Source organism: Adelges cooleyi, unplaced genomic scaffold (genome assembly GCF_023614345.1).
Source record: "Adelges cooleyi isolate 19-005CV unplaced genomic scaffold, UGA_ACOO_1.1 ACOO_flye_CR_arks_rails_tigmint_CR_PRNA_1, whole genome shotgun sequence".
Lineage (NCBI taxonomy): Eukaryota > Metazoa > Arthropoda > Insecta > Hemiptera > Adelgidae > Adelges > Adelges cooleyi.
In genome coordinates, this window is record NW_026095751.1 from 937,700 (window position 1) to 1,081,878 (window position 144,179).

A 144,179-nucleotide genomic window follows, 5' to 3' on the forward strand; every position below is an offset into this window, starting at 1 on the left:
TTCCCCATTTAAATAGTTTACTGCTTATTAGATTACTTATCTCATGTTGGATTACATTTTGAAATCATTTTTTGCGAATTCATAGTCATAAACATGGGCAGATGTACGCTTCTCAGCGTGGGCTTTAAAGCTTCGGCGCTCACTAAATCCTAAATTTAACTGCTAATTATTATACAGCCATAGCCGTCCAAAATTTACATTTATTCATTCATTAGTTCATTTAATCATATTTCATATTGCATATAACAGAAAACCGTTAGACTTAATTTTTTTAATATTTAATATTAGGTGATTATTAGCGTCTTGAATGATGTATTCATACATTATCAGAGCATTTTTCTTAACCCCATCTACCTTTATACGTTGTACATTAAATGAAAACCGTAAATCGCCGGACCTACTGTAGGTTCATCATTATGGGACCTACTCTTATTATCATTTAATAAGTAAAATGTGCAAAAATTTTAGTAACAAGAAAAAAAGTAATTACTTTTTAGTTTAGATTTTTAGATTTAGTTTAAACTAAATCCATGGATTATACGTCGTGGCTTAATTCAATCAGAAATAAGAGGACAATTTTTAATAAAACAAAAATGCAACAATTCATTATATATGTAATAAAGTAGTTTATAAAGTATAGGGATTTTTTGAATAAGCTAATGTATATAGCAAAAAACATGTGTTATGGTACTAAAATTATTAATCCACGAAATAGCTTTAAAATAGTTTGGAGTCTAATCAATATTATATTATATTATAGAGAAATAGAAATTAGAAAAAAGTTTTTCAACCGAGTCTGCAACCACGATATAGCAATTTCACGTCTCGTTGAAGTACCGAATAAATTTAGAGTAGTGGTGGAATTATAGATAATGAAATAGTATAATAACAAGCTAGTATCTAAGGTGGCTAGTAAACATATCAAGTTTCTGGCTTATATTTTAGTGATTTTATCATATCTGGCCTAAAACAATTCATAAGAAATATGACCTGTTAAATTACATTGAATTTATTTTTCAGTTAAAATTTGATCGTTGTGATTATATAGTATAGTATAGTATAGTATATTAATAATTTCAACCATTGCATCAGCCCCTAACCTAATCTAGCCGGCTGTTTTTTTAAATTGTTCTCAATTGGCAATGTAAAATATAAACAGATATTTTATCGAGCGTTTCAATTGAAAATCTATTCATTTGCTGTTAAAACGAAATAGTTTTTGTGTTTTTTGCAGTTGTTGTTGTTGTTGTAATTGTTCTTATTTGTACAATTTTTTCGTATACGAAAATATTTCACTGAAAAACAACTTGTTTTTTTTGTTCCATGTAGGTCAGTACTATTAGTTTTTATAACTTTATGCGAATTGTTATTTTCAATATTCCACAGTATTTTTTGTCCCTGCATAATATTTTTCTGTTTGAATACATATAAAAGCAATTTTCATAGATCAAATAGATTTACACAATACAGTATACCTTGGTAACCTATACTTTAAGTATAATTTTAATTTATAAAACTAAAAACAAAGAAAAAAGATTAATTAATCCCACTATTTTTCAAAACAAAATATATGCTTTGCTTAAAAGTTAATTTAATATAATATGAGTCAGCGCTTAATTATCAAAATGTAATCTATAATACGTGATAATTATTACGAAGCGATTTAAAATTATATATATATTTTTTTATTAATTGAATACAGGATGATCATATCGTGAACTATTGTATATTATTTTTAAATAATGTGATTTAAATTTTTCACCATTTTGTTTTTTTTTTGTTTTACCCCCCTCCAAAACTAATTATTTTTCTATAAACTTATGTAACTTAAATGGTAAAATTATATATCACTAAATTTTTAAAGGAAGGATATTATACTAAAAGAGCATTTTTCAGCCGATTTTGCAACCACAAAATATAAAATTACACACGGAAAACCCCGAAATTTCAACAACCCTCCCTCCTCCTGGGAAAAAGGCTGAATGTTTTTAAAACTTGTTTGGCGCAATTTTAAGATTTAACAATTAACAAATGAAATTAATTCCAAATTTGTGTGGAATTTAAACAGTTTCCAATAGAAAAGCTAGAATTTTTTTCTTTATTTCAATTATTTTGTTTTTTTAGCCGTAATTTTAGGACCTTTAAGTTGAAAATTTGCCAGTAGTTAGATCTCATATGTATCCACAACATATTAAACGGAAAACAAATTTGGCACTACAGTTTTTCTTTAATTTCCGGAAAATTGTGTTTATCGCAGATTGCAAATCGTCAATAAGTCGGGTTGGCCATGAATTTACCTACCTAATAGGTGATTACCTACATGGTTATGCGAAATCGCCGCGCACACGTCAGCTGTTATTATACTAATCACTTATCAGTTATAATTTTCATTACACACAGCAGGTAAAAAAAAAAACCGGCGGCCCTCCGTCAGTTTAGAAACATTCATACCTATTTGATAAGTAATAACCATTATTTGAAATAGTATTGTGATAGCGGACAATGGGGCCGGCCCTGCGCTCGGTCGCCAGTCATTATTACTTATTACCTGTACGAACTCCTATAGGAAAAAGTTCCGAACCGACTGTCTTTCGTTGTGTAATTAAAGCATTGAAACGCACAATTAGCGTCTCCAAAAAATAGTGTTCTTTTAAACAAATTTCCAAATGACAATTAAAGCTTTGAATTCAATTTAGTTGTGGCTTTTTTTTTTTAATTCATAGTTCAGATATTAAATTACACATTTAATAAAAATCACATCAAATTATCTGACTTGTACATACTTAAAAATATTTTTGAATAGAGCACTAACATGAACTTCAAATAGCAATAACTTTTGAACCGTATGATATTAAAAAGTGTTTTTAACATTTGTAACAACCCTGTAGCCCTGTACGTATGTATTGCAGGCTGTTTGAGTCTTGTCACAATCGTGGTGATAGGTTTTTAGATATTTAATAGAATAACTTCAGAGTAAATCACAAACATTTAATTTAATATACTTATAAAACATGTACAACGTCAAACAGTTAATAGCATAAGTTCAGTATGCTTCATAAATATGATGATTAAGACAATTATAAGCCGCTTAAGACTTCAAAAGAAGATGATAGGTAGAAGAAACTTCAAGTGTAGTGTGTCGTGGTCCAGCACATCTGCCCTGCTATGACTCAAGTTCTCCCTTATATGCTGGTCCGCTCGTTGAATGGCCGTGGGAATCCTCGCAATTATCGAAAGTCCGCGCGTGGATGACCTCGCTCGTCCATGACATCCGCTTATGTCAACGGTGGAGGAAGGGTAGAGGCATGAGAGTGCAGCCTTCGCATGGTCGAAATTGGCTAGCTTCGACGTGAGATTTGCACGGTAGTTGCCAAAAACGTTAAGTTCCTTTTAGTGGTTGGCCTCGTTGTTGAGGTCAACTGTGAACAGAATTACAAGTTGTCTGCTTTCGCAAGATGCTGTAATGACCTTTTGGGTCTGATGTGAAATCGGCACGTGTGGTACATTCATATTTAGCAATATTTAACAATGAGAAGTTATATAATATAATATATAGATATATGTATATGTTAGTCCTGATAAGTTGTACAATGTAATAAATATATATATGTATCTATTAGCCCTGATAAGGGTGGGTCCGTTACACAATTACTAACGATAGTCGTCCAGCCTATTTCTCAAAATGCTGATAACACCATACATATTTATACAAAACTTGTTTTTTCACTGGATATCTGTGATATACCTAATAAATATTTAAAGAATATACCTATGATATTTTTTTTTTATTCTATCTAGAACGATTTTTTCCAACGTGTGCAGAACTCTTCAACCAGAGGCCCAAATTTAGGTTTCCAGTTGAAGTATTGGGTGTAAAAACAGAATTATTTATCATTGTTTTTGGCGTTTTTATTTTCTCGGGTTCGTATCGAAGTGAACAACACATGAGTAAGAGCCCACACAAAAACACTTTTCTAAATCAATACACAACCGCAAAAACAATTTTACAAACCTGGAATTTAGCACACGATAACGTGTTGAAAAGTTAAAATATATAGGATTAATTTTCGTACTCTGAACTGTTCTTACATAAATCTTATTTAAGCCAACCCAATACCAATGTGATTGTGGCCAGCCAGAATATGTTTTTCCACAACTCTCGCTCTGACGCTACATATACGATATCATATATTATCTATCTGGACTCACTAGAAACCCGGCTAAAAAATTGTAAAATAAAATTAAACGGAATAAAATCAGTTCGCGCCAAACTGTGTCCTTAAATTAAACTACCATTTCCCAATGCACTCAAATCAAATATTTAGACTTAATATTTAACGAGCTCCTAACCTGGTGTCCACATGTAAAAGAAAAACGCGAAGCACTCAGCTATCGACTAGATGTGCTTCGACGTCTTCTACACTCAAAAATACCAATAAAAAAAGAGCTGCTTCTTTACACTCCCCTTTTGAACCCAATAGGAACTTATGGTATTATTATCTGGTGATCGGCAAAACCATTCGGGCTTTTCAATCCGTATGCCTCTGAATAATCCCAAAGGGCCTTTTGGTATGTTCAAAATGTTTCACTCCATTCCGGTCTCTAAGACGACTTGAAACAAACTGGCCCAGAACTGGCTCAAGAACTACTAAAATTAATTTTTAATTTTTATCTTATTTTGTGTCTCAACTTTGAGATTACTTATTCATGTTATTCACTGACAGTTTTGCAATCTTTTGTTTCTTTAAATAGCTACCTAATTTACTTATTGTAAATATTTTATTAAAATAAAAAATGTATTGATTTAAAAAAAATCTATTTAGTTTTAGTTTTTTAGTTAATTCAATTTAGTTAAGTTTTTAATGGGCCGTTGGAAATGGGGAAGTTTCTATCGCTTGCTTACAAGCATTACAAATTGAATTTGGCTGATAAAAATAATATTTTTTAGTTATATCAGAAACCAGTACAGCATATTAAGTGGTTGATTAAAGAAGTATTATTTTAGTATTCTAAAATAGTAACTGATAGGCCTAAAGGGTTTGATGGAGATCAAAACAAACTTTATAAAATATAACAGGCGTAGCTAGTATTTAATTCAGAGAAGCTATTTACAGCAGTTTTTTGGAGAAGTTCATTAAATATAAAAAAATTAACATAATGTAAAAAACATTTAGATGTGAATGAATACTTAGAGAGAGTTAAATCACTCTAAATACATTGTCAATAAATTTATTATTTTATAAATCGCATTTTTAAGTAGTAGGTACATGTACAGTTACATAAATATAAAATACATTCAGCTACTTAAATTTTATTTTTTGCCCATTTCAACTCCATTTCAAAAAAAAAAAATAATTCGGAAATCAGAACCTTTTCTTATTACATGCCAAGACTATAATACAAACATACCCTGAAAATTTCAAGTCGATAGCTATAATAGTTTAGGCTTTGCGTTGATTATGAATCAGGCAGGACTTCTTAGTTTATATGTATATATATATATATTTATATATAGATAACTCAGACATAGCCAATATAATATTAATTATAACTATTAAGGAAAAACTTAACAATATTAACATCAAAGTGTTCAAAAAGCTTATAACTTTAAAAAGATATTAGCTTCTTCTTGGGTTTTTCTAAAATTTTCTGCGAGAATGATGTGATGGAAATTATTTAATATCATCGTAATTAATAATTGTTTTGGTTATAGATTGTTACGGACCCACCCTTATCAGGGCTAACAAATACATATATATATATATAGAGAAATAGGCTGGACGACTATCGTTAGTAATTGTGTAACGGACCCACCCTTATCAGGGCTAATAGATACATATATATATTCATTACATTGTACAACTTATCAGGACTAACATATACATATATCTATATATTATATTATATAACTTCTCATTGTTAAATATTGCTAAATATGAATGTACCACACGTGCCGATTTCACATCAGACCCAAAAGGTCATTACAGCATCTTGCGAAAGCAGACAACTTGTAATTCTGTTCACAATTGACCTCAACAACGAGGCCAACCACTAAAAGGAACTTAACGTTTTTGGCAACTACCGTGCGAATCTCACGTCGAAGCTAGCCAATTTCGACCATGCGAAGGCTGCACTCTCATGCCTCTACCCTTCCTCCACCGTTGACATAAGCGGATGTCATGGACGAGCGAGGTCATCCACGCGCGGACTTTCGATAATTGCGAGGATTCCCACGGCCATTCAACGAGCGGACCAGCATATAAGGGAGAACTTGAGTCATAGCAGGGCAGATGTGCTGGGACCACGACACACTACACTTGAAGTTTCTACCTATCATCTTCTTTTGAAGTATTAAGCGCCTTTTAATTGTCTTAATCATCATATTTTTGAAGCATACTGAACTTATGCTATTAACTGTTTGTCGTTGTACATGTTTTATAAGTATATTAAATTAAATGTTTGTGATTTACTCTGAAGTTATTCTATTAAATATCTAAAAACCTATCACCACGATTGTGACAAGACACAAACAGCCTGCAATACATACGTACAGTGCTACAGAGTTGTTACACGTGTTAACTGCACAACAGCTGATACTGTACTTAATATACTTAATATTATACCCATAAGACAAACAGTACAGATAATAGAATAACATATAATATAATAAGTTAATATATTTATATTTTGAGTGAAATAGTAAATAGTAAAAATAACTTAGTAATGAAATAATTACAAAAGTAAAATAACAAACAGAAGTAAGTATTACAACATGCAGTCTATTTTAAAAGTAATTTATTTTATCTTGATTTCAATATCATGTGAAATTAATTCTATCACAAAAAATATATGTTCAACAGAGAAACAATGACAATAGACAACAACTTAAAAAAAATGTTACATTCTGAATAAATATTTTTAAATAATACTTATAAAGAATTACTTAGATATTTTTCATTTTAAAATAACAACACTTAAAAAAATATTTTAGTATGGCCATATTAGCTCTAAATTTTAATAGGATATCTTTTATCAGCAAACCCGTTAGGTTTAAATTGCCAAATTTCATCATGAATGTATCTGTATTTGGTTTCACTTTGGTCTAGAGCTTTTAGAATACAAGTTTCATCACTAACATCAGCAGACACTATAAATGGTAAATTTGTAAGTAAGTTCCTAAAACTTGTGTCCAATCCTAATAAACGACAGATTTTGGGAAAATCTGAGAAAGCCATCTTGAATTCATTGACTTCACCTTAATAAATTGAAAAATTCCAAATTAGACTTATTAAATGCCACTTTTCTTAATTTTTGTGACTTACTCGTAATTTAAACTAAAAACTATATTAATGTGTAATTGATGTTATACAACACAACAATATAATTGAATGTAAATATTGTGTATTATAAGAAAAACCACAGTTGGTGGTGACTAAATACTATATATATGTACAAACTTCTACTTTTATCATTACATATTAAAGGTTATTGATATGAATAAAATTGGTTAAAATTAATTGACATGGAAACGAAGAGTCCAACAACAAATGTATGTTAGGAAAAGAGTCTTGTCAAATACTTTTGTTGTGAGATATCTACTACTATTATTAAAAAATAAACGAATTGTTTACATTTGCGGTAAGAATGAATGCCTGTGAATATTTTTTTATGTATTATGTTTCTTATTAAAATTTTACAATTGAATAAGTCAATAAAATTAGTAAAATTCTTATGAAAAAATGGATACAAATATGAAAAGGTAATTATAAAAATATTTACTCATTAGAGTTGCATTGATTAATTCTTCTACAGCTGCACCAGTTAAAAGTCTTCTCGCACTTCCCAAAGTAGTCAGAGTACATTGTCTTGAAAGGTCTTCATAATATAACAAATATGATAATAAGTAATTCGTTGTACGTGATAAAATTTCATTATATAATAAAGACCTACTTTTGCAAATGATTGTATAACCCAGTTTTAGTACCTATTTTTCACTAATGTTTCAAATTTTTAAAGAATTTAGAGTATTTTAATATTATTATTGCATAGCCAATATATGATTGCTATCCTAAATTAATGTTATAAACTCTTTCCCTGGAAACTTTTCCTATATTTCCTTTTTTTTAATGTAGTTAGTGAGACTCGTAATTCTTAAACAAAATTATGAATACAGAGGAGCTAATCTGTATCTTCAAAATAACTAGAACAATCACTACTAATCGGAAACGACCTTCTAGCAACTGTATACCCATTGCCGTTCTCAGCATATGCTGCAAACTCCTTGGAAGTCCCGTGCACAATCACAATATGCCTATCATTATTGTTCGAATCTCCATTGAGTGACAAGGTTTCAGACAAATACGTTACTTCTCTGACTAAGTTTTGTTCCTGAACACGTTTTTAAAAGAATTCTATGAATAGAGAAAATAACGCAACAACATTCATAGTGTTTCATGACATGGTATAGGGAGCCGACCAGCAAGTCAAGTTTTTATAAGGGTTTTCGTGCAAAACTCATTCCAATCTTTTAAACAGTATTCTCAGTTTTACAATTTGTAATGGGCCTTGACAAGAAGACTAACAGGAAAAGTAGACAACCCAACGGCCTACCGCACAGTTCAGTTCTTTCCCCCATAGTGTTGAATTTGTACATTGCATCTACCATGGCATACCTACGAAAAATGTATATATGATTGTGATTACCTTCGTTTACTTTAGGAACTCTATCTATAACCAAAATATAAAATGTTAAATAATTATACAGTTAAATAAAGTCATCTATAACAGTAATTCAACAATTGAGAATATTTTGACAAATTAATTAACGTAAAATAATGTCAAAACTTCTAGTAGCCACGTTTAAATAAATGATTTTAACTAAGTTTCAAACGATCATCGAGGCCTCAAGCCAAAAACGTATACGATTAAGACTTTGAATTTCAATTGAACATTCATTGTTTTTATTTTTATATATATAAAATGATATAACCCAGCATAGTCCAAACCGTAAATTAAAACCCAGCTCAGTATAAACCAGTTCAGTCAAAACCAAGTACAGTATAAATCAGTAGAAAAGATGTCAGCGTAGTTGGATCAAAGCAACTATTAACTCTGAATGCTATTTCATTACAATCAAACCATACGATGCGAATCTGAAAAAAGTTGGGTAGTGTGCAGGGTTCATCATTGCATAATACCTGTTCAGCTCCGCATCATAACTAAATTAAAATAATTATTCGTATAAAATAGTTTAAATTTGTATTTACCTATTACAGCTTCTATTTTTAGTTGCACTTGTAACTGGCACCATAACTTTCCTAAAATGCGAAACAAAATAAGTTGAAATGTATAAAATTTTTTACAATAAAAACAAATATGTAATTATATGTTGGTTCGTATTATAATATATAAGTATAATTATCTACTAAACATTTACCATTTTCTAAGACTACGACTTCTTTTGCTTCTGAAATTTAAAAAAAAAAACAAAATTTGAATTTAATATACCCGTTTTATTTACTCCGTGTTAATTTTATTTTTTAATACACTGTAAACGAATAATTATTAACTACTAAAAATTTACCATGCTCTATGGCTACGTTGTCTTGTGTTGCTGAAATTAAATTAAAATATTTTGTACCTAATAAATATCAAATTTTTATGCGAAAAGATTTCCATAATACATTTTAATGAGCATCATGCTTTATAAAAAAAATCAACAATATAGTTGAGCTATTTTACTAGCTTTACGTCCAAAAAATGTATGTATGATTGCTATTACCTATTTTTGTTGCAGGTGTTCTTCTCGCTATAATCAAAATACAGAATATCAAAAAATGATATTGTTAAAAAATATAGTTTTTATTTGTCTGCAGGGTGATTAAGGATAAGGCAATCGAAATATCTTAATATAATTGCAATTATGTAAGGTAGCTTTTTTAAAAAAAATTGTTTTTGTTATCTTACAATATTATGAAATCACTAAAAATTTAACTTTTTTGGAATTTCCTAGAGCTCTGTACAATTTCGTAACTTAAATGGTAACATGTTTTATTTAATTGACTAATTTAGTTAAGAATGAATTGCTGAAAATTTTGACTTATGGATGACCAGTTTCATAAAATTTCTTTTAATGTAATTCAAGTTTAATATTTAAGACGGAAGGAAAGGTGGAGTGTAGATTAATTTTTATAACAAGTATTACTCTACCAAACTTCACCTCCCGTCCGAAATTTTATCCTTTGAAAACTTTAAAAGAATTAACTTTATCTGGTTATCGATAAGTCAAAATATTCGGGAAATTATTCTTAATTTAAATAGTCAAATAAATATGTACGTTATGATTTTCATTTTAAAAGTTGTAGAGCTCCAGAGAAAAATAAGAATAGTTACAAATTTGGATATTGTCCAATGATGTAAAACAACATAATCTAAAGTACCTATCACCAAAGATAAAACCTTAAAATTTGCAACTATTTTAAGAGAAAATTATTTTCTTATGCTTCATGAATTACTCTGTAAAGCAGTAATACTATAATTGAAAAATTTAACAATTTAACCAACTTTTTGAACAATTAACGAAATCTCAAGCAAACCATATATAGACTTTGAATTTCATTCAAATATTTATCATTTTTATTAAGAAATATAGACCAATACAATTTAATATTTGTTAGTATAAAAAAGTTAAACTCAATATTTACCGATATTAGTCTTAATTTTTGAAAAAAAATCTTTCGGGGACTGTCTCTTTTCTAAAATTCAAAACAAAATAAATTTTACCCTTATGATAGAAATCAACATTAAAGTCTATAATTATTCTCAACTCTTATAAATCCCTAATAACTAAAAATTTACTATGATTTTTGACTACGTCCATTTCTGTTTCTGAAATTAAAATTTAATCATTTTAAACTTAATGAATAACAAATATTTGTGAAGGTGTTTCCATAATATGTTAAAGAAATTATTACCCGGTACTACCAACATTAATGCTATTTCCACTAAAATTAACGAAAAAAAATGTATTATTTAATGACGTTGCATTTCATCAGAGAAAAATATTGTTGGATTTACTAAAGTAAACGGAGAGGAGACGATTGATGGTAATGAAATGGTCGAATTGAAGCAGATGCTTCGAGTAGTAAAAAATATAATGAATAGGTGAGGATAATATAAGAAACATTAGCGTTGTTGGATAAAAAGATTTTATATAGATTTTAATACATATTTTAAGATTTAAGATTTTACAAAATCGTATAAAAAAATTTGTCTTCGAGCATACTTAATCATTATTTTTATTTTATTTACTATATAATTATGATTACCCATCGTATATTTTCCAAGAACAATGTTTTTAATAACTGTTGTTAAGTCACCTAAAATAAACAAAAATAGGCTATAAAAAAGCTGGAAAGTACTTTTACAATGCTTGTGTTTATAGATGGTTAGGTTAAAAAATTGATTAAAATAATATTTAATTAAAAAAAAAATTTTAATATTTTAAAAAGTTATTAGGAGTAAGTTCTAGTCTAACACATGTTATTATTTTTCAAAATTTCTATTTCTTCTCTCATTTACAAATCTTCTAAATACACGTATAATCTAATGCATTTTATTGCTTTCAATAGAAATAAAAAAAAAGATTTAAAATAAAATCGCAATTAATATAATGGGTTTTTGGTATAAGAGTTACCGTGCTTCAAGCGGTTACCACCTCACATAACTATAATCATCTCGGGGAAATTGTCATTGTCTATAGTAAATTATAAATTCATTTTTGGAGTATCAATATGAATGGTTTGACTCACACAAATTTATTGTTTACACAAAATGTTCACACCTCATTCATTTTTAATTTGAACATGTTATATAATCAGTAATATTTAATTTAAGTCGTATGATAATGAGAAAAACAAATCAAAAAAATTATGTTTTATTATTTAAATATATTTTACCTGATATAGCGGCACACAGGATGTATTCGTCTGGAATTAATTGTATACATACATACTACAAGACTTAATAATTATTTTATTTAAAACTCCACGGAAAAACATTGAATCATTGATATGTTTTAGCATTACGGGTCCGTATAACCGTAATGATTTTATTTGTATGAAGTAAAATTAATACACATTGCAAATTGACGGCCACCTCTGTCGCACTTTCAAAGTACCGGGGTCCTATGTTAAGTTTGCTATGCATTGCTCAGCAGCTGTAGCGTACGCTAATTTATATAAGACGCATACCGTCAGAACAGCTTAACTTAATAAAAACTAAATTTGCCTAAAATGTTAAGAACGGACTATATTTGTTTAAAATTTAAAAAAAATAGTACTAGGGTCCTGTGCGTGAAGTGTGTGTATATATATATATATATATATATATATACCCATATTTATTGTTCAATAAATAATTTCGAACTTTATGTCTATAAAATCATTTGTCCGATACATCTTAATGTCCATTACACGAAATCGTAACACGAATTTCAGAACGACCCACAGCCCAAAAACATATCCATATTAAAAAAATGTTTACTTACTTGTTACGTAAACCTCATTTTTATATATTTTATTTTCATCTGTAAAAAAAAAAAAAAGTTAAATGTTGATTTTTTTCAAAAGCCTATAACTACCTCGTGTAGTGTAAAAATGTAATAATCACCTAAATCTTTGGCTACCAAAACATTTACCAAAGTAAACGATATTAACATACGTAAAAGGCTCATTTTTGTCTGCAAACATATTCATAAACATTAAATCATTTTTTGTTAGACTCAGATACCATTTAGTTATCAGCTTGATTGCGTAGATAAGATACACCATAGTTTTTAAACCACTGAAGTACAAAACTTTAAAAGATGTATTTCTCTAAATGTTGAGCATTTTTTTAAAAAAGCAAATCACATTATTTTTAAAAATAGCCGATAATTTCAAAATTTAGATGTGGGTTTTGTTTTTTTTTTTGTATATTTTTAACTTATATTGGACTTTGTTCTAAAAACCATACAAAAAGAATAACAAGAGTTAATTCTACAAGAAAAAAATGTTTTTTTCTAAAACCGGCCTTTGAACTTTTTTTTATAGTCTTATACATTGTATTAGCTTTAATAGGGAATAAATTATAAGTTTTAAAATTATGTTTTTTATATTTACTTAAAAAAAAATTTTATTTTATTTTTTTAAGTACATCAAAAGATGTATTGTAATTTATCAATCGGCAATTTCCTTATTTAAATGGAGGTTTCTCCGAAAATGATAAAAAACGATAGTGTGCTATGAAAATACCTTTACATTTCTCGTTGGCCGGGACGTGGAGTATAATATTTATAGATTATATATAGGAATTCGATATTAAAAGGATACGATTGATGTATTTACATTAACATTTAACAGTTTTTGACATTTAAACATTTTTAGTTTCAACGTTATTTATAGACGGATCATAAAAAATACATAAAGATGTATGAATATGTCATATATTTTTTTAATAATTTCTGGTATATTATCTACTTGTACTTTAATGACTTTGGCCTAGCTTTTAATTGTTACCGCTTGTCTAAAACCCAAAACACTCTAATAACAACAAATTAAAGGCGTACTTACAATGCTTGATATTATGTCAACCGAAACAGTAAAATTTAAACGTATTATGCAGAGTTGCCTGAATACATTTTTCTAACTTTAAGCTGGATTGTTTTGTTCTATATGTTTACTTATTTACATTAATCTAGCGTAGGGATAAACTTCTGTTGTTGTTTAAACATTTAGATGCAAAAACATGTTTTTCTTATAATGCAAAGAGTACATAACTGCAGGCTACGATTGCAGAATATATTAAAAAACTTATTGTACAAAATATTACTACGTTATGATATAAACGACTTGTTTTTGTTCACAATTCGTGTTAGTCTCCCGCTACCCACGAATTTGTTTCTGAAATTGATCTTCAACAAAATTATTTTTAAAAATATAGTAAAAATGTATAATATTGTTTATTGGTGTTAGATTTATAATTATAAAGATAATAACAAATATAACGTTATGTCCGCAACATTAAGGGGAACGGATCTATTAGACATTTTTAATATGCCAACTAATTTTCTAACATGTACCTATAACCTGTGTAATTATAATATCTATAAGGTAAACTTTTTTTTATAGGTAATGAAAAAATCCAAAAAGTGACTAAGCACTATAAAGTTGGATGATTACAGTTTAGCTTTTAAGATGTTTCTGTAGAGGGTCTGTAGATCCTGCTTTTATTGTAGGGTATTGCATACACACCAGTAGTGCCCACATCGCAGGTTTAGCCTAGGAGTCTACTAGACCCCATATACGGCTCTGCATTTAGTACAAGGAGCTTACGAGGAAAAACGAAATCACTTTAAAGCAGTTAGTTTAACAAGCTGATCGAATCGTTATTTTCTTATAAGTTCTATCATTTCAACTTTTTAAAAAAGTAGTACAATTCAACGTCCAAGATTGTAGGTACACTTTTTATATATTTATATTATGTCTTTCTATTTCAAAAAAACTGATAATGCATATATTTACATCTTTCTATTGAATATTCGAGAAAAATGACCCAAAAATGTACACATTTTCCATTATAAAATTACAGTACGGATCTTTTTTTAGATATAATACAATTGGTATACACTAAAAACTCATGAAAATATCGTCAACTCTCGTTTTGTAAATTTTTTGCTGTATATCTGGAAGTTCTGTATCTATTCATCTAATACCTGTTGTTCTGAATTTAATGTACAAATAGTGATGTAAGGCCATCACTTTTTGTATATGCTCAATGTTAAAAAAGGAGAATATATAAGTAGTTGATAGTTCTCCAAGTTATTACACTTAGCTCTCTGTCAACTATAAAAAATAAAATAAGTCTTTTTTATATGGTTCTGTGTGTTATTCATGTGTATTAAGCGTTTTGGTGATATTAACAGTTTGCTATGTTGATTATTGTTAATTAACGATTAAAAATTTACATTAATAAGTACACAGTTTAATTTAATACAAATCCATGAGATATTGATTGTAAAACCTGAACAAATGTTATAAAAGTAAGTATTACCTGATACTTTCACTATAAAGTACATATTATTATTTTAAACAGACATATTTTGATTTTTTAAATTTCATGAGTTTATCATTTATTACTATTGTCATGTAACAGAACACTTTGTAATAGCATAGACAAATGGCATAACAATGGCACCCGTATGAGCAGAAAGTAGAAGTGCACAAAATCCATTGATTAATTCCAGATTTGCAATACAACAATAAAACATGTGTATTTGTCTTAAACATACACATAATAATAAGTTTTTAGTTATCCTATTTAATTTAAATGAATCTAAATAATAGTTTTACATATCTGTTTCAGGTGAACCTCTTTGGTTATATTAGAAAATACTTGCTATAAGGAAAAATGTTAACAAAATGTTTTAAAATTAAACCACTGATATAAAGGACGTTTTTCCGCAGGACATTTTTCCGCATAGACAAGATCCCGCAAATTTGTCCAGCAAAAAAAAACATGAATTTCTATTCTGGTATCATTTATAAATTATTTTGTATTTTTGTATAACGTATATTACAGTTATAAGCAGATATTATGAGCCAAGTTTCTCAAATATTAGACTTGTGTGCCATCTTCAGCATGTTCCTCGTATGAACCATTTTAATTTATGTTTGCGATCATCATATGTTTTTACAACACAAATTATTGGACTTATCTTTAAACCTGTGACCTCCCCCTAGACTGTAGCTTACAAACCTAGGATATTTTTAGTTAGCGGAGCGAAGCGACGGCGCCGATCGAGCGTAGCGAGCGAGTGCCAAAACACTCTGTGACCTGCCGTAGGATAGTAGACTGAAGCTTTAAACTACTTAATTTTAAACCTGTTACCTCCTCATAGACTGTAGCCTGAATGAAAGGTTTGGACTGTTTATTAATTTACGTTGACACGGTAACGACAGAAAAGTTTTTTCGTTTAAATTTTTGCACAATTTCAGAATAATGATCATTTGGAAATTATGTTTGCGGAAAAATTTCCAGCGGAAAAATGGATACGAAAAAATGTACTCCAATCAACCAGTGATTAACTAAGTAGCTAAAACCATGTAAAATATGATGTTTTTAGTAAAACATATTCGTAATAATACTTCTTTTAAAAGTAAAAAGTGTCTTTTAAAAATACAAATGTCTGTACTATTTTTTTTGTTAATTAAAAAAAAGTATTTTTTAATCATTCATTTTTAAAACTCTTTACGGCAACTTAACTAGCCGTCTTACTCGCAAAAGTTTTAGAAGATCTACCAATACTACTTTTGTTCTATAACAATTTATATTTGATATAATTTATATAGCTGATATAATTTCTATACCAACATTTCATTTTCTGTACAAATGTATTGTGTACACATTTTAAATTTAATTTCTATTTTACCTATTGTGCTAATCATATTAAATTTTTAAAATAACATCCTTTGAAAACCCCCTCCCAAAAAAGTCAGCTCTTCAAAATAGTGATATCAAAGTATTTATTTCTCCATTGTATCAAAATCTGCTATTTCTTTGATTTTTAGATCACCACACTTCACTCCTACTTTCATGAGCAACACTTTTCTTTAATTTGTATTCTTTAACACTTTTCCAGTTTCGCAATGAAGCATACAATATGATTATAAAATGTACTCACTTAGGAGTTATGTGGTTGATGGGAAAGAGAAACTCAGAAAAAAAGGAAAAGGTTCAAATCCCCTCCCAAAAAAGTCAGCTAATCAAACTAGTGGTGTCTACATTACGGTCAAGTCTGTTTTACGTCCAATTCAGAAAGGTCATAATTTGTTGTCCTTTTTGTTTTGAGTTACCGCCCACTCATCCTATATGCTAAGATACATGTAAAGTTACAATCACACTGTAGATAATTTTCCTACATCGGGGTTACTATAATATATTTAATTGCTATGAGCACGTCTATTATATTAAATGTTTTAAAAAAAATCATTGTATTTTGTTAATTACTTCTCATAACTTCTCATACTTTGAAACCTTAACATAACGTTTTTTTTATGAAAAAAGTAATATCCATACAAATTACTAAGCAAAACAACTTATTTGTTACGTTTTAAGTGAACCCCGATATTAGTTTCTGAATAACAAATGGTTAGTTTATTTATGTTTTATGAACACAGTACAGATATTAACTTGGATACAGTGAATATATTAGGCAGCAAAGAATAGATCTTGAGAGAAAGATCTCAGATCAGTGGTATGTAATATCTATGCACGTATTGTAAATCATTTTATTCGTATTGGATGTGCCGACGAGTTCATATTGTTTTCGTTAAATTAACCAGAAAATAGATAATTTTTGTTTTTAAAAATACTTTAAATCGATCTGTAAAATATGTTAAAAATATTAAGCAATTGTTTAAATCAACACATAAGCAACATATTTCATTATAATCGTGAACTGTTTATTGTGAATTACATTAAATTGTAAATTAACAAGTATAAGTGATATAAGTGGTATAAGGTATATAAGTGCAAAATGTAAATATTATTTAAATAAAACAAAAATTTATACATTTTCATTGTAAATGAGTTACAACTGGTTCTGGTTGGAGTGGTCGAAAATCATCCATGTCATCGCCGATGACTTCTTTCCATCCGGTCCACTTAAATTTTCTAAATGTTTTAGTTATTTGCCAACTATTTGGTACTACATGCGATATGGTACACTGATCACCAACGTCCTCAACATTTTTTGACAAGTGTGTAGGGTACTTTGTACTGATGAAGACCGCAATGAAACGACACCCCACATGAACACTATATATATAATTTCTAACTAAAAAATAAACATCTACGTTACTTGAAAATAATATTACAATAGAAAGTGCATGGCGTGTTTTTGAGCAGCTATTTTCATTATGTGTTATCGCTTGTAAGAATGATATAAATACAGTAATATATAAGATAATAATGTCTCTAAAGTATATGTTAGAATAATAATTAATATTTATTTTAACCGGTCATCGTGTACCTAAAATGATACTCCAGTGTTTCCTGAAATACATCATAGGTAGTCTAGAAAAAAGGGTGCAGTAACAAAGCTGTCTTTGTATAGTGACACACGTGCGGTCCTGGTATAGGATATAAAAAGAATATGAGGTAAGGGTTCTGGGCTCATTCTAACTGTTCTGTAATCATAGTGTATCATGATTACATTACACTCTTTATTTATCTTCATATTATTTTTATTTCTATTTACTCTATATTAATATTTACCTATTGACCGGTTCCACATTCGTTTTAAAGCTTCCAGAGTAACAGTTCTTCTTTGTGCGGCTAGTACTATCAAAGTATATGATTCAAAATCTGTAAATTTATTGAATGACGGTGTTTAAATATATATATATATACAGTGATCCACTTATTGTGAAACCCTCAATATCTCATAGGGTTTAATGAGAAATTAAAATTATATTTTTTATATTGTTTTTATACAATGTGATCTCAATTTAAAAGTTATGATTGGAGAGGAAGTGCGGTTGAAAAATGCGCCCAAATAAAAAAAATACTACACTCCACCTTTCTTCTGCCCTAAACTTGTAATATCAATTACTTCAAAAGTAGTTATCCGAAACTGGTTATCGCCCTTACTTGTTTTACATGTAAAAAACCGGGTCATACATCTACTCACTGAAAAGAATTCGCTAAACAAATCTATACACTAACGAAACCGAAGTAACTCAGAAACTCCCTACAATACGACTTTCTCCCAATTAAATACACCAATCAACCAGGCAGCAACCACGCAGATCTTGATCAACACACTACTCAGTCAGAATCCAGATATTGAAGAAAACCCCTAAAAAAAAAAAAAATTATTCATTAGAAAACTTCAACACACAACCCATCCATACAGACTATACTATAGTCATCACAAATTAAAATGGTGAACCACTTAATCCAATGGTTCCATTATTATAGTTCCACGATCTAAGTTATTTCAAAAGATTCATTAATATAAAAATATTAATAACACAAACCAATTCTATCGCAATAGGTTTTCAAGAAACCAGCTTCAATCACTATCACAACATCCGTTCAATCCACCGGAAAGCTAGCGGGGGAGTATCCGCACTTATTAAGTCTGATATCTACAGTGAAAAATTACAAACTTCATCGCCAAAAGAAATAAAACCACTTTAATACACCTCTAACAAAAAATGTGTAATATTTTTGCACCAGATAGCTCTCCTCTAAACTTTAACAACCTTAGAATCTTAATAAGCCCACTTCCACACCCTTTCATCATCCTAGAAGACTTCAATAAATGCAACATCCTTTGGGGTTGCAAATCTACCGGAACATGAGGTAAAATAGAAGAAAAAATACTAGAAGACGATAATTTATTCTTAACAACAATGAACCCATACATTATAACGCAGCAAACGACTCCTTTTCAGTCATAGATCTGACTATAGCCCAATACCCAGCTCAGCCTCAATATAGAATGGAATATCATTAATTCATAATAGCGGTGGCCAAACAACAACTAAAAATGGAATTTGAACAACCCAAATTGGAAACTATATAGACAATTGCCTAGGAAATATCCCAATAAGCATCAATCCAGATTATATCAATGAAATTATCAACAAATTTACAACATGATCAATAAAGCCGCTGAAATTTCAATTCGATATGAAAAACACTTAATTAGGCAGTACCCTGGCGGAATAATGACTGTGCAGTAGCAATAAAAGACTACAAGTAAGCTTTAATTTGATACCGAAAAATGTATACAGTGCAAGACAACATACAATTAAAACAAACCTAGGCAAAATGCAGACAAGTAACAAAACAAAATTAAATACACCGCTAACTCTATTACAACGCTTCATAAAACCAGTAAAGTAGTCCAGCTTCTAATGATAGATACAATTCGCATAAAAACCTCAAACTATCTATATTGGAAAATAGACCTTCAATCAAGAGGCAATACAAAATTAACGGAGTTTAAAAAACCCAACACAGATCAGAAAACTTCTCTAAACAAGGTTAATAACATCATTCAATCCTTGCTTCTCGGTTATCAACAGATCTATACTGATGCATCACAATCCGAAACCGGAGTAGGAATAGCCATTGTAAATAATGAAAATATAAGTCAATATAAAATGAACAGTTTCATTAACATCTTTTTAGCGGAGGCCATAGCTATATGTAACTGAACTAGCTTTCTCACTAAACTTTAACAAAAAAATAATCAAAAATAACCAAACAATGACAATCCTCTATGTTTTCTCAATTAACTTAAATGATCCTACTTTGGGTACCCTCTCGTACTAACATCCCACAAAATGAAACAGCAGATAAAGCAGCAAAAGAGCATCAACAAAACCACATATACCAAAAAACATATACAATGCAAGACAACATACAATTAAAACAAACCTAGGCAAAACCCAGACAAGTAACAAAACCAAATCATGCCATGACTTTACATCTACCTTAAATATAAATTCAACCGCAGGGAAATATGGGAAAAAATAAAAAATAATAAAACAGCAGACCTACTCACCATTCCCTAGGTAACTGAAAAGACCCAGCACATCTACTCAACAATGCAACACTACAAGAACTATATAAAACACTCCAAGGCAGAAAAAGCCAAAGTTCTGGACCAGATGGTATACCATTTATTATCGTTCGGCTCGACGTTGCAATAGTCGCTTTTCACGACAGGCTTTTTACACCAGTAGTCCTCATCACATTCTCAGTTGCATCCTCTTCTTCCTTCTACGTTAATTTTCTTTAAGCATTCTCATCTCCAATGCACACATTTTCTATTGTATTTTCCCATCCCTAACGAACCAAAGCTACATGATTGCGAGGGTTTGGTTAATCATTATTTTCTCGTTTGACATCAGTTGAAGACCGTCGATACCGTGCACTCATTTTCATTTATATAATTATTCAACTAGATGATTAGTTAAAAACATTTGTATTCGAATAATGTGCAGCTCTTCTTTCTAAATAGTACATTTTGATATTTTAATTGTATGTACATTTTGTAAAAATAATTTATCAGACATTTGGAACTCTACATTTTTGTAATATTTAACCTATTTAAAAAAATGTATCCAAAGGACGGATTGCGTTCATAGATTATTTGCAATTAGATATACGACCTTAATGCAAAAAATATTTATACATTTTATTTGTATATAAATAATACATTTTTTTCTTTTGATTGAGGTTTAAAGGTAACCGAATGGTAGTTTCATGAAGACCCACTATCTCTCTATCTCTCTAACTAAAAGTTTATATTATCAAAATAATTGTTTGACTTTTTATACAAACACAAATGTGTATTCTAAACAAGCCTTAACGGCTAATATCAATTATAAAAAAGTTATTAATTACTTGGGTCTGGATCATTAGGAAAAATAACACCTGTAACAAATATATCAATAGTCAATTTATTACACAGTCAATAAAAAACATTTTTTTACATTAACTGTACAGTTACTCTTAAACTATGATTAATTATTACAAAATTTAGTATTCATATTAAATTATTTCTAAAAGCAACGTTTCGATTTATGTTGAAATTATATTTCGAATGGTTTATAGAGGCTTATTCAATAAACATGAAGCGATATATTATCAGTTGTAAATTTTTTATTTACCTAGGTGATGATGTATTTCCCTTCGTAACATTGTCTGGATACCTTCGCAAACTGTAAGTTTACATAAAATAAATTGTAATTATTTATTTCTTGTGATTCAAACCATATATATATACATTTATAAATATTGTATTAATATTATGATTATCCTCTATAATATGTATAGAATAAAATTAATTTGTATAAACTACTGTAAGCGAACGGTACAGGGAAAAAACCAGCAAAGTCACTTTTTAAAAATGGCAATTTTTCGTTATAAAATTCGTTTTGATATAAAACGAATCTGTTCTTTACTTTAAAGCACGATTATAAACAAAAATACACGATATTTTCAAAAGTTTTAAGTATTTCTTTAACATTTTAAAACATATTTTAGCATTATTTAAACGTGTTTTTCTTAGATTAGAAAAAAGTGACTTTGCTGGTTTTTTTCCCAGTACCCTTCAAATATGGTATATACATTTGTAGTTACCAGGAAAGCTTCTACTATAGAAGAAGTCTGAAAATAATACATAAATGCGTGCGTACTCTACGAATATCAAACAACTGTATGGAATTAATTCTATTTTATTCTTTGAAAATATTACCCGGTACAGCGAACATATTATTCATAATTTCTAAAATTAACATTACATACATAAATTAATGTTCACAGATTTCATTTTCTATTCTACTATAAACTACAAGATGAATTAGGTAGGAAAAACATTTGTATTATCTTTATTTATTATATTCATTTATAATTATTACTACCTAAATTAAAATTATCATTCTTAACAATTTTTTCAATAACATGCTCCAATGCATCTGAAATAAAAAAAAACATTTTTAAACAAACTCTAAATAAGTATCAGAGTAAACACTTGCTTACACCATATATTTTGTATTGACAATATACCCTACCGCTACTCCCCCTATTCGATTGAGTAGTCACTGCCTAAAGCCAAGTGAACTAAATTATAAAACCTCTATACTACTACTAAATATAAATATAAATGATTTGACATTTATATATTTAACAAATCAGACAGTGTTTAGAAAATTGATTCTATATACCTCGTGCACCTTTCTGAAATATTTTTAGAAATTATAATTTTTAATTTATAAATAGCTCGACTGTCAGCCAAACATAACAAAACATAAATGTATTAGTGAATTAGTTTTAAATATATGTTACTTTCCACCAAACCAGTTCGTGCGACAGTGACAGTCATTTCATTAGCAAGGTATAAGTGGTTGTCTGTAATACATAATTTAAAAAAATATTTATGAAAACGTTTTTTTTATAAAATACACACTTAACTGACTTGTAACTGAGACGGATCTTTTATAATCCGCTGGAAAAAAAAGAAATATTAATTTTTTTTTTAATTATTCTACTACCGTAAGTAGGTAAGTACTCGAATAAAAATAATAATGGAAAATACTGAATTTCTGTCATTTGTTATCTAAATTAAATACATAAGCATGAAAACAAAAAAGTTACTTAGTTCATCTGTTAAAACATTTACAAAGACACATGATACTAAAAACCAAAAGAGTTTCATTTTTATCTGCAAAAAAAACAAATTTAAAGATAGTATTAGTTATTTATATCTATGTTTTGGTAAAAAAAATTATAATTGAACGTCGTTAATTGACACTTAAACAAATATGAGAAAGTCATTTAAGCTTTTGAGTAGGACTGAGTAATTTTTTTACAACACTCCTAAATAAATATACGGTGTAATAAACTGAAATTACCATTTATTTTTCAAACATGTATTTTATTGTAAATACACTTCTATGATTTTATTTTTACTTTATACATTATTAAAGATATGAAGAATAAAAAAATTTGGACAGTAATATTTATTTAAATCGCAAAAAATAAAATATAACTCTATATCTAAGCTACGCATTTAAAAAAAAACTGATTTTTAACTTTGCCTTAATTATTTGCAATGTTGCATCATTTGAAACAAACTTAACTCAATATTCATCATATTATTGAAGTACTTTTATTCAAGAAATTAAAAAAAATAATTATTTAAAAAATTTCGAATAAAAATGTATTCGAATAAATTAATAATTTGAATTTGTTTAAAAAATATTATTTCGTATACATCTAGTATATTCTAATTTAAAAAAATATATAAAACCATTTAATATAGGAAGACAATTTTTTATTCAAATAACTTTTTATTTAAGAAAATTGTGTAATAAAGATATCAAAAACATTTTATTCCAATACAATTTTATTCAAATAACAATTTGCAAAACTCTTTAAGTTAATAGTGTTACTTACATAAATTATTAAGATTATCAAACTTTTAAATGATCAGCTTTATTAACTGTATTGATGTGATTTTCTTGACTTTTGTCCATGGACTCAAATCGACCGAAACATTAAAATCTAAATATATTTTGCAGTGTACCTTTGTTAGTTTACATAGGTGGCTAACAGGTGGTTTCTTTTTTTCTGCATGGCTACATATTTTCATCACAGTGACGAGAATATTTTTTTAATGTTTTGCATAAAATAATTTGTATTAAATTTTAGTCTATGCCGATCTATTGGTATAAAATTCGTATTATTGTTTATATTTTAATTTGAAAAAATCAACTAAATATTACGTTAAAGAATTGTATTTTAACGTTAAAAAAATAGTCTTTATCTATTATTATAACTGGAAATAATTTAAAAAGTATAGTGGGGACGGGTAGGTCACAGTTCTACAGGAATTAAAATAACTGAAAGTGATAAAATCACCATCAAATAAACGCTTTTCTGTGACTTGTGGACTCTGCACTTTAATACTTTCTTACTGTGCTGGTTTATACTGTAAATGGTTTGCATTATACAAGTTTGAACTTACTATCCATAGAAACGCATCGAAGCGTACATTTAAAAGTGATTTTATCACTGTCCTGTAATTTTTTCGGCCCCACTGTGCTCCATCCTTATTAAGCTGTCTTTACCTTACTGTACTGTTTTATTTTTGGTGATGGAGTATACCTTGTTGGATATACTATACAAATATAAAAAACGAAACATATCGCATGAGGCCTGACGATTATATACAAATAGTAAGATTCAATAAACTAAGAATCTTTTTAAAAACAATATTTCATGTACTATTGGTATAATGGAGTACCCACAAACTTGGTTACCAAACTGTACATTTTTAATTTTTGTTGTAAAAATCGAAAAATATGGGGTTTATTTCGGAATTAAAAGATTGATATTGCGCATGCGCCAACTAAATAAGGGTTTACTTTAAAATAGTTAGAATGAGCGTGATGTTACACCTAATAACACACTAACGTCAAAATTAAAAACAAAAAATAAAAATCTGTTCTAAAAAGCAATGGTTTTTATTATCTTTTTTTACCTTCTAAAGTGTAATTTTTCAAAAGTGGTGTACTCTATATCACTCATTAGTACCTAATAGAGGTTAGACAATTTAACCAAATTGATTCTCAATACCTACTTCCTTGGGATCATTGGCAGATATAAGGAAATAGGGGAGAGGTTGTGATACTAAAACCCTTTAAACTTAAAATTAGTGCTTTTCAAAATACCTACATTTATCTTTTAGTAATAGACTTGTTAAAATAAAAATAAATGTACAACTAATTTTATTTTTTAAGATCGTTAGCATACTAAGCCCCCCCTCCTTCTGATCTCCGGAAAACCCATTAGTAATTCGTATCGAATCAAGCTGTCGATATTTAATACCAAAAGAGTACAATGTAAAAGCAATATGAACGAAAATGCGAGTAATTCGTTCGAGGCTGTGTTTAATGAAAAAATAAACAAGTCAAACCAAAATTTAAAATACTAATAAACAGAACACAAGCAAAAAATTCTTGACCGTGAAAAAACGACCATAGAACATAACTGCAGTATCAAGCATACATTTATTGAATAATATAAACAACAATATGATATTATTTTACTTAAAAAAAAAAAAATAAGTTAATACGTACCAGTTTCAGATGCCTACAAATATAACATATTATAAAAAAAATAAAATTTTACTTGCTAATGTTCAAATAGCATCGAAATAAACGGAACATAAATTGAAGAACAGTTACAAGTAAATGGTAGGCGATTATTAGAAAATCATAAAATCTTAAGGATGCACCAATGAACTAAATACATGAAACGCGCATTGTGTATGAGTTAAGTATTAAAAAATGTCTCCTGTAGGTGGCTACCATTTTGAGTCTGGTAATGTTATAATCATGATAATTACAATTGACAATTAACTCATGTGGTGCATTCATTTTTTAATCGGTAAAATTATTATGTATACGTATAAAAGAAGTAGTATTCTACTTGAATAAACTTAGGCCTTAAAAATATTTCTATTCACAACAGGGTAAACAGGAGGGAAAAAAATTAATAAAAATTACGAATTTTTACATGTCTTTATAATCTTATTAAGATAAACGGTTAGATACAAAAAATAAAAATCAGCCACAATATGTTATTGCGACATAACATAATCAAACACACCTTGTATTTTTCAGGTTTCTTAAAATAATTGAAAAAATTGGCAAGGGCATTTAATGAAAGCTCTATACAATAAACATAAGTCTAGTCGATCCAATATGACTCACTCCAATTTTGCTATTTGGATATCCTTTGGGAAAAATCATACCGAACTTAAAAGCTATAAATATCAATCAGTTCAAATAGTAAACAACAATATGTTATATTTTTAACACCCTTTATTGATTTGATGTAGTAACATTATTTAGTGACCATACACACATTTTAAATTAACATTACATTTTACAGTTTAAATATATGAAGCAAAAGTTAAACAGAAAAAATGATAAACAACAGTTTGTAATAATAAACAGAAAAAATAATATACCACTATTTTATGATAATAAACAAATTAATAGAGATTCTCATTTTCCGGAAAACCGATCAAATGAAGCGATAACATCAAAGTCGTATTGACTAAAATCACTTTCTACATACTTACTGAATAACATGAAACTTAATTGACTCACAAGTGTCACAGACTGTGAATAGCCATAACTCGGTAACTTCCCTGCTAACACCGCATACCTCTTTTCATAATATTTGTTGTCAAATTTAGTCGGAGAAAAGTAACATTCAGGAAAATTAAAACTAAAATTCAAATTGTTGACATTTTTCAGTTGGCCCAAAATATTTTCTTCGACTTCTTTGATTTTTTCTAAATCGGTTAACGTCTGTGCAGACGATGACGATTGGAACATTTCAGCAATAACATTCAATTCTCCATCTCCCTTCAAATTTAAAATCCGTACAATTTTATTAAAATCGTTAAATATTAGTCTGTTGTAGTCCTCTATCATAAGGATAGCAGAGTTTTCCGTCGTCCATTTTTCGCCGAATAACCGGTTCGTGATGTCATTATCAACCGGTTGTTTATCTGAGTATTTAGATGGTAAGCGAGCGGCGATTTCACGCACGTAAACCCACAAGTTGTACAACAAAGCATATTTCATAACGTTCATAAACCTACGGTGACATTCGAAAAGTTCATTGATCTGTGCCTCGAAAGATTCGACTTCACGATTTATGGAGCACGTACGATTTATCAGATCGTATGTACGGTCTTGTTCCACTTTATCGACTCCTGCAATGTGTGTCAATAAACCTTTGAAAAAAATCGGTTCATTGGTTGCAGGTCGTAACGATAAACGAACAATCATCATATAAGATCTACAATCGTCGATCACCATACTCGCAGTTATTTTGTCGATTCTCTCACGAATCGTGTTCTTGAATTTTATAAAGTTTTCTATAAACTTTGGCGTCATTCCAGGTTCAGCACGAATTTCTGCCAGAGCATTAAAATATACAGAATCAACGTTTTGGTCGTCATAAACGTTTTTATCTTCATGATTGCATTGTAGTTCAGTGAATTGTGCTAGTCGGGTAGAAACTGTTTCGTGGTCTCGCAACAAACGGATTCGTCTCCGTTCGTTTAATTCACGGTTTTCAGGTAGCCGGTTAAAATTGCACAATGTATACAAATACATGTACACGAGCCACAAGGGTTCAACAGAACCGATCTTACCGAAATTGTATAAAACGTTTAACATATCATGAACGTCGAGATCAAATAAAAAGCCGTTGTCAATCTTACCAGTATTTGGACTCGTAAACGCGTCCTTACCTGCTGTGACCAACAGAGGTTTGATGATATTCATGTAATGAATGCAATTAAACACATAACTACACAGCAATTTTCCGTGAATATCATCGATCGCTGTCTCCACTCTCCATGCCGGGCTCTGTCGTTCAGCAAAACTCTGTCTCAATTGATCGTGAGAGTATCCCGTGTCTATGTTAAGTAATTTTCCATAGTGATCATCCGTTTTTACTCCGGCATATTTTTGACGGGTACATGTATCGTTCGCCGATATCAACGGGTTAATAATAATCAGCAACGCCAATGGCCAAATAAACGCCATGTCCTAGTTTTAACTTCAACAAAATGTTATATTACACATACAACGTGACAACACTCACACAGCGAAAGTCACACAGCAGTTGTGGGTTTTACGGTACTGAATTGAGTGTTTTAGGTAAAAAATGTGTTTTGTTTTCATGGTTGTACGAAAATATGGTCGCACAAAAACATATTTTTCCATGTTTGTTTTTTTGTTGTTGGGTTATTTTACAGTATACAATGTTTTTTAGCACTAGTTCAAATAATATTTTACGGTTTTTGCGAATAAACCAATGTACACCAACATGTTCTTCTAAGCTTGTGTCGCTCCTATCGATACAGGGTGTCCCTCAGAATTTAACAACACCTTCTTGAATTTAGATTAGAAGAAATCTTTATCCTATGATTAACAAAATATATTTTATAAAAAAAAATATATGATGATCATTGTAACAAATGAACTTAGATTATACTTTAATGTATTCCGATAACAAAATAAATATACAAGTTAATACTATGTACAACGCGAGTATGAAGTGTTCACGAAAACAAAACGGATCTAATTCTACAACATTGAATAGTCAAAGCTCCTCCATATAAAGACAAAAAACCAATATAATAGTATATAGGGAAATAAATGGATGTTTGCAAAATGTTAAAATATGTTAAATCAATGCGTAATTAATAGAAATCGCGTTGTACGTTTTCTATCATATCATAAAATACTAATAACTCAACAAAAAAGATGAAAGGTTTTTTGATACTTTATTTAAAAAAAAAAATAATAAATCCAGTTGCCGTTTAACACCCAATTAATTATTAAAAGTTAATACTATTTTATTCTTTTCACGGTATATCATAAAATCCGGATCAGTGGCGCCCAACTAAAATGTAATTTTACCTCAAGGTTGAGTTATTAATCATCGTCGAGTCTATTTTCATGATCCACTAGCCACCCACCCTCCCCGAGGAACAAGTTCGGCACCACTGATTTAGATTATTTTCATTAAAGTTCGAAATCTAGCTAAAACTGGCTTTTACGGTTTTAAAGTAAAGCCTAATTATGACCTATCAATTATTAATAGTCTTGAACTGAGCTTCTATGCCCCATAAAATACGAATTAGAGAAACCAGCTAGTTAGAATAAATATCACAATATGATATTTCAGCTATTAAATTATACTGTTGGGATACCCTGTATCGATAAAATCGTCGAAAAATATGTTTTTGCGCATTTGCTTATTCGTACAACCGATAAGGTATTGTTTAAAGTATTTCAAATGTAGGCAAACCGCAGATTTTTATACAGTAAAAAAACGACTCAGCAACACAAGAAAATCGGGTCAAATTTCAATAGTAGTCTTTTAAAATTCACATTTATTAGTGTTACAACCACTTTTTGAGTAATTGGAAAATTTACTACAGATTTTCTTTTACATATGACATATTATGTTAGACCTATCCTAGAACTGAATTACTAATTATTAAAATTATGTATATTTTGTATTGTATTAAACCCTAAATATGTGCCTAAATAATTAAAAAAAAAAACATTTCCAACACTTGTTGGTTATTGACATTTGGGTTTGAGGGCATGTGTGGCAACTGGCAAGCCTAATCGATGTTCTTTAAAAATTTCGAATTGATTTGACTTGAATTGGCTAAGTTATAGCAAATCAAAGTTGTCGGTTAAAAGTCGGTCAACTTTTTTTCCCGCCGTTTTAAGAATGTAGGAGTTGACTTTTTCTATTTGTGTAAAAGTTCTCTGTTAAGTGTAATTATTGCATTTTTAACAATAAACAAATGCATACAACACAAATAATTAAAACCTAATGTTAATACATTATAATGATTCATAATAAGAACTGTTAAGAAGAAAGTGTCATTCCTAGAAATAAATAAGATGAAATAAATATAATAAATTATTGTTTTCCAATCGTTGATACAAGTTAGCTACAATAATAATATTTATTATGTAAATAGTCAATAAATAAACAATTTTAATTATTATACTTAACCGGCAATCTATGACCTTTACAATTCTAAACCAATGTATTTTAATCGACTTGTGTGCCAATATTATATCAATATCTATAAAAAAAATCATGTATATTTTGCTCTTTACTTGGAATAAAAATGGAGTAATACTGTTTGGTTTTTACCTATGAAAAGTAATTATATTTGAGTTAAATATTTCAGATTAAGTGTAAATATCATATTTTATCTTCAGTTAGGTAGGTAAAGTTAACTTTACTGCGGTATAGACTATGCGTTTATAAGCGTTAAACGATTGTTAAAACTAAAGAAAAGATTTTTTTTTTGTAAATAGATATTTTAATCAACTTATAATATGTAAGTAGTATATAATGATATAGGTCCTTTTTTTGCATCTGGTAAAATTTTAACGAATAGAACGAGTATGTTTTTAACGTGTACAGACCTCTTTAACCAGAGGTCCAAATTTGGGTTTCCATTTGGTAATGCATTAGGTTTTATGTACTCTGAATTTAAGATACATGAAATGCGTCAGCATATTAAAATAAACGGTAAAGTATGTAAACAACACTCGGTAGTTTTTTTTTTGCGTCTTATTTACCTTAAATTCGTATCGATATAAGATATGACCAATAATAATACACATTAAAACACTTAATTATGAGCTATCTAAGTCAATCCAATACCAATGTGGCTGGCCAGCCAAGATATTTTTTTTCATAACTCTTGCTATACATATAATACAATATTTACTGCACATGTCCACGATACACATCTACATTTATTTTTTAATGATAATAGCCATAATGAAACGATCGAACATGGTTTATTTACAATGGGTCCAAATAATAAATTTCATTTCGTCGGCAACTATAAACTACCTAATGTGTTCATACCTAGTGACATCGAAGGCATACTTCTTAACAGTGTGCACTCTAGGCAACTGATGTTTTTTTCGAATCGTTTAAATTTAATGGACTTAGACAGGTTAATCGCTCTCTTAATAACCACGGATCCTTACTTGATATGATATTTAGTAATATAATTAAATACTACGGTTTCTACTCTAAACATATGGAAAAAAAACAAATAATCTCAAATAAAATTAGGTCACTGGCGATTAGTCCACAAGCCCGCATGTCGATAACGACAATGGTGGGCTGTCGGCCGAACCAGTCTAATGGAAAAAATCTCGCTCTCTCTCTTGGAATGATCTATACGACCAAATATGTTTTTTGTGAAATTTTGTTAGTGTACGGCGATTTTTGAGGATTTTTAAACTTTCGGGTAATATGTACCATTTACACGGCTGTACACTTAATGGTTTCGCTTCGCTATGGTCGAGTTGGCTTTTTCCAGCCGTTACAAAATACCTAATGACCATTGTAGCGGTTTAATGTTATGTTAATGTATGCATTTATTCGGGCACGTTTGACTAAATGATTTTTGTCAACGAACTGAAAACGCATAAAAATAAAACTGCGTAGAATATAAATTGTAATTAAAAGTAGACGGGCTTGTAATTGCGCCAAAGACAACATAAGAGATGAGGGAAAACTATAGTGCTCATTAAAATGTTTCGTCTGTCTTTTTTATATTCTGCAACGAAAACGGTCTTTGATTAAAACATGCGTTTTTTGGTAATTAAAAGTTTTCTCGGAACGTTCTACACACTATTCGTGTCTACTATTGACATAAATGTTTCCAGTTGAAAAATGCAATCAAAAATATTACTCCTCACCTGGTATTGTTGATAAAATAATAAAAAAAAAATTAATATACCAGCAAATTAACATGTCATTTAAAAATGACATCTACTTGTTAAATATTTAAATCAATTAAATTGAATAATCTTTAGACTCTTTAGACGTTGCTTGAGATCTACAAGGGTTTCCCGGAAGTCTCTTGCAATGACCTATTAAATCTTTTTAATCCCCCTCAACCCCTTGAGACAAAAAGCAGCATCAACAAAACCATCATGACCTATTTTAATTAGAGATAGGAAGCAGTTATTTTCGTCTAGTCTTAAGGTAATCATGTACCATTTCAATTCCGTAAAATGATACGATAAAATTAGAACAGCCCCTTACTAAGTTTTTTTTTTTTTGGAAATCTATTTTTGTTTTTTTAGGGGGTAAACTAATAACGTTTTATGAGTATTGAAACGATTTGCAAACTTGTTATAGCAATATTGTACAAATTAAAATAAGTTATTGAAGTACAAAATTGTACTACTTATAATATTTTTTGTAATAATAAAAAACGTATAAAAGTTTTCCGCAACATAATTTTTTTATAAGTAGTACTTTAAAATTAGTAAAAACATTTTGTAGTTTACTATGGATTATAAGCACCTGTATTCTAAGTACAATATACCATGTATGCTATGTACTGGTTTATTTATATCCCAGGTGTGAATCATAAAAACACATTTTGGTTTTTTTCATATAAGCTTATCGCTTTAAAATGTATGTACATTTCAAAGTAAAATATTCAGTTGTTTTTTGTACGTTATTATTATTATTTTATTAAAAATATATATCTAGGCCACAGCTATTCAAAAAGCGTAAAATCTTTTAATCACCTGCAAATAGCAAGAATTTGCTATTTGAGAATAGTATTATTAAATAGCTATTTGATTAATAGAAGAATAAAAACGAGAATAGGTATAACCCGCTATTAGAGAACGGTGCTTATTGTATAATAATGCTGATATATTGATACTCTTACTACTTGTCTATCTAATTTAATATCTTTACTGCATTACGATAACCCGCGGGAAACTATTGATATTGAAGGTAATCAAATTATACTTATCGAAGCCCACAGTGCTCATTTATATCATTACAATTCACCTACATAACTTGTCGGACGTAGCCCATTGGGTCCCGTCTTACAAAAAGGTAATTCCCAACGGCTTCGGTCTTTTACAACACGAATTCCTTCTCGTCAGCGAATTTTTTATGGAAAGAAAACGAAAAATTTTCTATCATTTTTTCAAAAATTTAATAGATTTAATAGGGGTTGCTACCACTTTTACCGAATTCGGAATTCGTATTGATAACTGATAAGGACGGCAGGTTTCCGATTGTTTTGGCACTCGCTCGCTCGATGCCGTCGCTTCGTTCCGCTAACTAAAAATATCCTAGGTTTGAAGGCTACAGTCTAGGAGGAGGTTACAGGTTCAAATTTAAGTTTAAGTTTTTTTTGAAAAGTTAAAGAGACGACTTGATAATATACGCGTAGTACCGAATACCGGAGCCGTTTGGGAATTTACCTACTCGTGAAACATTTTTCGCGGCGCAGCCAAAACTGCTCCCATCCATAGTTTGTTTATTCCCAAACGGCTTCCGTCGAAAAACGTTTACGAGTAGGTAGATTCCCAATCGGCTCCAGTATTCGGTACTACGTGTATATTTCTAAAGAACCAACTATATCTGATATATGGAATTTACTAAACACAATGCAAACAAGCTTCTTTTCACATGACACCCATTTTAAAACCATACATGATAAACTCAATACCTTAGAAAAAAAATTTCAGTGCCATACAAACCACTCTAAATGATTTTCATATCGAATTATCTCAGATAAAACAAGATAAATTAACTCTTGAACATGAATTAAATTCAGTACGCAAAAAATTGGCCAAGCTCGAAACTACTTCTATGACACGATCTCAAACCAATAATCTTGATTTTTATACTGAGATTAAAGACAGGATTTCAAGAGAAAAAAATATTCTTTTATTCAATGTTCCAGACTCTGAGAACGAGGACCTAACCCTTCCTTCAGCTACAGGGTCAGACTTACTAAAAGATTTATACCTGCCAAGTGTTAATATTATTCTTGCTAAACGTTTAGACAAATTTGGGTTAAAACCTCACCCCATTCTATTAGAATTGGATTCACAATCAAATGTCTTAAAAATCCTCAAATCTAAAATTAAACTACGATCTATCGGCCGTTGGAGTCATGTATCAATTACGGAAGATAGGACAACACAACAACAGACTTTAATGAAACAATTACGATCTGAACTAGGCAAAAGAAGAGATTCTGGTGAAAATAGCTGGTACATCAAATATAACAGAGGAACTTCGTATCTCACTCAAAAAAACTAAATTCCTACCAAAGGGACAATGTTGTAAATATTAATCATAAGAGTAAAAATGTTTAAGAAAAAAAAAATGTTAATGTATTTAATGGATATTACCAAAATGTAAGGGGCTTAAGAACATTTCACATTTGCCGGTTTCTCTCAACATTTTGGCATATCCTAAAAAGGTAGAATGATTTTTGTTTTATAAAGAAAAGACGGATAGGTCACACAACCTTTTCAATATAATTAAGTAAAAACGGATATTTCTTTCAAATGCTTAACGCGTTTTAAAATCTCAAGAGTAGTTTAATAACTGCATGTTTGAAAAGGACGTTCTCAAAATGTTTCCATTTTTTTTTCGATGATTTTGACCATGGTCGTAAAAAGTATTTTAAGTTTGTTTTCTTGGCACTTCTTTTTTATAATTTGTTATAGTATTTTCGGCCATTATAAAAAAATTATTAGAAATTAGTTTCTTATGTAAAATAAACTCAGATTTCTAATAAAAAATGTGATATATTTTTTCGAATAACAGAAAGCCATTTAAATTGAGTTTATAATCTAAAAAGTTGGGTTTTTCATCTTGCCCAAAATATGAGAATTTATCTTATATTTTTTTTAGAAAGATGAGGTAGTTTTACATAAAATGTGTAAATTTAAAACTATCTAACTATTTAATTTTTAAATAAAAAGGTAATAAAAAAAAAATTAAAAAAAGTAAAATAGTTAAGTGCAATAAAATACATAGTGCTTATAGCGCAAATGAGTATAAATTGTTTGAAAAAAAAAAATGTTTAATATTTACTAGATCAAAAGTTATTTTATTTGTCAAATCTTCCTGGGTCACCCTGTATACCCTCAGAGATCGAATATTATATTTCTAGAACATACACGAGCACTGTATACTATTCTAAACGTGTATTAGACGTGAAAACTACACTAGGAACGTTTGAAAATTTTCTTAAATTTTTTCGAAAACTCTGTAAAAAAAACTATGACATTCTCGAAGAGAGGGCGTGTCTATATAAAAGAGTAAAGGGTAAATATTACTACAAGAATATTCTAGATATTTTCGAGAAAATTCCAGAATTCTGTAGAAAAAACTGGAACATCTCGAAGAGTGAATATAGAATGAGTAGTGAATAAGTCGTAAGTAACAAATAGGACACTTATCTTACATATTTTTTCTACTGGATGGGTTAGGTGATCTAGCTGGGTGATAGTTAGTTGTTGAGATAAACGTGAATACCCATAAAAATGCCTTGACAGACGGTCATCCATAATCGTATCCGATAATATTAACTTAAAATATTTTGGTAGCAAATATTGAAACAACATTTTTATATTTGAATACATTTCAGATAATTTTCCTTTTCCAACTCAAATTTCGCGCAGTCGTATTTTTAACACTTGTATGAAGTAAAAATATATTGAACAACAAATAATTATATAATTAACAATGGATAAAATACATCGTGTGTACTAAATTTTTTTAAAAAAAGGTAGTCAATACTAATTTTTACGGAAAATATATAGGTAAACTAAATAAATAATAATATAAAAACTATAATTTTCGTTTTTATATGAATATAACTTATTTGTGTCTATAATATAAGTGTCTAAAATTAAAAAAAAACATTAATAATTTATTATATTTTTATTATTAATGTTCGTTTTATAGGTTTCCTCCAGCTTATTTCTCAAAATAATAACTCTAAAGAATTTGTTGAAAAATTAATATTGTTCAGCCCTTTTTTCTTTACGGGATATACATAACATAATGATGTTGCTGATACAGTATATATTTATATGTGTATGTATAACATATTTTCGTGAAATCTATAAAAAAGAAAACCAGTAAATTGTTACATAATTAAAATTACACTGTTGTAATAAAAAAATATTGTCATTTTAAATTTAAATTTCGTCTTTTTCATTATAAATCTGTAGTAGATTATGAATTATAAAAAAAAGTATATATTAATGACGACATAATATTATATGTTATGTACAAATTTTTACTCTAGTTATATGATATAAATTTGTTTATTTATAAATATATAAAAAAAAAAAATAATTGTACTTCTTAAGTTAGCCATATATAAAATGTATGTATCTTTAAAAATATAATTCCAAGGGTTTAAAACAAAATTGTTGGTATACAGGCTAAAATCAAGAACTAAATTGAAAAGATAAAATCTAATTTTAATGTGACTACTAAATTTTAAAGGCCTAGTCAATAACCTTATTTGGTAAGCTCTGTACTTCTATTATTAATCGAATATTATTTTGTGTGGTACTGTGATAAGAATGAATGTCTGTAAATTATTTAAATAATATAATAATTCAATAATTTAATGAGTTATTTTTTTATGAGTTGACCTTATTTGTTAATGTAAATATAATTATGTACTCTCAATAACACATTGTACAAATGTATAATTTAATTTTAATTTAGTTATCAAACTTATCAAAAAAATCTTTCAAATGATATAAAAAAAGTTTTAGGTTATATCTTAAATAAAACGGTCTTATTTTTATTTGATTTAAGTATTATTTTAATTGTGTGTATATTATGAGATAGTCAGTTTTTTTTATTTGTACTAAAATATGATAAGTGTTTTCATCTATGAATCAGACTTTTTTTTTTAAAAATACTTTGGGATGAAAATGATAAACTATAATTACAAGGCCCCTGTTTCTTTTACCTATAAATGTACTATAACTATTATACATGTCTATCGTTATGATGCCCCCCTCCCTTTTTGAAAACGGTATAACTTTGGAACGAAGGGAGCACTAACGATGGGGTTTTCGGCACAAACCAGCTCTACCGCAGCACAATCCGATGATGTTTAAAGAAATCCAAATTTTCAATGTGGGGGGGGGGCCAACTTAATGGAGCCTAGTTGAAGATCTCTCTGTCCGGTTTGGTATCGCAGATAATGCACAAATAGTTCTATAGCCATTGCACACATATTATCATGTATATTAGATCCTCGTTATAAAAACTTTAATTTCGAATGTGATTTTAAACGGAAAATAATTAAAAATAAAGTTCGGTCTCTAATAAACGTCCATTACTCTGAAGTAAATACACAAAATCAAAACGATAATAATTCAAATACCTACACGGCTTTAGATACGTTACTGGGGTCATCATGTGTAGAAGAAACAATAGATGAATTTAATCGGTATTTGTCTGAACCCCAAATTCACCTATCTAAAAGTGAAAGATTAGTTGTTCTATATTAAAACCCCTATAAGCTACGGGTTTTTGAAAATTGTTGGTAGGGTGGGGTGGGGTAATGACTCTAATACTTCCTATCTAACGGTGCAATAATAGTTGCTCTAGATTGAAAAAAGACCGTAACTAAAAAATCTATAAATAAAAATAAAAAATGCCATACTTACTTGAATTGAATTGACTGCGAAATCAGAACACGATATAAGCACACGATACGATACAACACGATATCTTTAAAGCAGCTACTGATAAACAGTCGTGCAGAACTTTCCCTTGTATACTTTCGGGCCTCAACAATTCAAATTTCTAGAACACGGTATTTATTAATACCGATTTCTGAACATTCTATTCTTCAACATTGTGAAGTTTCTAGAATATTCTAAAAACTAATTTTCACTCTTACTTCCACCCTCGAACTGCCACCCCAACCGAACTCTCTTATTATAAATGGGAGACCAAGGGCCATCTTCCACTATAGACCCGAATGGGTGGGGGTGAGTGGTTGTGGAGAAAAGTGAGTGTACAAATTAATTGTGTGGTATACAATCGTTCAATACTCGCCAACGATTGTTTATTTGAATTGTTGCTGGCTCAAATAATTTCAACTCTTTTAACAAATAAACGACCGAAACAAACTATCTATTTATTTAAGATATAACTTATATATTTTGTAAAGTAATAGCCGGCGCGTTCAAGGCAGTTATCCGTCCGAGGAGTCAGACAGTACGGCCGTAACGCTCAAAGGCAACACAAACGATAACTGTTCGGCTGAACTGCGCAATTCGTCGTTACTAATTAGGAATCAGACAGCCAAATTCAACGACCTAAGACTCGTAGGTCACAGTTTGACAGGGTAAGTGTATTTTAACTATATTATTTCACTCCTATATTTTCACCGTTATTTATAATCAGTGTTGGGAAAAGATAACTATAAAGTTGTCTAGATAAGATAACGGATAATTGAGTAATATATCATCTAGATAAGATATTAAATTATTCATTTAACATTTATTTAGCTAAAAGATAAAGATAAATACAATTTTATCTAGATGAAAAATAGATAAATTAAATTTTAACCTTCATAAAATGTTATACGAAAATGTATGAGTGAAACAAAGTATTTTCACAGATTACAGAATAATTTAATAACCAATAAGACGTAGGTACTAAGAAATGGACAGTTACGTCAAAGAGCAAATTTTCCTTATATTAGATTTCGTGATTTATGGCTACTCTGTTCATTTGTCATTTATTATTTTCATGTACTCTGTTTATGTCATCTTTTATGTAGGCAACAGTAATAGTATAAATAGGTATAAAAAGTAAATACGAGTTTATCAAACTCGATAATCGATGACGGGACATTTCATTATCGGTTGAAACTATTTATAAACATATTGTTCTTTTTTGAGGCTTAACTATCGTTTTGGCCACATACGGTCTACGGACTACGGAGAGCCCACATTATGTTTAAAATGTTTATTACAAGGTTTTGTTATTTTATTTTGATTGAAAATACAAATAACTTTTTGGAAACGGCTCATTGTTTATTGGACTTGTATTACTATTTACTATTTTACTTGTATAGTCTTTACTCTTTACCCTATATGTAGTTACTGTTACAGGACTCGCCTGACATGTATATATATTTGTAAAATATAATTTATAACCATTCTGCTCAAATAAACACCTGCACTTTCGACCATTTTTTTTGTTGGGATTTTGGTCAATGTTAATCTTGAAATTATTATCGTAAAAATTCTTATAAACACGTTTTATATAGCACTAGTAATTATTTCGAGAGTACTGGGAAAAAAATTATCAACATTAAATAAAAACTGAGCACTGTAGTCGAGAACTACGAATATAAATAATAATAAATTATACGATAATACATATATAACTCTTATCTACTTCTACCTATTAAAAATAGGTAAAAGACGTTTTGTATAATCGACTAAAATACATTGGATTACAATGGAATATTGGACTTGTCTAACAAGCCAACCCCAATGTATTAATAATATATTCTTATATCACTAATCACTATTCATTAGGACCTAGGTATATTAATATTTTTAGGCTAGGACTACATTATACGTTTCGTCGGATCCCAAAACCTGTTTTTGTAAAACCCACGAATAAATAACTTAAAAAATAGTTACAATTTCTATCTAGATTAATTACCTCAGATAACCGATTTGTTTATCTAAATAAGATAATAAGATGATTTACTTTTTTTTATCTAGATAAGATGTTAATTACAATTTTTTATCTAGATAATTCCCAACACTGTTTATAATTTAGGTTAATTATAAAATCATTAAGTATATTTGGGGTTGTTTACGCCAACAAACCTTAAGGTTAGTTTAAAAATACTTTGTCTTTTATCTGTAGGTTAAACACTACTTAAAATGGAATTATAGTTAGTGCAAACGGTTATGTGCAATCTAGTTATAGATTTTGAGTACTCGATATTGAAAATATTGTTTTTTACGCTCTTCTTCAAAAAATTATTAGTGTTATAACAACATACAGGATAGGGGTTTTTAAAATGTTTAGAAAAACGATTCACTATTAGTCATAAGAAACGTTAAATAGAAATTCATCCGATTTATGTGCAATTTGAAAACACATTAAAAAAATTAATTTATTTCTTAAGTTCCTTCTTTAAAAAAAATATAATACATTAGATGTTTTCTTAATTATCATTTTTATTTAATATACATGGGCATTTTCAAAAATGAGTAAACACAAATCGGAGAAGTTACTCGCTGCAAAAATATGTTTCATAATTTTGTATGTAAATGATGAAATTTTTAGATCTCAAACCTCAACCACAGTCACTCCTGAGCTGAGTTAGTAATTTTAAAACCCATAATATGTAAAACCTGAATAAAAATAAAAATTTATCTGACCGCACGGCAGTGCACCAGGCCAAATTCCAGCTATGCCAGTGTATCTTTACACGAACCAATTCACCCAGTTTTTCTAACCCACATATCTCTGGTTCCTTTAAAGATAAGCTTTTTAAATTTGAAACATAGATCAAGCTCGAGTAGCTTATATTACTGAGAGACAGCTTATGATACTGTAAAAAATTGAGTCCTTAAAAAAAAGATTTTTTAAAATTGGAGAATTTGAAAATTTTCATTTTTGTTTCTCATTCACTCATCATAAAAATTATAAAACACTTTCTGTACAAGTAGAAACGTGAAATTTAGCACATAGTCTATAGTGTAACTAACGGGAACAATCTTTAAGTCACAATTTTCTCAAAATTATTCCCACTTTAGATAGCGTAGTTCTAAATGCATAAAGAGACGCGCATGAATATTGCTTGATTAGACTACCACGGGTTTTTATTAATTAATCACAGATTTCTGCACCGTCGGAATAAACATTATCTTTTAAACAGTGTTACAATATGGCAATAAGCAATATTTGTTTGTAATTTAATGTAAATACTTATTGAACATAATCTTTTCGTAATTCTATTGTATTATTATGGATGTGTAATGGCTGGGTCAACCGGAAAATTTGAAAGTACGAAATTAGAAAGAAAAGTATTTTGTGTGTGAATGAGTACAAGTCGTTTTTCTGTACAAATAACACATTGTAACCCTGGACGCTAGTATCAGCAGAAAGGGCGAGACCCAGAGATTACAACGCGGGTTGCAAGTCTCTTTCTAAATGCACTTCCCTCCTAATTGGAGCCCTTAAAAGGCAAATTTGGGAACATTTTCCAGCAAAAGTCGATTGTTGATACTTGATTAGCATAGCAACGGCCACCGACGGCCGGTTGCTAAGTTGACAACCGGCCGTCGAATAGCGTTGTAATTTCAGAGAAGGAGACACATTTTAGGAAATTCGAAACCAGGAATCGATAGAAGTGGTAGGGTTTCCTATTTGGGAAGGTTTTGGGAACCTAGGACTACTCTAAGACTACTTTATCCACGAAAAGTGCTATGTTTCAGACCACCTACAATAAAAGTCAGCCCTTTAATGTAATGAAGTTAGGTAGTCAAAGTATTCATGTCTCCGTTGTGGTGAAATCTGCTATTTCTTTAGTCCATAAGCTCACTTCATTTCTAATTTCATGAGCAACACTTCTTTTTTATTGTATTCCTTAACACTTATAATGCAATATCATTATCAAATGTACTCATTGTGTTACTGAACTACGTGGTAGATGGAATATATGAACTCAGAAAAAAAGAAAAAGGTCCAGATTCCCTCCCAAAAGAGTCAGCCAATCAAAGTAATGGTATCTACATTGCGGCCAAGTCTGTTTTATGCATAATTTATAAAGGTCATTAAAAATGCGTAAGGATGTTTATAATTAAAAAGAGAATTTGTCGTCCTTTTTGTTTTGAATAACCGCACACTCATCCTTTTTGCTAAGAAACCATTAATTGCTTTTTAGTAGAACGTTGCAATCACACTGTAGATAAATAATCTACATCGGGGTCACTATAATATATTTATTTGCTTTGAGCACGTCAATTAATATTAAATGTTTTGAAAAAATTATTGTATTTTATTAATTACTTTTCATAACTTCTCATACTTTGAACATACGTTTTTTTATGAAAAAAATAATATCCAAAAAAAATACTAAACAAAAAAACTTGAAATCAACACATAAGCAACATATGTCATTATAATCGTGAACTGTTTATTGTGAATTACATTAAATTGTAAATTATCAACTAAAAATGATATAAGTGGTATAAGGTATATAAGTGCAACATGTAAATATTATTTAAATAAAACAAAAAAAGTACAATTTCATTGTACAAGAGGTAGAACTGGTTCTAATTCGAGTTTTCTCATAGAGCCATTGACTTCTTCTTGCCAACCTTGCACCCTATGTTTTCTAAATACCTTGTATCCTAGCCTACTAGTTATGTAACATGAATTACCAGAGGCCTGAACATCTCGTGACAAATTATAAGGGTCATTGTATTTTACACTGATGAAAACCGCAATTAAACGACACCTCCAATTCACACCAGGCAAATTTCCAACTAAAAAATAAAAAAACAAACATATACGTTACTTGAAAATAAAATTACAATAGAAAGTGCATGGCGTGGTGTTGTTTGCGTGTTCTGTAATTTGAATACAGTTAAAAAAAACTAAATTTGCATGTAAGAATGATATAAATACAGTAATATATAAGATAATAATGTCTCTAAAGTATACGTTGGAATAATAGTAAATACTTGTTTTAACCGGTCATCGTGTACCTAAAATGATACTCCAGTGTTTCCATATGATATGAAATACATCATAGGTAGTGTAGAAAAAAGGGTGCAGTAACAAAGCTGTCTTTGTATAGTGACATACGTGCGGTCTTGGTATAGAATATAAAAAGAATTTGAGGTAAGGGTTCTGGGCTCATTCTAACTGTTCTGTAATCATATTATATCATGATTACTATTGAATATAATAAATATTGTTTATTTAGGCCATGGAATATAAGTATGTTATAAGTAATAAATAAAATATAACTTTATATGGTATTATATGTGAACACCAGGAATTATTGAGTAATATTTAAAAGTTGTTTTGTACAAGGACCAATTACATTTGTAACCTAGATTATATCATATATAAGACATAGTATTAGGGTGTTGGATTTACCACTCTATTACGGACACTTTTATAACTGTAACGTACGTTGTATATATTATTCTCTATATTTATACTGTGTGTTTTTATGTTAAATAGTATTGTGTTCAAACATATTATTGTTGTGTTTTATTTTCTACTTAAATACTAACTTCCACCAAGATAAACCGGCGTATTTTGCAATAATTACATTACACTCCTTATTTATCTTCTAATTATTTTTATTTTTATTTACTCTATATTAATATTTACTTATTATCCGGTTCCACATTCGTTTTAAAGCTTCCAGAGTAACAGTTCTTCTTTGTGCGGCTAGTACTAACAAAGTATATGATTCAAAATCTGTAAATTTATTAAATGACCGTGTTCATATATATACAGGGTGATACACTTATCGTGAACCACTCAATGTCTCATAGGGTTTAATAAGAAATTAAAATTATATTTTTCATGTTGTTTTTATACAATAAGATCTCAATTTTTTACAGTGTCTTTTGTTTTTACCTCCCTTTCAACTTAGTTTTCTTGATAGCAACTTTTGAAACTTAAATGGTAACGTATACTTTTAATTAAATTTTAAAACTGAAAGTAACGTACAAAAAGTTTGACTGGTCGATAACCAGTTTCGGACAACTATTTTTAGTTATGAGAGTTTAAAAGCTCTGATTAGAGGGAAAGTGCGGTTGGGAAATGCGTGCAAATAAAAAAAATACTGCACTCCACTTTTCTTTTACCCTAAACTTGAAACATCATTTACTTCAAAAATAGCTATCCGAAACTGGTTATCACTAGTCAACACCTTTAATTGTTTTACATGTAAAAAACCGGGTCATACATCTACTCACTGAAAAGAATTCGCTAAACAAATCTATACACTAACGAAACCGAAGTAACCTAGAAACTCCCTACAATACGACTTTCTCCCAATTAAATACACCAATCAATTAGACTGCAACCACACAGATCTTGATCAACACACTACTCAGTAAGAATCGAGATATTGAAGAAAAACCCCAAAATACGAGCACACTATATAATCCTTCAGTAGAAACTCTTTCACCCCAACAATCCAAGAGACCACCATCATCATCTAGCACCTGAAGTCACCAACCAAATATAAATACAACCAATATACAATAACAATATACAATGACGACGTCATCCCCTAAAATTCTTCACCAAACCAAAAAATTTAAAAAAATTCTTCATTAGAAAACTTCTGTCAAAGCATACACGACATATTAAAACCTGCATCGAAGTACTTTGAAAGAGGAAAAACCCTACCAATAAGCTACAATGAATTCAAAAATCTAATACAAGATCTCAAACCATGTACAGACCCAATTAATATCATACACAACTATTGTAATGACACAAAACCAATACTAAAAATTATAGATGACGTATATAAAAATATTACAGATCGTAGCCTTAAAATTTGCATAAACAAAACATATAAAAAATTTGAAACCCAATTCAACACACAACCCATCCATACAGACTATATTATAGTCCTCGCCAATTAAAATGACGAACAACTTAATCCAATAATTCCACGATCTAAAGGTATTTCAAAAGACTCACTAATATAAAAATATTAATAATACAAACCAACCCTGTCGTAATAAATTTCCAAGAAATCAGCTTTAACCACTCCAATTCATCTGAACTAACAGGATACACCAGCTATCACAACATCCATTCAAACCCCCGGATAGCTAGTGGGGGAGTATCCGCAATTATTAAGTCTGATATCTACAGTGAGAAATTACAAACTTTATCGCCAATAGAAAATAAAACCACTTTAATATACCTCAAACAAAAAATGTGTAATATTTATGCACCAGATAGCTCTCCTCTAAACTTTTACAACCTTAGAATAATTTAGTGACTCTATATCTTCACTTAACCAAGAAGCAATTAACTCACTCATGTTTAAAAAAAAAAAAAAATAAACAGCAATACAAAAAATAATACAAACACCGTTACTCGCGCGTAGGAATTTGCTCACACAACACGACTTGTTGTTTTCAGAATGCAATATCTTTCCTAATCAGAACGACAAATTGCTTGTTTATCGATAAATTTATTTTTAGATAGTTATAAGGAACTATAAACTTGGGAAAAATATAACCACGAGTAAGCCAGTGGTTCTCAAATTAAAAAGCACGTGAGGGAAACTCTCACATGCGAGCAATGCCGGGTTAATAAGCCCACTTCCACCCCCTTTCATTATCCTAGAAGATTTCAATAGCTGCAAAATTCTTTGGGGTTGTAAATCTACCAGAAAATGATGTAAAACAGTAAAAAAAATACTCGAAGACGACAGATTATTCTTACCAACAATGAACCCACACATTATAACGCAGCAAACGGCTCCTTTGCAGTCATAGATCTGACTATAGCCAATACCCAGCTCAATCTCAATCTAGAATGGAACATCATTAACTCATAATAGCGGAGGCCAAACAACAAATAAAAATGGAATCTGAGCAACCCGAATTGGAAACTATATAGACAATTGCCTTGAAATATCCCAAAAAGCATCAATCCAGATAATATCAATGAAATTATCAACAAATTTACAACATGATCAATGAAGCCGCTAAAGTTTAAATTAGATATGAAAAACACTTTATCAGACCAAAAACTGTACCTTGGTGGAATAATGACTGTGCAGTAGCAATAAAAGACTACAAGTAAGCTTTAATTTGATACCGAAAAATATATATAATGCAAGACAACATAAAATTAAAATAAACCTAGGCAAAATGCAGACAAGTAACAAAACAAAATCAAATACACCGCTAACTCTACTACAACATTTAAACCTAGTTCCTCGGTTATCAACAGAATATCTATACTTATACATTACAATCCGAAACCGGAGTAGGAATAGCCATTGTTAATAACGAAAATATAAGTCAATATAAAATGAACAATTTCATTAACATCTTTTTAGCGGAGGCCATAGCTATATGTAACTGAACTAGCTTTCTCACTAAACTTTAACAAAATAACCGTCATTAGAGACTCTCTCAGTGTTTTGGAGACAATCAAAAACATCAAATCAAACAAATAATCAAACAATGACAATCCACTATGTTTTCTCAATTAACTCAAATTATCCTACTTTGGGTACCCTCTCATACTAACATTCCACAAAATGATACAGCAGATAAAGCAGCAAAAGAAGCATCAACAAAACCACATATATCACTAATTTTTAATGTTCCATACAATGACTCAAAAACACTAATAAACGAGCTATGTGCAAACAAATGACAAAACAATTAGGATAACATAGGAATTAATGAACTGATATCATATAAATCATCTATAAAAAAATTGAACGCAACCCCTCATATCACGAGAAGAGAATCGGTATGCCTAACAAGACTTCGAATTGGCCACTTAAACCTTACACGCTTGCACCTAATAACCAAAGAGAAAAAAACCAACTGTAAAACTTGCCTACCCCCCCTCACAATCTAACACATAATCGAAGAATGTAAAGAATACGAAGAAAAGCGCACCCAAAATGAAATTCTAAACAAGATCGAAGAAACACTAGTTGACAACATTCAGAACATAAATAAAATAATACAATTTAAACAGAGCACTAATTGAATTATTACTAACTGAATTAAACACTGTAAAATACATATACAGCATTATTGTAAATATCTAAAAAACATGTAAACATATTTAAACGGCTAATGACTAATGTTGAAGCCAAATTATTATTAAAAAATAATCAATATAACAGTTTATAATATCTATTTATATGTACACAATAACTTTTTCTTCTCCTCTTTCACATAGATTCCAACTATTTGGGATTGGTTACCTTTTGCCTAAACCTGCACTCAAAATGATTCCAACAACATTTTCACATACACCAGTAGTCTTCATTACATTCTCAAATGACCCAGACAAATTTTTTTGTTTGTCCTCTTCCTCTCCTTCCTCCTACGTTCATTTTCTTTAAGCATTCTCATCTCCAATACACAAATTTTCTATTGTATTTTCCTATCCCTTACGGGCCGAAGCTACACGATCGCCAGGGTCTGGTTAATCATTCTTTTCTCGTTTGACATCAGTTGATTTTCATTTAAATAATTATTCAACTAGATGATTAGTAAAAATATTTGTATTCGAATAATGTGCAGCTCTACTTTCTAAAAAGTACATTTTGATATTTTAATTAAATGTTTAATTGTATGTACATTTTGTAAAAATAATTTATCAGACATTTGGAACTCTACATTTTTGTAATATTTTACCTATTTAAAAAAATGTATCCAAAGGACGGATTGCGTTCATAGATTATTTGCAATTAGATATACGACCTTAATGCAAAAAATATTTATACATTTTATTTGTATATAAAAATTTATATTTTTTTTCTTTTGATTGAGGTTTAAAGGTAACAGAATCGTAGTTTCATAAAGACCCACTATCTCTCTATCTCTCTAACTAAAAGTTTATATTATCAAAATAATTGTTTGACTTTTTATACAAATACAAATGTGTATTCTAAACAAGCCTTAACGGCTAATATCAATTATAAAAAAGTTATTAATTACTTGGGTCTGGATCATCAGGCAAATTAGCCACTGTAACAAATATATTAATAGTCAATTTATTCCACAGTCTATAAAAATAGTTTTTTTACATTAACTTTACAGTTACTCTTGAACTATGATTAATTAATACAAAATTTAGCATTCATATTAAATTATTTCTAAAAGCAACGTTTCAATATATGTTTAAATTATATTTCGAATGGATTATAGAGGCTATTCAATAAAAATAAAGCGATAAATGAACAGTTGTAAATTTTATATTTACCTATGTGACGACTTAATTGCAATCGTAACGCTGCCTGGTTAGACTCGCAATCTGTAAATTTACATAAAATAAATTGTAATTATTTATTTATTTTGATTCAAACCAATATATATATATAAATGTATATATATTGTAATTATATTATGATTATTCTCTAAAATATGTATAGAATAAAATTAATTTGTGTAAAATATTGTTATTATGGTATATAAAGTTGTAGTTACCAGGAAAGTTGTCATTGTAAAAGAAATCTGAAAATAAAACAAAAAAGTTGCGTACTCAACGAATATCAAACAAATGTATGGAATTAATTCTATTATATTCTTTAAAAATATTACCCGGTATAGCGAACATACAATTCATAATTTCTAAAATTAACATTACATAAATTAATGTTCATGGATTTCATTTTCTATTGTACTATAAACTAGAATATGAATTTCAAGGTAGGAAAAGCATTTTAGTAGTAACATGGAAGAAATATCCTTGGCTCGATTAATTTAATAGAAAATATAATGACCAAATTGAAGATGTGGCGATTAGAATAAAATATTGAAAGTGGATGAAATCGACAGCTACCATTATTTTCTTCATAAAATATAAATTTTGAATGTAGAGAAAAATGTTTAATTTTTATTACATACACATTTTTTTAAAGATGAACTTAAGTTGAATGTAATTAGATATTAAATGGTATTTTTTTTTTACTTTTACCTTTATTTATTATATTATTGTATAATTATAAATACCTAATTCAATATCATAATTTTCAATAATTTTTTCAATTACATACTCCAATGCATCTGGAATAAAAAAAAAATGTTTAAACAACTCTAAATAAATTTACAAATTATCAGAGTAAACACTTGCTTACAGCCACTAAAGCCAAGTGTACTAAATTATAAAAACCTCTATACTACTACTAAATATAAATATAAATATTTTGATATTTATATATTTAACAAGTCAGACAGTGTTTAGAAAATTGATTCTATATGCCTAGTGCACCTTTCTGAAATATTTTTAGAAATTATAATTTTTAATTTATAAATAGCTCGACTGTCAGCCAAACATAACAAAACAAAAATGTATTAGTGAATTAGTTTTAAATATATGTTACTTTCCACCAAACCAGTTCGTGCGACAGTGACAGTCATTCCATTAGCAAGGTATAATTGGTTATCTGTAATGAATAATTTAAAAAAATATTTATAAAAACGTTATTTTTATAAAATAAAAATTTAACTGACTTGTAACTGAGACGGATCTTTTATAATCCACTGAAAAAAAAAAGAGTAATATTAATTTTTTTTAAATATTCTACTACCGTAATTCGTTATCTAAATCAAATACATAAGCATGAAAACAAAATAGTTACCTAGTTCATCTGTTGAAACAATTACAATGACCAATGATACTATCAAACAAAAGAGTTTCATTTTTATCTGTAAGAAATAATAAATTAAAGGATAGTATTAGCTATATTAATCTATGTTTTGGTAAAAAAAAAGTATAAGTAAATGTCGTAAATTGACACTTAAAAAAATATAAAAAAGTCCTTTAAGTTTTTGAGTAGGACTGAGTAATTGTTTTTACCACACTCTTTAATAAATATATGGTATATTAAACTGTAATTACCACTCATTTTTTAAACATGTATTTTATTTCAAATACACTTTTATAATTTTATTTTTATTTTATAAATTATCAAAATTAAAAAAAATTGGACATAATATTTATTTAAATCGCAAAAAAAAAAATACAATTCTATATTTAAACTACGCTTAAAAAAAAAACGATTTAAAACTTTCCCTAAATTATTTGCAGTGTTGCGTCATTTGAAAAAAACTTTATCTCAATATACATCACATTATTCAAGTACATTTATTCAAAGAATTTAAAAAACAATTATTTTTAAAATTTTGAATTAATTTATTCGAATACATAAATAATTTGAATTTGTCTTAAAAATATTATTTCGTGTACATCTATTATATTCTAAATTTAAAAAAACCAGTATAGTGGGGATGGGGCATAAAGGGGACGGAGAATAGTTGGATCGGGGCATAGTGGGGACGGGTAGGTCACAGGTTTATACAAATTTTTAAATCTGAAAGTGATAAAATCACTTTCGAAAAAACGCTTCGATGCAAATCGGTATTTAGTATTCTCAAGCCAGTACAGTCCAAACCAAGCACAGTATAAACCAGCAAAGTTAGAAAGTTTTAAATTAAGGTTCTGTATTTACAAATGAGCATCAAAACAATTATTTGAAAGTGATTTTATCCGAGAGGACTAGTACAGTAGAGTATAGGCATAATGTAGTCAAAGCAATGAGGAAACGGAGAGGTCATAGGTCTACAGGAATTATTATAAATAAAAGTGATAAAATTGAATAAAATCACTTTCAAATTCTCGCTTTGCATCAAAGCTAAAATATATAAAACCAGTTAAAATAGGAAGACAATTTTTTATTCAAATAACTTTATATTCAAAAACATTGTGTTTCTAAATATTTTTTGCAGTGCACCTTTGTTAGTTTACATGGGTGGCTAACAGGTGGTTTCTTTTTTCTGCATGGCTACATATTTTCATTAGAGTGACGAGAATATTTTTTAATGTTTTGCATAAAATAATTTTTATTAAATTTTGGTCTATTATGGTAAAAAAATCATATTTTTGTATGTACTTTAAGTTGAAAAAAATCAACTAAATATTACATCAGAGAATTTTATTTTAACGTTAAAAAAATAGTCTATATCTAATATTATAACTTAAAATAATTTTAAAAGTATAGTGGGGACGGGTAGGTCACAGTTCTACAGGAATTAAAATAACTGAAAGTGATAAAATCACCACCAAATAAACGCTTTTCTGCGACTGTGCTGGTTTATACTGTAATGGTTTTACACTATACAAATTTGAACTTACTATCCATAGAAACGCATCGAAGCGATCATTTAAAAGTGATTTTATCACTGTCCTGTAACCTTTTCGGCCCTACAGTGCTCCATCCTGCTATCATTAAGCTATCTTAATCTTACTATACTGTTTTATTTTTTGTGAAGGAGTAAACCTTTTCAACTTTAACTCTCCAAAGTACCAAATAGTAATATTTGTGTTTTATTTATAAAACAAGTTACGGCGGACATAGACTAAAAAATACATATCATTGTAATCAGATTCACATAGAAACTAAAATTGAACTTTAATTGAAAATTTTGTAAAATACTGACGAAGTAATTAAATAGTTATAATATAATATAATCCCATATGCACATATCTGAGCATTTTATGTACTATAGGTATAATGGAGTACCCAAATTGAGTGTATAGTAGTTTCAAGGTAGCTGTAAGGAAACTTGTAACTAAATTTCGATGTGGCCTAATGTGAATATTGTTACTAGGCCACCACCCGGAGTGGGTGTGTTAGTTTTTAAGTTTATGTTTGTACTTATTGTTTACTATACCCAATAAATGGCATCGGAGACTGGGGGGAAGTAATGCCTCACAGGGCGCGTCACTCCTCCGGTATTCTATGGGTGCATGTGGAGAAAAAAAAAAAAAAAGTTATGATGGAGTACCCACAAACTTGGTTACCAAACTGTGTATTTTTAATTTTTGTTGTAAAAATTGAAAAACATGGGGTTTACTTAGGATTTAAAAAAATGATATTGCGCATGCGCCAACTAAACAAGGGTTAACTTTAAAATAGTTCGAATGACCGTGATGTTACACTTAATAACACTCTAACGTCAAAATTAAAAACAAAAAATAAAAATCGGTTCTAAAAAGCAATGGTTTTTATTACCTTCTGAATTGTAATTTTTTAAATTTGGTGCACTCTATATTACTCATTAGTACCGAGTGATTTTATCCTAGACGACTAATACAGTACGGTCGAGGCATAATGGAATAAAAGCATAGAGGGGACGGAGATGTCATAGGTCTACAGAAATTATTATCAATACAAGTGATAAAATCACTTTCATAAAAACGCTTTGATGCTGATTTGTAAGCACTACATCTCACATTAATTCTTTCTTTCTGTGTTGGTTTATACTGGGTTTGGTTTGGACTTAACTGGTTTGAAAATATTAACTTCTGATTCGCATCGAATCGTTTATTCGAAAACAATTTTATCACTTTCAGTTGTAATAATTCCTGTAAACCTGTGACCTCCCCGTGCCCACTATGCCCCGTACTCACTGTACTGGCATTTTAGATACTTAAAATTTAATTAATTTAATCCGCAAAAATAGGAGTTCTGTTCAAATCAACTTTGTATAATAAAAATAAAGATGAAAATAATTCGACTACATTTTAAACGTTATTTTATCATGTTAATGTTTAGAAATATTTTCATAGCTGTACGTAATATATTTATTCTTTAAACTTTTATTGAATTATCTATTTGTACTTTAATGACTATGGTTTAACTATTAAATGTTACCGTTATTTTAAACCCAAAAACTAAGTTTAGTAAAAAGATATTGAAGGCATACTTACAATGCTTGATATTAGGTCGAACGAAACAGAAAAACTAAACGTACTATGCAGAGTTGTCCATGAAAATGTATTAACTTCAAGCAGCATTGTTTTGTTCGATATGTTTCCTTTTTTACATTACTCTGACGTAGTTTAAACTTCTGTTGTTGTGAACATTTAGTTGCAAAAACATGTTTTTGTAATAATGCCAAGAGTACCTAACTACAAGATACGATTGCAGAATGTATTAAACAACTTATTACATAAAACCTTACTACATTCTGATATAGACAAGTGTTATCTATTGCACTGATGATACTAATCATTATCATGCAAAAGGTGGTGTTTGGGGCAGTTCTTCCAAAAGATAACACAATTTTTATTTTATCAGCGTGACCAACCCCGAAACACCAAAATATAAAATCACATTCTATCAGTTTGCCAATTCTATTAGAATAAAATTAACTAAAATATAACTAACGTTTATCAGAGTTAACTGTTATCTCTAGAACCAAACGGCAACATATTTAACGTGTTAAAATATATTATATTTTCTTAAATATTACAAATTTTTACGATACATTTATAATGACAAAAAACCAACTAGTTCATATGGCGACAACGATAATTATTGGTAAATAAAATTTACTTTTGTTTCTTATAACTATTAGATGAATATTTTTATTAGAATTCTTTTTTAATTCATAATTCAAAACTCTTATTTTCACATAATATAAACTTACAATATTTAATATGAATAACATAATATATTTATCAATTATATTAGCGACAAAGTTCATACATACACTATGTTGTACTAATTTGTGTGGCAATATTATTACATCCTATTTGAATAAAACTATTAATACAAGTAAACTTTGTTTTACAGTATAATGGTAGTCGTCTGAAGTCATAAAAAGCTTATCGGTATGCTTATTCATTAGAGCGGTTTGATTCCTGAAACTATCTCTAGTCTGATTTAATGTGGTAACAGGTATGGTGTTATTTTTTGTAAAATTGTTTTGATTGATTAAATCTCTATTATTTTAATAATTAACATTTCAACTTTTAACTTATTTATTAATAATATATCTTTCAGTTTTAAGATGAGTCAAAGATGATGGTTGAACAGTATTCCATTGACACTAACTGGAAGAAATAATTGTTTTATCATTTGTCTAAATAGACTAGGTAAGAAAAACACTCTAGATTTGTAGTATTAATAAAAACATTGATACAATAGTAGTTTAATATCAATCTAAAATGCCCTAATATAGAAACATATACTATCATAAGAAACGTTAAATAGAAATTCATCCAACTTATGTGCAATTTGAAAGCATATTAAAAAAATTAATTTATTTCTTAAGTTCCTTCTTTAAATAAAAATATAATACATTAGATGTTTTCTTAATTATCATTTTTATTTAATATACATGGGCATTTTCAAAAATGAGTAAACACAAATCGGAGAAGTTACTCGCTGCAAAAATATGTTTCATAATTTTGTATGTAAAAAGATGAAATTTTTAGATCTCAAACCTCAACCACAGTCACTCCTGAGCTGAGTTAGTAATTTTAAAACCCATAATATGTAAAACCTGAATAAAAATAAAAATTTATCTGACCGCACGGCAGTGCACCAGGCCAAATTCCAGCTATGCCAGTGTATCTTTACACGAACCAATTCACCCAGTTTTTCTAACCCACATATCTCTGGTTCCTTTAAAGATAAGCTTTTTAAATTTGAAACATAGATCAAGCTCGAGTAGCTTATATTACTGAGAGACAGCTTATGATACTGTAAAAAATTGAGTCCTTAAAAAAAAGATTTTTTAAAATTGGAGAATTTGAAAATTTTCATTTTTGTTTCTCATTCACTCATCATAAAAATTATAAAACACTTTCTATACAAGTAGAAACGTGAAATTTAGCACATAGTCTATAGTGTAACTAACGGGAAAAATCTTTAAGTCACAATTTCTTCAAAATTAATCCCACTTTAGATAGCGTAGTTCTAAATGCATAAAGAGACGCGCATGAATATTGCTTGATTAGACTACCACGGGTTTTTATTAATTAATCACAGATTTCTGCACCGTCGGAATAAACATTATCTTTTGAACAGTGTTACAATATAGCAAAAAGCAATAATTGTTTGTAATTGAATGTAAATACTTATTGAACATAATCTTTTCGTAATTCTATTGTATTATCATGGATATGTAATGGCTGGGTCAACCGGAAAATTTAAAGGTACGAAATTAGAAAGAAAAGTATTTTGTGTGTGAATGAGCACAAGTCGTTTTTCTGCACGAATAACACATTGTAACCCAGGACGCTAGTATCAGCAGATAGGGCAAGACCCAGAGATTACAACGCGGGTTGCAAGTCTCTTTCTAAATGCACTTCCCTCCTAATTGGAGCCCTTAAAAGGCAAATTTGGGAACATTTTCCAGCAAAAGTCGATTGTTGATACTTGATTAGCATAGCAACGGCCACCGACGGCCGGTTGTACTATAACTTAGCAACCGTCGAATAGCGTTGTAATTTCAGAGAAGGAGACACATTTTAGGAAATTCGAAACCAGGAATCGATAGAAGCGGTAGGGTTTCCTATTTGGGAAGGTTTTGGGAACCTAGGACTACTCTAAGACTACTTTATCCACGAAAAGTGCTATGTTCCAGACCACCTACCATAAAAGTCAGCCCTTTAATGTAGTGAGATTAGGTAGTCAAAGTATTCATATCTCCATTGTGGTGAAATCTGCTATTTCTTTAGTCCATAACCTCACTTCATTTCTAATTTCATGAGCAACACTTCTCTTTTATTGTATTCCTTAACACTTATAATGCAATATCATTATCAAATGTACTCATTGTGTTACTGAACTACGTGGTAGATGAAAAATATGAACTCAGAAAAAAAGAAAAAGGTCCAGATTCCCTCCCAAAAGAGTCAGCCAATCAAAGTAATGGTCAAGTCTGTTTTATGCCTCATTTAGAAAGGTCATGTAAAATGCGTAATGATATTTATAATTAAAAGGCGAATTTGTTGTCCTTTTTGTTTTGAATTACCGCACACTCATCCTTTGTGCTAAGAAACCCAAATTTGTTGCAATTTATTAATATTAAATGTTTTGAAAAAATTATTGTATATTATTAATTACTTCTCATAACTCCTCATACTTTGAACATAACGTTTTTTTATGAAAAAAATAATATCCAAACAAATTACTAAGCAAAAAAACTTAATGTACCGATTTTGGTGAACCATGATAATAGTTTGTGCATAACAAATGGTTAGTTTATTTATGTTTTATGAACAGAGTACAGATATTAACTTGGGTACAGTGAATATATTAGGCAGCAAAGAATAGATATTGAGAGAAAGATGTCACATCAGTGGTACGTAATATCTATGCACGTATTGTAAATCATTGTATTCGTATTGGATGTGCCGACGAGTTCATATTGTTTTCGTTAAATTAACCAGAAAATAGATAATTTTTGTTTTTAAAAATACTTTAAATTGATCTGTAAAATATGGTAAAAATATTAAGTATTTGTTTAAATCAACACATAAGCAACATATGCCATTATAATCGTGTACTGTTTATTATTAATTACATTAAATTGTAAATTAACAACTATAAGTGATATAAGTGGTATAAGGTATAGAAGTTCAAAATGTCAATATTGTTTAAATAAAACAAAAATTTATACATTTTCATTGTAAATGAGTTACAACTGGTTCTGGTTGGAGTGGTTCAAAAAAGTTAATGTCATTGCCGACGACTTGATTCCATCCGTTCCTAAGTTTTCTAAAGTGCGTGATTCCATGCATATTTGATATGGTACACAAATCACCTCCGTCAGCAATACTTTGTGTGACAAATTCAGGCCATTTTGTACTGATGAACACCGCAATGAAACGACACCCCCAATGTACAGTATATAAATTTGCAACTAAAAAATAAAAAAACAAACATCTACGTTACTTGAAAATAAAATTACAATAGAAAGTGCATGAAATCTTTTTGCTTAGCTATTTTCATTATGTGTTAGTAGCGACTAGGTAGTATGATAAAAAAAAACAAAAATTGTTTTCTCTTGTTATGATATATTGTTATGAATTCAAAATACATAATAAATAGTAAAAGTATTGCCGTTAAAACGTTAAATAATTCTGTTAATATTATTACAAAAAAAATACATTTTAGTAAAAGAATCTAATCAAGGTTTATAATATACAGATACGATTAGTGTTGTGAGCGTGTTCTGTAATTTGAATACAGTAAAAAAAAAACTGAATTTGCATGTAAAAATTATATAAATACAGTAATATATGAGATATTTATGTCTCTAAAGTACATGTTGGAATAATAATTTATATTTGTTTTAACCGGTCGTCCTGTACCTAAAATAATACTTCAGTGTTTCCATATGATATGAAATATATCATAGGTAGCCTAGAAAAAAGGGTGCAGTAACAAAGCTGTCTTTGTATAGTGACACACGTGCGGTCTTGGTATAGAATTCTAACTGTTCTGTAATTATAGTATATCATGATGCCATTGCACTCTTTATTTATCTTCTTATTATTTTTATTTCTACTTTATATTAATATTTACCTATTGTCCGGTTCCACATTCGTTTTAAAGCTTCCAGAGTAACAATTCTTCTTTGTGCTGCTAGGTCTTCCAAAGTATCTGATGCAAAATCTGTAAATTTATTAAATGACCGTGTTCATATATATACAGGGTGATCCACTTATTGAGAACCACTCAATATCTCATAGGGTTTAATGATAAATTAAAATTATATTTTTCAATCAACTTTTCACAATTTTTTTTTGTTTTTACCCCCCTACCAACCTAATTTTTTTGATAGCCACTTTTGAAACTTATCAAAAGATAACGTATATATTTTATTAACTTTTTAAATTGAGAATTACGTACTAAAAATTTTGACTGGGCGATAAACAGTTTCGGACAAGTGCGGTTGGGAAATGCGCGCAAATAAATAAAATACTAAACTTCACCTTTCTCCTGCCCTAAACCTGAAATATCAATTACTTCAAAAAGAGCTATCCGAAACTGGTTATCGCCAGTCAACACCCTTACTTGTTTTACATGTAAAAAACCGGGTCATACTCACTGTAAAGAATTCGCTAAATAAATCTATATACTAACGAAACCGAAGTAACCTAGAAACTCCCTACAATACGACTTTCTCCCAATTAAATACACCAATCAACTAGACTGCAACCACGCATATCTTGATCAACACATTACTCAGCCAGAATCCAGATATTGAAGAAAACCCCCCCAAAAAAAATTCTTCATTAGAAAACTTCTGTCAAAGCATACACGATACATTAAAACCTGCATCGAAGTACATTGAAAGCGAAAAAACCCTACCGATAAGCTACAATGAATTCAAAAATCTAATACAAGATCTCAAACCATGTACAGACCCAATTAATATCATACACAACTATTGTAATGACACAATGCCAATACAATAAATTATAGATGATGTATATAAATATATAACAGATCAGAGCCTTAAAATTTGCATAAACCAAACATATTAAAAAATTGAAACCTAATTCAACACACAACCTATCCATACAGACTACACTAGAGTCCTCATAAATTAAAATAATGAAAAACATAATCTTATGGTTCCATTATTGTGGTTTCCTCGATCTGTATTTCGATGTATTTCAAAAGACTCATTAATATAAAAATATTAATAACACAAACCAACCCTGTCGTAATAAGTTTCCAAGAAATCAGCTTCAACCACTCCAATTCATTTGAACCAGATAGCTCTCCTCAAAACTTTAACAACTTTAGAATCTTAATAAGCCCACTTCCACCGCCTTTCATCATCCAATAAGACTTCAATAGCAGCAACATCCTATAGGGTTGCAAATCTACTGGAACATGATGTAAGACAGTAGAAAAAATACTCGGAGACGACAATTTATTCTTACCAACAATGAACCCACACATTATAACGCAGCAAACGGCTCCTTTTCAGTCATAGATCTGACTATAGCCAATACCCAGCTCAGCCTCAATCTAGAAAGGAATATCATTAACTCATAATAGCAGTGGCCAAACAACAAATAAAAATGGAATCTGAACAACTCAAATTGGAAACTATATAGACACTTGCCTAGGAAATATCCCAATAAGCCTCAATCCAGATTATATCAATGAAACTATCAACAAACTTACAACATCATCAATGAAGCCGCTGAAATTTCAATTAGATACGAAAAACACTTTATCAGACCAAAAATAGTACCTTGGTGGAATAATGACTGCAGAAGCAATAAAAGTCTACAAGTAAGCTTTAATTTGATACCGAAAAACATATGCAATGCAAGACAACATAAAATTAAAACAAACCTAGGCAAAATCTAGACAAGTAACAAAACAAAATCATAGTTCGACTTTTTCTTAAATACAAATTCAACAGCAGGGAAAATTTTTTTTTATTTAAAAAAAATAGCACACCTACTCAACATTCCCTAGGTAACTGAGAAGACCCAGCACATCCACAGCTCAACAATGCAATACTACAAAACTATATGAAGCACTCCAAAGCAAAAAAATCAAAAGTTCCGGACCAGATGGTATACCATTTATTTTCTTACAAAAACTTTCATAGCTCAGCACACAAACCCTACTAAACATATATCACACAATCCGGTCATCATGTAACTTTCCCTCTAGCTGAAAATCAGCTATACATATTCCTATGCTCAAAATAAATAAAGACGAGATTGAGCCCGAAAATCATCATCATATATCTCTATTATGCACAACGAGTAAAACACTTGGAAAAATACAAACGATTAGCTATAGAACACAGTGGTTTTAGAAAACACCGTACGATAATTGACCCTTTAAATTGCTTATAGAATGAAATAAGCAGTGCATTTATAAATAGTCAAGAACTAACAGCCGTGTGTCTAAATGTAGAAAAAGAGTATGATATAGTAAACCACTTCATAATCTAGAATTCATGGGGAGCGTTTTGCAGTAGTCTGATAGTCAGCATGCTATGCAAACTGAATGAATTGCCATTAGAATTAAGATTTATAGGAACCACACTAAATTACGTCTCACGCACATTATAAACACAGTAAACCCTGTAAACACACATATTCGATCCCCCTTATACCAACTGATAGAAACAATCCTATCAAATACACCGCTAACTCTACTACAACGCTTCATAAAATCAGTAAGGTAGTCCAGCTTCCAATGATAGAGACAATTCGCATAAAAACATCAAACTATCCATATTGGAAAATAGACCTTCAATCAAAAGGCAATACAAAATTAATAGAGTTTAAAAAACCCAACACAGATCAGGAAACTTCTCTAAACAAGGTTAATAACATCATTCAATCCTAGTTTCTCGGTTATCAACAGGTCTATACTGATGCATCACAATCCGAAACCGGAGTAAGAATAGCCATTGTTAATAATGAAAATATAAGTCAATATAAAATGAACAATTTCATTAACATATTTTTAGCGGAGGCCCTAGCTATATGTAACTGAACTAACTTTCTCACTAAACTTTAACAAAACAACCGTCATTAGAGACTCTCTCAGTGTTTTGGAGACAATCAAAAACATCAAATCAAACAAATAATCAAACAATGACAATCCTCTATGTTTTCTCAATTAACTCAAATTATCCTACTTTGGGTACCCTCTTATACTAACATCCCACAAAATGAAACAGCAGATAAAGCAGCAAAAGAAGCATCAACAAAACCACATATACCAAAAAACATATACAATGCAAGACAACATAAAATAAAAACAAACCTAGGCAAAATCCAGACAAGTAACAAAACCAAATCATGCCATGACTTTACATCTACCTTAAATATAAATTCAACCGCAGGGAAATACGGAAAAAAAAAAAATAAAATCATGATCGCGAGGGTTTAGTTAGTCTTTTTTTTTCTCGTTTGACATCAGTTGAAGACCGTCGATACCGAGCACTCATTTTTATTTAAATAATTATTCAACTAGATGATTAGTTAAAAACATTTGCATACGAATAATATGCAGCTCTACTTTCTAAATAGTACATTTTGATATTTTAATTAAATGTTTAATTCTATGTACATTTTTTAAAAATAATTTATCAGACATTTGGAACTCTACATTTTTGTAATAGTTTACCTATTTAGAAAAATGTATCCAAAGGACGAATTGCGTTTATAGATTATTTGCAATTAGATATATGACCTTAATGCAAAAAATATTTATACATTTTATTTGTGTATAAATAATACATTTTTTTCCCTTTGATTGAGGTTTAAAGGTAACAGAATCGTAGTTTCATGAAGACCTCTCTATCTCTTTAATCAAAAGTTTATATTATCAAAACAATTGTTTGACTTTAGATATAAATACAAATTTCTATTCTAAACAAGCCTTAAAGGCTAATAACAATTATCAAAAGGTTCGTAATTACTTAGGTCTGGATCATTAGGAAAACTAAAACCTGTAACAAATATATTAATAGTCGATTTATTACACAGTCAATGAAAATAATTTTTTACATTAACTATAAAGTTACTCTTAAACTATGATTAATTAATACAAAATTTAGTATTCATATTAAACTAATTCTAAAAGCAACGTTTCAATTATTGTTTAAATTATATTTCGAATGGTTTATAGAGACTTATTCAATAAACAAGAAGCGATAATTTAACAGTTGTAATTCTATATTTACCTAGGCGACGCTGTATTAATCTTTGTAAGTCTGACTGGATATCCTCGCAAACTGTGAATTTACATAAAATAAATTGTAATTATCTATTTCTTGAGATTCAAACCAATATATATATATATATATGTATATTGTATTAATATTATGATTATCCTCTATAATATGTATAGTATGAAATTAATTGGTGTAAACTACTGTTAATATGGTATATTAATTTGTAGTTACCAGAATAGCTATTACGGTAAATGAAATCTGAAAATAAAACAAAAACGTTGCGTGCTCAACGAATATCAAGCAACTGTTTGGTATTAATTCTATTATATTCTTTGAAAATATTACCTGGTACAGCCAACATATTATTCATAAATTCTAAAATTAACATTACATAAATTAATGTTCATGGATTTTATTTTCTATTCTACTATAAACTAGAAGATTAATTTTAAGGTAGGAAAAACATTTGTATTAGTAACGTGAAAGAAATCTCCTTGGCTCGATTACATTTAATAGAAAATATAATGACCAAATTAAAGCAGACGTTACGATTAGAATAAAATATTATTATTAGATGGAATTGACGGCTACCATTATTTTCTTCATAAAATATAAATTTTAAATCTAAAGAAAATTGTGTAATTTGTATCACTTATAAATGTTTATAAAGATAAATTTAGGTTGAATGTAATTTTTAAATGGTGTTTTTTTTTTACTTTTACCTTTATTTATTATATTGTTATATATATATAAATTTTTTTTTTAATGATGAATTTTAGTTGAATGTTGAATTACTTTTACATTTATTTATTATACTATAATATAATTATAACTACCTAAACTATAATAATCATTCTCAATAAGTTTTTCAATTACATGCTCCAATGCATCTAAAATTAAAAAAAATGTTTAAACAAACTCTATTTAAATTGACAAATTATCAGAGTAAACACTTGCTTACACCATATATTTGGTATTGACAATTTACCCTACCGCTACTCCCCCTATTAGATTGAGTAGTCACTGCCTAAAGCCAAGTGTACTAAATTATAAAAACGTCTATACTACTACTAAATACAAATATAAATTATTTGATATTTATATATTTAACATGTCAGATAGTGATTAGAAAATTGATTCTATATACCTCGTGCACCTTTCTGAACTGTTTTTAGAAACTATAATTTTTAATTTATAAATAGCTCAACTGTCAGCCAAACATAACAAAACAAAAATGTAATAGTGAATTAGTTTTAAATATAATTTACTTTCCACCAAACCATTTCGTGTGACACGGAGAGTCCTTTCATTAATAAGGCGTAACTGCTTGTCTGTAATACATAATTTAAAAAAATATATATATAAAAACATTATTTTATAAAATAAAAATTCTACTGACTTGTAATGGAGACGGATCTTTTATAATCCACTGAAAAGAGAAATGTAAATTTTTTCAAATAAAATAATAATGGAAAATACTGAATTTCTATAATTCGTTCTCTAAATCAAATACATAAGTATGAAAACAAAATAGTTACTTCGTTCATCTGTTGAAACAATTACAATGACACATGATACTAAAAACCAAAAGAGTTTCATTTTTATCTGCAAAAAATAATAAATTTAAAGATAGTATTAGCTATTTATTTTTTGGTAAAAAATATAAGTAAACGTCGTTAATTCACATTAAAAAAAAAAAGAAAAAGTCCTATAAGCTTTTACCACACTCTTAAATAAATATATGGTATACTAAACTGTAATTACTATCATTTTTCAAACATTTTTTAACATATAAACAAATTTAGATTTAAACATTCAATCATTTAAATACACTTCTGTAATTTTATTTTTACTTTATACATTATTAAACATATAAAAATAAAAAAATTTGGACATAATATTTATTTAAATCGCAAAAAATAAAATACAATTTTATATCTAAACTACGCATTTAAAAAAATGATTTTAAACTTTGCCTAAATTATTTGCAGTGTTGCATCTCTTGAAAAAAACTTAATCTCAATATTCATCACATTATTCAAGTACATTCTTTCAAAGAATTAAAAAAAATTATTATTTTAAAAATTTCGAATTAATTTATTCGAATAAAAATGTATTTGAATAAATTAATAATTTGAATTTGTTTTAGAAATATCATTTCGTATCGATCCAATATATTCTAAACTTAAAAAATACATAAAACCATTTATATAGGAAGACAATTTTTTATTCAAAGAACTTTATATTCAAGAACATTGTGTAATAATGATACCAAAAACATTTTATTCGAATACATTTTCATTCAAATAACAATTTGCAAAACTCTTAAAATTGATAGTGTTACTTACATAAATTATAAAGATTATTAAACTTTTAAATGATTAGCTTTATTAACTATATTGATGTGATTTTGTTGCCTTTTGTCTATGGGCTCAAATCGGCCAAAACATTAAAATCGAAATATATTTTGCAGTGTACCTTTGTTAGTTTACATGGGTAGCTAACAGATAGTTTTTTTTCTGCATTACTACATATTTTCTTTAAAGTGACGAGAACATTTTCTTTTAATGTTTTGCATAAAATAATTTTCATTAAATTTTGGTCCATGTCGATCTATTGGTACAAAATTCATTATTTTGTTTATACTTTACGTTGAAGAAAATCAACTAAATATTACATTAAAGAAATATTAACGTATTTCAACGTTAAAAAATAGGCTATATCTATTATTTTAAGTGAAAATAATTTTAAAAGTATTGTGTGGACGGGTAGGTCACAGTTCTACAGGAATTAAAATAACTAAAGGTGATAAAATCACCATCAAATAAACGTTTTTTTGCGACTGTATGGACACTGCACTTAATATTAATACTTCCTTACTGTGCTGGTTTATACTCTACTTGGTTTGCACTATACAATTTTGAACTTACTATCCATAGAAACGCATCGAAGCGATCATTCAAAAGTGATTTTATCACTGTCCTGTATTCTTTTCGGCCCCACTGTGCTCCATCTTTATTAAGCTGTCTTGGCCCTAATTTACTGTTTTATTGTTGGCGAAGGAGTAAACATTTTCAACTTTTACTCTCTAAAGTACCAATTAAATAAAAATTTGTGTTATATATATAAAACAAGTTACGGCGAACACAGACTAAAAAATACATATCATTGTAGTAAGATCCACATAGAAACTAAAATTGAACTTTAATTGAAAATATTGTAAACATTTTATTGTATTTAATTTTATATGACAATCATCAAATACAGAATATTTAAATAATCGTACTAATATCATTATTTATTTCAGTCTTTACACACTTTACCCGTATTTTTTTTCGTCGGAGAATTCGTTTGTTCGTTCTAAGCATAAAAAAAATAGCAAGTGCCGCTTTTCTAAGAAAAATTGTATTAGAACCAAATCTACGAGGCGGCCGCGTGAAATAATAGCGCAGCTCTCTGTTCCCAATTTTCAAAATGCTCCCACCAAGAAATGATATCTCCAACAAAAACCTAACAGTGAAAAAGGGCCAGATCCCCTCCCAAAAAACTTTCTAAATGAAACATAACTTTTTTGAACTAGGCATAAAAAAGACTTAGCCGCAATGTAGATAATACTACTTTTTGGCTGACTTTTTTGAGAGGGGATCTAAACCTTTTTTCTTTTCTTCAGAGTTATCTTCTTCCTATTAACCACAGGTCTACAGATATCATTATTAATACAAGTGATAAAATCACATCACTTCACTCTTACTTTCATAAGCAACACTGCTCTTTTATTTGTATTTGTATTTGTAACACTTGGTCAGTTTCTGAATGAAACGTAACCTTTCCGAATGAGGTATAAAAAAGACTTAGCCACAAAATAGATAACACGGAGTTAAAAAATTGATATTGCGCATGTGCATGTTACACCTAATAACACTCTAACGTCAAAATTAAAAACAAAAAATAAAAATCAGTTCTAAAAAGCAATGGTTTTTATTACCTTCTAAAGTGTAATTTTTTAAATGTGGTGCACTCTATATTACTCATTAGTACCGAGCGATTTTATCTGAGAGGACTAGTACAGTAGGGTCGAGGCAGAATGGAATCAAAGCATAGATGGGACGAAGATGTCACAGGTCTACAAAAATTATTATTAATACAAGTGATAAAACCGCTTTCATATAAACGCTTTGATGCTGATTTTTAAACACTACATCTCACTTTAATTACTTTATTTTAAACGTTATTTTAACATGTTAATGTAAAAAAATATTTTCATAGCAGTACGCAATATATTTATTCTCTAAACTATTATTAAAATACCTATTTGTACTTTAATGACTATGGTTTAACGGTTGAATGTTACCGCTATTCTAAACCCAAAAACTAAGTCTAAAAAAAAGATATTGAAGATTTGAAAATATACTTACTGTGCTTGATATTAGTTCGAACGAAGACTAAACGTACTATGCGGATTTGTCCATGAGATTGTATTAACTTTAAGTAGGAATGTTTTGTTCGAGATTTTTCCTTATTTACATTACTCTGACGTAGTTTGAACTTCTGTTGTTGTGAACATTTAGTTGCAAAAACATGTTTTTGTTACAATGCCAAGAGTACCTAGCTACAAGATACGATTGCAGCATGTATTAAACATCCTATACATAAAACATTACTCCATTCTGATATACACTGTATTAGATACCCTCCCACCACAAATATGTTCCTAAAATTGATCTTGTACAAAATTCTTTTAAAAAAAATAGTAAAAATGTTATATAATATTGTTTATCGATATAAGATTTATAATTAGAAAGATAGTAATTAATATAATGTTATGTCCGTAACATTAATGGGAACGGAAAGCGCTACTTATCAAGGGGCAAAGGATGATAGGCATTATTCAACGAATATTGTTCTAGTAGACATTTAAAATTTGCCGACTAACTTATTAACATGCACCGATAAACTGTGTAATTATAAGATCTATAAGCAAAACTTTTTTTTATAGCTATTGAAAAAATCTATTAAGTGACTTAAGCACTATGAACACGGATCATTACAGTTTAGTTTTTAAGATAGTTATTAAGACGTATTATGCAGAGTTGCCCATGCAAATTTTTAAATTTCAAACGGGATTGTTTTGTTCTATATATTTACTTATTCATATTACTCTGACCTAGTTTTAACTTCTGTTGTTTTGAACATTTAGTTGCCAAACATGTTTTTTTTATATTAATACAAAGAGTACCTAACCTCAATATATAATTGTAGAAAATATTAAAGAACATATTAAATGGAATGAAATTTAATAAACTTAACCCCAGCGTTGCTTGTATTAGACTTTAAGGACTAGTTCTTGTTTATTATTTTTTATAGTCCCCCTCCCCTTATGAATACATAAGGGAAAATGATCCTTAACAAACTTCTCTCTTATAGTAAATTTGTATTTAGAAAGTTAGTAAATATAATTTTATGTCCACATCATTAAGGGGAATAGAAAGCGCTATTTATTAAAGAGCAAATGAGAAGCATTAATTAACTGTAATTATTGATCTGGTTGACATTTTAAATATGCTGATTAATTTTAAGAAGAAACATTATACATTTTTTTTTTATGAAACTCTTATATTTTAGCTTCGATGCAAAGCGAGAAGGTATTGGTTATACTCTGATGGGTGTTTTTTTTAACTGTATACACTGTAACTTTTTTAATACTGGACCAATTCCTTCGAGTAGCAACTCTATAAATCACAAATTTCATCTAGTTGGTACTTAAGGGAAAGGGGGGGGGGTAAGTTAAAAAAATTTACAACTTGACAGACGAAATTTGAAAAAACAAAAAAAAAAACCGTACGAGTTTTTAAGTTAGAACTTTTACTGGCTATAATTTCGAGAAAAAGAGTCGGATCGAGTTGAAATTTTAAAGAATGTTTATTTGGTATGCCCGCACACGTCAGTTGTATCAAATTTAAATTAAACTCATTACCCACCTCCCTAGGGGGGTTCATGTTTTTTTAGTTTTTTAAACGTAATTTTAAAACATTTAAGTCGAAAAATTGGAAAACAAATTTGGCACTACAGTTTTTTTTTAATTGCCGCAAAACTGTGTTTTCGCAGATTGCGTATATTTTAACAAAAACACCTCAAATCTTAAAAAAAAATTATCAAATCATTAAAACAACTTTATGTATATCTATGCAGAATGATACTATTAAGTTTTGTGCTCAAGTACCACTTTTAATTAATAAATAACCGTCGTAATAATAGTAATACAAATGTTTCTATATAGTTTAAATAACATTTGTTAAATAATGTAAATTATATGCATTTAAATTTTATTTGGCACATAATTGTTTCCAAATTATTTAATTGTAAATGTTTTTAAAAAGCAAAACTAACAATTAAAAATATTTAAATAAAAATAGTTTCTTATCTTTAATGAAATATTTGTTTAGGTTAAACATAAAATATATATCATATATTTTTACTATTGATTTGTATACCACGCTCCTACACAGGAAAATATACATAGTTGGGCAGACTTAAACTGAGGGATAATATAGGGACATGTTAAATATCTAATTGGAAGAACTAAATAAATAATTGGCCCAACTAAAAGTTTACAGAAACAAATTCGTATTTAGATTTTTCCACTACGAATTTATTGTAACCCTTAAATAGCCCAACATTTAGTTGGACCAAGTTATTATTAATTCATGAATTATTTTCTGATTAAAAGCTCTATATAGTAATATATTTAATATTTTCACTTATTTCGTACTAATAATAAAATAATAGAAATCTTTGGAATATTTTCATACAACGCTAACCAAAATTGTTTTTTTGCTAGCGAAATATTTTATCCGGCTCTAGTGTTTTTAAAAACATAAACGCTATGTTATTTTTCAAATAACATTGCCTTTTGAGTCATACTTCAATAAAATTGTGTCTATATAGTTTAAATAACATGTTTTGTTTAATGATGTATAGTATAGTATAGTTTTATTCGACACATTATGTTTTCCAAATTAATTAATTTTAAATGTTTGTATAAACAACGGTCCTACTTAAACTATGGGACAATATAAAACCACGATAAATATCTAATAGGAAAAAAAAAATAATTGGCCCGACTAAATGTTTACAGAAACTAATTTGTATTAAGTTTTTTCCACTACGAATTTATTGTGACCCTTAAATAGCCCAACTTTTAGTTGGACCAACTTATTATTAAGGCAGTCCAACTAGAAATGTTTTGTACCCTTATATTTAACACTATTATAGTGACCTTAAGGTACACCTTGTGCCAAATATATTTAGTTATTTGAACGGGTTTCTGTATAAGAAACTTATTCATCAATGATTTTTTGATTTAAAGCTCTGTATAATAATATATTTAATATTTTGACTTATTTGGTATCAATAATATTAGGAATATTCGGAATATTGGACAATAATTTTACACAATCAATCATTTGAATGGTGGACGATTCATGTTTCAATCGTTTGTACTCTAAAATTGAAAATTACAATAGTTTTTACTCAATAAGAAATTGGATAAATCCTAACCGAGATAGCATCATAGTAAAACCAATACCTTTACTGCTTTGCATCGAAGCAAAAATACAATTTTTTTAATTGATGATATATAATTTTCCATTAAAAAACATTGTTATTTAAATAAATATTTCGTAGATTATTTGCTATAAAATGTAAGGTACGGACCAAATTTCTGCTAGGTTAAACATCACATAATATGGATTTCTTTATTTAAGGGGGTTTACATATCGAACATTTTCCCGAAAAGAGGTCACATATTGTGTTGTTGTTTTTAAACATAATAAAAACATACTATACACCGTATAGCAACAAAAATATGTATTACAAACACGTTTTCCCATATTTTTTGCCTTTTACTTTGGTAAATAAAAAATTTTAGCTACAGAATTCATACACAACTCATAAGTTTGAAATAAAAAGTTGTTATTTAATATTTAATTAAAATATGCTTGAAGTTGTTAATGCCCTGTTTTAGGTGGTTTTCACGTCTATACATTGAACAAATATTGACTCAGTCATTAGTTACAATACGTTTAGTAGATCAAATTAACTATGAATTTATTCATAAGCGCTGCTTATTAAGGGGCAAAGGATGGTAGGCACTATTTAACGAATATTGTTCTAGTAGACATTTAAAATATGCCAACTAATTTTTTAGCATGCACGTATATACGGTGTTATTATAAAATCTATAAGAAAAACTTAGGTAATAAAAAAATCCATAAAGTCCCTTAAGCACTATGAACACGGATCATTACAGTTTAGTTTTTAAGATGGTTATTAAGACGTATTATGCAGAGTTTCCGTGCAAATTGTTTAACTTCAAGCGGAATTGTTTTGTTCGATATGTTTACTTATTCACATTACTCTGACGTAGTTTAAACTTCTGTTGTTTTAAACATATAGTTGCCAAACATATTTTTTTCTTACATTAATACAAAAAGTACCTATTATAAAAAATTTATATTGTTGGATACAGTTTTTGGATTTAAACCGTTTTGCGCGCGTCGTCACTGCTGCCTACCGGGCGCAACGCGTCCCTGACGGTTGGCACCCCTGGGAGGTGTCATTGCCACGGCGCGCCGGCCGGCATCCATCGTCGTTGACCAGTGATAACGGTGCATTCTTTTGTGTGCAGTCGCCGTGTTCGATAGTCTTCACTCGGCGACCGATCAACCCTGTCGAACACACCGCGTCGTCAACGCGTTTTCGCTCAAGTCAACGTTGGGGAAAGTGGTCGTGTGTCCGGTCATCGTCCAGCTGTTTACCGGCGTTCCAGGACCACCACAACGCCACCACCATCAACGAGTTATCATCCGTCGGTAATCCTTAGGGTACAGGTCGTATACGCGATATTTTTCTCTGTGTGTACCTAGTTTATTTTTTTGTTGGGATTTATTAATGTCTGTTGGCGGGCGGATCGTGATCGCGCAATTATTTATGTTACTAACACTAGTTGTAAGTTTTACTTTTGCATAGCATTAGAAATAAATTATTTCATAATTATTTTTCATACCAAAAAAAAAACTGGTGTTATCAGTGACTAGGGATATCTCGCATTTATCTCCATTTACTTATCTTCACCATTTACGTTAGGGTTTCGAAAACCAGTCTCAACCTTTTTAACACGCTTATATTAGCTTCACTTGTATGTATGTTGGTATGTTTGTATGTAACTAAAAGAGATAGGCAACCGAACGTACATGCGTGTATTCATTGTTGTTTACCTGAAGTTTTCAAGTAATAGAAACACGTATGTACTAGAATTAAAAAACACGATTTTAAAGCACATCGAACTAACAAGTGGAAAATAAATATAGTTTAAAAAAACTAAAAAACACGCTTAAATAGTAAAATAAACTAAAAAGTAGAAAATCATTTTCAATATAGAAATCGATTAATAAAAAATAATAGTATTATTGTGAAAAAAGCGTGGGGTGCTACATATATCAGTTCTTGAAAAGCACCCCACACTTTTTTCACAATAATACTATTTATTTTTTAATAATTGATTTCTATATTGAAAATTATTTTCTACTTTTTAGTTTATTTTACTATTTAAGCGTGTTTTTTAGTTTTTTTAAACTATATTTTCACCCAGCTTTTTTAACCCACATATCTCTGGTTCCTTTTAAGATAAGCTTTTTAAATTTGAAACATAGATTAAGCTCGAGTAACTTATATTACTGAGAGACAGCTTCTGATACTGTAAAAAATTGAGCCCTTAAAAGTAAGCTTTTTTAAAAGCGGAGAATTTGAAAATTTTCATTTTTGTTTCTCATTCACTCATCATAAAAATGATAAAACACTTTCTGTACAAGTAGAAACGTGAAATTTAGCACATAGGTAGGTCTTATAGTGTAACTAAAGGGAAAAATCTTGTCACAATTTACTCAAAATTAATGCCACTTTAGATAGTGTAGTTTTTAAATGCATAAAGACGCACATGAATATTGCTTACCCGGTAAGGTTCAGACTACCACGGATTCTTATAAATTAATCACAGATTTCCACACCGTCGGAACAAACGTCTTTCAAACAGTGTTACAATATGGCAATAAGCAATAATTTTTTGTAATTAAATGTAAATACTTATTGAACATAATCTTTTCGTAATTCTATTGTATTATTATTGATATGTAATGACCCAGCGTCAATCGGACAATATTTGAATGTGCGAAATAAGAAAAAAAAGTATTTTGTTTGTGAATGAGTACAAGTCGTTTTTCTGTACGAATAACACATTGAATCCCGGCACGCTTAGTATTAACAGATAAGCGTGATTCAGCAATTAGAACTCGGGGTCACGCGTCTCTCTAAATAGACTTCCCACCGGGTAAGAGCCCTTAAAAAGCAAATTTGGGAAAATTTCCCAGTGAAAGTTGATTGTGATTGGCATAGCAACGGCCACCAACGACCGGCTATCAACTTAGCAACCGTGTATCGGGTTGTTATTTCGAGGAAGGAGACATCTTTTGGACAATCCGACACCGGGAATCGATAGAGGTGGTAGGGTTACCTGCTTGGAATGGTTTTGGGAACCTAGGACTACTCTAAGACCGATTTATCCACGAAAAAGGGCTATGTTCCAGACCGCCTACCTAAAAAGTCAGCCTTTTTAATGTAGTGCGGTTAGGTTAGATTAGGTAGTCAAAGTATTCATATCTCCATTGTGGCCAAATCTACTATTTCTTTGGTTCATAACCTCACTTCACTTCTACTTACATGAGCAACACTTCTTTTTAATTGTATCCCTTAACACGTACAATGCAATATCATTATCAAATGTACTCACTTTGTTACTGAGTTACGTGGTAGATGGGAAAGAGGAATTCAGAAAAAAATAAAAAGGTTCAGATTCCCTCCCAAAAAAAGTCAGCCAATCAAAGTAGTGGTCAAGTCTGTTTTATGCCTCATTTAGAAAGGTCATGTAAAATGTGCAAGGATTTTTATAACTAAAAGGCGAATTTGATGACCTTTTTGTTTTGAATTACCGCACACTCATTCTTTTTGCTAAGAAACCATTAATTTTTTTTTTAGTAGAACGTTGCAATCACACTGTAGATAAATTATCTACATCAGGATCACTATAATATATTTAATTGCTATGAGCACGTCTTTTAATATTAAATGTTTTGAAAAAATCATTGTGTTTTATTAATTACTTCTCATACTTTAAACATTACGTTTTTTTATGATAAAAATAATATTCAAACAAACTACTAAGCAAAAAAACTTATTGTACCATTTTAAGTGAACCCTGTATTAGTTTCTGCATAAAAAATGCACGTTAAATTTTTAATCATTTTATTATTCGTATTGGATGTGCCGACGAGTTCATATTGTTTTCGTTAAATTAAGCAGAAAGTAGATAATTTTTGTTTTTAAAAATGCTTTAAATCGATCTGTAAAATATGGTACAAATATTAAGTATTTGTGTAAATCGACACATAAGCAACATATGTCATTATACTCGTAAGCTGTTTATTATTAATTACATGAAATTGTAAATTAGCAACGAAAAGTGATATAAGTGGTATAAGGTATATAAGCGTAAAATGCAAATATTATTTAAATAAAACAATAAAAGTACATTTTCATTGTAAAAGAGTTACATTGGTACTGGTTGGAGTCGTGCAAAAACGTTAATGTTATTGCCGACGACTACATTCCATCCGTTCCTAAGTTTTCTATATCGCAAGGTTCCATACCTACTAGATATGGTACACAAATCATCGTCGTCATCAACAGTTTGTGAGAAATATACAGGGTATCTTGCACTGGTGAACACCGCAATGAAACGACACCCCCAATGTACAGTATATAAATTTGCAACTAAAAAATAAAAAAACAAACATCTACGTTACTTGAAAATAAAATTACAATAAAAAGTGCATGGCGTCTTTTTGAGCAGCTATTTTCATTGTGTGTTAGTAGTGACTAGGTAATATGAAAAACAAACATTTTTCTCTAGTTATTACTTACTATGTGAATTGTTCAATATTATAATTAGTTGCATCCTTGATATATTGTTATGAATTGTTAATTCATAACAATATTGTTAATACATAGTAAATAGTAGAAGTATTGACGTTAAAACATTAAATAATTCTATTGATATTATTACAAAAAAATTACATTTTAGTAAAAGAATCTAATCAAGGTCTATAATATACAGATATGATTAATGTTGTTTGTGTGTTCTGTAATTTGAATACAGTAAAAAAAAACTAAATTCGCATGTAAAAATTATATAAATACAGTAATATATGAGATATTTATGTCTCTAAAGTATACGTTGGTATAATAGTGAATAATTGTTTTAACCGGTCATCGTATACCTAAAATGATACTCCAGTGTTTCTATATGATATGAAATACATCATAGGTAGTTTAGAAAAAAGGGTGCAGTAACAAAGCTGTCTTTGTATAGTGACACACGTGCGGTCTTGGTATAGAATATAAAAGAATTTGAGGTAAGGGTTCTGGGCTCATTCTAACTGTTCTGTAATTGTAGTATATCATGATTACATTACACTCTTTATTTATCTTCTTATTATTTTTATTTATTAATATTTACCTATTATCCGGTTCATCATTCGTTTTAAAGCTACCAGAGTAACAGTTCTTCTTTGTGCTGCTAGTGCTGTCAAAGTATGTCTTGCAAAATCTGTAAATTTATTAAATGACCGAGTACATATATAAATATGAATATATATATATATATATATACAGGATGGTCCACTTATCGTGAACCAATATCTCATATGGTTTATTAGAAAATTACATTTTTTTTTTCACATTTTTTTTACCCCCCTAACAACTTTTTTGATAGCCACCTTTGAAACTTAAATGGTAACGTACATATTTTATTAACTTTTTAAATTGAAAATAATGTACTAAAATTTTTGACTGGTCGATAACCAGTTTTCGGACAACTATTTTTAAAGTTATAAGAGTTTAAAAGTTATAATTGGAGGGGAAGTGCGGTTGGGAAATGCACGCAAATAAATAAAATACTACACTCCACCTTTCTCCTGCCCTAAACTTGAAACATCAATTACTTCAAAAATAGCTATCCGAAACTGGTTAATGCCAGTCATCACCCTTACTTGTTTTACATGTAAAAATCCGGGTCATACATCTACTTACAGTAAATAATTCGCTTAATAAATCTATGTACTAACGAAACCAAAGTAACTCAGAAACTCCCTACAATACGACTTTATCCCAATCAAATACACCAATCAAGCATACAGCAACCACACAAATCTTGATCAACACACTACTCAGTCAGAATCCAGATATTGAAGAAAAGACCCCCAAAAAATATTCTTCATTAGAAAACTTTAACACACAGAAATTCAACACACAACCCATCCATCCAGACTATACTACAGTCCTCACAAATTAAAACGATGAAAAACTTAATCCAATGATTCCATTATTATGGTTCCACGATCTAAGGTATTTCAAAAGACTGATTAATATAAAAATATTAATAACACAAACCAACCTTGTCGTAATAAGTGTCCGAGAAACCAGCTTCAACCACTCCAATTCATCTGAGCTAACAGGTTACACCGGCTATCACATGCGTTCAAACCCCCGGAGAGCTAGCGGGAGAGTATCCGCACTAATTAAGTCTGATATCTACAGTGAAACATTATGGCCAATAGAAAATAAAACCACTTCAATACACCTCAAACAAAAAATGTGTAATATTTATGCACCAGATAGCTCTCCCCTAAACTTTAACAACCTTAGAATCTTAATAAGCCCACTTCCACCCCCTTTCATCATCCAATAAGACTTCAATAGCAGCAACATCCTATAGGGTTGCAAATCTACTGGAACATGATGTAAAACAGTAGAAAAAATACTCGGAGACGACAATTTATTCTTAAAAACAATGAACCCACACATTATAACGCAGCAAACGGCTCCTTTTCAGTCATAGATCTGACTATAGCCAATACCCAGCTCAGCCTCAATCTAGAAAGGAATATCATTAACTCATAATAGCAGTGGCCAAACAACAACTAAAAATGGAATCTGAACAACTCAAATTGGAAACTATATAGACAATTGCCTAGGAAATATCCCAATAAGCCTCAATCCAGATTATATCAATGAAATTATCAACAAATTTACAACATGATCAATGAAGCCGCTTAAGTTTAAATTAGATATGAAAAACACTTTATCAGGCCAAAAACAGTACCTTGGTGGAATAATGACTGTGCAGTAGCAATAAAAGACTACAAGTAAGCTTTAGTTTGATACCGAAAAACAAATACAATGCAAGAAGACATAAATTTAAAACAAACCTAGGCAAAATTTACACCAGTAACAAAACTAAATCATGGCATGACTTTACATCTACGTTAGAGCACACCTACTCACCATTCTCTAGGTAACTGAGAAGACCCAGCACATCCACTCAACAATGCAACACTACAAGAACTATAAAAAGCACTCCAAAGCAAAAAAAGCCAACGTTTTGGAACAAATGGTATACCATTTATTTTCTTACAAAAACGTTCACTGCTTATCACACAAACCCTACTAAACATATATCACGTGTATGATATAGTGAATCACTTCACAATCTAGGATTCATGGGGAGCGTTTCGCTCTGGTCCGATAGTCAGCATACTATGCAAACTGAATGAATTTCCATTAGAATTAAGATACATCAAAACCAAACTTAATTACGTCTCACGCAAATTAAGAAACACGAAAAACCCTGTAAACACACCTCTTTGATCTCCCTTTTACCAACCAATAGAAACAATCCCATCAAAGACGCATCTTACTCTACTACAACGCTTCATAAAATCAGTAAGGTAATATAGCTTCCAATCATAGAGACAATTCGCTTAAAAACATCAAACTATTCATACTGGAAAATAGACCTTCAATCAAGAGGCAATACAAAATTAACAGAGTTTAAAAAACCAAACACAGATCAAAGAACTTCTCTAAACAAGGTTAATAACATCATTTGGACCTAATTTCTCTGTTATCAACACATCTATACTGTTGCATCACAATCCAAAACCGGAATTAGAATTAGCAATTTTTAGTAACGAAAATATTAGGCAATATAAAATGAACAATTTCATTAATATCTTTTCGGCGGAGGCCCTAGCTATATGTAACTGAAAAATGATTCTCCTAAACTTTAACAAAACAACTGTCATTAGTGACTCTCTCAGTGTTTTGGAGACAAACAAAAACATCAAATCAAACAAATGCAATCCTCTATCTTTTCTCAATTAACTAAAATTATCTTACTTTGGGTACCCTTTCATAATAACATCCCACAAAAAGATAAAATCAATAAAACTACATGTACCACTGTTTTTTAATGTTCCATACAATGAATCAAAAACTCTAATAAACGAGTAATGTGCAAACAAATGACAAAACAATTGGGATAATATAGGAATTAATAAACTGAAATCATGTAAATCATCTATAAACAAATTGAACGCAACCCCTCGTATCCCGATATGAGAATTTGCATGCCTAACAAGACTTCGAGTTTGTCACTCGAACCGTACATGCTTGCACCTAATAACCTAAGAGGAAAACCCCAACTGTAAAACTTGCCTAGCCCCCCTCACAACCAAACACATAATCGAAGAATTTAAAGAATACGAAGAAAAGCGCGCCCAGTATGAAATTCCAAACAAGATAAAAGAAACACTAGTTGACAACATCCAGAATATAAACAAAATAATACAATTTATACAAAACACTAATTTAATTGAACACTGTAAAATAAATATACACCATTATTGTAAATATCTAAAAAACATGTAAACATATGCAAACGGCTAATGACTAATGTTGAACCCTAATTCTTAATAAAAAATATAACAGTTTATAATATCTACTTATATGTACACAACAACTTTGTCTTCTTCTCCTTCGCATAGATTCCAACTCTTTGGGATCTGTTACCTTTTTCCTAAACCTGCACTCAAAATGATTCCAACAACATTTTCACATACACCAGTAGTCCTCATCACATTCTCAATTGCACCGAGCCAAATTTGCTCGTTTGTCCACTTCCTCTCCTTCCTCCTACGTTCATTTTCTTTAAGCATTTTCATCTCCAATACACAAATTTTCTATTGTATTTTCCTATCCCTTATGGACCGAAGCCACACGATCGCGAGGGTTTAGTTAGTCTTTTTTTTTCTCGTTTGACATCAGTTGAAGACCGTCGATACCGAGCACTCAATTTCATTTAAATAATTATTCAACTAGATGATCAGTTAAAAACATTTTTATTCGAATATTGTGCAGCTCTACTTTATAAATAGTACATTTTGATATTTTAATTAAATGTTTAATTCTATGTACATTTTTTAAAAATAATTTATCAGACATTTGGAACTCTACATTTTTGTAATAGTTTACCTATTTAGAAAAATGTATCCAAAGGACGAATTGCGTTTATAGATTATTTGCAATTAGATATATGACTTTAATGCAAAAAATATTTATACATTTTATTTGTATATAAATAATCCATTTTTTTCTTTGGGTTGAGGTTTAAAGGTAACCGCATGGTAGTTTCATGAAGACCTCTCTATCTCTTTAATCAAAAGAGATTTATATTATCAAAACAATTGTTTGACTTTAGATATAAATACAAATTTCTATTCTAAACAAGCCTTAAAGGCTAATAACAATTATCGAAATGTTCGTAATTACTTAGGTCTGGATTATTAGGAAAATTAACACCTGTAACAAATATATCAATAGTCAATGTATTACACAGTCAAAAAAAATAGTTTTTTTACATTAACTATACAGTTACTCTTGAACTATGATTAATAATTACAAAATTTAGTATTCATATAAAATTATTTCTAAAAGTAACGTTTCGATTTATGTTTAAATTATACATCGAACGGATTATAGAGGCTTATTCAATAAACACGAAGCGATAAATTAACAGTTGTAAATTTTATATTTGCCTGTGTGAACACGTAATTGCAATCGTAACGCATTTTGGATTTCCTCGGTAACTGTAAATTTACATAAAATAAATTGTAATTATTTATTCATTGTGATTCAAACCACTATATATAAATGTATGCATATTGTATTAATATTATGATTATCCTCTATAATATGTATAGAATAAAATTAATTTGTGTAAACTTCTGTAAATATGGTATATAAATTTGTAGTTACCAGAAAAGCTTCCATTATAGATTAAGTCTGAATATAAAACAAAAATATTGCGTACTCAACGAATATCAAACAACTGTATGGAATTAATTCTATTATATTCTTTTAAAATATTACCCGGTACAGCGAACATATTATTCATAAATTCTAAAATTAAAATTACATAAATTAATGTTCATGAATTTCCTTTTCTATTCTACTATAAACTAGAAGATGGTTTTCAAGGTAGGAAAAACAATTTATAAGTAACGTGGAAGAAATATCCTTGGCTCAATAATATTTAATAGAAAATATAATGACCAAATTGAAGCAGATGTGGCAATTAGAATAAAATATTATTATTAGATAAAATCGACAGCTACCATTATTTTTTTCATAAAATAAAAATTTTGTATTTAGAGAAAATTGTGTAATTTATATCACTTATACATTTTTTTTAAAGATGAATTTTAGTTGAATGTTGAATTACTTTTACATTTATTTATTATATTATAATATAATTATAACTACCTAAACTATAATGATCATTATCTACAATTTGTTCAATTACATGCTCCAATGCATCTGAAATAAAAAAAAAATGTTTAAACCAACTCTAAATAAATTTACAACTTATCAGAGTAAACACTTGCTTACAACATATATTTTGTATTGACAATTTACCCTACTGATACTCCCCCTATTAGATTGAGTAGTCACTGCCTAAAGCCAAGTGTACTAAATTATAAAAACCTCTATAATACTACTAAATATAAATATAAATATTTTGATATTTATATATTTAACAAGTCAGACAGTGTTAAGAAAATTGATTCTATATATCTCGTGCACCTTTCTAAACTGTTTTTATAAACTTTAATTTTTAATTTATAAATAGGTCGACTGTTGGCTAAACATAACAAAACAAAAATGTATTAGTGAATTAGTTTTAAATATATATTACTTTCCATTAAACCAGTTTGTGTATTTGCGATAGTCATTCCATTAGCACGGTATAAGTGGTTATCTGTAATACAAAATTTAAAAAAATATTTATAAAAACATTATTTAAATAAAATAAAAATTCTACTGACTTGTAATGGAGACGGATCTTTTATAATCCGCTGAAAAAAAAGAGAAATATACATTTTTTTTTTATATATTCTACTACCGTAAGTAGGTAAGTATCGAATAAAAATAATAATAGAAAATACTGAATTCCTATAATTCGTTCTCTAAATCAAATACATAAGTATGAAAACAAAATAGTTACTTCGTTCATCTGTTGAAACAATTACAATGACACATGATACTAAAAACCAAAAGAGTTTCATTTTTCTCTGTAAAAAATAATAAATTTAAAGATAGTATTAGCTATTTATTTTTTGGTAAAAAAATATAAGTAAACGTCGTTAATTCACATTAAAAAAAAAAAAGAAAAAGTCCTATAAGCTTTTACCACACTCTTAAATACATATATGGTATAATAAACCGTAATTACTATTAATTTTTTAAACATGTATTTTATTTTAAACACACTTATATAATTTTATTTTTACTATATACATTATTAAAAATATAAAAATAAAAAAATTTGGACATAATATTTATTTAAATCGCAAAAAATTAAATACAATTCTATATCTAAACTACGCATTAAAAAAAAAATGATTTTAAACTTTGCCTAAATTATTTGCAGTGTTGCATCATTTGAAAAAAACTTTATCTCAGTATTCATCATATTATTCAAGTACATTTCTTCAAAGAATTAAAAAAAAATTATATTTTAAAAATTCCGAATTCATTTATTCGAATAAATGAATAATTTGAATTTGTTTTAAAAATATTATTCCGTATACATCTAATATATTATAAATTAAAAAAATATATAAAACCATTTAATATAGGAAAACAATGTTTTAATCAAATAACTTTATATTCAAGAACATTGTGTAATAATGATACCAAAAACATTTTATTCGAATACATTTTTATTCAAATAACAATTTGCAAAACTCTTAAAGTTGATAGTGTTACTTACATAAATGATTAAGATCATTTATGATGTATTATTTATGTTAACGTTATCATTTATAATGTAATCGATCCGTCCTACGGGACGGATCGATTACATATTATCATTATTATTATTATTATTATTCTATAGGAAGAAATCTACGTTACCATTCAATAAAACCAATTATTACTTAACCAAACTTTTGCGTCTATAATTTATTTAAAATTAACATTATAAACATTTTCCCCTTCGGAGCGAAGGAAGGTAAACTCTTGAACCCAACAGAGGGTCAAGCGTTACAAGATTACTAAACTTTTAAATGATCACTTTTTTTAACTGTATTGATGTGATTTTCTTGCCTTTTGTCTATGGACTCAAATCGACCGAAACATTAAAATCGAAATATATTTTGCAGTGTACCTTTGTTAGTTTACATAGGTGGCTAACAGGTGGTTTCTTCTTTTCTGCATGGCTACATATTTTCATTACAGTGACGAGAACATTTTCTTTTAATGTTTGGCATAAAATAGTTTTTATTAAATTTTGGCCTATGCCGATCTATTGGTACAAAATTCATATTTTTGTTTATACTTTACGTTGAAAAAAATCAACTAAATATTACATTAAAGAAATATTAACGTATTTTAACGTTAAAAAATAATCTATAACTGTTATTTTAAATTAAAATTTTCAAAATGCTCCCACCAAGGAATGATATCTCCAACATAAACCTAACAGTGAAAAAGGGCCAAGTACAAAACCCCCTCCTAAAAAAGGTAGCTTGTCAAAGTAGTGATATCTACATTGTAGCCAAATCTGCTATTTCTTTAGTTCATAACCTCACTTCACTCTTACTTTCATGAGCAACACTGCTCTTTTATTTGTATTTGTATGTGTAACACTTGGTCAGTTTCTGAATGAAACGTAACCTTTCCGAATGAGGTATTAAAAAAACTTAGCCACAATGTAGATAACACGGAGTTAAAAAATTGATATTGCGCATGCGCATGTTACACCTAATAACACTCTAACGTCAAAAATAAAAATAAAAATCTGTTCTAAAAAGCAATGGTTTTTATTACCTTCTAAAGTGTAATTTTTTAAATGTGGTGCACTCTATATTACTCATTAGTACCGAGCGATTTTATCCGAGAGGACTAGTACAGTAGGGTCGAGGCAGAATGGAATCAAAGCATAGATGGGACGAAGATGTCACAGGTCTACAACATTTATTATTAATACAAGTGATAAAATCGCTTTCATATAAACGCTTTGATGCTGATTTGTAAACACTACATCTCACTTTAATAACTATGTTTTAAACGTTATTTTAACATGTTAATGTTTAAAAATATTTCCATAGCAGTACGTAATATATTTATTCTGTACGGTAAATATATATATATATGGACTGTATAGGGGGGGGGGGGTTAAACAACTAATAACACAGAGCCAAATTATTATAACAAAACTACTATTCAGAAAACAACTATATACAATAATATCTTACACACTGGCCAGCTTGCTAAATTTTACAGCTAGTAAGTTTATTACTTAAACAACTAACACAATATAATACGAGAATGCCAAACAAATAGGTATATTTACAGTGGTGCAAGTCCAGGTGCGGCAGGCTGGTCGGTCGATAGGTCGGTCGATAGGTATCGAAGATTGTCTGTACAATTCGAAACGGTCGAATAAGCGAATTCAAAGGCAAAAACGGTCCAGTTCACGAGAAACAAAAAAAGCACAACAAACGGTGAAGTATCAGCAAAAATGCGGTACGGTAGACGGTAGTGCAGTGATAGTAGTGATACGGTACGGTCGGTGTTGATGGGCACTGCGGGTGGTGTGGAGTGGCGGCTGCCGAGATAACGCCCGAACATATTCTTTAAACTTTTATTAAAATATCTATTTGTACATTAATGACTATGCTTTAACGATTCAATGTCACCGCTATTCGAAACCCAAAAACTATGTCTAATAAATAAAGATATTCAAGGTTTGAAAATATACTTACTATGCTTGATATTGGTTCGAACGAAACAGAAAGACTAAACGTACTATGCGGATTTGTCCATGAGATTGTATTAACTTTAAGTAGGAATGTTTTGTTCGAGATTTTTCATTATTTACATTACTCTGACGTAGTTTAAACTTCTGTTGTTGTACACATATAGTTTTGCTATAATGCCAAGAATACTACAAGATACGATTGCAGCATGTATTATAATAAGCATGTAATATTTTTTGTAGTCCCCTCCCCTTATGAATACATTAGGGAAAATAATTCTTAATAAACTTCTCTCTAATAGTAGATTTATAATTAGAGAGCTAGTAAATATAATTTTATGTCCGCATCATTAAGGGAATTAAAAAGCGCTATTTATTAAGGAGCAAAGGATAAACATTAATTGACTGTAATTATTGATCTGGTAGAGATTTTAAATATTATGCTGATTAATTTTAAGAAGAAACATTATACATTTTTTTTTTTAAATAAAACTTTTATATTTTTTTTCCTTTGACTTATGACGGATGATTGATAAAAAATGAAGTTCTTAAAAGTAATTTTCTGATCTATCTATAAGAAGGATTTCAATTGTTTTTCTATGTGAAAATTACCATTTTCTTTAAAACCCCCCCAAAAAGGACTGGTTTTTTATTAACCTTTTAGAAAGTTAGTTAGATCTATTAAATAAGTATAAACATTTATAATAAAATGTTGAAAACGAATATAATATTTAATCGGCCTTTTGTCCCCATAGAAAAGATGTTATACTAACTAAAAATATGATTATTTTGGGGTTGGCAATTAACTGTGACGGAGCTTAATGAAGTGAGCACAGTAAAGTCGTCAATTTAACCGTTTTCAATGTATTATTACAAAAGGAAATAGGTAATAAAATCTTTTTTTAACAAAATGCTTCGATGCAAATGTACAAATATTAAATATCGCTAAAAGTCATTATAAAAGCAATACTTCCATACAATTGTATTTTTAGGTATATGGTGAATATATATAGAGTTATTTATTTAGTGTTATTTTCTAATATTCGCTTCTTTTTAAAAATTTAAGACCTATTGAGGTGGTTAAAAATTACTATCACTTTGGGTCCTATCACTGGATGATCTCTCTCATCATACGATATCACTGGTTTTTTCCCCCTGTATATACATATTAATGTTACTATTTGCTCATTATGCCCTGTATAGTGTAAATATTCTTTAATTAAAAAAAATAAAAAATTACTGTTATTGCTTGTTGAATTTGTGAATAGAAATATTTTCCCAACTAGTTTAACTGTTAACTTGAAATCGAAAATCTGTTTAACTGATATCTATGTAACACTATGCTTATACACCGTATAACAACATAAATATATGTTACAAACGTGTTTTCGCATATTTTTTGCTTTTTCCACTGGGACTAAAAAAGTATGGCCACAGATTTTAAAGAAGTTGAATAAGTTATACATTTTTTTCAGAAATATCTCTATTCTGATTTTAAGTCCCTAAAATAAGCTCAAAGATTAAAAATTATCAAACCCTTGAATGGGAAGGGTTTATGATGTTTTTTTTAAAAATTAAGTTATAACGCTATACCTAGGTACATACAATTTTTGTCCTAAAAACAACTAACAAGTTCGAAATTAATAAAACGATATTTCAAAAAGTTTCAACACACCTTAATAATTGCAAGTTAGATAAATAAGAATTTTGAATTAATATTTTAGATTATGTTTATCTAATTCTCGATTTATTTTAGCACAATTTAAGACCTGACATATTTTTGTAGCTAAAAAATTACTTTGGGTTCTATCATTAGATGGTCTCTCTCATCAAACTTTATCACCTTTTATTCTCTATATACATGGTAAACCATTCAATATCTCATTGGGTTTTATAAGAAATTACAATTTTTTTCATATTGTTTTTTATACAATGTGATCTTAATTTTTCACAATTTTTTTCGTTTTTACCCTCGTTCCTACTTAGTTTTTTTGTTGACAACTTTTGAAACTTAAATGGTAACGTATATATTTTGTTAATTTTTTAAATTGAGAATAATGTATTTTAAATGTTGACTAGTCGATAACCAGTTTCGGATAACTATTTTTAAAGTTATAAGAGTTTAAAAGTTAGGGTAGGAGGGGAAGTGCGGTTGGGAAATGCGCGCAGATAAAAATATTCCTACACTCCACCTTTCCTCCTGCCCTTAACTTGAAACTTCAATTACTTCAAAAATAGTTATCAGAAACTGGTTATCGACTAGTCAAAATTTTAAATACATTATTCTCAATTTAAAAGATTAACAAAAAAATTACTTAAATTTAACGTTAACTTAAATGGTAACGTTCATTTGAGTTTCAAAAGTTGCTATGAAAAATACCAAGTTAGGATGGGGGTAAAAACAAAAACAATTGTAGAAAATTGAGATCACATTGTATAAAAAAAAAAATTAAAAAAAATTATAATTTCTTATTAAACCCTATGAGATGTTGAGTGGTTCACGATAAGTGGATCACCCCGTATTCATAGAAATCAAATCTGATACTTTTCAACTGGGTTAGTCGTGTAACAACATGTTTTTACATCGTATAGCAACATAAATAATATGTATTACAAACTTATTTTCCCATATTTTTTGCCTTTTACTTTGGTAAAAAAAAAAAATTAGCTACAGATTTTTAAGAAAATCGAATATGGTTAAAAAAATTGTGTAATCAATATTATAATGTTTTCTATATCAAGTTATATCGATTTTCCGAAATCTAATTATTATCCCACATAACTCACAAATTCGAAATCGACTGCCCCAACGAAAATGGTCGTATCTCGTTTTTTGTAACTTTTCAGGATGAACAAAAATTAGTCATCTACATCAGAATTTAGTAATGTTTTTTGTAAGAGGGTTTTAATATGTTCTGCAATCGTATCTTGTAGCTAGGTACTCTTGGAATTATAATAAAAATAGGTTTTTGCAACTAAACGTTCACAACAACAGAAGTTTACACTACGTCAGAGTAATGTAAATAAGGAAACATTTACGATTTTTTTTTTAAGTGCCTAAGGGCATTTTTATTTAAACGATTAAAAATCTTTATAAATATAAATCAAAAGAGTATTGATACATACATTTGAGTAAAATATATATATACATATGCAAAACATGTGTGGGGTTCTACTTCCAGTGAAGTAGTCCCATTCTTAATCTAATAATTAGACTAAGCCGAATGGCTTCAGTCGTTTGAGTCGTCTGATGTCTTGCGAGTTGTCGAGGAGCTGTAAGGCAGCTGTATTTGAGTGAAGCTCCAGTCTTTTTGCGGGTTCGCGGGCAAACCGGGTAATTTCATCCTGCACGGATGTTATTTTTAGATCGCGGTGGATGATGTCGTTCTTATCATACCGATATGCTGCAACAATAGTACGAAGAGCGACGTTCCGGCAACGTTGGACGAGTTCAGTATTAGACTTACTGGCGCAACCCCACAGTTGAATACCATAGATCCAAATCGGTTTAACGATCCATACATACAGGAGACGTTTGCTGGTTAGGTCTAGCTCGGAGTGTCGCCCAACTAGCCAATACTGTTTGCGCATTTTTTCTTTGATTTGCACATTTTTCTGGCGTACATGATGTTTCCAGTTAAGTCGCGAGTCAAGGTGCATTCCCAGATATTTTGCTGAATCGTTTTGTGGGATTATCTGTTGGTTCAGCGTGACTGGGATATATACGGTTTTACGTAGCGTGTAGTTGACGTGCACCGACTTGTCACTATTGATTTTTATTTTCCAACGCTTTGTCCAGTCATAAACGTTGTTGATTGTCACTTGTAGGATCTCGGTCGCAGCTTGTTGTTCCTTATTGGTTGACAGTATTGCCGTGTCATCGGCAAACATAGCTATCGTTGTGTCGTCATTAGTTGGAATATCAGCTGTATAGATTAGGTACAAAATAGGTCCGAGAACACTACCTTGAGGTACTCCAGATGATATACTCTTCCAGTTAGTGGTCGCTTCTTCGTATCTAACACGAAACTGTCTTTCAGTCAGATATGATTTGAGAAGTGCACACCATGTATGTGCGAGCTACTCTTGCAGTTTTAGTAATAAACCTTTGTGCCAAACTTTATCAAAACTTTCTTGGGCCACATCAAGGAATACACCACAGCAGTAATTTTTCTCTTCCAACGCCTCACTGATCGCGTTCGTTACGCGATGAACTTGGTCGATGGTCGAGTGTTTATGGCGAAATCCAAACTGGTGATCTGGTATGAGTTGTTTTTCTTCAATAAGTGGACTAAGACGCTTAAGAAGAAGTTTTTCGAATAGTTTTGACATACACGGTAGAAGCGATATCGGCCGATAAGAGGTGGCTTGTTCGGGCGGTTTCCCAGGTTTAAGCAACATAATTACCTCCGCTCTTTTCCATTGCTCGGGAACAAATTTCGGTCGCAAGACGGCGTTGAAGATGTGATTAAGGTGGATGATTGCCTTCTTAGGTAGCTCTTTAAGGATGCGTGGACTTATCTCATCGTATCCAGGTGCCTTTTTCGTGTTGATGTTGGTATCGATTTAATGGGCTACTTCAAGTGGTGTAAAGTGCCGTATGATTTCTCTTGTAGAAATGAGTGGCTGACATTGAATGCTGTCGAGTTCAGAAATTATGTCGTTTGGCTGAAATACACGTTCGAGATGATGTCCGTATACTTCAGCTTTACCTTGTTCACTGCGCGCCCAAGTGCCATCTTCCTTTCGGATGGGTGGTATATGAACGCGAGGTCTTTTTAATCGTCTTGTAGCTTTCCATAACGAGTAATCGGAATCGGCTGTTGCAGATAAGCCACACAAATACGATTTAAATGTTTCATTTTTCACTTCTTTGATTTTATCATGTAGCAATTTTCTAACTTGAATCCATTCGGTTTTATCGGATGGGTGTCGAGTTCTGTGCCAAATTCGTCTTGCTCGCCGCTTTTGTTGAACAAGCTCTCTGATTTCTTTCGGATAGTTAAACTAGCGGTCGTTGCCTTTTTGAGCTTCAGGTGTTGCCGTTTTTTATAGCAACATAAATAATATGTATTACAAACTTGTTTTCCCATATTTTTTGCCTTTTACTTTGGTAAATACAAAAAATTAGCTACAGATTTTTAAGAAAATCGAATATGATTAAAAAAATTGTGTAATCAATATTATAATGTTTTCTATATCAAGTTATATCGATTTTCCGAAATCTAATTATTATCCCACATAACTCACAAATTCGAAATCGACTGCCCCAACGAAAATGGTCGTATCTCGTTTTTTGCAACTTTTCAGTATGAACCAAACAAACATTCAAATTTAAATTCCTATTCTGTTTTTAACATATCAGTTTGGAAACAGAATCAGAATTTAAATATGAATGTTTGTTTGGTTCATCCTGAAAAGTTGCAAAAAACGAGATTAGACCCTTTTCGTTGGGGCAGTCGAAATAAGATGTTGTTATTTAATGTTGAATTTACTTTTATGTGGAGTTGTTAATGTCCTGTTTTAGGTCTACACATTGAACAACTATTGATATAGTCATTAGTTACAATAATTTTATTAGATCAAATTCAATTATTACATTAAATATTTTGATATAAGACAAATAACCACTGTAAGCTAATAATTTTTATGAAATACAATCGAGTACATTTTTGCTTCGATGCGAATTAACATTATTCTTGTAAATACACATTATTGACCACAGACCGTAATTCTGTTAGAAGAGGATGGGTGTAAATAGATGATAATCATATCTTTATTTAAGGGTCTTCATGTCTGTTAATATAAAGAAGATTCTAAAGCTCTTATGCCTTAGAGTATGTGATTAGATACTACACATGTGAGACTTTTAAGCGTACGATAGAAAACCGACGGAGAATGATGTTATGGTGTAAAAGTAAAATTTTTTTATTTTAAATTTTAATCAATGTATAGACGGGAAAAACCATCTAAAGTGTGGCATTTACTACACTATACGTATTATGTAATTTGAATATTATGTTTATTAAGTTGTAATATTAGGTTGATTTTACGCTTTGTATTTACTTTTGAAATATAGCACCTATGACTACGCTCATATTCGTTTTAATAGCACATGTTATTGTTGTTAAGCCTGCGACCATTGCAGATACCAAAACACAAAGTTGTTGTAGCTGAAGATGGATTTTTTGGTTCAAAATAAAGAAAGAATACTATCAAATAATAGCACAAATGTAAGTTAAGTATTTTACAAACGTGGTCATGGCAGTGGACGTTGCTCTCGCACTGGCTGACCTTTTACGACATTGTGCAATCTTCAATCCGTGTGTGAATCCGGGTCGTTGGTCCCTGTCTGATGGTGATGCCATCATTTGGCGAGTTGCCTATTTACAATACGTGGAACATTGTCGGTTTACATATAATTGTGCAATATTTACTGTGTTTTTGTACATTTTTACAATCTCTTGTTGACTACATAGTGTACAGTTAATACAATTTAATTTATTTATGCGAATATTGAGTGTTGTTTTTACATTCGTTTATTATCATGTTAACCTTTAGTTAAGTGCAAAGTATAAAGGAACCAGTTTAGGTTTTACATAAAGTTGAATATTGCGTATAGTATTATTAATATTCAGGGTATAGTCAAGTTAAGTATTATAATAATTATGTGACAATTATTCAATTTAGCAGTCATGCAACACCTCCCCTTTACAAAAAAAAAGTATTTCGCGCATATATTAACTGAAATACTTTTTATAATATTGATTACATATCTGTGTATCATTACATATTATTAGAGTTTACAATAGGTACTTAAAAATTAGTTATACATTTTTTTTGAATACATTAAGATAATTAGGTTAGTTCTTAGCAATGATTACATTTTTTGAATACATAAAATTAGTGATTAGTACGAGTTAGGTTAGTATTTAATAATGATTGCAACATTTTTTTTTAAAATTTTTTTTTATATATATCTGATTATTCTTATGTCTAAACAAAGTACAAATACAAATTACAAAAGAAATTTGTTGTGTTAGTATATTAATAATTATAGATAATATCCCTAGTTACTTTAGAATCTATAATGAAAAGGAACGTTAAGATTTATTTATTGACCATGACATTATTATTAATCATAATTCTACCTGATTCTGGTGTTTTTCCTTGAGCTCGGAGTGAGAAAAGACAATTCCTGTCTTTTCTTGAACTATTTGCGGAACATACACCTTCGTCTTCTGTGATGAGGTGCGAACAATCCGAAACAATAAAAAGGGGTAGACTTGATCTGAGGCTAGGACAATATCAGTTCTATTTAATTTTATGGTGTCTTTATTTTTATTTTGCTTAGCTTTGAACGTATGATTTACTGCAACTTATTATACTGATTTTATGCTTTGTTGCTGCGTCCATATTCGTTATAATAAACCTTGTTTTTATTATCATTAAACAATATGAAAAATATAAAAATATGTTATTTTTATCTCCAAATTGGTTAGAAGCTTCGAAGCTTCTTAACTCGAAGTTATGAAAGGTTTAAATTAACTCTGTACTCCATCCTCCCTATAGAAATAGACCAATAGCCTTTTTACATATGCTACTTGATGAGGTTTTACAAGGAAAAATATAAGCCAGGAAAGGTTGCCTGATTTAGCTGCTGGTATGGTCAGATTTTTCAAAAGTCAAGTTGTATTAAATAATCTTTATTTAGGGCACTATCAATAAACGTTGACTACAAATGCATATATTTTGCACACGAATAAAATTTTACTGTGTGTATTAAAGATTCCATACAACGAAAAAAAAAACGTTCTTAAACATCTGTTGTTTACAGAAAAACCGCAATGTTCAATAGTTACAAGGTTGAAATTGTTCTCATTTCTGACGTATATTTTTTTCTACAAGTTTAGTAATAGTACTTAGTTATAATTACCATAAACCATAGCTAGAATTGTTTTTCTTTATTTTTTACAACAGTATTTGAATCACAGCCATCAATTAATAATACATAATAAAATAATAGTATAACATAAAATGTATCTTAAATATTTTATCATCTTATACTTTTACGTCCACATACAAATAGCGAACGCCATTGATTTAACTGATGCGGTAATTATTGGTTTTATTGGTTTTATACAATAGCGTGTAGTTAAATGAAGTCAAGAAAGATGCAGTACTTAGTCACTTAAAAAAAAAAGGCATTGTACAAAATAACCGATGAAAACCCGTTCTGCTAACAACCAATTTGTCTAGTACGTTGATAAAGAATATTTAAAATAATACACTTATTTTTAATCATATTCAATTTTCTTAAATATCTGTGGCCTAGTTTTTCAATTACCAATGCAAAAAGCAAAATATATTGGAAAACATGTTTTTAGAACATATTATTTATGCTGCTATACGGTGTATAAACATGTTTTTACATGACTAACTCAGTTGAACAAAATACAATTTTTTATTATGATGTTTATAAACATCAATTCAATATTATGTGGTCAATAATGTGTATTTACAAGAATAATGTTAATTCGCATCGAAGCAAAAATGTATTCGATTGTATGTCATAAAAATTATTAGCTTACAGTGGTTATTTGTCTTATATCAAAATATTTAATGTAATAATTGAATTTGATCTAATAAAATGATTGTAACTAATGACTATATCAATAGTTGTTCAATGTGAAGACCGAAAAGCCCACCTAAAACAGGACATTAACAACTCCACATAAAAGTAAATTCAACTGTAGTGCCGAATTTTTTTCCCGTTTAATATGTTATGGGTACATATGAGTTCCAACTACTGGCAAATTTTCAACCCAAAAGTTTTAAAATGACCGCTAAAACCCCGAAAAACAAAAAAATTGTACCCCCCCTAGGGGGGTGCAATATGGGTATAGTTTAAGTTTGACAAAACTGACGTGTGCGGGCATACCAAATAATTATATCTTATACATTTCAACTCGATCCGACTCTTTTTCTCGAAACTATAGCCAGTAAAAGTTCTAACTTAAAAACTCGTACGGTATTTTTTTGTTTTTTCAACTTTCGTCTGTGAAGAATTAAACTTTTTCAACTTTTACCCCCCCAAAGTACCAACTAGATGAAATTTGCGATTTATAGAGTTGCTCCTCGAAGGAATTGGTCCAGTATTAAAAAAGTTACAGTGTATACAGATAAAAAAAAACACACATCAGAGTAAAACCAATACCTTCTCGCTTTGCATCGAAGCTAAAATGATGAGGGAGACCACCCAATGATAGAAACCAAAGCTCCACCCCCATTAATGGCCAACTCCACTATACTCTTATTTTAAAATATTTGTTTAAGCTCTGTCATCTTTTATAACTCTAACGCATTTTATTCGATAACTTTAGAGGTGACTGCTAATTGATTTAAACATTTAAAGTTATTTATACTTTATGCACCAGTTTTAAAGGCAAAAAGTATGTTTTTTTGTTATACGATGCATAAACATATTTCTTAGGGATATCAGATAAACCCATTTTTGCAGAATGTTATTGTGTTTAAAAACAGCAAAACAATCGTGTCCTCATTTCGGTAATGTTTTCAGTTTCGAGAAAAACAAAAATATTCCTAATCGTAAATGTTTCCTTATTTACATTACTATGACGTAGTTTAAACTTCTGTTGTTGTGAACATTTAGTTGCAAAAACATGTTTTTGTTATAATTCCAAGAGTACCTAGCTACAAGATACGATTGTAGGACATATTAAAAACTCTTTTACAGAAAACATTACTAAATTCTGATGTAGTTGACTAGTTTGTATTCACGATTCGTGTTAGTTGGCCTCCCGCCACTAATACGTTCATGAAATTGACCTTGAACAAAATTCTTTTTAAGAATATAGTAAAAATTGATAATATTGTTTATCGATATTAGATTTACAATTAGAAAGATAGTAATTAATATAATATTATGTCCATAACATTAGTAGGAACAGAAAGCGCTACTTATTAAATGGACAAGGGATGATAGGCATTATTTAACTAATATTGTTCTAGTAGACATTTAAAATATGCCGACTAACTTTTTAAAATTAGCGATTATTTTTAATGTTTTAAAAAAATGTACTATAAATTAAAAGTGTTTTAGTATGAACGGTATTTGTATGGACTTTGTCATCATTATGAAGTATAACCAAGTGTGTTTTTAATACATCTGGATTAACACCTGAGATTTAAGGGGTCTCACGACTGAGTTTAAAGTGAATTTGTTGAGGTGCATTGTACATGTAATTTTTTACTAAAACTTAACATTAAGCAATTCACTTTTGAACAAAAAATAGTAAATTGATTAAAATAATGATTTAAAACCATAAAAATAGTCGAACTAATTCCAAATTTGTACGGAGTATTACTTTAACAGAGTATTATAAATATACGTTAGCAATACAAAAAAAAAACCTTTTCTCGCCAAAGAGGTAGACATTTTTTAATTATTTTGGTTTTAAGATATAGTCTTATGGCTTTTTGTAATTTCTTAAGAATTATATAATTATTTTAAGGTTAAACACAATTGAAATCCGTTAACTATTTTTTACAATCAACACAATGTTATATTCAGGGCTCTATACCTTCTAAGTTGCTTATCCTTACATTGTAAGATTTAAGGTAGGTACTTACTATTAAATGACTCTGACAACGGTTACGAGTAGACAGAAGAGTGTTTATTAAAACGGGAAGAATACAAGAAAATTATATTAAAGATCAATTTTTAAAACATAAATTAACAATAAATATCAAACAGACATGAATAATGACACATTCCAAATTTCATATGCTTAGAAAAGAAATACAAATGATACAATAAACTATATGTATTAAAAATCCATTACATGAGATATCTACCACTGGCTGGTGTTGTAGTGTCCACTTTATATGCCGACATTTATAAGCAATTTAAACGTTTGCTTCGGCATATGCGTAGCTAAAAATTATAAGATATGTATAAATAAAAACAAACATTATGAGCTTTAATGAATGAACTATTGCAAGTATTATTAAGTTTTTACACACAATATTCGACCATAATATTTATTTTTAAAAGCCTACTCGACCCGATAATTTTATTTGTCTGCTTTATCGGTTTTTGATTATTTGATAATCTAAAATCATGATTAAAAAATGTATAATTCAGTGCAATCTAAAATAGTTTTGTAAAATTTGTAGAATAAAGACGAGAGCTTATTATTTTAAAATGTATTCTCCTTAAGTGCTAACTATCTTTTACAGACGACTTTTGCGCGAGAAAAAGTACCATTCAGAGAGTAAATGACTTTTTACTTTTTAACTGACATAGTTATAATATAATGGACAGTTGGGTTTAAAAAAACATCACAATCTCAAAAATATATTTGTAAAAAACCAAAGTAAAAATTAGTCAATTACTTAACTACCGAATAGAAATTACTGTTAAATAATAATAAATAAATTTATTATTTTAAATATTCTTTATCAACGTACTAGACAAATTGAGTGTTATCAGATCGGCTTGTTCGTCGGTTATTTTGTACAATGCCTTTTTTTTTTTTAAGTGACTGAGTACTGCATCTTTCTTGACTTCACCATTTGCTTTATGATGAGTAATTTTATCATCATATTCTACCGCTTCCCATATCTCGTCGAGTTGCTAAAATTATAATATATTTTTTTTACCGCATACGAATTTAAATATTATATAATTTCAATATTTTTTTTTTTAATTTCAGTGCAGTTTTAATGAATATGCCGCCGGGGACAGATTATATTTAGCCGCCCTTCACTACAAGTTAACCGATAAAACTACACGTTTCGAATTATATTTTTTAATCTTAACATAACATATAATATTGAATATTGATTTTTTAACTACACGCTATTGTAGATGATAAAAGCAATAATTACCGCATCAGTTAAATCAATGGCGTTCGCTATTTCCATGTGGACGAAAAAGTATAAGATGATAAAATATTTAAGATACATTTTATGTTATATTATTATTTTATTATGTATTATTATTTGATGGCTGTGATTCAAATACTGTTGTAAAAAATAAAGAAAAACAATTCTAGCTATGGTTTATGGTAATTGTAACTTAGTACTATTACTAAACTTGTAGAAAAAAATATACGTCAGGAATGAGAACAATTGCAAGCTTGTAACTATTGAACATTGCGGTTTTGCTGTAAACAACAGATGTTTAAGAACGTTTTTATTTTCGTTGTATGGAATCTTTAACACACACAGTAATAGTTGTATTCGTGTGCAAATTATATGCATTTGTAGTCAACGTTTATTGATAGTGCCCTATATAAAGATTATTTAATACAATTTGACTTTTGAAAAATCCGACCATGCCAGCAGCTAAATCAGACAACCTTTCCTGGTTTACTTATATTTTTCATTGTAAAACCTCATCCAGTAGCATACGTATAAAGGCTATTGGTCTATTTTTATAGGAAGGGTGGAGTACAGTGTTAATTTAAACCTTTCATAACTTCGAATTAAGAAGTTGTTATTTAATATTCTATTTTTTATTGATTTGCATTAGTTACAATACGTTTAGTAGATCAAATGAATTATGTATGTAGTACTCCAATTAGATTTGGTTAAAGCTTTGACCCAATTTGGAGATAAAAATAACATATTTTTATATTTTTCATATTGTTTAATGATTTCATATTTCTATATGATAGTAAAAACAAGGTTTATTATAACGAATATGGACGCAGCAACAAAGCATAAAATCAATATAATAAGTTGCAGTAAATCATACGTTCAAAGCTAAGCAAAAAAAAAAAATAAAGACACCATAGAATAAATAGATTAAAGTTTGAAAATACGTGATACACGGGTTAATTAATTTTTTATTTAATGTGAAGGTATCTTTACTTGTTTAAAACATTTTTTACCAATGCACAATTTTTAAAAAACATTATCGTGCTCTCCAAAAAATAATTTTCCGTCGATTTCCTATTATGCGTTTATAAGTCCTAAATAGTATTCAGTCAGATACATTAAAGAATAAAAACTTAATAATCTCCTTGTAATCCGATACTATTAAGCATACCGGGTGATTGGTTAACTATGGACCACTCAATATCTTAGAAGATATTAGACTTTTTTAATTTTTTTTTTTTTGTACTATTATAGTTATTAGGTGGGACAAATTTAATGTATTTTTCAAAATTTTAACACCATCCCTTATGCGTTAAAACCATATCAACTTTGGATTTTTAAATGGTAACCCCCAATTTTTTTTTGATGATCGTGTTTATTTTTTTTAAATTTAATTTTAGGCGTAAAAACTAGGTAAATCGATTGAGTAGTTAACGAGCTACACAGTTTTAAAATTAAAGGGAGTGTAAAAAATAAATTAAATATCTTGGAGACGCTAACATATTAAGGTGACACTTGACTGCTCTCTGTTATTATTTATTGACAATTAACTTTGACAATAGCTATAGTAGCGTTTAAAAATCATAACCGTACCAAACACTATTTACTTTAGGTAAATAATTCACCGATAGTAAATAATAATGATAACCGCTATATCGACTGACAAATATACCACCACTACACACTTTTACATTTATTTTATAAAATAGTAGGTATGTTTAATTTGTTATCAATACCTTGTGTATATTTTTCCAGCATTTAGCAATTATATGTTTTGGTTAATTTGACACATTTTGTTTATTCATGCGATTTGTACGTCTTAATTTCATAGTATATTATAATAATATAGTATCATAACTTACTAGATCTATGAACTTGTCAACATTTATTGTGTTTTAAATAATAACATTGATATTAAATATCCATAATCAATGTGAATACCAAGATGGAGTTTTGCTCAAGTGACAAGTCTATAAAACCTATAACCTTACTTATAAAATGTATGCACATCAAATATCAAAATTAAAGGTACTTATAATAATAATATGTTATTTAAAATAAATAGAGTAATTTGAATTATGCTTGATGATATTTTAATTAAAACTTTTATTTTTACAGTATTATGTCTTTGTTCTGAGAAACTTATAAATGTGTAGTTTTGTGTTTTAACATATTGGTATCTGAATTCAAAGAAAAAATATAAAATTTTTTATGAAAAAATTGAATCTTCAATCATCATTTACTGAATCAATAATAGGTAAGATAATGTATTTATTAATATAGGTGTATTGTATAAGTACATTTTTTTATTAGAAAAATATAATTAATCGTTTTTTATTATTCATGAACATATAAAATGTTTTTACATAATAAGTTTTTTTGGATTACTTATGTTTATCATACTTAATATGTTTAATTAAAATGCGTTACTTAAAAATTAACGTTTAACTTAAAAATTATCATACTTGTATAATTATAAAAAATATATGTGTATACTGATATTTGTTGCTTAACCATATAATTATTTAAGTATCTAAGGAACTTATTTAATTTTTTTAATTATATGTTTCAGTATGTTCAATATTAATATGGACTATCTCAACTTAAATTGATATTTGTTATTGTCTACAACTACACTACTACCAACGTCAAATTTGGTGTATTATATTATTGTAGTCAATCAGTCTAATCTAATTCCATCAATACATTGTCGAATGTTGTGGTATTCAATTTTCAGTAAATTTATAGGTGTTTTATTTTAAGGTAAAATATATAAGATCATCAGTTTGCAATAATTTAGTTAATTTCTATGAATTCATCTCTAACAATTTATTTTTATTATTATTATTTTTTAGTTACTGTGGCACACTATTGCAGATAACGGTTTTCCATTAAGTCAGTAAGAAGAATAAGATGGATTCACAAGTTCAAATCAAATATTAGACAACTATATATATTTAGTTATTCAGCTAAAAATGTAATTCAATAAAATAATTTAAAAGTACTTTATCATTTTAAAAGTGACATAAAGTTTTTAAACACACATATACTTAACATATCTATAATTATTATACATTATTTATTAATTATTAATGATGAATTCTTTATTTAATATTAATTTAATCTAAAATGCTGCTGAGAATGTTAATATTTCTAAAATATGTTATTGTCTTAATCCAAATCTTGAAATTATTTTCATGATGGCATAGTTTTGGCATTAGCTATTACAGAATTTATTGACAACTTTCTAGTGGTTTACGATTAAGTTTTTATAAGTAATAAAGTAAATAAAATTATAAAACACAAAATAGAAAAAAAAAAATGTTAACTATTGGATTAAGTGTAAAAAAGTAAATTGAATGAATATACTTATAAATATTTTTTAACTTAAATATGTAAATGGAGATGGATTTCTTCTAGTGGGAAATTATCAAACAAACTTTACCGTCCAAGGTAACTTCCTATAAATACATCACTATATACAGCAATATGTTGTACCTCTATTATTTACAAGTTAATTATAGATATGTTAATTTTATTTAGTCTTAGTTTTTCAATATGATTTAGCAAATAAAAATGTTTATTCGTATCTTATAAGCGTATTATTTATCTTGTTACTTGTTTTTTTATTTTACTATTATCATAATAAACATAACATAATATAGTATTTAAATGTTTGTTAGTAATATTATTATTGAATTTTAAGCTTATGACTGTTAAAAAAGCCATACAAAAACAAAAAAAATTGTACTTTTTCATTGTCACTCTAAATTTTTGTTTATACCTCGTACAACGAAAAAAACAATCATTTATTAAATAAAAAACATACTTTTACTGTTCATATTATGAACACATTAAAATAAGTAAGAATAGTCAATACTATGAAATATATACAGTATAATATACTAGTATAGTACAGTAGTGTAATATAATAAAGAGTTAATAAATAAATACAGCTTTTAATAATTAAAAATACTGAACTAGAAATAGTTAAAATTGACGCGTTACAACTTTAAATTATAAAAATGAAAATTTATTTTAGTGCACAAGTATTGGATGAACGTATTTCTTATGGAATCCTTTGTTATCTAAACATTTTAAGAAACACACTAGATGCCTTATAAAGATGTTGTTTGACATCTTAAGTACCTATCATAACCAGTTCAGACAAATGCTAAAATAGTTTCTGTACATATTAAGTTTAGTTTTTGTTTATTTCTGAATATATTCTGTACATATTATCTATTAACTGTATGTAATACAACATTATACTAAAAAAACAAAAAATTGAATGTTATTTATTAAAGTTTTTTTAAAAATATTTTCACTAACAGAATTAATAATTTGACTAGTTAAGACACCAGTACAAGTAACACTTATTAAGACCAAGACGCTAAATATTTAAAGTAAAAACCAAGATGCTAAATAACCATAATAATTGGAAAATTAGAATAATGAACTTTTTTATTAGTTTTCAAGTAGTCGTATTTTTATAATAATTTGTTCTGTGTTGATATTAATCTACACTAGTAACGAATCGTTTTGGTAGAACCACGGTATATACTCTATATAAGACCGTGATTAGACCACGGTAACCTATGGTTGAAATTGAAAAAAAAACTATTTACTAGGGCTCATAATATTGTTTGTTAACAGCAGCTAATGCCTAATATTCAATACGTACAGGTACACCGCACCGCTAGGAACACTACAGAAAAAACAGATAAGAAGACATTACCCATATAATATTGTTATAGATTTATTATTAGTTCGTTTTCATTGTGACCGACGACCGTCAACTATTAACTTTAATCTACAACCGTATCGTTAATCAATCTTATTTTGTGAAACGTGAGATCCGGCGATAAACGATTTTTTTCTTTAGCTGTAAAACTTATAAAAGCATCTCATATAAGCTAATATTATAATATTGTAGTACTAAGCTATAACTTTAAAAGTACTTGTCTGATTTAGCTAGTTTTTACGCCTAAAATTAAATTTAAAAAAAATAAACACGATCATCAAAAAAAAATTGGGGGTTACCATTTAAAAATCTAAAGTTGATATGGTTTTAACGCATAAGGGATGGTGTTAAAATTTTGAAAAATACATTAAATTTGTCCCACCCAATAACTATAATAGTACAAAAAAAAAAAAATTAAAAAAGTCTAATATCTTCTAAGATATTGAGTGGTCCATAGTTAACCAATCACCCGGTACAATTCAATTATATTTATTGATTAGCTTACAAACATTCATGGCCTTATTTTAATACATCTATAAAATGTTTGGCAATATTTACTTTTTTTTTAACCATATCTAAAAAATAAAAATTATAATTCGTTACAATATTTTGATCTACAAAAAAAATATTTTATCATTTTTTTTTTAATGATTATTTTATTTTCATGAAAAAAACAGGTGCTATTATAACGAATATGAGCGCAGCCATAGTTGCTATATTTCAAAAGTAAATACAAAGCATAAAATCAACCTAACATAACGACTTAATAAACATAATATTCAACTTACATATTATGTGTAGTGTAGTAAATATAAACCCCGTTTTAGATGGTTTTCCTATCTATACATAAAAAAAAATTAAAAATTAAAACATTTGATTTTACACCATAATATCATTATCCGTCGATTTCCTATCATACGCTTAGAAGTCTGACATATGTAGTATCTAGTCACATACTCTAAGACATAAAAGCTTTAGAATTTCCTTATTTACATTCACAGACATGAAAACCCTTAAATAAAGAAATGATTATCATCTATTTACCCCTATTCTCTTCTAACAGAATTACGGTCTGTGGTCAATAATGTGTATTTACAAGAATGATGTTGAAAACAAATAGCATTGCTGCTACGCATCGAAGAAAAATTGTATTCAATTTTATTTCATACAAATTATTAGCTTACAGTGATTATTAGTGTTATATCAAAATATTTAATGTAATAAATGAATTTGATCAAATAGAAGTATTGTAACTAATGACTATATCAGTAGTTGTTCAATGTGTAGACCAAAAAAAACCACCTAAAACAGGGCATTAACACACCTCCACATAAAAGTAAATTCAATATTAAATAACAACTTCTTATTTCGATCTTGTGAGTTATGTGGGATAATAATTAGATTTAGGAATATTGATAAAACTTTATACAGAAAACATCATAATATTGATTATAAAATATTTTTCATCATATTCGATTTTCTTAAGAATGTGTAGATTAAATTTTTTTATTTACCAATGTAAAACGAAAAAAATATGGGAAAACAAGTTTGTAATACATATTATTTATGTTGCTATACGGTGTAAAAACATGTTGTTACACGACTAACCCATTTGAACAAAATCAGATTTTATTTAAACATTTTGACTGGTCGATAACCAGCTTTTGATAACAATTTTTGAAGTTATTGAAGGACAGGAGGAGTGTAGCAATATTTTTAAATGCGCGCATTTCCCACCGCACTTTCCCTCCCACCCTAACTTATAATTTAAATAATATTTCCCGAAACTGGATATGGTCTAGTCAAAATTTAATATACATTATTCTCAATTTAAAAAAATTGACAACACATATACGTTACCATTTAAGTTTCAAAAGTTGCAATCAAAAAAACTAAGTAGAGACGGGTGTAAAAACGAAAAAAAATTGTGAAAAACTGAGATCACATTGTATAAAAACAAAACTGAAAATAAATTGGAATTTCTTATCAAACCCAATGAGATATTGTGTGGTCCACGATAAGCGGATCACCCTGTATATATAGAAAAAAAGGTGATGAGAGAGACTATCTAATGATAGAACCAATAGTAAATTTTTAGCTACAAAAATATGCCAGGTCTTAAATTGTTCTAAAATAAACGAACATTTTATAAATATAATCTAAAATATTAATGGACAATTATTATTTATCTAAATTGCAATTATTAAGGTGTGCTAAAACTTTTTGAAATAACGTTTTATTAGTTTCGAACTTGTTAGTTGTTTTTAGGACAAAAACTAACTATAAGTATAGCGATATAACTTCATAAAAAAAACATCATAAACCCTTCCCATACAAGGGTTTGATAATTTTTCATCATTTAGCTTATTTTAGAGACTTAAATTAACGACTTTACTGTGCTTACTATATTTCATTATGTTCCATCATCATTAATCGCCAACCTCACAGTAATCATATTTTTAGTAAGTGTAACATCTTTTCTAAGGGGCCAAAAGGCCGATTAAATATTGTATACGTATTCAACATTTTATTATAAGTGTTTATATTTAACTAATAAGTCTAAATAATTTTCTAAAAGTTTAATAAAAAAACCGGTCCTTTTTGGGAGGTATAGAGAAAATTGTAAACTCCACATAGAAAAACAATTGAAACCCTTCTTATAGATACCCCAGAAAATTACTTTTAAGAACTTTATTTTTTATCAAACATTCGTCATAAGTCAAAGAAAAAACATATAAAAGTTTTATTAAAAAAAAATGTCTAATGATTCTACTTAAAATTAATCAGCATATTTAAAATATCTACCAGATCAATAACTACAGTCAATTAATGCTTATCATATGCACCTTAATAAATAGCGCTTTCTATTTGCCTTAATGATGCGGACATAAAAATACATTACTAGCTTCCGAATTATAAATCTACTAATAGACAGAAACTTGCTAAGTATAATTTTCCCTAATGTATTTATAGGGGAGGGGGAGTACAAAGGATATTTAACAAGCGCTAGTTTTTAAAATCAAATAGTAGCAACGTTGGGGTTAAATTTATCGAATTTAATTCCTTTTAATAAGTTGTTTAATATTTTCTACAATTATATAGTGTGGTTAGGTACTCTTTGTGTTAATATAAGAAAAACATGTTTGGCAACTATATGTTCAAAACAACAGAAGTTTAAACTACGTCACAGTAATATGAATAAGTAAACATATCGAACAAAACAATCCCGCTCGAAGTTTAAAAAATGTGCTTGGGAACTGTACATAATACGTCCTAATAACTATCTTAAAAACTAAACTGTAATTATCCATGTTTATAATGTTTAAGTCACTTAAAAGATTTTATCAAAACCTATAAAAATCAGTTTTGCTTATAGATTTTACAATAACACAGTTTATAGGTTCAATTTTGATAATTAGTCAGCATATGTGTAATGTCTACTAGAACAATATTCGTTAAATAATGCCTATCATCCCTTGTCCCTTTAATAAGTAGCGCTTTCCGTTCCCATTAATGTTACGGACATTACATTATATTAATTACTATCTTTCTAATTATAAATCTAATATCGATAAACCATATTATACATTTTTACTATATTCTTAAAAAGAATTTTGTTCAAGGTCAATTTCAGGAACGTATTTGTGGTGGGGGGCAACTAACACGAATCGTGAACAAAAATTAGTTAACCATATCAGAATGTAGTAATGTTTTATGTAATAAGTTGTTTAATACAAGCTGAAATCGTATCTTGTACCTATGTACTCTTGGCATTGTAACAAAAACATGTTTTTGCAACTAAATGTTCACAACAACAGAAGTTTAAACTACGTCAGAGTAATGTAAATAAGGAAACATATTAAACAAATCCTGCTTGAAGTTAATACATTTTCATGGACAACTCTGCATAATACGTCTTAATAACGATCTTAAAAACTAAACTGTATTTATCCATGTTTATAGTGCTTAAGACACTTAATGGATTTTTTCAAAACCTATAAAAATAAGTTATGCTTATAGATTTTACAATAACACAGTTTATAGGTGCAATTTAGAAAATTAGTCGGCATATTTTAAATGTCTATTAAAACAATATTCGTTAAATAATGCCTATCATCCCTTGCCCTTGATAAGTAGCGCATTCCGTTCGTATTTATGTTATGGACATAAGATTCTATTAATTATTATCTTTCTAATTGTAAATCTAATATCGATAAACAATATTATAAGAGATAGGGGTGAGAGATAGGGGTAAAAGATAGGGGTAGGGATAGGGGTGAGAGATAGGGGTGGGTGATAGGGTGTGAGGTAGGGGTAGGGGATAAGGGTGAGTGATAGGGATGGGAGATAAGAGATATGTTGTACGTTTAACGTTCAAATTAGAACTAAATGATAAATTCAAAATAGTTTAAGGGCCCAAATTCTCTATGAATTGTTTTAAGCCAGATAATAAACACTAAAATTTTATCCAGAAACTTGACGTTTTAATATACTAGCTTGTTACCGCTCCTTAATATACTATATCATTATCTATAATTCCACCACTACTCTAAATTTATTCGGTACTTCAACGAGACATGAAAATGCTCTTTCGTGGTTGCAGACTAGGCTGAAAAACTTTTTAATCGTGGTTTTAGATTATCAAATAATCAAAAACCGATAAATCAGACAAATACAATTATCGTGTCCAGCAGGCTTTTAAAAATAAACTTTATGGTCGAATATTGCGTATAAAAACTTAACAATATTTGCAACAGTTCATTCATTAAAGCTCATAATGTTTGTTTTTATTGATACATATCTTATAATTTTTAGCTACGCATATGCCGAGGGAAACGTTTAAAATGCTTAAAAATGTCGGCATATAATGTGGACACTACAACACCAGCCAGTGGTAGATATCTTGTGTAATGGATTTTTTAATACATATAGTGTATTGTATCATTTGTATTTCTTTTCTAAGCATATGAAATTTGGAATGTGTTATAATTCATGTCTGTTTGATATTTATTGTTTATTTATGTTTTAAAAATTGATCTTTAATATAATTTTCTTGTATTCTTCTCCTTTTAATAAACACTCTTCCGTCAACTCGTAACCGTTGTCAGAGTCATTTAAAAGTATGTACCTACCTTAAATCTTACAATGTAAGGATAAGCAACTTAGAAGGTATACTCTCTTAAAGTAATATTCCGTACAAATTTGGAATTAGTTCGACTATTTTTATGGTTTTAAATCATTATTTTAATCAATTTACTATTTTTTGTTCAAAAGTGAATTGCTTAATGTTAAGTTTTAGTAAAAAATTACATGTACAATGCACCTCAACAAATGCACTTTAAACACAGTCGTGAGACCCCTTAAATCTCAGGTGTTAATCCAGATGTATTAAAAACACTCTTGGTTATACTTCATAATGATGACAAAGTCCATAAAAATAACGTTTATACTAAAACACTTTTAATTTATATTACATTTTTTTAAAACATTAAAAATGGTCGCCAATTTTAGAAAATTAGTCGGCATATTTTAAATGTCTATTAGAACAATATTCGTTAAATAATGCCTATCATCCCTTGCCCCTTGATAAGTAGCGCATTCCGTTCGTATTTATGTTGTGGACATAAGATTCTATTAATTACTATCTTTCTAATTGTAAATCTAATATCGATAAACAATATTATAAATTGTTACTATATTCTTAAAAAGAATTGTCAACCCTACAATAATCATATTTTTAGTTAGTATAACGTTTTTTCCATGGGGGCAAATAGCCGATTAAATATTATATTCGTATTCAACATTTTATTATAAGTGTTTATATTTATCTAATAAGTCTGAATAATTTTCTAAAAGTTTAATAAAAAAACCGGTCCTTTTTGGGAGGTATAGAGAAAATTGTAAACTTCACATAGAAAAACAATTGAAACCCTTCTTATAGATACCCCAGAAAATTACTTTTAAGAACTTCATTTTTCATCAAACATTTGTCATAAGTCAAAGAAAAAACATATAAAAGTTTTATTAAAAAAAAATGTCTAATGTTTCTACTTAAAATTAATCAGCATATTTAAAATATCTACCAGATCAATAACTACAGTCAATTAATGCTTATCATTTGCACCTTAATAAATAGCGCTTTCTATTTGCCTTAATGATGCGGACATGAAAATACATTACTAGCTTCCGAATTATAAATCTACTAATAGACAGAAGTTTGCTAAGTATAATTTTCCCTAATGTATTTATAGGGGAGGGGGAGTACAAAGGATATTTAACAAGCGCTAGTTTTTAAAATCAAATAGTAGCAACGTTGGGGTTAAATTTATCGAATTTAATTCCTTTTAATAAGTTATTTAATATTTTCTACAATTATATAGTGTGGTTAGGTACTCTTTGTGTTAATATAAGAAAAACATGTTTGGCAACTATATGTTCAAAACAACAGAAGTTTAAACTACGTCAGAGTAATATGAATAAGTAAACATATCGAACAAAACAATCCCGCTCGAAGTTTAAAAAATGTGCTTGGGAACTCTACATAATACGTCCTAATAACCATCTTAAAAACTAAACTGTAATTATCCATGTTTATAATGTTTAAGTCACTTAAAAGATTTTATCAAAACCTATAAAAATAAGTTTTGCTTATAGATTTTATAATTACACAGTTTATAGGTGCAATTTAGAAAATTAGTCGGCATATTTTAAATGTCTACTAGAACAATATTCGTTAAATAATGCCTATCATCCCTTGTCCCTTTAATAAGTAGCGCTTTCCGTTACCATTAATGTTACGGGCATAACATTATATAAATTACTATCTTTCTAATTATAAATCTAATATCGATAAACTATATTATACATTTTTACTATATTCTTAAAAAGCATTTTGTTCAAGGTCAATTTCAGGAACGTATTTGTAGTGGGAGGGCAACTAACACGAATCGTGAACAAAACTTGTCGCCTATATCAGAATATAGTAATGTTTTCTGTAAAAAGATTTTTAATATGTTCTGCAATCGTATCTTGTAGCTAGGTACTCTTGGCATTATAACAAAAACATGTTTTTGCAACTAAATGTTCACAACAACAGAAGGTTAAACTATGTCAGAGTAATGTAAATAAGGAAACATATCGAACAAAACAATCCTGCTTGAAGTTAATACATTTTCATCGACAACTCTGCATAGTACGTTTAGTTTTTCTGTATCGTTCGACCTAATAACAAGCATTGTAAGTATGCCTTCAATATCTTTTTATTAGGCTTAGTTTTTGGGTTTAGAATAGCGGTAACATTCAATCGTTAAACCATAGTCATTGAAATACAAATAGGTATTTTAATAAAAGTTTAAAGAATACATATATTACGTACTGCTATGAAAATATTTCTAAACAATAACATGTTTAAATAAAGTTTAAAATATAGTCGAATTATTTTTATCGTTATTTTTAATATATCAACTTGGATTGAACAGAACTCCTATTTTTGCGGATTGAATTATTTTCATTTAAGTAAATGAAAAGCCAGTACAGGGAGATCGGGGCATAGTGGGCACGGGGAGGTCGCAGGTTTACAAGAGTTATTAGAACTGAAAGTGATAAAATCTTTTTCCAATAAACAATTCGATGAGAATTAGAAGTTAGTATTTTCAAACCAGTTGAGTCCAAACAAAGCACCACAATTCAAAAATTACACTTTAGAAGGTAATAAAAACCATTGCTTTTTAGAACCGATTTTTATTTTTTGTTTTTAATTTTGACGTTAGATTGTTATTAGGTGTAACATGCGCATGCGCATTATACATTTTTAAATTCCAAAGTAAACCCCATATTTTTCGATTTTTTACAACCAAAATAAAAAATACACAGTTTGGTAACCATGTTTGTTGGTACTCTATTATACCTATAGTACATGAAATTTTGTTTATTTTACTTTTACAAAGATTCTTAGTTTGTTGAAGGTTACTGTTTGTATATAATCGTCAGGCCTCATTCGAGAGAATTCGTTTTTTATATTTGTATAGTATATCCAACAAAAACCTAACAGTGAAAAAGGGCCAAGTACAAGACCCCCTCCAAAAAAAGGTCAGCCTATCAAAGTAGTGATATCTATATTGTGGCCAAGTCTGCTATTACTTTAGTCCATAGCCTTACTTCACTCCTGCTTTCATGAGCAACACTGCTGTTTTATTTGTATTGCCTAACACTTGGCTAGTTTTTGAATGAAACCTAAAACATCATTATCAAATATATTCACTTAGGCGTTACGTGGTTGATAGGAAGAAGATAACTTAGAAGAAAAGAAAAAAGGTTCAGATCCCCTCCCAAAAAGTCAGTCAAAAAGTAGTGTTATCTACATTGCGGCTAAGTATTTTTTAGGCCTCATTCGGAAAGGTCATGTTTCATTCAAAAACTGGCCAAGTGTTAAGCAATACAAATAAAAGAACAGTGTTGCTCATGAAAGAAGGAGTGAAGTGAGGTTATGAACTAAAGAAATAGTAGACTAGGCTACAATGTAGGTATCACTACTTTGAAAGGCTGACTTTTTTGGGAGGGGGTCTTGTACTTGGCCCTTTTTCGCTGTTAGGTTTTTGTTGAAGATATCATTCCTTAGTCGGAGCATTTTGAAAATTGGGAACAGAGAGCCGCGCAGTTAATTCACGTAATGATTTGGCTCTAATACAATTTTTCTTAAAAAAGCGGCACTTACTATTTTTTTACGCTTAGAACGAACAAACGAATTCTCCGACATAAAATAACACAGGTGAAGAGTATATAGACTTAATTGAATAACGATATTAGAACGATTATTAACATATTCTGTATTTGATGACCGATAAATTAAATAAAATACAATAAAATTACAAAACATTATGTTTGATAAGAATTTACTGTCAACTACAAACAATTGCATATTGTTATAATGTAACACTAAAAGTGAACGTTTGCTTTGACGGCGCGGGAATGTGTGATTACTTAATAAAAACCTGTGCTAATATAATCAAGCAATATTCATGCCGTCACATCATGCATTTAGATCTGCACTCCCTAAAGCAGCATTAAATTCGAAAGAATTGCAACTTCCAGAAATGTCCCTTCAGTTACACTTAAAGATCTGCCTTTGTGCCAAATTTCACGTTTCTACTTATACAAGAAGTGTTTTATAATTTTGATGATGAGTGAGCGAGTGAGTGAGTCAGTAACAAAATTGAAAACTTTGAAATTCTCCCCTTTTGAGAAGGCTTACTATTAATGGCTCAATTTTTTACAGTATCCTAAGCTACTTGAGTTTAATCTACGTTTTAAATTTCAAAAACTCATTTTAGGAGGAAACAGAGAAATGTGGGTTAGAAAAACTTAGTGAATTGGTTCGTGTAAAGATACACTAGCATTGCTGGAACTTGGCCTGGCGCACTGCCGTGCGCTCAAATCTGTGCATAATATAACTTTTTAATTACTTCGTCAGTATTTTACAATATATTCAATTAAAGTTTAATTTTAGTTTCTATGTGGATCTGATTACAATGATATGTATTTTTTAGTCTGTGTCCGCCGTAACTTGTTTTTTATATATATATCACACACATTTTTATTTATTTGGTACTTTGGAGAGTAAAAGTTTAAAAGGTTTACTCCTTCGCCAAAAATAAAACAGTACATTAAGGCCAAGACAGCTTAAATAAGATGGAGCACAGTGGGGCCGAAAAGGTTACAGGACAGTGATAAAATCACTTTTAAATGATCGCTCCGATGCGTTTCTATGGATAGTAAGTTCAAAATTGTATAGTGCAAACCAAGTAGAGTATAAACCAGCACAGTAAGGAAGTATTAATATGAAGTGCAGTGTCCACACAGTCGCAGAAAAACGTTTTATCACCTTTAGTTATTTTAATTCCTGTAGAACTGTGTCCTACCCATCCCCACAATACTTTTAAAATTATTTTCAGTTAAAATAATAGATATAGACAATTTTTTAACGTTAAAATACGTTAATATTTCTTTAATGTAATATTTAGCTGATTTTTTTCAACTTAAAGTATAAACAAAAATATGAATTTTGTACCAATAGATCGGCATAGACCAAAATTTAATGCAAATTATTTTATGCAAAACATTAAAAGAAAATGTTCTCGTCACTGTAATGAAAATAAGTAGTCATGCAGAAAAAAAGAAAACACCCGTTAGCCACCCATGTAAACTAACAAAGGTACACTGCCAAAAATATTTCGATTTTAATGTTTTGGCCGATTTGAGCCCATAGACAAAAGGCAATAAAATCATATCAATATAGTTAATAAAGCTGATCATTTAAAAGTTTATTAATCTTTATAATTTATGTAAGTAACACTATCAATTTTAAGAGTTGTGCAAATTGTTATTTGAATAAAAACGTATTCGAATAAAATGTTTTTGGTATCATTATTACACAATGTTCTTGAATATAAAGTTATTTGAATAAAAAATTCTTCCTATATTAAATGGTTTTACACATTTTTTTAAATTTAGAATATATTAGATGTATACAAAATAATATTTTTAAAACAAATTCAAATTATTAAATTATTTGAATACATTTTTATTCGAATAAATGAATTCGACATTTTTAAAATAATTATTTTTTTTAATTCTTTGAATAAATGTACTTGAATAATGTGATAAATATTGAGAAAGTTTTTTTCAAATGATGCAACAATGCAAATAATTTAAGCAAAGTTTAAAATCAGTTTTTCCTTAGATGCGTTGTTTAGATATAGAATTGCATTTTATTTTTTGAAATTTAAATACTACTTCCAATTTTTTTTATTTTTATATTTTTAATAACGTATAAAGTAAAAATAAAATTATAGAAGTGTATTTAAAATAAAACACATGTTTAGAAAATGAATGGTAATTACAGTTTGTTATACCGTATATTTGTTTAAGAGTGTGGTAAAAACAATTAATCAGTCCTATTCAAAAGCTTAAAGGACCTTCTCATATTTTTTTAAGTGTCAATTAACGACGTTCACATATATTTTTTTTTTTACCAATACATAGATAAATAGCTAATACTATCTTTAAATTTATTTTTTTTACAGATAAAAATGAAACTCTTTTGGATTTTAGTAGCATGTGTCATTGTAAATGTTTCAACAGACGAACTAAGTAACTATTTTGTTTTCATGCTTATGTATTTGATTTAGATAACGACTTACGGTAGTAGATTATTTAAAAAAATTAATACTTCTCTTTTTTTTCAGCGGATTATAAAAGATCCGTTTCAGTTACAAGTCAGTTAAATTTTTGCTTTATATAAATAACGTTTTTATATATATTTGTTTAAATTATGTATTACAGACAACCACTTAGTGCTTGCTAATGAAAGGTTTTTCACTGTCGGACGAGCTCGTGAACGTAGAAGTAAGATAAATTTTAATTTAATTTCTTCTTCTTTACTAAAGGCCTTGCCTTGTCGTTGCAAATCTGTTTCACCATTCTTCTCCGTTAAAAGCCAATCTTTTCATGTCCATGTATCGACTACAGTCAGCTTGTCTTATCATTTCTTCTATATATGCCTTCCTCGGTCTGCCTCTACCTTTGTGTCCATTTATTCGCCCTTCAAATATATTTGTCATAAACGAATTATGCCTAAGTAGGTGACCGAACATTTTTTCACTTTTTTTTTTATGGTGTTTAACAGAATTCTTTTTTCGCCTACTTGGTGTAATACATCTACGTTACTTTTCATTTCTGTCCAGCTGACTTTCAGCAATCTTCTCCATGTCCACATTTCATTGGCTTCCAACTTTTTTTTGTCTTGTCCATTGATGGTCCATGTTTCACAGCCATATAATAGTACGCTCCATACGTAGCATTTGATAAAATTTTTTCTCATCTTTATATTAAGTTTTTTGTTTGTAAGTAGCTGCTGTTTTTGCATAAATGCTCTCTTTGCCATAGCTATTCTTTGACTAATTTCTATTGAGCATCTACCATCGCTTGTAATCGTACTTCCTAGGTACTTAAATTGTTGGACTTGCTCTATTAAGTTATTATTTATTTCCAACTTCACTACAGGAGTTTCTTTTGCCTTAGTCACCAGCATTGTTTTAGTTTTATTTGCATTTACTTTCATTTGATATTCCTGCAATATTTTAATGAGGATGGTTAGAGAGTGTTGAATGTCTTTTTCCGATTCAGACACTAAAGCAATATCATCTGCAAATCGTATACATTGGATCTTTTCCCCATTTATGCTTATCCCTTTAGAGTTTCTCTTATACCTGTCTATGATTTCTTCTACAAATAAATTGAACATATAAGGAAATAAGGAACAACCTTGTCTTACCCCTTTTCTAATTTTTGCTGTAGTACTTTGTTCTCCTACCTCTATTAAGGTCTCTTGTTTCTTGTATAGTAACATTATTACTCGTCTGTCCATCCAATCTATTCGTGTTTTTTACATAGAGTTTATCAATTAAGCCCAGTTAATTGTGTCAAAGGCTTTTACTAAATCAATAAAAGTTTTAAATGTATTTTTATTTACATTTAGTCTTCTTTCCGTGAGTACCCTTAAAGCTAAAATTGCTTCTCTTGTACCAATTCCCTGTCTAAACCGGAAATGATCTTCATCGAGCTCTTCTTCGATTTTCTTCCTTATCCTAGACATATTATTCTGTAATTCTTGCATTCTGTGGAATTTCTTTTTTTAGGGATTAGTACAATTTTGCTTTTGGCAAAGTCCTCTGGAATGTTGCCATCCCTATACATTTTCTCAATCATTTCAAATAGCTTATACTCGGTATCTTTTCCAACGTTTTTTAATAATTCTGCCGGGATGTCATCTACTCCTGTCGCTTTACCTTGTTTCAATTCACTTAATGCTTTAACGAATTCGCTTTTTGTTATATTTGGTCCTATGTCTTCTTCGTTTGACTCAATTATATTTTCATTATTCATGTCATGTTCTCCTATCAATCCTTTATACAGGTCTTCTATGTACTCTTTCCATCTCGTCGCTATTTCACCTTCATCTAGAATCAGTTGCCCATTCCTATTTTTAACAATTTTGCTTCTTGGCTTCGGTAATCTTGACAATCTTTTAATCATTCCATATGCTTTGTCCATTCTATTTGCTGTCATATTTATTTTAATATTTTTGCATGTTATATCCATCCATTCCTCCTTTTCAACTCTGCACTTTTGGGTAATACGGTTCTTTATTATTCTATTCATCGCATCATCAGTCTTCCTTAGTTTGTTGCGATATTTTATTAAGTCCATTATCTCATTCGCTATCCATGGTTTCCTTGGATTCAGTTTCCTAAATCCAATTGATTCCTCAGCAGATTGCCGAATATTGTTAACCGCTTCTTCCCATGGAGGGCCGATACCAGCAGCTATCACTCTATTATGAACTTTGTTTTGTTTCTTCATGTTTAAGTTTTTCTACGTCCCATATTTTACATTTGGGTCGCTTTGTAACTTTCTTGTGTATTATTTTGTACTTCATCACTACTAGGTTATGATCGCAATCGATTTCCGCGCTAGGAAAACTGTGACTTGTCATTACTTGTTTCTTGAAACGGCTCTTTGCTAATACATAGTCCATTTGGTAACGATTAGTATCTCCTGGTGCTACCCATGTATAACGTCTTATTTTCGGTACTTCAAACATTGTGTTGGTAACTAGAAAATTGTTCTGCTTACAAAAATTGACTAATCTTTCACCTCGGATGTTTCTTCTTCCTAAACCATGTTTGCCTACTATTTGATTGTCTTGTCCTTCTCCTTTTCCTGCGTTGAAATCGCTCATAATAATTACATTATCGCTATCTCGAGTTATTCCTAGCAGTTCATCTAGAGAGTCATACACTTGTTCCATTTCGTCTTCACTATTCGAGGTTGGAAAGTATACCTGGATGACTATCATGTTTACTGTAGATGTCTTCAACTTTATTAGTAATATTGTATCATTCACACGATAGGTATTTTCTACTTGCAGTCCCCATTCTTTGTTTAATAGTATTCCAACTCCGTTTTTCCCTTGTTTGTCTCCACTATTTATCATTCGAAAATCATCACTCCAGAAATCTCCGTTATCACCCCATCTAGTTTTACACACTCCTAAAATATCAAGCTGCTTTAGTTTCATTTGTTGTTTAAGTTCTTCAAATCTTCCTGGTCTTAACAACATTTACGCTCCATGTTCCTATTTTAGTTGGAAAAGTTTTGTTTTTGATTTTATTTTCAATTTTTTGTTTTGGTTTCGGCATGGATTCGCTGGCTGATGAACTGGGAAGCCATGCTCGGTCTCCCCCTGTCGGACTCCGGGTTCCGAATCCCATCGTCTGGTTTATCATTCTTATAGTTGACCTTCATTGCCTAATAATTGGGAATATTAATGCAGTGGTTTCCCGTTGCCTTCTGCATCGCAATGACATCTCTTATTGCTAAAGGATGCTATTCGAGTATAGACAATTCTATACTTAATACTAACAATTTTGCTGCCCATTGCTAGGTCCATTTTTGTCGACTTTTATGACGGGCATGGACTGCCGTGGGTGTATTCTGCCCCCCCCCCCCACAGGGGTAAAATTAATTTACTAATACATTATTGTTTTGTTATGTTTTGCTGACAGTCAAGCAATTTATAAATTAAAACTATAGTTTCTAAAAAAAGTGCACGAGGTATATAGATCTAATTTTCTAAACACTGTCTGACTTGTTAAATATATAAATATTAAATAGTTTATATTTATATTTAGTAGTAGTATAGAGGTTTTTATAATTCAATACACTTGACTTTCAGCAGTGAATACTCAATCTAATAGGGGGAGTAGCGGTAGGGTAAATTGTCAATACAAATTATATGTTGTAAGCAAGTGTTTAATCTGATAATTTGTAAATTTATTTACATTTTGTTTAAACATTTTTTTTTTATTTCAGATGGATTGGAGTATGTAATTGAACAAGTGATTAAAAATGGAAGCAATATTTTAGGTAGTTATAGTTATATAATAATATAATAAACAAAGGTCAAATTAAAAAAAAACACCATTTAATAATTAATTACATTCAACTAAAGTTCATCTTTTTAAAAATGTATAAGTGATATAAATTACACAATTTTCACTTGATTCAAAATTGATATATTATAAAGAAAATAATGGTAGAAGTCAATTTCATCTAATAATTATATTTTATTCTAATCGCCACATCTGCTTCAATTTGGTCATTATATTTTGTATAAAATATAATCGAGCAAAGGAGATTTTTCCCACGGTAATAACACAAATGTTTTTCCAACCACAAAATTCATCTTCTAGTTTATAATAGAATAGAAAATGAAAACCATAATCATTAATTTATGTTATGTTAATTTTAGAAGTGTTGAATTCTATGTTCGTTGTACCTGGTAAAATTTTCAAAAAATATAACATAATTAAATCTATACAGTTATTTAATAATCATTGAGTATGCAACATTTTTTTTTTATTTTCAGACTTTCTTTGGGTTTTTAACTGGAATTGTAACTACAAATTTATATGCCATATTTAGAGTAGCTTACACAAATTAATTTTATACTATACATATTATGGTGGATAATCATAATATTTATACAATATACATACATTTATATATATTGGTTTGAATAAAAAAAAATTAATAATAACAATTAACGTTATGTAAATTTACAGTTTTTATGGATATCCAGGAACGTTTACGAACCTCGATACGACAGCTCCTACGTAAATATAAAATTTAACACCGTTACTTTAACGCTTTATGTTTTTTGAATAAGCTTCTGTAAATCATTTGAAATATAAATTAAACACTATTTGAAACGTTGCTTTTATAAATAGTTTAATATAAATACTAAATTTTGTATTAATTAATCATAGTTTAAGAGTAACTGTATAGTTAATGTATAAAAATTATTTTTATTGACTGTGTAACAAATTGACTATTGATATATTTGTTACAGATATTAATTTCCCTGATGATACAGACCCAAGTAATTACGAATTTTTTGATAATTGTTAATAGCCTTTAAGGCTTGTTTAGAATATAAATTTGTATTTATATCAAAAGTCAAACAATCATTTTAGTAGTACAAACTTTTAGTTAATAATGATTATTTAGAGATGGAGAGAGTGAGACTTCATGAAACTACGATTCGGTTCTTTAAACCTCAATTAAACGAAAATAATGTATTATTTAAATTAAAAAAAATGTTTTGCATTAAGGTTTGTCTAATTGCGAATAATCTATTCACGCAATCCGTTCTTTGGTTAAATATTACAAAGTATAGAGTTCCAAATGTCTGATAAAATATGATTACAAAATGTAGATAAAATAAACATTTAATTAAAATATCAAATACTATTTAGAGCTGCACGTTATTCGAATAAAAATGTTTTGAACTAATCATCGAGTTGAATAATTATTTTAAAGGCATTAACATTAGTCATTAGCCGTTTGCATATGTTTACATGAGATTTAGATATTTACAATAATGGTGTATATGTATTTTTTAGCGTTCAATTAAATTAGTGTTCAGTATAAATTGTATTATTTTGTTTATATTCTGGATGTTGTGAAATAGTGTTTCTTTGATCTTGTTTGGACTTTCATACTGGTTGCGCTTTTATTCGTATTTCTTACATTCTTCGATTATGTGTTTGGTTGTGAGGGGGGCTAGGCAAGTTTTACATTTGGATTTTTCCTCTTTGGTTATTAGGTGCAAGCATGTAAGTTTTAAGTGGCAAATTCGAAGTCTTGTTACGCATACCGACTCTCTTTTCGAGATATGAGGGGTTGCGTTCAATTTTTTTTATGTTTTACATGATTTCAGTTTATTAATTCCTATGTTATCCAATTTATTTTGTCATTTGTTTGCACATAGCTAGTTTGCTAGAGTTTTTGAGTTATTGTATGGAACATTAGAAATCAGTGGTATATGTGGTTTTGTTGATGCTTCTTTTGCTGCTTTGTCAGCTGTTTCATTTTGTGGGATGTTAGTATAAGAGGGTACCCAAAGTAGGATAATTTGAGTTAATTGAGAAAAGATAGGAGATTGTATTTGTTGGATTATTTTTGATTATTTGTTTGATTTGATGTTTTTGATTGTCTCCAAAACACTGAGAGAGTCACTAATGTCGGCTGTTTTGTTAAAGTTCAGTGAGGATGCTAGTTCTGTTACACATAGCTAGGGCCTTCGCTGAAAAAATGTTAATGAAATTGTTCATTTTACTTTGACTTATATTTTCGTTATTAACACTGGCACAATTACACATTTTTGTGAGAGTTGTATTAAAGTGGATATATTTTCTATTGGCGATGAAGTTTGTATCTTGTTGGTTTGGACGAATTGGAGTGGTTTAAGCTGGTATCTTGGACACTTATTACGACAGGGTTGGTTTGTGTTATTATTATTTTTATATTAATGAGTCTTTTGAAATACCTTAGATCGTGGAACCATGATAATGAAACCATTGGATTATAGTCTGTATGGACAGGTTGTGTGTTCAATTGGGTTTAACTTTTTTGATATGTTTGGTTTTTGCAAATTTAAGGCTACGATCTGTTATATATTATATATACATAATCTTTAATTTTTAGTATTTGTTTTGTGTCAATTCAATAGTTGTGTATGATATTAATTGGGTCTGTACATTGTTGGAGATCTTGTATTAGATTTTTTAATTAATTGTAGCTTATTGGTAGGGTTTTTCCTCTTTCAAAGTACTTCGATGCAAGTTTTAATGTATCGTGTATGCTTTGACAGAAGTTTTCTAATGAAGAATTTTTTTTAATTTTTTGGTTTGGTGAAGAATTTTAGGGTATGATGCCATTGGTGTTATATTGGTATTGTATATTGGTTGTATTTATATTTGGTTGGTGACATGATGAATTGATGCTAGATGATGATAGTGGTCTTTTGGATTGTTGGGGTGAAAGAGTTTCTGCTGAAGGATTAATTAGTGTGCTCGTATTTTGGGGTTTTTCTTCAATATCTGGTTTATGACTGAGTAGTGTGTTGATCAAGATCTATGTGGTTGCTGTTTAGTTGATTGGTGTATTTGATTGGGAGAAAGTAGTATTGTAGGGAGTTTCTGAGTTACTTTGGTTTCGTTAGTATATAGATTTATTTAGCGAATTATTTACAGTGAGTAGATGTATGACCTGGTTTTTTACATGTAAAACAAGTAAAAGTGTTGACTAGCGATAACCAGTTTCGGATAGCTATTTTTCAATTAATTGATGTTTCAAGCTTAGGGCAGGAGAAAAGTGGAGTGTATTATTTTTTTTATCTGCGCGCATTTTCCAAACCGCACTTCCCCTCCAATCATAACTTATAAACTCTTATAACTTTCAAAAGTGGGTACCAAAAAAACTAAGTTGGTAGGGGGGGAAAAACAAAAAAAAAATTGTGAAAAATTGAGATCACATTGTATAAAAACAATGTGAAAAAAAAAAAAAATGTCTTATTAAACCCTATGAGATATTGAGTAGGTCACGATAAGTGGATCACCCTGTCTATTTATATGAACACGGTCATTAATTAAATTCACAGATTTTGCATCATTTACTTTGCTTGACATGGCAGTACAAAGAAGATCTGTTACTCTGGAAGCTTTAAAACGAATGTATAACTGGTTAATAAGTAAATATTAAGAAATATTAAGAAATAAAAATAATTAGAAGATAAATAAAGAGTGTAATGTAATCATGATATACTACGATTACAGAACAGTTAGAATGAGCCCAGAATCTTTACCTCAAATTCTTTTTATATTCTATACCAAGACCGCACGTGTGTCATAATACAAAGACAGATTTGTTTCTGTACCCTTTTTTCTAGACTACCTATGATGTATTTCATATCATATGGAACACTGGAGTATCATTTTAGTTACACGATGACGGGTTAAAACAATTATTAATTATTATTCCAACATATACTTTAGAGACATAAATATCTCATATATTACTGTAATTATGTGATTTTTACATGCGAAATTAGTTTTTTTTTACTGTATTCAAATTACAGAACACGCACACAACACTAATCGTATCTGTATATTATAGGCCTTTATTAGATTCTTTTACTAAAATGTAATTTTTTTGTAAAAATATTAATAGAATTATTTAACGATTTAACGTCAATACTTATACTATTTATTATGTATTGTTAATTCATAACAATATATCAAGGATGCAACTAATGATAATATTGAACAATTAACCTAATAAGTGATAACTAGAGGAAACATTTTTTGTTTTTTTACATTACCAAGTCACTACTAATACATAATGAAAATAGTTGCTCAAAAAGACGCCATGCCTTTCTATTGTAATTTTATTTTCAAGTAACGTAGATATTTGTTTTTTTTTTTTTTAGTTGCAAATTTATATACTGTAGATTGGGGGTGTCGTTTCATTGCGGTCTTCATCGGTGCAAAATACCCTTCATATTTCTCACAACAAGCTAAAGTCGAAGGTGATTTGTGTACCATACATAGTAGGTATGGAATCACGCGATATAGAAAACTTGAAAACGGATGGAATGTAGTCATAGGCTATAACATTAACGTTTATTTGCCACTCCAACCATTACCAGTTGTAGCTGTTGTACAATGAAAATGTACTTTTTTTGTTTTATTTAAATAATATTTAAATTTTGCACTTATATACCTTATACCACTTATATCACTTATAGTTGTTAATTAACATTTTAATGTAATTCACAATAAACAACTCACGATTATAATGACATATGTTGCTTATGCGTTGATTTAAACAAATACTTAATATTTTTACCATATTTTATAGATCAATTTAAAGCATTTTTAAAAACAAAAATGATCTATTTTCTGGTTAATTTACCGAAAACAATATCAACTCGTCGGCACATCCAATACGAATAAAATGGCTTAAAATATAACGTGCATAGATATTACATACCACTGATGTGAGATCTTTCTCTCAAGATCTATTCTTTGTTGCCTAATATATTCACTGTACCCAAGTTAATATCTGTAATCTATTCATAAAACATAAATAAACTAACCATTTGTTATGCACAAACTATTGTCAGGGATCTCTAAAAACGGTACAATAAGTTTTTTGCTTAGTAATTTGTTTGGATATTACTTTTTTTTATAAAAAATCGTAATGTTTAAAGTATGAGAAGTTATGAGAAGTAATTAATAAAATACAATAAATTTTTCAAAATATTTAATATTAATTGACGTGCTCATAGCAGTTAAATATATTATAGCGACCCCATGTAGATAATTTATCTACAGTGCGATTGCAACGTTCTACTAAAAAGCAATTAATGGTTTCTTTGCAAAAAGGATGAGTGTGCGGTATTTCAAAACAAAAAGGACAACAAATTCGTTTTTAATTATAAATATCCTTACAAATTTTAAATGACCTTTCTAAATGAGGCATAAAACAGACTTGACCGCAATGTAGATACCACTACTTTGATTGGCTGGTTATTTTGAGAGGCAATCTGAACCTTTTTATTTTTTTCTAAGTTCCTCTTTCCCATCTTTCACGTAACTCAGTAACAACGTGAGTACATTTGTTAATGATATTGTATTGTACGTGTTAAGGGATACAATTAAAAAGAAGTGTTGCTCATGAAAGTAGAAGTGAAGTGGAGTTATGAACCAAAGAAATAGCCGATTTGGCCACAATGGAGATATGAATACTTTGACTACTTAACCTAATCTAAAATAACCTAACCCACATAAAAGGGCTGACTTTTTTGGTAGAAGGTCGGGAACATAGCCCTTTTTTATAAGTTCCTAAAACTTGTGTCCACTGCTAATAAACGTCAGATCTTTGGAAAATCTGAGAAACCCTTCTTGAATTCATTAACTTTACCTTAAAAAATTAAAAAATTACAAATTAAGTTTATTTGATGCTACTTTTCTTAATTTATACGACTTGATCTATACTTAAAATTATATTAATATGTAATTGAAGTTATACAACACAACACTATGGTTGGATGTGATTTGTGAATTATAAGATTAACAATGGTGATGACTAAATGCTATATAATATGTACAAACTTCTACTCAGATTACATCATAATATTAGGTTATTATTAAGAATAAAATTGGTTAAAATAACTAGACATGAAAACCAAAAGAGCCCAACAACCAAAGCCAGAAATTGACAATCAACGAATATGAACTAAATTGAAAAGACAAAGTCTCGTCATATAGTTACTACTAAAATATGTATGTTAGGAAAAAGAGTCTTTTCAAATACTTTTGTTGTGAGGGATCTACTGCTATTATTAAAAAAAACCGAGTTGTTTGCATTTGTGATATGTAAGAACGAATATCTACAATTATATAACTTTTTTTTTATTATTATTTTTATGATTCTTACTATAATCTAATATTTGAATAAGTCACTAAAATTAGTAAAAGTCTTGTACAAAAATGGATACACATATGAAATGGTAAGTATAACAAAATTTACTTATTAGAGTTGCATGGATTAATTTTTTTACAGCTGCACCAGTTAAAAGTCATCAAGAAAAATGCTATAATTACGTGTTTGTTATAACTAGCATTACTCTTTACAAAAAAAGTTTATATACTTGAAATAATGTTCCAAGAAGTTACAGCCTGTATAACAGATAAATAAAAACCTCGAAGCACTGAATTTTAAATAATAATAAAAGTGATAAAATATTCAACAAAACCAAAAAAATACATCTTTAAGTATTACATTTTGTTGTTATTGTAGGTACAGTGAAAAATAAAATTTAATGAAACAGAAAACAAAAAATGTTTATTAGACATATTACAGAAACAGTATTTTTGTTTAGGATATCCAGTGTTAGCACAACAGGAAATGTTGTTGAATATACATTATTTTTGGAATGCACTATGAATGCTTTCCATTGCTTATCAATGTGATTCATTATGGAAATGAGGAATAGGATTGGATAGCATTACTTTTCAAAATCAATTTTCCAAACTTTGTTAATATCCCGATATGTATTGAGAATTAAAGCAGTTCAGCACACGGCTATAATAATTACTTGAAAAACTTGTAAAATTATTGTTACACGCTGATGTCAGCTTTTGCGAATTTTGTTGTTGTTTCATAGTATTCATGTAGGCAGGGGGCACGTAAGATACCTACGTCATATTTTGTTATTTGTTTTTATCGAGCAGAGCTAGTGTAAACATTTGCACATTGTGTACGGTATAGCGGCGTGACGAAAAATAAACAACGGCCAAGATAACACGGTTTCCAAAAAACAAAACGGCGAATGGTTTAACCTAAATTTACGTTACAGCCAAAAACAAATTGCTAGATTAAATTTGCATGTACTTTTAAAAGACATAACGAATTATAAATCTACTACTATATGATATACGCTTAGGTGTGTATATCTACCATATAATATTGGTATCTCCAATTTAACATAGACCCCCCTCTCTACTTGGGCCAATGTTAACTCTGACCATCAAACCATATGTGTTAGCTGAATAAAACATCAAATCGCACATAGGTTCTTATTAATTCGATTAACCAAATGCGTTATATATTTATTTATTTTGTTACATAATAGATTTAGGAGGTGTATACTTTTTATCTAAATTTTTTTGATTATATCTCCTTAGTCAAAATAAAATAAAAATTAGTTTTATTAAATTCAATTAAAAAAGAAGAACTTTTCAAATGAATATTCAAGTTACTTAATATGAATTTTAAATTATATTCACTCATATCACAGGTTTACATCAAAGTATTTTTTTCTGGATACGTATAATTATTTTGATAATACTGTCTGCTAATAAGTGATGTGCAAGTTAAAAATAAACATATTAAACTCTAGAACTGTGTAAATTGCAATCCAGCTTGGAGTACCTAATTTAATTTATGTTTTTACTAATTTACCATTATGTATAGTATTTTCTAAAATTTAGCACCCTTGTATCATAATACATTTAAATTGTTATACCTATTTTATAAAAAGTCATCAGCTAAATACAACACAATTCTTTATTATTAATCAAATAAAAGTTGTCATATCAAAGTAATACGTCATTTAGGAGTGTACATAATTTTATTTCGTATGGTCAAAGAGTATTACAATCGGTAAATGGTGAGTACTTTTATTTTACTTTCAATTGTGTGTTTTTATTTTCCAGATATATTCGGTAATACAAATTCGGTGGTTTTAATTCCACTTACAAAAAACGATAAAGCACTTAAATTCAGTGGGGTAAGGTTTTTCTGCAGTTTCGCTAAAGAACTGTTCAAAACTTATTCTATTGTGTTTAAGTGATTTAGAATCGTTTTTAAAATTTCGTAGGACGTATTCAGAATCAATTTTGGACTCTTGATACTCACGATTTAAATCAGGATAATTTTGCAGAATACGGTTTACTTCGTTTTCTAATATTGATATAGTATCTTTTATCTTCTCGTCATTGTGTTCATATATTTTACTCAATAAAGTCAGCACTTCGCTAAAGGGTTGGTCTTCGATAGAAACAAACAAAAGTGCATTACTTAACCCGCTTACAAAACTATTATGTTCAAGCCTACCGTTACTTTCTGTTTTCTGGTATATAACTAAATGGGCCCAAATGTAACTGTACAATTTCACCTTTAAGACATCCAAAATTATTTCGTAATATTTTATGTATTTGAACGGTTGTGCTGGCCATTCTCCTGCCTCGTATTGATTTTTGATATTATTAATTTCCGTTTCTAATATATCGCGTGTACCGTGCCAATTAATGGCTAATCCGGAGATGTCGTCGAACATCTCTTTTGGTTCCCAATAACAAGACATCAACAAATGGCTGACAACCAAAGGCAGGTTTCTAGATCCGGTCTCGAAAAAACGTTCATATTTTTCGTCACACATTTTTAAAAGTGTATTAAACAGTTGAAGTTGACCATGTACCTCTTTGTAACTATTTAAAGCGTAATCAGACTTTTTCATTAGGTATTTATACTTATGACACAACGTTATCAATTTCTGCAGGGTTCCGTCAATCTCTGGTAAGTATTTTTCTAGAAATGTTTTGGTTTCTAAGTAATAATCTTTTAATAGTTGTACATGCAATTTCCAAAGCCAAGCGCTCACTAAAAATTTCCCTTTGTAAGACATTTCTATCATGTTGTACACGTATTCGGAAATAGCGTTAAAAGAACTTTTTCAATATTCGTGCACTGTATTTCTTGTAATTTGCAGTAGAATTTAAACTGAGTAAGAATTCTATTGTCATCTAACCCATCGTTGTAATACGAGGTCAGTGTTGTTATTTCGTCGTTGCTGAATTTAATAGGATCGTAACTTAATGTCTCGTAAGTGTTCAACAGATTAACAAAATCAACCGGATACTGTCCAACGTAGAAGAACTGTTGTAAATTTTCAATCTAAAAAAATATACAGTACTAAAATGTCGATTTGAATATTTTTTACATATTCATTTTAACCAAAAATGACCAAATTGTTTAATGCAATGGTAACAGAATGGAAGTATGGTAAGCAATTAATGAACTACTCTTTTTCGGGTTGAGCGAGAAATTTGTTTAATGTCTATTTGAAGAATTCAAATCGGGGAAACGGGTTTAAATAAAATTTGAGATGGTGAACTTGACTCGACAACGATAAATTGGTTTAATAGGTTTTCGTGTAACTGACAATGACTTACTACTATTACATAGAAGAAAGTTTTGAAAATTTTGTAAACATTTCAAATTTTATAACCAAATTTAGAAAAGGTTAAAATTTCAGATTTAAAAAAGTATTCTGTAGGATCTCAAGTAAACTTCGTCACAAATTGCTGCTTTACAATGTTCATATTTTGAACTGAAATGTCACATATACGTAAAGGCCAGAACGGTGTAATATAAGTAACTTCTTTTCTACCGCCTACATACCCGCCAAAAGGCATATTAACTAAGACATTCTCAATTCATAAACTTTGTTTATAAAAAATCTCAATAAAAATAATTAAAAACGATATAATAATGTCCTAAAAATAATGTAAAATGATTTGAATTAAGATGTTGTAAGGCTGTAATAAAGAAATATTGTGACAATTTTGTTGCTATTACCAATGAGGTAACTATAAATAAACTCCATTTAAAAAGAGCTATTTGTAAGAATTTTAATGGCCTATAACAATTTTTGCATCATTAATGTAGGTGATTTAAGTGGTGTCTGTATAATGTAGCAGAGTATAATTTTATATATTAATATTTAAGTTAAGTTAGTACACAATTTTGCATAAGAAAAATATTTAAACCTTACTTTTGTATAATAAGACCTCCGGGTATTAGATACGGGCATTGCTTAGATGTATTTTATCTGTTCTAAATATGTGATGATATATTTGATTTATGCTAAAATAAATAAATTGGAAAAAAATAATAATTTTATATTACCAATTATATATACATAGTTATGGTAATTTAAAAAAGTGTCCCTGAATAATTTTTTAAATCTTAATATATTTTTGTTTACTTCAATTTCTGGAAAAATATTTAAATCCGGTATCGCAGTGTTCATTTCGGAGGCAGTTGCTCTGCGTACAGCATATTCTTGTAGTCGTTTATAATCTCTATCAGTATATGATTCTTCCTCGTCATCCTCATCGTCATACCTATTGATGTCCGTTTATAAACAACAAATGAACTTAAGTATTAAAAAAAAACGCTTAGTTGGAATCTCATAACTCTTATAAAACTAGCTTTTACAATTCCAAAACACTATCAAGCTATGAAAATGTAGAATGAACAACATTTACCTATACGTATATTTTAAAACAAATTCACACTGCTAGTCCGCAAAATTACAAAACTATTTACCTATTATATTCTTGTTTTTTGTTTGATCGTCAAATTTATAGTCAACAAATATATAACAATACGTCTGTAGTAAATTAGACCTATTTATCAAATTAAAAAAATTTACATTTTCAATACAAATTTTCTTACAAGAAAGCTAATTAAAATGTGTATATTTTTTTCCTAATTAATTATTAGCTTATAGATTACAAAAATGTATACAGTTTTTGTCAGTTAATATTAAAAATCACAAAAAAATAGAGAGATCCGTCAGTAACAGGTATTGAGAAATACATAAAAGTATTAAATATAGAGAATTGGATGTGGTTATAATTTTAAAAAAACATGTCAGGAATTGAAATCTCTTATAATAATTTAAATTCGGCGTCTGGATGAAACTTATTTGGGGGGAATTGAGGTTGAAATTCTTAGGGACAGAGGCCTCTCGGACTATGTACAATTAGTCTAAGATGTAATACATAAACAAACAAACAGTCTGCATGTATATTGTTCAAATAACAACATGTTTTCATATAAAACTAAACAAATATGTACGAATTTATCGGTTTGAAAAAAAAACAACAGACATTGCGTTTAAAGCGATACCAAATTATTTGATTTAATATACTATACAAATACTTCTTGATAAGCAACTAAGAAATATTAATATGACTACCGCTAAGTAGTTAAAAATCAAAAATTAATAAACCAACACAGTTTAAGCAAGCATAGTCTAAACCAAGTACAATTTAAATCAGTACAGAAGAAGTTAGAAAATTTCGGTCAGTTGATAATAATTATTCGAGTTTGAAAATCGAATACGTTTTTTTAGTTTGTTACCTGTTTTGAAAACAATGTGGGTATCATGTTTTTATTTTTTTTCAGCGCAATGTTTTTCCACGAACGAGTAGGTATATTTTTTTGTACAAGTAAGATTTTTTTAAAACACATTTTTCCTTTATGATCTGTCCCCACTATACCCCAAACTAATCTCATAAGTGGTTCGCGATAAAAATATGTTCATCCTGTACATTTAATGTAAATTGTTATTACTATTATTATTTATTATAACTCCTAGAAGGAGTACAAATGCTTTTGTTATTTCTCTTTCATATGTATAGTACAGAACTTAAGTCTGAAAATAAACATTGAAAGAACAACTGGTGAGACCCTGTAACAATAAAGAGTTGTTCAGAAAACAATGTTTTGAATAGCTAAGGGCCTATGTTTCATACAAAAAAAAACAAGTACAGTGAGGTTGAGGCGTTAAAGTGTCTTGGGGATGGTGAAGTCACGGGCCTACAGGAATTATTATAATTGAAAGTGCTAAAACCACTTTTAAACAAACGCTTTAATGCGAGTCTTTGGATAGTAGGTTTGAAACAATACAAAAATAAAAAAACACCGTTGTAAACGCCAGCGCTTAAAAATTTGTACAATAATAGAAAAAAAACACGGCTTGTATTTGTTTATAACAAAATATGTTTTGGCAAACATGGTTTGTTTTTGCAATTGGGTCAACGCAACGCCGAAACCGCAAAGAAAATACTTATTTTACTGTTTATTCGTCGTTCGACTTCGATGCCAATTGTTTTTCAGCTATAATATTTGAAGTACTCGATTGAATTCTTATTGTTATTTTAAAAATCGAATAAAACTATGCATTTCAATAGTAAAACATGCAACAACTTTATCACTCAATATACAGAATTACACTAAAAAATAAAGTCCGAAATCATAACAGATATCAACTATACAATGTCATTTAAAGGTATTATAATTATCATTGTGATAAGGAAATCCTAAAACCATTTAAAATAAAATTTAATATCAGTGTACTACAATAGTAGAACGCTTGACTAATGCAGGGTTAATGTAAGCTTAGCCCAGAATGCTGTCCAAGAAATTAGACTTCATAGGTATAGTTTGGTAGTCACTATGCACAATGTTATTATTGATAATAATATGACAGGCAATATGATATCGTTACAACTGATTTATGAAAAAGGAATAACTTAATTAACAATTGATCAATTTGTATACAGATTAGCCCGTTTTCCATTGTCTATTGAATGGATATGGCGGATATGGACAAAAGCTCCGATAAAACCAAGGTATTCGCTTAAAAAAATATTTTTTTGTTATAGTCTTTATTTGTATGAAATTTGGCGCTGTCCGTTCTTAAGCTTATGAAGATCATTATAGTTATAAAAAAACGTATTTTATTTTGTACTGACAAAAATCAAATTAAATAATTGATAATATAAATTAAATTGAAACTTACTTAATTAAATTTGATTGAAGTTCTTTGAAAATAATCGTCAGTTGTCTGCTGGACTCCTGGTATTTTGCCGTATTATACTTTATGATATATTTTACCCGTTATATTTACTTCCGGTAACCTGTTGATTCATTTCCGTAAGATTTACTTCCGTCACAGATAACGTAACGCTTATTCTACAGTCACTTCCCACGCCAGCGCAGAAAATAATATCCCAGAAGGGCGCACCATAAAGAACTTTGTTCTGAAACTACTATTTTAAAAAGTACAGGATATTTTTTATGATAATATTAGGTCTTTGCTGATATAAGTAAACATTTTGTGATACAAGTTCTGTATGGATAAATTGTTTTCAGGTTGAAACACTCAATTCTTTGGAAGTAAAATTTCTCCAGCACAAGTTTATTGTACTCTCCAAAATGCATAAACAACAGGGATATCTTACTCTTCAGCAGCTATTAGACATATTTCTTTTTTGGAAAGGAATGAATTATGCATTGAACGAAAAATTAAAAGAACTTGAATCCGGTAGAGGCGGTAATGCACATAACCGTGGAAGCGGTTCACTTGATGTAGACAATTTTGAATTCAATTTTAGCCAGCTTCGTAATGAACGCTGTGGAATTCTTGACGACCATGTTGGAAATCAAAAAAGCTGTAAGTGTAAAAAAAAAAACAGCAGGAGAGGAAAAAAATCTCTTGATATAGAAAACTTCTAAAAGTATGAATTTCAAATAAGGATTTTAAAAAAAATTTAGGGCATACCATTATTTATAAATACAATTGGTTAACAATTATTTACTATTAAAAAAATATATATATATTATGTAAGGAAGATTCAGTGTTCTCGAGTAAAAATACAAAATAACGCTAAAAGCATTGTACCTTAAGACATATTTGTGCTTAAAAATAATTTTAGCTTCGATGTGGAGCAGTAATGTTATTGATTTTATAATAATGTGAGGTTTTTTTGTGGCTGTGTTCACTATGACTTTTTTGATACTGGAAATTAGTCCAGTATCAAAAAAGTCGAGTAGCAACTCTATAGTTCACAAATTTCATCAAGTCAGTATTTGGGGAGGTAAAAGTTGATATAATTCACTTCTTCACCATTAAAATTTGAAAAAACAAAAAAAAAAAATATTGGAGTTTTAAAGTTTCAAATTTTACTAGCTCTAACTATGAGAATAAAGGTCGGATCGAGTTGAAATTTATAAGAAATGTTTATTCGGTATTCCCCTTTTCCATGTATAATTAGTATAGTATTGTTAGTATGTTTTAAGTTTTATTTACCAATATTCTTTTTTCCTTAATTTTAACACATATCCTTCATGTTATTTTAAGTTTTCATTTAAACTAACTTTTATCGTTTTAATTGAACAAAAGGCCAATATTTTTTTATCGTTCCTAAGGTAAAGAGTTCAATGATGTTTTGTGGAATCGGATTTTTAAAATAATACCCACAAGCGAACCTTATAGCTTACCAAGCTTACCAGCTAATCTAATTCATACAGTAAAATAAAACACTTGAAAATCTAAAAAAAAAAATAAAATTGTAACGCGAAATTCCACGTGAGTCATTTTGAAGTGTTCATATTTATGCTTTAAGATTTTTTTTTAAATTGTAAAAAAGATGCTCAAATTAAGAAGCAAATTGTTGTTTGAATAGTAAGTATTTTAGGTTTTCAACCTGTAAACACAGCCTATCCTAAAGCACGTATAAATATATTTTTCATATATTTTAGGTCTGCGCTAATAAGTACGGTTAAATGTCTCTTGATTCTAGCGGCAAAGAGGACTTAAACGCTACTAGGAAAGAGTTTAATGGTAAAGTTAATTTAAACAGTTACAATATGATTTAACTAACGACGGTTATTGGTCATCTCCTAATAAAACAAATGAATTTTCCCTTTTTAGGTAAAACAAGAGTAAGCTTTGCGGATTTCATGAAAAGGATATTATTCGTCTACGAGAAACATATTAACATGACTCACAGTCTTAACCACTATTAATTGGACAATGTTTAATGACCATAATGATAATAATAATATTTGAAATATATTTATGTATGTATTTGTGAATTGCAATATTACGGTATCCAATAAAAACATTATTATCTGATTTCTATTAATTAATAACTTTAACCAAGAACAGTAAGAAAGTATTACACGCAAGTGAGTGGCAGTAATAGTAGTTAGCGAGTAAGTAAAAGAGGTCTAGTGTTCTTCTTTTTCTTCCAGCTTTAAAGGCCATTAAGGCCCATCGCTGCAAAACAAATCTCCTTCCATCTGTCTCTGTTCAGAGCTGCTTCAATAATATTGTCTATTCCAAGTTGATTTAGTTCTTTTTTATTTTTGTCCATCCACCTCTGTTTCGGTCTTCCAATCGGCCTTCTTCCCTGAGGAATCCAGCTTAATACATCATTTGATATTGACTTAGCCCTTAGAACATGTCCAAGCCAACTCAGTCTCTTGTGGCGTATTTCCGCTTTTATGTCTGGTTTTCCGAATAATTCCTGAAGTTCTCTGTTAAACCTAATTTAGTATGTTTGGTCTTCGTTTCTTTTTGGTCCGAAATCCTCCTAAGGAATTTCCTCTCCATGATAGCTAGTCTATTCTCATTTCCTTGGGTCGTGGGCCATGTCTCACATACATACATTATCACTGGTCTAGCTAGTACTATGTAAAGTCGTTCTTTTGATTTTTTTGACAGTAGCTTCGACCCCAATAACCCCGAGAGGGCGTAAAAACATTTGTTTCCCGATGTAATGCGTTTTTTTATTTCTTCGTGGTTGTCGTTTGTGCTACTTAAGTTAGTGCCTAAATATTTAAAATCATCTACCTCCTCAAACATATATCCTCCGACCTGTAGTCCAGCTGCATTTCGCATCTGACCTTTGTTCCTACCGATTCGCATGTATTTTGTTTTAGTCTCGTTAATGTTGAGTCCCCGTTTTTTTGCACTTCGTATCAGCAGTTCCGTTGCTTTTTGAATGTCCTGCTTACTTTCGCCTAATATTACAACGTCGTCGGCATATGCTAGTAATGGAAGATTTCGGCCGCAGTTAATTCCTTGATATTCTTCTTGTACTTCCCTTACTGCCATCTCTAGTACGACGTTAAATAGTATTGGTGACAGTGCGTCACTTTGTTTTAATCCTGTTGTTGTTTGGAATTTTTCTGATTTTTCGTGACCAAATTTAACTGCACATCTTGATCCCTCCGTACTCACTCTTATCATCGATATTAGTTTTGAGGGGACTCCTAACAGCTTTAAGCATCTCCATATTTCTGCTCTTTGTACGGAGTCATATGCCTGTTTAAAGTCTATAAAAATTAAGTGTAACGGCCTGTTTGCAGGTAAAATTACAAATATCTGTAAAAACATTGTACCTTACGCTAATTGTGCGCTTAAAAATTAATTTTTAGTATTTGGGTTTACACGACTAGGTTTGATCGTCTATCTATAAAAATGTATTGTCATAATTACCCGTTTATTGTAATTAACAATACAATGGAAATTCATAACCTGTAAATTTTTAATTTAACTATTAAAAATAGTCAAATTAGTTCAAATTCGTATTGAGTATTCTTTTAACATAGTACTACCGAAAAACCTTGACTAATCAAAAATATATCATGTTCCCTTTCTCCTAGAAGAGACAGAGCCGTAACAAGGGAGGCAAGAGGTGCCCACGTGTCGGGCGCAACATTTGAAGGAGCGCAATAATTAAGAAATAAGAAAAATGTTTTAATAATATAGAAAATCCTTAATTAATAACAAAAATCAAACGAAGTATTGTGTTATTATATTTAAGGACAAGTTAACACTTATATTTTCAAAAATAAAAAGTTATTTGATTGTTGAAAAAAAATAACGCGGTATCGTCTCGCCAAATGGCGTTTTCGGTTGAATCTGCCATTGGTCTATAACCTATACCAATCTCAATGTATGTAAAAAAAATATCTTAATAATAAAACAAAATCCGTTTTTGTTTGATGAAATAATAAGTCATATGAGTATTAAACTGTTGAATTTACTAATATAGGTAAAGTAACTACAAATATATTTAATTAATTATACTTTGAATTTTTCTACTCTGAATAGGTATTTATTAAAAAAACTATCACAAAATTATAATTATAAAATATTTGTGTGGTATACAATCGTTCAATACTTGCCATCGTAGTGCAACCAGCAATGGTTTATTTAAATTGTTGCTGGCTCAAATAATTTCAACTCTTTTATCAAATAAACGACCGAAACTAACAATCTATTTATTTAAAATATAACTTATATATTTTGTAAAGTAATAGCCAGGCGCGTTCAAGGTAGTCATCATTTCCGAGGTGCCAGACGGTACGGCCGTAATGCTCAAAGCCGGCAAAACTGTTCGGCTGAACTGCGCAATTCGTCGGCACTAATCAAGAATCAAATAGCCAAATTCAACGACCTGACATTTGTAGGTCACAGTAGACGGGGTAAGTGTATTTTAACTATATTATTCCACTGCTATATTTTCACCGTTATTTATAATTCAGATTAAATAAAAAATAATTTAAGTATATTCGGGGTTGTTTGCACCAACAAACCTTAAGTTTAGTTCAAAAATACTTTATCTGTAGGTTAAACACTACTTAAAATGGAATTATAATTAGTGCAAACGGTCATGTACAATTAGGTTATAGATTTTGAGTACTCGATATTTAAAATATTGTCTATTACGTTCTTCTTCAAAAAATAATTAGTGTCATCACAGCATACAGGATAGGGTTTTTTAAAATGTTTGGAAAAACAATTTACTTTTATTCATAAGAAACGTTAAATGGGAATTCAATTAACTTATATGCAATTTGAAAGCACATTAAAAAAGTTAATGAAATTCTTAAGTTCCTTCTTTGAATAAAAACATAATACAATGTACTGTACCCTAAGGACACAGCAACTTTAAAATCCTATCTGGGGGTAACAATTCAATACCGTCGTTTTATCGCAAGGTTCGCAAAAATTGTCAAGCCTTTGACTACTTTATTACAAAATAATGTTCCTTTCGTTTGGGACGGATGTCTGCGATAAAGCTTTCGTTGATGTAAAGCACATTATAACAACAGCGCCCCAGTTGCAATATCTAAAATACAATCATTCAACTTCGCAACAGCAATTCCACAATTGCAATATGCAGTGTTCTCAGTCAAAGACCAATAGGGTCTGATTTACCTATCGCTTATGCCTTTAGCCCTTTGAATGAGTCAGAGCAAAATTTTATTTTTTATCCATAAGGAATTTTTATCTATTACATAAAGAGGTCAGTCAGCAATTTCAAAAAAAACCTTTACGTGCGATATTTTATTATCTTTACCAACCACCGCCCACTAACTTATTTGTTTTGAATTCGCGAACCGAATTCTCAGTTAATGCGATGGCGATTAGCCCTCCAAGAATTCGATTATGAAATTTGTTATCGGCCAGGCTCGGCACACACTAATGCCGACGGCCATTCCCGTATCAAAACACGACGGTTTGAAACACCTCAGACTATTGTACGCTTTTTTAAGAAAAAAATAATATCCATATAGATAACTAAGCCAAAACAACGTACAATCGTTTTTAGTGAACACTGGTATAACTTTTCAATTCAAATATTCTATTAGATTCTGCATAACAGTTCGGTTATTTATGTTTTATGAACAGAGCGCATATATTAACTTGGGTACAGTATATATATTAGGTAGCAAAGAATAGATATTGAGTGAAAGATCTCACATCAGTGGTATGTAATATCTATGCACGTTATATTTTAAAAGATTTTATTCGTATTAGATGTGCCATATTGGTGTCGTTAAATTTATGCAGAAAATAGATATTTTTGTTCTTGAAAATACTTCAAATCGATCTGTAAAATATGGTAAAAAAATTAAGTATCTGTTTAAATCAACACATAAGAAACATATGTCGTTATAATTGTAATTAAAACTGTTTATTGTAAATTATATTAAATTGTAAATTAACAACTTGGATATAAGTGTGAAATGTAAAAATTATTCAAATAAAACAAAAATAGTACATTATCATTGTACAAGAGTTACAACTGGTTCTGGTTGGAGTGGTACCCAATTGTCAATGATATTGCCGTTCGGCAAACGGATGGAGACGTTTTTTTCCCATCCTTCCTCCATTTTTCTATATATTATGCTTCCAAACTTATTAGACATGGTACAGAAATTGCCAGAGTGACCAACGTCTTGTGTGAAAAATCCAGGGTTTTTTGTACTCATGAACAATGCCATGAAACGACATTCCCAATATATACCATATACATTGGACATGTTTCCAACTAAAAATGAATAAACACACAATTATGTTACTTGGATAAAAAATTACAACATAAAGTGCATGGTGTTTTTTTGGGCAGTAATTTTCATTATGAGGAGGTATGTGTTAGTAGTGACTAGGTATAATAAAAGTAAAAAATATTTTTTCCTAATTAAATACCTTGTAGAAAAATTGACGTTAAAACGCATCTCATAAGCGAAGACAAATAATTCTAATCATAATGTTATAAAGCATTATATCGACTGCCCCAATGAAAAGGGTCGTATCTCGTTTTTTGCAACTTTTCAGGATGAACTAAACAAACATTGAAATTTAAATCTGATTTTTTAAAATATCAATTTAAATTTCAATGTTTGTTTGGTTCATCCTGAAAAGTTGCAAAAAACGAGATACGACCCTTTTCGTTGGGGCAGTCGATATGTAAGTATTGTGTGTATGTTCTGTAATTTGAATATAGTGAAAAAACTAAATTTGCGTGAAAAGTAACACCAATAAATTTATACAGGGTGATTCTTTTATCATGGACCACTCAATATTTCAAACGGTTTAATAAGAAATTAAAATGGTTTTTTTCATATTGTTTTTATACAATATGAACATAATTTTTGACATTTTGTTTTACTCCCCTCCCGACTTTTATTTGACAGCAACTTTTGAGTTTTGAATGGTAACGTATATATTGTATTAACTTTTTAAGTTGAGAATGATGTACTAAAAATGTTGACTGGTCGATAACCAATCGATAACTATTTTTGAAATTTAGGCCATTAGGAGAGGTTGAGTGTAGTATTATTTTTATCTGCGCTCATTTCCCAACCGCACTTCCCCTCCCATCCTAACTTTTAAACTCTTATAACTTTAAAAATAATTGTCCAAAACTGACTATCAACCAGTCAAAATTGTTTAGTACATAATTCTAAATTTAATAGAGTTAATAAGTCTTGAAATTTATGCGTTACCATTTAAGTTTCAAAAGTTGCTACCAAAAAAATTGTTTGCAACTCCAACAGTGTTATGAAATAATAACACTGACCTCGGATGACGACTTTACACGAGAGAGTAAAATTCTTACTCAAGTGAAATGTTACCGCAAGATGCAAGAACTGAAGTGCTCAAATTATGTAATTTTGAGCTTACAAGATGTCAGAACTGCTCTGAAACATATTGCTTACTTTGTATACAGTATGATAGAAATATCGAACAACGCGAATTTTGTAGCGGGGACTTGGCTTTGGGAACTACATATAAAACTTATGGGATTGGAAAACAAAACGTTGAAATCCGGAGATTTCTTTTATGACTTCTTCGAGGACGCTATGGGAAACCTAGAGAAATTGATAGCTTCGTGTCGAGAAAATAATTACCCAATGAACAAGTTTAACGAGTCGCGTTATTCCGACTACGATTTGCGTCAAAAACTGTTGAATAACTATTTGGATATGTACGACACAAAGTATTTACCTTTCTTCAAGCCCAATTATAAATTGGCTATCCAAGCTAAATATTTATTGTTGGAGTCATTGTGGAGGGCACCAAGAGGTTTGTTCGTCAGAATTTTAGGCCTTGACTTTGATTGGGAAATTATGTACAAAGTACTAATGAGGGAAATTCCGTATTTGAAACAGCAAAACGATGATGATGTATGGATAGAGCAACTACATAAAATGTCGCGAAATCGTTGTGGACGTCACAAAGGCGAGGTTTTACAGTTTTCTTTGGGTGAATTTGATTTTTTATCAAAGGAATGATAGTATAGAACATCACGAAAGAATAATAGGGTCTAAAAATGATGCACTTCCATTTATCGATGACCCTACATTTAACAGAATACTGATATCATTTAGCAAAATATACGAACCCAACGACCCGCAGATAAATGAAACTATAGACGTATTATCATTTAAAGTAAACAATATTATTAACAAGTACACGGGACTAATACAAGCGGCAGAAATCGATTATGAAAACGTCGAACGAAATTATAATAACGATTGCTCGAAATTGTCATCAGACCATCGACAGAGCTTTTTAAAGTTTGAAAACCGCAATGATATGACATTTGGAAAATTTACATTGGCTCTTATGTTTTTTTTTATATAAATGGAAGCAAAACCACTAACTTTGTTTTCCCAAATGGATCACAATGATGCTTGTGAATTATTTAAAATAATTAAAACTCACTTTATGATAAGAAAATATTAACCATTTACTAAAATGTAATTCTAACTACAAAAAAAAAAATGTATGTACACTTCTAAAATGACTTTCTACTTTGATTTAAATACTTATATTTGATTTACAATAAAAAATTGCACTGTATTATATCTTTTTATAAACCAATACAACAAAGTAATATAAACTTTATCGAAAAATCTATGAAAATTTGAGTTTGTTTTACCTACCTATAACAACAGTACAGAAATGTTAAATAATAATAATACAAAACTATTTCAAGGTTAAGAGGCAAATCACATATTTGATGCTTTGCTGTGCCAAAACTTAGAGTTGGAAAAAATGATTATTCATGTTATCCCTTTTCTAAACCTACCTCGGTGGTATCCTCAAAATTTAAAAAAGAATATTTTTGGGTTTATCGCATTGCTTTTTCCTAAACTTTTAACAACCTATAAAGTTACAGCTCAAAATTTAAAGAAGAATATTTTTGGGTTTATCGCATTGCTTTTTCCTAAACTTTTAACAACCTATAAAGTTACAGCTTTTTTACAGAACCATAAACAAACATAAATGTAACTTTTTAATCATTTTTTATTTATTTATAATTTACTTGCAAAATAATATATATTATTGATAAACGTGACCATTTCAACACCAAAATCAGCAGTTCTATACAATCGAATAATAATAAGATACAATAATTAACAATATGTAGATTCAATTTTTACTTTAACTATCTAAAAATAATGAACATTTAAAGCATCCTATAATCTCAGTCTGCACCTAAATATAATTATTATGTAAGTCTAGGACCAAGGTAAAAATTACGCTTAGAGAAGTCGATCAATATTTTTTTCAAAAAGCTGAGATTATTTTACATAAAAAAACTGATTTTTAATCATTTTTTTTTCTTTGGTGGCCGAAGATACTATAAATAAATTATAACAAAGAAAAATGATAACAAAGAAGTGTCAAGAAAAAAATTCTTTTTACGACTTTGGCCAAAATAATCGATAAAAAATCCAAAAAAAATTGAGAACATTTCTTATCATCATAACAGACATTCATTTTAATTTTCAAAAAAATCTGAGGGGAGTCTCTCTAAACGTCCATTCGTATTTGGTCAATGTGTATTTTTAACAAGAATATTGTAATTTTGTTATTGTTAAAGTTTCTCATAGTATAGTCTAGTTTTAAGTTTAAACGCTAACAAGCGAGCAAATATTTTTTTGTCTGTTTCGATGGCGCCTTTAAAATGTTTCTCTATAATAAAAAAAAAAGCCACCCGTCCAGCCCTGGAGGGGAGAAGGGGGATCTAGGTACATTTTGGCCGTTTAAACCCTCTTAGAGCTCCTTGGGAATTTCGTCAAAACTACAAAACGTTTCTTGTGGCTAAGAAAACTGAATTTAACAATTTTTATTTTGCCGTATCGTAAATCAAGGTCAAACAATATTCACTGTACAATTTTTGGTTCTGTGCAAGGTTAGTCGTTTGTTTTCGACACCCAGCTACGCCGTGCAGTGTACACAACGGCCCGAAGTTCGCACTAGCTCTGCTTGGTAAAAACGAATAACAAAAAACACGACGCGGGTACCTTATGCAATCACCTGTATGCATAAAAAAATATGAAGCGCTAAAATTCGCAAAGGTCAACGTCAACGAGCGACAATCCACTACAAAACAACAATACTCTACTTAAAAATGTCAAAGGTTTTTCTAACTAAGTTATAGCGCCAAATCTGATCCCTTTTCAAACTGACAATCGGTCGCACCTTAAATTCGAAATAATTACTTGAAAATTATGCAGGAAAGAGTTAACGCCTCTTGCTTGAGATTCCACTGTATAGAGGTAGTAGTTAATAGTGTATTATCTAAACAATATCTCACGGTGAGAGGTAATTCGGTTCATTTTTTAAAAATTTGGCATTCCGGAATGCCTAACGTGCCCGTAAGAGGCAGATATCATATCAACAGAGAAATTAAATTATTATTGTATTAAGTGTCAATTGATCTAATCTATTAATTTGAATTCTAGGAATACGTCTTGATGTTGCATAAAATATGTAGTTTTAATTAAAACGAAACTATTTAGGTTTATATGCAAGATAAACATGGCTAGCTGTTGAGATTTCTTTAAACGCTTTAACGGTATAACCAAGTATGAATTAAAAAGAAAATTTCATATTTGTATGGCCTTAGTCTAAACAAATAAAACTGAATATTTACAACAAATTATAGCATTTTAGGCTAGAGAAATTTCGAAAATTAAGTTGTCATTTCTTTTTCAAAATCCGTTTCACTTGTTATATTATAATATTCATTTGACAATAATACCAACGCAAAACATCGTTTATGGATCATAGTTGACCTTATGTGATTTATTTTAAACCAACGTTCAGCTGAACAGTTAAAGGCGTGGCAAAATCTAGTACTATAATTTAATCTATATTGTAACACACAATAGGAATGCTTAAAATTATTGTTATTGTTCACTCGGTAAGCCATTTTTTCCAAAATAAAACGATCGTACATTTTAACGATGAAACAAACAAATATTATAACTCAAATAATATGAGTGTGAATTTGTTTTAAAATATTAAACGTACAGATTTTGTTCGAAACACTTTTTTTATAACTCGAAATTACTGTCGAATTGTGACAACTGGCTATTATCAATGTTATGAGACTTCAATTAAGCTTTATTATTCTTAAACACTTATGTACGTTTTCTATTTTTTTAACGCAGGTTAATGAGCATGACAGTCCCAAACCAAGCGCAATACAACCAAGGACAGTATTAATCAGCACAGAATAAGTTAGCAAAGTTAGGTTAAAGCATTTTTATTTTATTTTAGTTATGGGATAATGTGTTGGAAGGGGGGTAAAAACAAAAACAAATATAAATTGATATATTGTTATGAATTAACCCTATATAATAAATTGTAGGCGAATTGACGTTAAAACGCATCTCATTAGCAAAGACAAATAATTCTACTAATATTATTAGAAAGAATTACATGTTAGTAAAAGAGTCTAATCAAGTTCTATAATATACAGATAAGTGTTGTGTGCGTGTTCTGTAACTTGAATACAATGAAAAAAACTATACGAGATATTTATGTCTGTAAAGTATATGTTGGAATAATGATAAATATTTTTTGTAACCGGTTATCGTGTACCTAGAATGCTACTCCAGTGTTTCCAAATAATACCAAATACATCATAAGTAACTTAGATAAAAGGGTGCAGTAACAAAGCTGTCTTTATTTAGTGACACACGTGCGGTGTTGGTATAGAATAGCATTTACAAAGCATTGTAAGCTAAGGGTTTGGGGTTCATTCAAACTGTTCTGTAATCATAGTTATCGTGATTACGACACACATTTTATTTATTTTCTTATTACTTTTATGTTTATTTACTCTATATTAATATTTACCTATTGCCAGGTTCCAAATATGTTTTAAAGCTTTCAGAGTAACGAGTCTTCTTTGTTCTGCTAGATGTACCAAGGTATATGCTTCAAAATCTGAAAATTTATGAAATGACTGTGTCGATATATATATATATATATATATATATCATTTTTACTATATTATAATATAAAAATAATAGTTAATCGAATAAGTTTTTCGTAAAAAGCGCTTTTATTAGCTATCGATAGCAGTAGAACGAGCACATTATGCAGGTATGCATTTATTTTCTACTCTCACATAGGTGGAAAGCATACACACCATAATATAACAAAACACGCTCACAATGGGTGACAAATAAAAATGGATATCCAAATTAACACCGTCACTAAAAACCATTTCAAATAATCATTCACAAAGCATACCTCCTAAATGAAACCACTACACAAAACAATACATCCAAAACCACGAACATATCAAACATGCAGATTAACGATTGAAAAAACATAATCAGCATAAGTACAACCAAAACCAATAAAAAATATACCATAATCAAAAACCTTATCAACCAGCCAAAAACGATCCCTTTAATGAATAAAACCACAACAAAAACGTTCGATGAAACTAGAGCATCGGCAGACTTCCCTAAAAAATACAAGGCATAATCTTCAATACGCTAGAAGGCGTCCCTCAGATTGAGCACATTCTAGCATTCAGTAAAAAAATCCAAGTTATAAACATACGTTATGCGTCTTGGCTATCCAACAATAGATTCTGTATTTGTTTTTCTAGCAAAAACATAGTAGATGATTTAATGAGTAAACAGCCGTATATAAACATAAATGGACAAAATACAACTTATCGTATATTAGTAAACCAATCAAAATTTTAAAAGCAGATACACATTCACCCCAACAACCCAATAGACCACTATCATCATCTAGCACCTCAAGTCACCAACTAAATATAATACAACCAATATAACAATGACGCCGTTATTTCCTAACATACTTAGACAGAAAAAGCAAAAGTTCCGGACCAGATGAAATACCATTTATTTTCTTAAAAAACTTTCACTGCTCAGCACACAAGCCCTACTAAACATATATCACACAGTCTGGTCATCAGGTAACTTTCCTTCCAGCTGGAAAACAGCTATAACTATTCCCAACCCAAACCAAATAAAGACAAGTTTGAGCCCAAAAATCATCATCCAATATCTCTGGTATGCACAATGAGTAAAACACTTGGAAATTGCTTGCATAATGAAATAAGCAGTGGATTTATAAATAAACAAGAACTAACAGCCATGTGTCTAGATCTAGAAAAAGCGTATGATATAATATGGGGCAGACATGTGCTAAATAATATGATAAAGTGGAGCATTAACGGGTCCACTGAAAAATTCGTTCAAAACTTCCTGAAAAATCAATCCTTTATAGTTAAAGTCAATGACAGCACAGCCAAAACCTTTATGAATGACAATGGACTCCCACAAGACTCTTCTTTAAGCGTCACCTTTTTTTTTGGTGGCAATAAAAGAAGCCAGATCTACAAAACCGTCATCAACAAAAATAGGTATCTTCACAGACGACATTGCAACTTGTCACCGTGGAATAAACACAAAAGCATACCAAGCTAACCTACAAGATATCTACTCTTGACGCATTAACATCATGGGAAAGAAAAACTTGGATTCAAATTCTCTCCTTCTATTTTTAATAACATATTTTCAGCGGAGGCCCTAGCTATATGTAAAACAATTGAGCTAGTATCATTACTAAACTTGAATAAAACAATCGTAGTTAGTGTCTCTCTCAGTGTTTTGGAGGCAATCAAAAACATCAGAACAAACAAAAAATCAAAAATAATCTAACAAATACAATCCTCTATCTTTTCTCAATCAACTAAAATTATCCTACATTGGGTACCCTCTCATACTAACTTCCCACAAAATGTAACGGCTGACAAAGCAGTAAAAGAAGCATCAACGAAACCGCATATACCAATGATTCTTAATGTTCCATACACTGAATGAAAAACACTAATAAACGAGCTATGTGCAAACAAATGGCAAAATGGGATAATATAGGAATTAATAAACTGAAATCACGTAGATCATCACATTCTCAATCGCACCCAGCCAACTTTTTTTGTTTGTCCATTTTCATTTAAGCATTCTCATATCCAATACACTAATTTTCTATTGTATTTTTATATCCCTTACAGATTGAAGCTACACGATCGCGAGGGTTTGGTTAGTAATTTTGTTCTCGTTTGACATCAGTTGAAGACCATTGATACCGAGCACTCACGATTTCTCTTGTCGCATAAAACACCTGACAAATCTCTCCACTTGATCTAATTACACATGACCCTATATTTTACATTTTCACTATTCTCACCTTTCTTTTATAGAGAAGATCCTAATTACTTTAATCACTTAACCTCGCCAACTGCGTGTTTTTGTAATATTTAACCTATTTAAAAAATTATCCAAAGGACGGATTGCTTTAATAGATTATTCGCAATTAGATATACCTTAATGCAAAAAATATTTATACATTTTATTTTTATTTAAATAATAAATTATTTTCTCTCTCTCTCTCTAACTAAAAGTTTATATTATCAAAATGATTTTTTGACTTTTGATATTAATACAAATTTCTATTCCAAAAAAGCCTTATAGGCTATTAACAATTATCAAAAAAATCGTAATTACTTGGGTGTGGAACATCAGGATAAGTAACTTCTGTAACATATATATCAATAGTCAATTTATTACACGGCCAATAAAAATAATTTTTATACATTAACTATACAGTTACTCTTAAACTATGATTAATTAATACAAAATATAGTATTCATATTAAATTATTTATAAAAGCAACGTTTCAAATAGTGTTAAATTTATATTTCAAATGATTTACAGACGCTTATTTAATAAACATGAAGCGTTAAATTAACAGTATTAAATTTTATATTTACCTAGGAGCTCATGTATTGCTCTTCGTAAACGTTCCTGGATAACCTTACAAACTATAAATTTACATAAAAAAAATTGTAATTATTAATTTTTTGTGATTCAAACCAATATGTATAAATGTATTTATATTGTATTAATATTATGATTATTCTCCATAATATGTATAGAATAAAATTAATTTGTGTAAACTACTGTGAATATGATATATAAATTTGTAGTTACAATTCCAGTCTCTAAGGTAATGAAAGTCTGAAAATAAAACAAAAACATTGTGTACTCAATAAATATCAAACAACTTTATGGAATTGATTCTATTATATTCTTTGAAAATATTACCCGGTACAGCGAACATATTATTCATCACTTCTAAAATTAAAATGTCATATATTAATGTTTTTGAATTTCATTTTCTATTCAACTATAAAATAAAAAAAGATTATTAAAGTAGAAAAAAATATATTTGTATTAGTAACGTGGAAGAAATCTCCTTGGCTCAATTATATTTAATAGAATAGAAACGTTATAAAAAAAAATTGACCAAATTAAAACAGACGTGACGATTAGAATAAAATTTAATTATTAGATGAATTGGACAGCTATTATTATTTTCTTGATGAAAATTTAGTTTTGAATTTAGAGAAAAATGCATAAATTATGCAACTTATAAATTTGCATAGAGATGAATTTGAGTTGCAAATTTTATATAATTACAAAATATTTTTTTTCTACTTTTACCTTTATTTTTGTATCACTAAATAATTATAGCTACCTAAACTATACAAATCATCTCCAACAATAGTGGCAATTACATGCTCTAATCCATCTGAAATTAACAAAAAAATGTCAAAACCCAAATCAATTTACAAATCATCAGAATAAGCACTTGCTTATACTATAAATTATGTAATGACAATTTACCCTACCGCTAATCACACTATTAAATGGAATAATCACTGCTTAAACCCAATTGTACTTAATTATAAAAACCTCTATACTACTATTAAATATGTACTATCTATCTACTACATATTTAATAAGCCAGACAGTGTTAGAACATTGGTTCTCTATACCTCGTGCAATTTTCTTTACTTTTTATAGAAACAATAACTTATCACTTACTAATTTTTAAAAAACTCAGAAACAGACAGACAAACATTACAAAACAATACTATATTAGTAAATAATTTTAAATATTTCTTACTTGTTCTATATCGATTTCGTACGACAGTTATTTTACTAGCAAGGTATATGTGTATGTCTATAATACATAATTTAAAAAATATGTATACAATTATTACAATTTTTAATTTTAAAACGTTATATTTATAAAACAAACAATTTACTGACTTGTAATGGAGACGGATCTTTTATATTCCCCTGAAATAAAAATAAAAATATTGACTTTTTAAAATCTACTATCTTAGTGTCGATTTACAATAGGAATGGAAAAAACTGAATTTCTATAATTCGTTATCTAAATCAAATACATAAGCATGGAAAAAAAATAGTTACTTAGTAGTTCATCTGTTGAAACTTTTACAATGACACATGATACTAAAAACCAAAGGAGTTTCATTTTTGTCTGTAAAAAATGAAAAATTTAAAGCTAGTATTAGTTATTTTAAGCTATGATTCGGTAAAAATATATAAGTAAACGTTGTTAATTATTGCTTAAAATAAATAAGAAGAAATTCTTTTAAGCTTTTTAGTAATTGTTTACACTTTGTACCACATTCTTACATAAATAGATGGTATGATGTAGGTATTGTAATTACAATTCATTTTTCAAAAATGTATTTTATTTTAAATACATATCTATAATTTTATTTTTGTATAATTTATTATTAAAAATATAAAATAATTTTGACATAATATCTATTTAAAACACAAATAATAAATACAATCCTATATCTGAACTACGCTTTAAAAAAAACTTATTGGAAAATTTGCCTAAATTATTTGC

The 144,179-nt window shown here is 29.2% G+C and overlaps 2 protein-coding genes and 2 long non-coding RNA genes across 4 annotated transcripts; 1 reads left to right on the forward strand and 3 right to left on the reverse strand.

Annotated features, from left to right (window-relative positions):
- Window positions 1-17,479: 17,479 nt before the first annotated feature.
- Window positions 17,480-82,591, reverse strand: LOC126835236 (uncharacterized). Its single transcript, XM_050567690.1, has 11 exons — window positions 82,547-82,591; window positions 79,783-79,849; window positions 79,604-79,633; window positions 79,474-79,536; window positions 79,041-79,094; window positions 78,648-78,677; window positions 22,201-22,227; window positions 21,729-21,779; window positions 21,463-21,492; window positions 18,316-18,405; window positions 17,480-17,875 (listed from the first exon to the last, which is right to left on the reverse strand). Exons 2-11 carry the CDS (start codon window positions 79,841-79,843, stop codon window positions 17,616-17,618), a joined length of 696 nt encoding a protein of 231 aa, XP_050423647.1. The 5' UTR covers window positions 79,844-79,849; window positions 82,547-82,591; the 3' UTR covers window positions 17,480-17,615.
- On the reverse strand, window positions 72,841-78,081 carry LOC126835331 (uncharacterized). Its single transcript, XR_007685191.1, has 3 exons — window positions 78,048-78,081; window positions 73,897-73,986; window positions 72,841-73,151 (listed from the first exon to the last, which is right to left on the reverse strand). It is a non-coding gene; the product is annotated as an uncharacterized LOC126835331 (long non-coding RNA).
- Window positions 82,592-95,659: 13,068 nt separating the features above from the next.
- On the forward strand, window positions 95,660-98,232 carry LOC126835303 (uncharacterized). The gene is made up of 4 exons (XR_007685182.1): window positions 95,660-96,474; window positions 96,565-96,703; window positions 97,019-97,209; window positions 97,302-98,232. It is a non-coding gene; the product is annotated as an uncharacterized LOC126835303 (long non-coding RNA).
- Window positions 98,233-111,829: 13,597 nt separating this feature from the next.
- LOC126835562 (craniofacial development protein 2-like) lies at window positions 111,830-113,369 on the reverse strand. Its single transcript, XM_050568234.1, has 2 exons — window positions 112,640-113,369; window positions 111,830-112,590 (listed from the first exon to the last, which is right to left on the reverse strand). The coding sequence occupies exons 1-2, from the start codon at window positions 113,367-113,369 to the stop codon at window positions 111,830-111,832; spliced, it is 1,491 nt and encodes a 496-aa protein (XP_050424191.1).
- Window positions 113,370-144,179: the final 30,810 nt, after the last annotated feature.

Coding starts and splice junctions, on each gene's coding strand:
- LOC126835562 (XM_050568234.1), bottom strand. CDS start 113,369: ATGTTGTTAAGACCAGGAAGATTTGAAGAACTTAAACAACAAATGAAA. Junction 112,591..112,639: donor AGTTACAAAGCGACCCAAAT/GTAAAATATGGG, acceptor AACAAAACAAAG/TTCATAATAGAGTGATAGCT.
- LOC126835236 (XM_050567690.1), bottom strand. CDS start 79,843: ATGAAACTCTTTTGGTTTTTAGTATCATGTGTCATTGTAATTGTTTCA. Junction 79,634..79,782: donor TGTTTCAACAGATGAACGAA/GTAACTATTTTG, acceptor CTTTTTTTTCAG/CGGATTATAAAAGATCCGTC. Junction 21,493..21,728: donor GGAAATACATCATCACCTAG/GTAAATAAAAAA, acceptor TATTTGTTACAG/GTGTTATTTTTCCTAATGAT.